The 143285-nt window shown below is 45.6% G+C and overlaps 4 protein-coding genes and 1 pseudogene across 8 annotated transcripts; 3 read left to right on the top strand and 2 right to left on the bottom strand.

Annotated features, from left to right (window-relative positions):
• Nucleotides 1-12323: 12323 nt before the first annotated feature.
• On the bottom strand, nucleotides 12324-19133 carry HMGN1 (high mobility group nucleosome binding domain 1). Of its 3 annotated transcripts, XM_080655439.1 has the most exons (7): nucleotides 18923-19133; nucleotides 18396-18516; nucleotides 18033-18065; nucleotides 17916-17945; nucleotides 17781-17831; nucleotides 14644-14772; nucleotides 12324-13188 (listed from the first exon to the last, which is right to left on the bottom strand). In XM_080655439.1, the coding sequence occupies exons 1-7, from the start codon at nucleotides 18958-18960 to the stop codon at nucleotides 13141-13143; spliced, it is 450 nt and encodes a 149-aa protein (XP_080511565.1). In that variant the 5' UTR covers nucleotides 18961-19133; the 3' UTR covers nucleotides 12324-13140. The 3 variants fall into 3 exon arrangements, with proteins under 3 accessions (XP_080511565.1, XP_080511567.1, XP_080511566.1); XM_080655441.1 differs by lacking the exon at nucleotides 18396-18516 and having other exon boundaries at nucleotides 18923-19125; XM_080655440.1 differs by lacking the exon at nucleotides 17916-17945 and having other exon boundaries at nucleotides 18923-19101.
• Nucleotides 19134-27510: 8377 nt separating this feature from the next.
• On the top strand, nucleotides 27511-57749 carry GET1 (guided entry of tail-anchored proteins factor 1). Of its 2 annotated transcripts, none has more exons than XM_080655267.1 (5): nucleotides 27511-27725; nucleotides 33564-33729; nucleotides 35548-35615; nucleotides 38264-38378; nucleotides 40478-41764. In XM_080655267.1, the coding sequence occupies exons 1-5, from the start codon at nucleotides 27624-27626 to the stop codon at nucleotides 40549-40551; spliced, it is 525 nt and encodes a 174-aa protein (XP_080511393.1). In that variant the 5' UTR covers nucleotides 27511-27623; the 3' UTR covers nucleotides 40552-41764. The 2 variants fall into 2 exon arrangements, with proteins under 2 accessions (XP_080511393.1, XP_080511394.1); XM_080655268.1 differs by lacking the exon at nucleotides 40478-41764 and adding an exon at nucleotides 57326-57749 and having other exon boundaries at nucleotides 27512-27725.
• LCA5L (lebercilin LCA5 like) lies at nucleotides 57294-85738 on the bottom strand (the record flags this gene model as incomplete). The annotated part of the gene is made up of 9 exons (XM_080655271.1): nucleotides 84830-85738; nucleotides 79751-80076; nucleotides 79133-79279; nucleotides 71845-72359; nucleotides 67164-67301; nucleotides 63234-63318; nucleotides 60879-60985; nucleotides 60596-60713; nucleotides 57294-58009 (listed from the first exon to the last, which is right to left on the bottom strand). The coding sequence occupies exons 2-9, from the start codon at nucleotides 80067-80069 to the stop codon at nucleotides 57294-57296; spliced, it is 2145 nt and encodes a 714-aa protein (XP_080511397.1). The 5' UTR covers nucleotides 80070-80076; nucleotides 84830-85738.
• Nucleotides 85308-85647, top strand: LOC308241729 (large ribosomal subunit protein P1-like; annotated as a pseudogene). The gene has a single exon. The product of its transcript is annotated as a large ribosomal subunit protein P1-like (transcript).
• Nucleotides 85739-102572: 16834 nt separating the features above from the next.
• LOC308241726 (SH3 domain-binding glutamic acid-rich protein-like) lies at nucleotides 102573-138914 on the top strand. Its single transcript, XM_080655266.1, has 7 exons — nucleotides 102573-102906; nucleotides 110573-110758; nucleotides 118437-118517; nucleotides 129460-129534; nucleotides 133694-133786; nucleotides 135134-135271; nucleotides 138459-138914. Exons 1-6 carry the CDS (start codon nucleotides 102862-102864, stop codon nucleotides 135236-135238), a joined length of 585 nt encoding a protein of 194 aa, XP_080511392.1. The 5' UTR covers nucleotides 102573-102861; the 3' UTR covers nucleotides 135239-135271; nucleotides 138459-138914.
• Nucleotides 138915-143285: the final 4371 nt, after the last annotated feature.

The raw sequence follows: 143285 nt of genomic DNA, 5'->3' as shown, positions 1-143285 counted from the left end.
AAAAGGGTACGGTCTTTTTTTTTTATTTCAATAGTTTTATTCATTTCAAACATTTTAACAAGAAGAATGTAAACACTAATTATTATAATTTGAAACTTCAAAAAATGGAGGAATCATAGCACAATAACATATCTTATATTGAAGATGGCAAAGGCAAAATAAAATTGCCTAACCAAGGAAAGGTACAAAAGCCTTTCAAATTAAACTTAAATATAATAAAATTATTTAAAACTAAAACAAATAGAAAAGAACCAAATGTGTAAACAGTAAATTAAACATTTTCTTTAGTGCAACTTCCAAATTATGCCCGGGACATAGATGTAGATGGCAATGCAGACTGGGTTGAAAGGTTTTTGGTCTTTAAAACATCAACTTCAGTGGGAGCAGTGTTGTTGGTCTCCTTTTTAGCTAATGCTCTGATACTGTGCTCTCCAGGGGCGTGTCTCCCTACATCACCACGATCACGTGTCTCCGTATTCCCAGGGTGATGTCGGGGGACGCGTCTGCGGGCATTACAAGGAGCCTCTGGAAGATTGAGAGGTTGTTCCTTCTACTGAATGGGGATATAAATCCGCCCACTCAGAAGAAGGAGCTGCGGCCGTGTTTCCCGACGTTGCCATGTTAACACTGCTGCTGGTGAAGGAGCGGAGGGGAGAGCAAGAGAACCCTTCGCTCTTTTGGCTCCGTGGGCAGGATAGAACAGCTGAACGGGCCAGATCCGGCCCGCAGGCCATAGTTTGCCCACGGCTGATCTATCATCTTACTTTTAATCCAATTCCAGAGGTTTCTCCCCCAACCCCACTTTGCTTTCTCCCGCCTATCTCTCACCAATGGATTTCATGTAACCCACCCAAGTCTCCTCTTTTGATTGTAATGTATAAAATAAGGTGCAAGACTGCCATCTCTAGAGCATGATCTCAATCCCTTGAAATTCTATTTCCTGCCATTTGTCGACAGTTTGGCTCAAATAAAATCACAAAAATTCTTCACAGGTTTGAATGTTTCTTATGCTAACATATTATGTGAAATAATATAAGTTCTAGGTTCCATGTCTAGACTATAAGATACTCAAATTTGTGAATTAGTTAATTGATCCCACTACTAACTTAGATGCTCAAAGAATGTGCTTTTGGTTTAAATGTGTCACTCATAAAGATAATTAGTTCTTTAAAATGGTAAAAGACATCTATTACATGCAAGTGTATAAAGTATTTTTTAAAATATATTTTTATTGATTTCAGAGAGGAAGGGAGAGGAAGAGAGAGACAGAAACATCAATGATGAGAAAATCATTGATTGGCTGCCTCCTGCAGGCCTCACACTGGGGATTGAGCCCACAACCTGGGCATGTGCCCTGACTGGGAATCAAACCATGACCTTCTGGTTCATAGGTCAACCCTCAACCACTGAGCCATACCAACCAGGCTAAAGTATTTTATTATTATTATTTTATTAATGAAATTCTCTTTTTAAAAAAATATATTTTATTGATTTTTTACAGAGAGGAAGGGGAGAGGGATAGAGAGTTAGAAACATGGATGAGAGAGAAACATCTATCAGCTGCCTCCTGCACACCCCTTACTGGGGATGTGCCCGCAACCAAGGTACATGCCCATGACTGGAATTGAACCTGGGACCCTTCAGGCCAACGCTCTAGCCACTGAGCCACACTGGTTAGGGCTAGGCTAAAGTATTTTATACTAAATCAGAGGCCCAGTGCACTGATTCGTGCACCTGTGGGGTCCCTCAGCCTGGCCTGTGCTCTCTCGCAATCCAGGACCCCTCGGGGGATGTTGGACTGCCGATTTGGGGATCAGGCTGAAACTAGCAGTCCCACATCCCCCGAGGGATGTAGTAGTGCGTGAAGTGGCTGGGGAGGAGCCGGAGCCCGGGCTGGGCGCCACACCACTCCCGCCCATCCCCGCTGTGCTGCGCCCACCACCTCTTGGTAGTGCTGCCATGGAGGCAGGAGAGGCTTGTGCAGCCACAGCTGCACTCACCAGCCCTGAACCTGGCATCTGTCACCCATTGGTCAGCTGAGTGGCGCTCCCGCTGTGGGAGTGCACTGACCACCAGGGGGAAGCTCCTGCGTGAGCGTCTGCCCCCTGGTGGTCAGTGTGTGTCCTAACAACCGGTCATTTGGTCACTTAGGCTATTATATATACACTGAGTGGCCAGATTATTATGATCTCTGAACGAATAATAATCTGGCCACTCAGTATATATCCTATATAATAAAAGGCTAATATGCAAATTGTTCCCTCAACCAGGAGTTCGACCAGCAGGCAGGCCGGCCAACCGCCCATGTCCCCTCCCTCCCCCTGGCCAGGCTGGCCGGACCCCACCCATGCACGAATTCATGCACCGGGCCTCTAATCCTATCTAATAAAGAGGGAATATGCTAATTAACCATCACTCCATCACAAAGATGGCTGCACCCACAGCTGAGGCCAAGTTCCCATAAGGAGCCTTAATGAGCAATCAGCAGGGACCTGAGGCTACACCCTCCCCCGCCCCTGTGGGGCTTGACAGGGGACTTCAGGCCATGCCCCCAACCCCGGCACCAGGCTGGGGGACCTCAGGCCATATCTCCCACCCCAGCACTGAGCCAGGGGACCTGAGGCTATGCCCCCCTGCCTGGCGGGGCTTGACAGGGGACCTCAAGGTGCACACCCAGTGCTGGGTCTGGGGAACTCAGGCCGCGCCCCCGCCCAGGGGGGACCTGAGGCTGCACCCCCATGCTGATGGGGCTTGATAGGGGACCTGAAGCTGTTCCCCACTTCCGGTGCTGGGCTGGGGGACCTGAGGCTGCACGCCACCCGCCTGGCGGGGCTTGACGGGAAACCTCAGGCATGTCCCACACCTGGCGGGCTTGACGGGGAACCTCAAGGCATGCCCCACCACCCTGCTCTGGGCTGGGGGACCTCAGGCCACGCCCCGCATCCTGGCGCCGGGCCAGGGGACCTGTGCTATGTTCCCTGCCTGGCAGGGCTTGACAAGGGTGGGACTAGCCAGGTCTGGATCTATCCCAATGGGGGGGGGGCCCGGCTGGGTCTGGGTTTCATGCAATTTTGAGGTGCATGTGGGTGGGCGGGGACTTGACTCTGGGTACCATGGTGTGCCCCAGACTCTGACAGGAGGAACGTTTTCATATACATTTTACTAATTTTCTTTCATCTCTGACACTTCTATTATAGAGAAAGGGCAAATAGCAATATTAATTTATTTCCTCTAATTAGTCCCCTTTTAATGTGCATGAATTTCGTGCACCGGGCCACTAGTACACACACACACACACTGAATGGCCAGATTATTATGCGTTCAGAGATCATAATAATCTGGCCACTCAGTGTATATAGACTAGAGGCCCGGTGCACAGACTTGTGCACTGGTGGGATCCCTCGGCCGGGCCTGCAGGGATCAGGCTGAAACCGGCTCTCTGACATCCCCCAAGGGTTCCTGGATTGCCAGAAGGTGCAGGCCAGACTAGGGACCCCACTGGTGCACGATTGGGGCCAGAGAGGGTCTGCGGGAGGGCTCCAGGGTGTGTCCAGCCCATCTCACCCAGTCCTGATTGCCCAGACCCCAGAAGCAAGCTAACCTACTGGTTGGAGTGTCTGCCCCCTGGTGGTCAGTGTGCATCATAGCAACTGGTCGAACTGTCGGACACTCAGCATATTAGGCTTTTATTATATAGGATGGCTCTCTAGTCAGAGGACATGAATTTGACTCTGGGCTCCACCTCGTACTGGTTGTGTGGGCAAGCTGCATGAAGATGGTGACTGTGTTGTTAGTAAAAGAAGGGTGACAGTTCTTATCTCAGAGAGTCATCTTATTAACTTAGAAAATATGGGTACCTGCTTAAAATAGTCAGCACTTAGAAAACGTGGGTACCTGGCACATAGCCAGTGCACAATACACATTTGCTCATCATCATCATCATTATTATTGTGTATACTAGTAGACCTAAATGCTAACCTCTGTGGTGGGATGTCAGTTGTTTTGTTTTCTTCTTTGTGCTTTTTCTTCTTTTTTTAAAAATATATTTTTATTGATTTCAGAGAGGAAGGGAGAGGGAGAGAGAGATGGAAACATCAATGAGGAGAGAATCATCAATTGGCTGCCTCCTGCACGCTCCCTATTGGGGATCAAGTCCTCAACCCAGGCATGTGCCTTGAATGGGAATCGAACCACGACCTCCTGGTTCATAGGTCAATGCTCAACCACTGAGCCACCGCGGCTGGGCATTCTTTGTGCTTTTTCTATGTCTTCAATATCATCTACAATAAACTTACACATTATTATTATTTTTTTTAATATATTTTATTGATATTTCACAGAGAGGAAGGGAGAGGGATAGAGAGCCAGAAACATCGATGAGAGAGAAACATCGATCAGCTGCCTCCTGCACACCCCTCACTGAGGATGTGCCCGCAACCAAGGTACATACCCCTGACCGGAATCGAACCCGGGACCTTTCAGTCCGCAGGCCGACGCTCTATCCACTGAGTCAAACCGGTTTCGGCTACACATTATTTTTGAAACAGATCACCGCCCTTTGTCTTTTTTCAGAAGTCCTTTTTAAAAAATATATGTTTTATTGATATCAGAGAGGGGGAGGGAGATAGAAACATCAAGGATGAGAGAGAATCATTGATTGGCTGCCTCCTGCATGCCCCCCACTGGGGATCCAGCCCACATCTAGGGTATATGCCCTGATCGGGAATCAAACTGTGACCTCCTGGTTTATAGGTCAATGCTTAACCACTGAGCCATGCCGGCTGGCGGGGCTCATAAGTCCTTTGACTCCATTCATATGATCTTCATTTTATCTTCTCCTCCATATATAAATAACTGTTTAGAATGAGGTCCTTCCCAAGATCAAGCATGCATCTCACCCTTGCTATATAGTTTTCTATCATTATCCCATATTTTTGGCCACCTCTTGCTCCTCCTTTTGGCACTCCAGAAGAGTGACAACTTCTGTCTAATTCCTAACAGTAAATGCATCTTCTGAATAGCTGTACTGTAAAATTCAAATATGATTAGCCGAGGGAGAACATTTTCTTCTAGCCAGCAGGTAAGGTATATCCTGCCAAAATCAACTCTACCTTTTCAATGTCTGATTCAAGGAGCAAACATTTCTCCATGGCTACCCTGTAATCTAAATTTAGATGCTTCAGCAAAAGTATCCACATTTTAAAAATATTTCAAGATTCCAAATAAATGCAATGCCAAGTTTAGCCATGTCTAAGCACAAGCCTGTTTTATTAACCAAGTGATGGTTTTCTTTTTCTGGTGTTTTGTTTTATTCCTCCTCAAATTTTAATTTTGAAATTCTCAAAGCTATAGAAAAGTTGAAAGAATGGTATAAAGAAATTTACACCCTTCACTGGTTTGGCTCAGTGGGTAGAGTGTAGGCCTGTAGACCGAAGGGACCCAGGTTTGATTCCAGTCAAGGGCACATGCCTGGGTTTCGGGCTTGGTTCAACGTGCAAAAGGCAGCCAATCAATGATTCCCTCTCATCATTGATGTTTCTATTTCTATCTCGCTCTTCCTCTCCTTTCCTCTCTGAAATCAATAAAAATATATTTGAAAAAAAATTACATATCATTCATGTATATCAATTATTTACTTAAGAATTTTTAAAAATGTTTTTATTGCCCTGACCAGTTTGGCTCAGTGGATAGAGCATCGGCCTGCGGACTCAAGGGTCCCAGGTTCGATTCCAGTCAAGGGCATGTACCTTGGTTGCGGACACATCCCCAGTGGGGGGTGTGCGGGAGGCAGCTGATCGATGTTTCTCTCTCATCGATATTTCTAACTATCTATCCCTCTCCCTTCCTCTCTGTAAAAAATCAATAAAATATATATATTTTTTTTTTAAAAAAAAGAAGAAGAAATGAAGCAAAAGTGAGTAATCCTGCTACAACAGTTAAGACTGCCTTGAAATATATTTCTTGTGAAAACCCAAGTCAGCACTGGTAAAAATTCTAACCTTGTGCAGTATAATGTGCAACCAGTCCTGGCACGGACACATCCAAGCATGAAGACTGTCAGCTCTTCCTCTCTATGAATCATGCATAACAGTTGAGCGTACTTAAATTTCTCATATAACGTGAACTTATCATTAGCTTTCATGTTTTTCAACTAGAATTTTCTATGGGTAACATGAAGTGCCCATACATTTTATAAAAAGATAACATTTTTTTAAATTTTTTAAATTGATTTTTTACAGAGAGGAAGGGAGAGGGATAGACAGTTAGAAACATCGATGAGAGAGAAACATCGATCAGCTGCCTCCTGCACACCTCCTACTGGGGATGTGCCCGCAACCAAGGTACATGCCCTTGACCAGAATCGAACCTGGGACCTCTCAGTCCCCAGGCCGACGCTCTATCCACTGAGCCAAACTGGTTAGGGCAAGAGATAACATTTAATGTTAACATTATTTACAGTTATGAAGCAAAACTGAAACACAGCAGTAATCCTTCCAGTTAAGGATGTAAGGAAACACTGGACTTAATAATTGTCATAGACCAGTAAGATACCACAGCTGGGTCTTCTCTATTATAACTCTCACCTAAAGTTAGTTAAGTCAAATGTATTTTCTAAAGCTTTACTCAATAACAGATGTGTGTCGTTGTAAAGGTGGGGGGAACCCACCAGGAATCCAGTGCGCCTGCACTGCAGATTCTCAGACCCTCTGAGAAAGGAATTACCGCTTCAGGTAAGCCCTAGTGCCCATCTTCCCTCCCTGCCACTGGGGGGTCACATTCATATCCAACCACCCTGAGAGTCCCTCTTGCATCTCTGGGCTGTGGCTTCCCTTCTCCCAATGCTTTCCGATCATTGAATCACATCACTTTACATTTCCATGCCCTCAAAGATTTCAAAACAGCCACTTACTTACTTGGTTTTAATCCATGTCGAATTAGCTTCTGGAAAGACGTATGTTGATTCTAAAGATGGAACTAGCCACACTGGAGTAAAAGAAAACTTCTTGTTAAGTTAAATTGAATTTGCATCCAATCCTGACAAAATGTGTAAAACTTAAATTTGCTTTAGTGAATTTTGTTCACTTTTAATTTCACATATATATAATTTAAAAAATGTTAATCTTTATTTGTTTCAAAATAATCTGGACAACAGTTTGTTGGCTGTTGGGAATGACTGACTGGTACATGGGGATCAATATACTGTACTGCCTTTGACTATGGGTAAAATTATTCCTAATTAAAAAACCGCACACATCTAACTGTAACGGCCAAATTATGGCATAGTCACAGGGTGAACTATTAAGCAAATATTAACACATTTTACAAATAAAGAAAAACTCAAATATATATGAAGGAAATTCATCATGTCTAAAATAACTACTTTTTTTTTTAAATACCTTTTATTATTTTTTTACAGAGAGGAAGGGAGAGAGGTAGAGAGTTAGAAACGTCGACGAGAGAGAAACATCTATCAGCTGCCTCCTACACACTCCCCACTGGGGATGTGCCCGCAACCGAGGTACATGCCCTTGACCGGAATCGAACCTGGGACCCTTGAGTCCTCAGGCCAACGCTCTGAACCAAACCGGATAGGGCTAAAATAACTACTTTTTTTTATTTTTTATTTTATTGATTTTTTACAGAGAGGAAGGGAGAGGGATAGAGAGTTAGAAACATCGATGAGAGAGAAGCATCGATCAGCTGCCTCCTGCACACCCCCTACTGGGGATGTGCCCGCAACCAAGGTACATGCCCTTGACCGGGATCGAACCTGGGACCCTTCAGTCCGCAGGCTGACGCTCTATCCACTGAGCCAAACCGGTTTCGGCTAAAATAACTACTTTTAACTTTTGGGATTAAATGGTTTGATTTTATATTTATTTTTCATGTGTTTTTTAAAAAAATATCTTTATGGATTTCAGAAAGGGAGAGGGAGAGATAGAAACATCAATGATGAGAGAATCACTGATCGGCTGCCTCCTGCACGCCCCACACTGGGGATCAAGCCCAGAACCTGGGCACGTGCCCTGACCAGGAATCGAACCGTGACCTTCTGGTCCGATGCTCAACCACTGAGCCACGCGGCTGGGCTCAGGTCTTCATTGTTTTTTTTTATACGAAATATTACATATTATTGCTGTAATGTAAACCAACTTGTTACTGAGCTGCTTCCCATCATCTGTTTAAGACTCTTACCTATTCAAAGCCTAATGTTTTGAAACTTTCAACTGTCTTGCAATTAAGTATTTTTGCTGCATACTCATGGAACAACTGTGGCATGTGATAGGCAGATATATCTTTAGGATGTATCTGTAAAGACTAGTAGAATTTACCCATATTTTCATTCCACCATGCTTATTTCAATGGGAAAAATCTCTAAATCAGACAAAACCATGTTCTCAAAATGCTATACAGCACTTACAAATGCTATAGAATTATACTAACATAGAAGTATGAGATTACAAAATAGGATGTATAACATCAATTTGGAAAACTTACATAGATAGAAAAGGATCTGAGAAAAATGCATTAGTTGTCTAGTAAGTGAATTAAGGATATTCTTAGCTTGTCTGCACTGATTTTTCCCAAGGAGTTGCTTCTGTGCTTCAATTACAGGCACATACACATTTCTCCCCGCTGCACCTGCCCAAACCCCCTACACACACTTCTGAACATTGACTTCTACAGCCAAATCTTTTTTCCCTTGGGCCTCCATGGGTACTAGGCACTGGTTCTGTGCTTTAAGACCTGATTAATCCTCATTGGAAAGGTCAAATTCCACCTGACAAGCCCGAGGGGTGCTTGTTAACTGGTTTTTCTAGTTTAACAAATTAGATTGACTTGTTTGCATCGTTATTAAAAAGTTATCTTCCTTGGTGTGTCACTAAGAAAGATGGGCTGGAGAGAGAGGCTAGGAGGAGCCAGTTTAAGAGATTAATGACAAATTTGTTCTTGGTCATACTGCCTTCAAAAATTTAGGATTGCAGCCTACTTTGGAAATGTTGTCATGTTACAGGACTGAGGGACGAACACAAGAAAATAGACATAAGGAGGGAAACTTAAGAAGAAAAAGCAAGTTTTCTAAACTCTACCTACCAGTGGTCCAAGATACCGTGAGTTAATGTGTCTCTCCTGTTTGCCACCCCTACCATTTCTGTCAAGCATAAAAAATAGACCAACTTGTCATTGTGTCTGCATAGTATCAGGATAAGAGTGTACCGTTCCTGTCCCCTAGCAGAGAGGTCCCTGAGAAGAGTGTCTTCCAGACTGTCTGAAGGAAAACCAATGAGCAAGCCCAGAAATTGGAGGCGGGGTGCTCCACTGTGGCGGGGGAAGTGCCGAGATGATGACTTTGGGAAAATTGCATCCGTTTTATCCAACACATAACCGTTTTAACCACTGCACCAGGGGACCCGCTTCAAGGACGGATGGACAATGCACGTTTCAGAGAGGCTGATGGAGAGATAGTGTGGACCCCTTAAACCTCTTGAGCAGGGTTTTAAGTGAGCAAACGTCCTTGCACATCTGCTTGGGGGTGTGGGGTACAAATTTCAAAGGGAACTTACGGTTCCCGATGGACCCAGAGGAGCACTTGAGGAGGTAGACTACAGCAGGAGAGAGGGAGGAGGCCTATTTTGCAAAGTCTGAACAATCTGGGCTTAACATCCCCCTACCATACCCTCCAGCCTCACCCACTGGGGGTAACTGGAAGACAAACGATTGGTAGGTTGATGAACAGACACCCTGACAGATACAGTGACCTTGCAACATTCTCATGCCCAAATTTTCCAAACCTTTGTTACAGAACTGACTGAGGTGCCAAGAATTCAAGGAGGCACTGGGGGCTTGGGGTTGGATGATGGCTTATATTTACTCTCAACCCTGTGGATTTAATGGACTAGGAAGAGGCTTCGGCATTAAATTATCCTGGTGAATTTGGAAAAAAAAAAGTTATCTTCCTTGTCCTTTTAGGATGTCTGAATTGATGTCAAGTCGGCCATTCTTTCTTATCACGCAGTTCTTTGTTCAGAACTAGTTGTTGGGCCCTGGCTGGGTCGTTTGGTTGGAGTATGGACCCCATACACCAAGGTTGCAGGTCTGATACCTAGTCAGGGCACATACAAAAATCAACCAATGAATGCATAGCTAAGTGAAACAACAAGTCAAAGTGTATTTCTCTCTGAAAAACAACAAAAAACTAGCTGAAAGGGCAAGAGATTTTTTTTTGTAACTGATCCCACATTACATCTCAAAGTGGATCAGTAAAAAAAAAAAAAAAAAAAAAAAAAAAAAAAAAAAAAATTGTTTTCTTTTGACAACAAAGCGTTGAGGGTTCATTTTATCACAAAAGGATAATGCTTAAGAAAAGTAGCATCTGGAATTACTTCTATTCCAATTTTCTGTAGAGAAGACAATCTTTTAGGTATCAATCTATAAAAAATAAAAAACCCTTGTACTATTTTTAAAGAAAAATGTTAGTAGTGATGAGAACAATTGAGAAACTTTGACGGTAAACTTATCACCATTCCTAGGGCTGAGGAAGCTGGATAGTACAAATGAACACTGCTGGATGGATTAGTTAAAATTCAGCAGTTTGGCCAAAGCCGGTTTGGCTCAGTGGATAGAGCGTCGGCCTGCGGACTGAAGAGTCCCGGGTTCGATTCCGGTCAAGGGCATGTACATTGGTTGCGGGCACATCCCCAGTGGGGGGTGTGCAGGAGGCAGCTCATCGATGTTTCTAGCTCTCTATCCCTCTCCCTTCCTCTCTGTAAAATATCAATAAAATATATTTAAAAAAAAAAAATTCAGCAGTTTGGCCCTGGCTGGTTTGGCTCAGTGGATGGAGCGTCAGCCTGCGGACTGGGGGTCCCGGGTTTGATTCCGGCCAAGGGCACATGCCTGGGTTGTGGGCTCGATCCCCAGTGGGGGGCGTGCAGGAGGCAGCCAATCAATGATTCTCTCTCATCATTGATGTTTCTCTCCCCCCCCCCCTTTCCTCTCTAAAATCAATAAAATATATTTAAAAAAAATTCAGCAGTTTGTTTTCAGGTATCCCTTTAACTAGTACAAATAGGAGCTAGAGAAATCCTGGCACAAAAAAAAAATTGCTCAAGTGTGAGAGTGCTTTCCTTAATTTACATATGGGGAACCTGCTTGGAGTCCTTTTCCATGCCCCAGGGGTTGCCAAAGCCCTCCTTTTGCATCCGCTTTTCCTAGTCTCACACTTTTAAGATGTCATTACCTCACCACTCCCTGTGAACTGTTCAAAATGGTCATTTGTGCCCAGTCCTTGCAGAGATGTGATCCCCTAGGAATCCTGTTTTTAAAGCATTCTTGCCTCCCACCCATCAGTCTACAGGCAAAATCACACACCAAGTGTAGAGAATCCTCAACTTTGTTCCAAGGCCCCCTCTTCAGCAGGAATCTTGGCAAGTGCCTTCTCTGGGCCTCGTTTTTACATTTGCCAAATCAGCACTAGTGCCCAACACCAACCATCTCTAAAGACTATTTTGATGGCAAAAGTCCAATATACAAGAAAGCACATTTCAAAAATATGCAAATACAAATCACACTGAGCCTCCATCTAGCCTAGTCAGTACTTACAAGCTTACTTCCTGTGAATACTTATTTTGCTCCAGAGGACATTGGACTATTTTTCCCATTAGTGAACCAATGTAGTCGCACAAACATCTTTAAAGTACAATGTAGCCCTAGCTGGTTTGGCTAGGGCCGTGGTCAGCAAACTGCGGCTTGTGAGCCACATGGGGCTCTTTGGCCCCTGGAGTGTGGCTCTTCCACAAAATACCACGGCCTGGGCGAGTCTATTTTGAAGAAGTGGCGTTAGAAGTTTAAAAAATTTGGCTCTCAAAAGACATTTCCATCATTGTACTGTTGCTATTTGGCTCTGTTGACTAATGAGTTTGCCGACCACTGGGCTAGGGGATCAAAGCACCAGCCCTCAGACTAAAGGGCTGCAGGTTTGATTTGGTCAAGGGCAGGTACAGGTTACAGGTTAGATTCCTGGTCCCTGCCAGGGCGCACGTGGGAGGCAACCAATTGATGTTTCGGTCTCTCCCCTCCCTTTCACTCTCTCATAAAAACCAATGGAAAAGTATCTTCGGGAAAGGATTAACAAAAGTACAATGTAGATGTGTTCAAGTGATTTACAACCCTGGCGATCAATGGGGTGACAAATGTCGCAGCCAGATCGCCCACACATCCCAGACTGCCCTCACATCCCAGTAATTTACAGTAAAATTACATTTTAACCAAGTTTTGGAAGTACATGGAACTTATTTAAATAAAATTTAAGCCAGAACTTAATCCATGTGCCTCAAATAATTCTTTCATAATTGAGATTTTATTGTTTTGAGGATCAGTACACAGACATTTCAATTTGTACACAATTCTTAACATACGTACCAAAAATGTAAAGTCATGTAATTGTGATTCTTTTCTAAACAGTTATTCCAGTGACTTTCCAGCTTAAAATTTAGAGGCTAACTTTCCTTAATAGAGTATCAAGTACCAATATCTTCAAATGTTGATACGCTGTTACATCAAAGTCCCACTAATTCAATTTAATATCATATATACTACATAATCAAATTTTCAATCTTTCACAGCACAGTGACAAAGTTACTAGGAAAACTGGACTACCACACCAAAGATGTTACAGATGCACAAACTTCTGACAGGGAGAGCCAAGATCAAGGAGTGGTTTTCTTTAGGAAATAATTCTACCAAAAACATGTGAATAGAAGTAATTTAAAATGTTCAAGACATAGCAAACGCATGACTGACTCCAAATTGCCATTTAGTATGCTTTGTATTATAGGATATAAAAATTACCCCCATCTATGGAATGTTAAGCTGACACCCAAGACAATCAAAGTCTCCCATATTCAATATCCCACTATTTTCTGGTTGTACCAAAAAATAAACAACCAGCAAATGATTTCACCTCTTAAAAAAAAGCATTTACACTTAAAAAAATGGGATGAGGTGGAATTCCCTCCTTCTTAAAAATGTTTCTAGAGCTACTAAAAAACTTGCATTTACAAAATAGTTGATAAAAATATTCCTCTGGATTGTACAAGAAGGGAGACAGGGACCACTGATAAGACATGGTATATGACATTAATCAGACTTGGCTTCTTTTTCTCCTGCTTCATCTGAGGTTGGACTCTGCAAATCAAAGGAAAAATAATGATTAAACATTTGGTTTCTGTGTCATTGCTATGATTTTTGAGATTAGAATTTAATACAATATAAGTTTTACATATATAACATTAATATATACATATAACTCTTAGGTCTTAAAAATACAGTAATTTCTTGCCCTGGCCGGTGTGGGTCAGTTGGTTGATGTGTTGTCCCATGCACCAAAGGGGTGCAGGTTCCATTCCCAGTAAGGGCACACACAGAAGGCAACCAACTGATTATTTCCCTCTCTCTCCCTAGAATAAATGAAAAAAATGTACCTTCAGGTGAGGATCAAAAAAGAAAAAAGAAGTCAATCCTCATTATTTATAATTCACCCACTCACTAAAATTTATTTATAACCCCCAATCAATATTCACGGTGCTTCCATGCTAACACCAATAATCTCAGTCATCCAACACGCACATTCCCAGCCGAGCTTGTGCTGCCTTCTTGTCTCAGCTCTAACACAGTAAACAAGCATCTTTTCCACGCTCTATTTAGTGCCACACATTTCTTTTTTTTGGGGGGGGGGGGGGGGAGGGGCAGAGCGGTGGGGGATGATGTTGTCTAGACAAGTATAGAGCTGTCTTCTTGTATTGCCAAGTGCAAGAATGCTGTTGTAATGTGTCTTATGGAGAAAATACAATTGGGGGGGGGGGGGGAGATAGCTTCATGTAGGCATGAGTTACAGTGCTGATTCTGTTGGCCCCGAGTTCAATGCTAATGTACTGACAACATATATTAAACAGAAACACACATGAAATAAGGTTATAATCAGTTGATCGAAGTGTTATGATCAGCGTTGAAGAATTCTAACCCTGCATTTCCCCTAACTGTTCAGTATTCACAGGAACCTCTTAAAACATAACCATCATGAGTAACAAGAATCAACTGTAGTTTGATAACATGTATTCAATACTTCCTTCATAACTAGATTAGTAATGTCTTCTTCTATCATATATTAGATGTTGTAGTTAGAACTAGGAATTCAAAGTATATTGTGATTGTAAATCTTACAATTTAGAAGCGGATGATTACATTAAAATTTGATCTTTAAATAGAAAAGCTTAAAATTAAGTACCTAAATTATTTATCTTTTCTAGTTTAGCCAATATAATGTAAAAAGAGGCTTAGCTGGCTTAAGAAAAGTTATCAAAACCTTGCAGTCCACTTATTATTTATATATTTTAAAATGTTTTTATTGATTTTAGAGAGTGGAAGAGGGAGAAAGATACAGAAAAATAGATGAGTGGAACATCAATCAGCTGCCTTCTGCACACCCCCCTACTGGGGATCGAACGCGACCTCTCTGTACATGGGATGTCAGCCAACCACTGAGCCACCAACTATTTAATATAAAAAATAAAGACTGTCTTATCAGCTACATAACTTACTATCTACTGTCAGAGTAAAAAAACCCACAACAAACATTCCGACCTCCTCGTTTTTAGTTTCTCCGTTTTCCGCAGGTAGATCTTCTTTAGGTTCCTGGTCAGCCACTTCGGCCTGCTTCCCCTTTGCTCCCCTTTTTCCTTTCGTTTGCACTTTTTTGTCCGCAGACTTATCCTGTGAGAGAGAGTATCCACAATAGTTGCAATGTTAATGTTCTGTTGCACGTCAGCCTGAGCCACATGACACTTTTTACAGGAGCCACCTTAAGGTCCCCCCTCGCCCCCCCGTAAGCAGGACAACCACGTCCACTAAGGAGAACTGGAACAGGACCTGCCTAGCAAGCCTTAATGACGTTTAAACCTACGGCCTGAGCTACACGACTCCCACACACCTTCCTCATCACCCACTATTTTCTCAATTTCCTCACGGCAGAACAAATGAGTTGGAGGGATCTCTTTCCCTGGTAACTCTCAAACTTCTCTTAAGCATGAACAATAATCAAACAATAGTCAAATGTTCACTGAGCTGACAAGACAATCACCCTCACAGTAGCCCATTCACCTGAAAGATGTTGTATGGTCAGGTTGACTATCATATAATGAGTAGCTAAAAGGATCAATTTTGAGTTTATCGTTATCATTTAGGTGTTTTGAAGAATCTGAAAGCACACATATTAATTAGTATGATGATAAAATACGTTTAAAATTTAAGCCACGTTTAAAGCACTACAGAACAATATTTTTGGATACCACCGATCAATGGAAAGTTTAACAAATATTTTAACATTTCCTATAAATAATGTAGCAACACCAAAATTAAATTACATTAGGTCACCAGAAGTTGTATCAAGACCCCTATCAATACTGATCAATACCCCCAATACTTGAGTTAAATGGCCACAAAGGCAGGCATGTGGTCTCACAAACATCAATGCCAAGAGGGAAAAATCAGTGCACTGTATTTTGTACCAGTTGTGGCATTCCATACATAAAAATTGCTTGATGACTTAATTCCATACCTTTAGGATAAATACTAAATTAGGTAAACAAACATATTTGGGATAACACTGTTCCACAGGTTGCTACCATGAAGTGGACTGAAATAATAGCACTTTTTATTTTATTTTTAAAACGTTTTTTAATTTATTTCAGAGAGGAAGGGAGAGGGGAGAGAAACATCAATGAGAATCATTGAGTGGCTGCCTCCTGCACGCCCCCTAATGGGGACTGAGCCCGCAACCTGGCCTTGACCAGAATTGAATACCCTCTATCTGCTGAGCCAAACCAGCTAGGGCTGAAATAATACCACTTTTAACTATTAATAGCCAGAAAACTAGAGGAAACAAAATAAATTAACACATTTCTCTAATGTATGCTTCTACTTTCAAAATCCTTCTAAGGAAATTATCCAAGTCAGGAGCACATATTGGATATATCTGCTTTGAAAACAGCATGTCTAACCTGTGGTATGGTAATCAATACATCAAAAGCTTTACCTTCATTTAAGGCTTTAAATGGGTTAATTATGGGAACAAATAGATCAATTATAAAACCAAAGATGTATTACATAAACTAAAGGAAAAAGCCACTGACTCTCTTTTTCCTTTGGGAAGACAAACTGACAGGCTTGCTCCTTAAGGAACACTGAGACGAGGACTTACCTGTTGACCTCTGAGCGGAAGGAAATAAAATGTTTATTACATTTCATGTCCCAAACTGGAGTTAAAATTGAACTGTTTACATTAAAATAATTTCAAGGCAGACCAAAATATAGACAGAGGTCGATAAGGAAAGAAAGAACAATGTAAGAGGTAAGTAAGCATGGTCTTTAATCCAACTGGTTTATTAAAAAAAGCAAAGAATAAGCCCTAGCCAGTTTGGCTCAGCTGATAGAGCCCCATCCCAGTAGGGGGCATGCAAGTCGCAGCTGATCAATGATTTTCTCTCATCATTGATGTTTCTCTCTCGCTCCCTTTCCCTTCTCTGAAATCAACAATTAAAAAAAAAAAAGCAAAAAATAAAAGATGGGTAATAATAGTACACTGTTCTTGCCAACATTTTGCAACATGATCCACCTTTTTTTTCTTCAGCCAAGAAAACTTTATGGGGAACTCAAACTTTGTTTACAGAGAATTTCTGTGTTATCTTCTGGTGTGACAAATTCTAAGCTAACTTACTACGTTCATACCTTCCTTGCACCCTTTAAAAAACCACCACAAAACAGAACTTTCTTTTAAAGAAAAATTAAGATTTTTACCCTCAGCTCTGTACAATGTTTAAATAAAGAAAGGCTTTTAGAAAAGGGGCGTTTTTGGGGGAAGGGATCGAAAATACCAAACTCTCAAGTTCTGAGTGGACAGAAATTAATCACACCATGTGCTCGCCTTGAAGAACACGGAGAGCTTAGCGGAGGGTGATTTCACTGCCATATCCAAAAACAAAGTTACAAATGATTTACATATGTTCTGCCTTTCCAACTTAAGCTTTCACATGTACATATCCCCGGGAACTTCACTTCAAGGACCTGCAATGTGAGCAATGCGATCATCAATCTCTTGCAGAGCAGCAAGTGTCATGATTAACACTTAGAAAAAAACGGTTTCTCAACACATGACTGCCAATGAAATACTCTCAGAATAGTATGTTCTCAGAGAACACAACTCTTGATCTACCCACACACCAAAGATATGACCCGCTACCTCGGCTTGTAAACTTTACATGCAAAAACTTACACATTCCTTTTCTCCTGGCCTCAGTCCCAGCCTCGCTATTATTGTCAAAAGAAACACAAGCATGCGACCATGGGCAAGAACTGACTATACACACGCACACAACACAAAGAAGGGTTTCCTTGGCAAGCTCAAGTTAATATTTAATACTTTTAGTCATCTTAAGTTTCCTAAATTCTGCAGCAGCGTTAATGTGACACATTACACCCCCGTAAGCCAGGACAATTATGTCCATATTTCAGACCAGAAAAAAAAAGTTTACTTTAGTTAGTAAGACGTAAAGCTTAAAAAAGAAAAAAAAAGGTAAAATTCCGACACTTCAGGAGACTGACATGTAACTTTCCAAAAATCAACGCCTTAGTCGCCGGCAACAGCGTTTTATTAAGGAAAAAGTCCCGCGTTCAGCAGCGCTGCGAAGACACGAGGGCCCCGTTAAGGTGAGCTGGGAACCCACCTTTCCTGCCGCCTTTTTGGGCTTCGCTTCCACTTTCGCAGGAGCAGGTTTCTGAAAGGCAAAGGGGAGCACTGAGTTTCTTCCCTGGGTCCGATCCCACGAGAAGCAAACGGGGATGGGGTTTGCTTTACTTACGGCTGACAACCTGGCCGACCTCCTCTTCGGCTTTAGGAGAGAAAAGGAAAATGAGCGACGAATGAAGGATGCAGCTCAGACTGCCCCCTCCCCCAAGGCCAGGAGCAGGGCCCTTACCTCCTCCTTGGCCGCCCCCTCCGCAGAGCTGACCTGTGGAAGGAAGCGCACGCGAGTGGGAGCAGCCCGCAAACAAAAGTGCCGGGCGCCCCGCGGCCGCCCGCCCGCAGAACAATGCCCGGCTGACGTCAGGGGCTTCCCGCCGCCGGTTCGAATCTCCCCCAACCCCCGGAGCTGCGGGCACCGCGCGTTCCCCAGCACCGCGCACGAGGCCGCAGTGCGCCTACCCGCCCGCCCGCCGCCGCCGGTCCCGGGGCGCCTCCTGGGCCCACACCGCCGTGACCGCGCCAGGCCTGGGCCTCGCGGGCGCCGCAGCAGGCCTGGGCGGCGAGGGGGCGTGTGCGGGCCGCGGTCCCCGCTCACCTTCCTCTTGGGCATCGTGGCGGCGGGCCGGGCGCGTGCTGGGTGCCTGAGGGCCGCGGCGCGCCTAGTGGCTTGGCGAACCTGGGTTGCCTGGCCGCTGCCGCGTCTCCCGCCGCCCAAGCTGCTCGGACCCGCGATGGGGGCAGTGGGAGAACCAGATGAAACCGGATTGGGAGCCCGCCTTCTCCTCCCCCCGCGTCCCCCGGCCGCTTGCTCCCCCTCCTCGCCGGCCGGGCCGGCCCCCGCCCCTTCCCATTGGCTGCGGGGCCCACTCGGCTGCGGTCCGCGTCCTGAATAGGTGAGGCGGGCCGTCACTCGACCACTGCGCCCCGCCCCCGCTCCCGGCGCCCCCACTCCCGCCTGCCTACTCGCGGGGCCCCAGACCCAGGCGAGGGGGGCGGGGCCTCGGAGGCCGTTCTCGCCTCACGGCAGTTTGAAGCCGAGCCGCAAAGTGCGGTCTGCCTGCCGATTGGTGGACGCCCGCCACGTGATCTGTGCGTGATCCCACCCACAGCGCTCCAGGATACCTGGGCTCCTGCCAGCTCTGCGTGCCACAAGGATTCATTCCCTTCCATCCAGGGTGAATGGCGATGAAACACTTAAAGCTAGTCTCGTACACTGAGAAGGGAGAGGGAATGGATGCAAGTGGGATCCATTTCTCCCACCTCAGTCGGCAAGAAAGGATAGTTGGGTCTCTAGCTTCGCAGGCCGGCGGGAAGCTGGTCTCAATGCGCAGGCGCCGGAAGGGAGGTCGTGGGAAGGAAAGCGGGAGCGGGCGACTCGCGAGGTGCCAACTGCGCAGGCGCGGGTCTTTGCGACGTCCGCCGACTCCGGCGGTGTTCCCCAACCAGGTGGTTCGGAGTCTGCTCTTTCTGCGTAGCTTCCTTTTGATCGCCCATCCATTCAGGAGTGGGGGGTGCACAGGGGCCGACTCAGGAGCCTTGTGGGTTCCTGAGCCACGGTCACCCTCTAGCGCTTAAGTGAAGCGGGAAGCACACCCACTCAGTTCCTGCCTGTTTTTAACCGCTGCTCACATAAGCACCTTTTAAAGGTGAAATAAGGGCCTCTGACTTGGGGGTCTGAGCTAGGAACCCCAGAATCAGTGAGACTGTACGTTATTCTGTTGTTGTGTTTTGTTTTTTAAGTGAAGAAATAGTTACGTGTAAAAGATGGAATTGAGTTGGGTGATTATAGAAAAAGGGTTTAATCGGAAAATTGTCAGCTGGAATTCTTGGAGAGGAAGAAACAATAGGCTACTTGGAACCCAAAAGCTTGGAGCTAGACCAAATGTCGATCATTTGAGGGGCCCAGATAAACCATGGCATCTTCACATAGTGAAAACCGAGCCATTGGAAAGAAAAATTGAGGCATCGCTTTACTAAGGGAGAGAATTTTGTAAGTCATTAGACTAACTCTTGATCAATAACTCTAGTGCCTTCGCTTCTCATTCAAGAAAGCCTGAAATCCTTAGAGTGGCTTATACAGCCCTCTGATCTGGCCCCCTTCGATGATTTTCACTACTGCTCACCCTGTTCCACCTTCTGAACCACAAACAGGCACGGCACTCCTTGCTTCAGGGCCTCGTCATCTGTTGCTCCCTCAGACCACTGCAGTTCTCTTCCTCAACCTCCTTCCGGTCTGCACAGATGTCACCCTCTCAATGAGGCCTTTCCTGACCTTTCCATTTAAAATAGCAGCTCCTGCCCTGGCTGGTTTGGCTCAGTGGATAGAGTGTCAGCCTGCGGGCTGAAGGGTTCCAGGTTCGATTCCGGTCAAGGGCATGTACTTTGGTTGCAGGCACATCCCCAGTGGGGGGTGTGCAGGAGGCAGCTGATCGATGTTTCTCTCTCATCGAGGTTTCTAACTCTCTATCCCTCTCCCTTCCTCTCTGTAAAAAAATCAATAAAATATATTTAAAAAAATAAAATAAAATAGCAACTCCTTATGTCCACCTCAGCCTTGCTTTTCCATAGCATCTATTGAGTATATAGGTATATTGAATATGAAATTATACACTCATTGCATATCTCAGGAAGAATATACAAGGAAGTTGCCAGTGGTTGCTTCTGGAGAGAACAATTGAGGGCAGCAGCATAATATTAAAATTGATCCTTTTCTCTCTGATCTGCATTTAAAAGAAAATGACACCAGAGAGGGCCTGGCACAGTTATGTTCCGAATGCCAGGCATTATGCTTGGCCCTGGGGTAGAGAGACTGCAGGCAGGATACCTATCCCAAGGACTCAGGGTGGTAATTTAGTGGGAGAGAAAGCACACAGATTGGCCGGGGGGACAGCACATTCCACAGCATGCAGTCTTAATAGATCCTGACAGCCCTCTGGGACCTTGAGAGTGGCAGGGATGGAGATATGGAGAGTGGCGGTGAAGGTTTAAGGGAAGAGGCAGAAAACAGTAGAGCCACAGCCTACAGGAGGTGTTTGATGCCAGGCTAAGCAGTTTGGCTTTTTCCAAGGAGTGGGAGACACGACAAGGTCTTAAGACATTGACAGTGGTGATCTCTGAACTTAGCTCATAGAGATCTTTTTCCCTGGAGAACTGAAGATGCCTAGGTTACAGGTGACAAACTGGTAGCATAAAGATTTTTTTAAAAAATAAAACTTTATTGTTCAGATTATTACAATTGTTCCTCTTTTTTCCCCCCATAGCTCCCCTCCACCCAGTTCCCACCCCACCCTCTGCCCTTACCCCTCCCACTGTCCTCATCCACAGGTGTATGATTTTTGTCCAGTCTCTTCCCCCACCCCCCATACCCCTTCCCCCACCCCCAGAGAATTGTCAGTCCACTCCCTTTCTATGCCCCTGATTCTATTAATATTCACCAGTTTATTCTGTTCATCAGATTTTTTATTCACTTGATTTTTAGATTCACTTGTTGATAGATATGTATTTGTTGTTCATAATTTTTTATCTTTACCTTTTTCTTCTTCCTCTTAAAGAATACCTTTCAGCATTTCATATAATACTGGTTGGCGGTGATGAACTCCTTTAACTTTTTCTTATCTGTGAATCTCTTAATCTGACCTTCAATTCTGAATGATTGCTTTGCTGGGTAGAGTAATCTTGGTTGTAGGTTCTTGCTATTCATCACTTTGAATATTTCTTGCCACTCCCTTCTGGCCTGCATAGTTTCTGTTGAGAAATCAGCTGACAATCATATGGGTGCTCCCTTGTAGGTAATTAACTGTTTTTCTCTTGCTGCTTTTAATATTCTCTCTTTGTCTTTTGCTCTTGGCATTTTAATTATGATGTGTCTTGGTGTGGTCCTCTTTGGATTCCTTTTGTTTGGGGTTCTGTTCGCTTTCTGTACTTTTAAGTCTATTTCTTTCATCAGGTGAGGGAAGTTTTCGGTCATTATTTCTTCAAATAGGTTTTCAGTATCTTGCTCTCTCTCTTCTTCTGGCACCCCCATAATTCGGACATTGGTACGCTTGAAGTTGTCCCAGAGGCTCCTTACACTATCTTCATATTTTTGGATTCTTTTTTCTTTTTGCTTTTCCGGTTGGGTGTTTTTTGCTTCTTTGTATTTCAAATCTTTGACTTGATTCTTGCGATCCTCTAGTCTGCTGTTGGATCTCTGTATATTATTTTTTATTTCAGTCAGTGTATGCTTAATTTCTAGTTGGTCCTTTTTCATATCCTCGAGGGTCTCGCTAAATTTATCGGCCTTTCCTAGAAAATTCTTGAAAAATTATATAACCGTGGTTTTGAACTCTATATCCAGTAGTTTGCTTTCCTCCAGTTCTTTCATTTGTGACCTGTTTCTTTGTCTCTGCATTTTGGCTGCTTCCCTGAGTTGATAGAGTGGCTTTGTGTGCTAGGTGTCCTATAGGGCCCAGTGGCTCAGCCTCCCCAGTTACCTGAGGTGGACACTCTTGGTGCACCCCTTTGTGGACTGTGTGCACAGTCTTGTTGTAGTTAAGCCTTGATTGTTGTTGGTATCACTGGGAGGAATTGATCTCCAGGCCAATTGGCTGTGAGGATCAGCTGTGTCTACACTGGGAGAACTTCTGTGCTGGAGACACTGTTATGAGACAAGACTTGCAAAAGCCTCTGTGCTCAGCTTGGATGGGGCGGAGTCTCAGGGTGGAGCAGACAGTAATGGCTTCCCGTCAGCCCTATCCTAAGCGGCCCTGGGTCTCAGTGTTCCGCGGTCACCGCTGCAAGCAACTCTGAGAGAAAACCGCCCTCGAGTTCTGCCCACTGCCAGACAGTCCAGTTTCTCCCCGTATGAGTCTGGGTCCCCAGAGTCTCACCCAGAACTGGAGTTCAGAGCAGTCGGGAGCTTGTGTCTACCTGCAGATTGAAAAAGCCAGCTGTCCTCAGTTGCCAGCCCTCTCCGTGCGCCTCTGTACCTCTGCACTTTACTTCCGCAGCTCCTCTGAGTCTCAGTGTGCTTTTCTCTTCCCTTCTAGTTGTAGAATTTCCACTCAGCCAGCCTTCCTGTGGTTCTGGATGATGTCCGTTTTGTCTTTTAGTTGTAGTTTTGAAGTTGGTTGTGCGAGGCAGCAAGTTCAGGTGTTTACCTATGCCGCCATCTTGGTTTCTCCTCCAGATTTGTTTTTTTTTTTAAGTTGCCAACACAAGCACATGGAACAACTGGAATTCAGTAGGAAAACTGTTTGGCAGTATCTTCTTTTAAAACAAATCCATGCCGGAGGACATGCTTATTGATTTTATAGAGAGAGGGAAACAGAGAGAGGAAAACATTGATCAGTTGCCTCCTGTACCTGCCCCCCAACCAGGGATTGAACTGGAAATTTGGGTATGTGTCCTCACTGGGGAATCGAACCAGTGACCCTTCGGTGCACTAGACAATGCTCAACCAACTGAGCCATACCAGCCAGGGCAGTACTTATAGTATTTGTTTAGCCACGTCTGCAGGAGAATAAAGACTGGGGATGTTTTGTTCACCATCATTTTATACCCTGCAGTTAGTATAGTGTCTGACACACCCAAGGGTTTCATACCTTAATAATTAAAAAAAAAATTAAAATTGTACTAAGCCCTAACCGGTTTGGCTCAGTGGATAGAGCATTGGCCTGTGGACTGAGGGGTCCCAGGTTCGATTCTGGTCAAGGGCATGTACCCTGGTTGCGGGCACATCCCCAGTGGGGGTTGTGCAGGAGGCAGCTGGTCGATGTTTCTCTCTCATCGATGTTTCTGGCTCTCTATCCCTCTCCCTTCCTCTCTGTAAAAAATAAATAAAATATATATAAAAAATTGTACTAAAAGACCATTGCATAAATCTCACTTGCTTTAAGTGTAAAATTCAATGATTCTTAGTAAATCTACAGAGTTTTGCAATCATCACCACAATCCAGTTAGAGAACATATAAAACACCTGGGAAAAATTCCTCCTGTACATTTTCAGCCAATCTTTGTCACACTCTCAGGGCCCAGGCAATCACTGATCTGCTTTCTGTCTCTAGTTTAAAATTTACTGCTCCTCAAAGAACATTTTTTAAAATATATTTTATTGATTTTTTACAGAGAGGAAGGGAGAGGGACAGAGAGTCATAAACATCGATGAGAGAGAAACATTGATCAGCTGCCTCTTGCACACCCCCCACTGGGGATGTGCCCGCAACCAAGGCACATGCCCCTGACCGGAATCGAACCTGGGACCCTTCAGTCCACAGGCCGATGCTCTATCCACTGAGCCAAACCGGTCAGGGCTCAAAGAACATTTTTTAAAAAAATATATTTTATTGATATTTCACAGAGAGGAAGGGAGAGGGATAGAGAGTTAGAAACATCGATGAGAGAGAAACATCGATCAGCTGCCTCCTGCACACCTCCCACTGGGGATGTGCCCACAACCAAGGTACATGCCCTTGACCGGAATCGAACCCGGGTCCTTTCAGTCCGCAGGCCGACGCTCTATCCACTGAGCCAAACCGGTTTCGGCTCAAAGAACATTTTTTTAAAAAAATATATTTTATTGATATTTTACAGAGAGGAAGGGAGAAGGATAGAGAGTTAGAAACATCGATGAGAGAGAAACATCGATCAGCTGCCTCCTGCACACCTCCCACTGAGGATGTGCCCACAACGAAGGTACATGCCCTTGACCGGAATCGAACCCGGGACCCTTCAGTCCGCAGGCCGACGCTCTATCCACTGAGCCAAACCGGTTTCGGCTCAAAGAACATTTTTAAGAGAATGAAGAGACAAGTCACAGAATAGGAGAAAATATTTGCAAAACATATACCAGATAAAGGACTTGTATCCAGAATGAACTCAAAACGCTATCCAGTTCTAAGAAAATAACTAAGTAAAAAGGGGGCAAAAGATTTCAACAAATACTTCATCAAGGAAGACATAAGAGTGACAAATGAGCACATGAAAACCTGCTCAATATCAGTAGTCATGAAGGAAATACAAATATAGCAAAATAGTCTAATGAGATACCTTTACACACCTATTAGGATGACTAAAATGTAAAAGATTGTCGTTGGATAGGATGTGGAGGAACTGAATTCAAATCCTGTCGGTCAGAGAGTGAGAGAAACATCGATTGGTTCCCTTCCATAGGTTCCCGAGTGGCGATCAAACCCACAACCGTTTGATGCATGGGAGGACACTCAACCAACTGAGGCACTCCGGGCACGCTAAAATAAAACTTTAAAGGTTATTTGGTTCTAGCAATTATTTTTTAAAATATATTTTTATTGATTCCAGAGAGGAAGGGAGAGGAAGAGAGAGATAGAAACATCAACGATGAGAGGGAATCTTTGATTGGCTGCCTCCTGCACATCGGACCGAGCCCGCAACCCAAGCATGTGCCCTTGAATGAAACCTGGGACCCTTCAGACCGCAGGCTAACCCTCTATCCACTGAGCCAAACTGGCTAGGGCGCTAGCAATTATTTTTTATTTTTTTAAATTGATTTTAGGGAGAGAGAGAGAGAGAGAGATCAATTTATTGTTCCACTTATGCATTTATTGGTTGATTCTTATATATGCCCTGACCTGGGATGGAACCAACAACCTTGGCTTCTGGGATCAATGCTCTAACCAACAACTACACAGTCAGGGTGGTTCTAGCAGTTTTTTTTTTTTTTTTTTTTTTTTGGTTCTAGCAGTTTTTAAAAATTTAGGTGAAATTTACATAACGTGCAACTAACCATTTTAAGGGTCATTTAGTATATTCCCAGTGTTGTTCAACAACTACCTAGCAATATCTTTTTTCTTTTTTTCTTTATTTATACCTAGCAAAATCAACAGTGCTGTCTTTATATATACTTTAACATTTGCATTTAACATTTTTTCATATTTTTTAACAAGTTAAACAGCAAAATAGCTCAAATTACAATGTTATGTTTTTCATTCTGATTAGCTCCTCACACACACATACACATATACAGTACATATATGTGCGTGCACAGAAAGGGAATACTTGAATATTCAGCTGTGCTAGAATTCAATTTCCTAAGAAATCCTCATACTTCATTCATTGTTAGTTATCCTGGATCCTAAAACAGGCTGCCAACCTATCGGACTGTGGCAGCTAATGAAAAATATGATGGCTGTAAATTTGTGCATTCAAGGTAACTCCCTGAGCTTATTTGGTGCTAGTCACCAAAATAAACACTGCAGATTTCACTTCATTCATTCTGGAAAGATGGTCAGTCTGCTCTTTGACTCAGCACTGCATGTACTCATCATCATCATCATCATCATCATCATCATCATCACTGTCGTCGTCATCATTTTCATTTAATAAAATCAAGTGAGCAAACCAAAGAATAGGTAAATCCATTCCCGCTAAATTGTTTCTTCTCATTGTCCCCTCTGTTTTCACTATTTTGGGAATAGTTGAGGCCGTCTTTGTTTCACCTTGTAGTTCAGTGCTGCCTCTGGTGTGCCTTGTCTTGAGAAGAATCCGCTTTGTGCTGGCTGTCCTCAGTCACTGACTCTAAGACACTCAGTTTTGAGCACATCTCTAGTTATTAGATCTAGACTGATTTCTCCTGAGATGTCTTGGCTTTCATACTTTCTTTTTTTTCATATTTTCTTTCCACATGTTAGGAAAATTTAGCCTTCCATTGTGCTTTTTTTGAGCCCTGTGCAAATGAAGCAATAGGAGAGAGCTGAGTTATTCAGGTTGGGTTGCTCCTGAAGGCCAGGTCCTCTCCCATCACTGCTGCACAGCCAGGGATATTTCTCTGGTATGTTTTTTTGTTTTTTGTCAAATTCTTGCCTCACCAGGAATTGGTGAACCTCTTCCTGGGAGTATGTAATAGTGGTGTATGGTGTGGTAGGGGTAAGGAACAGCTGAAACTCTCCTCTTCAGCCTAAACGGTAGAGACAGGGGGAGCTGCCGTCACTTTCCACGAGGTGGTTTCTCCCTGTAAATTCTTCTCAGTCTCTAGTGTGTAGAGGAGCCAGTAGCCTGGCTGCATTTGCTGGCGGGGAAGGCTATGGAGGAGACGCAGACTCCAAGCCTGTCTTTTGGTCAGTTCAGCATCACCTACCAGCCAAGATGTGTTTCCATAGAAAGAATTCACTCTGCAGTTATTAAGTAGCCTAGCTTCACATGTTTTCTTGAAACAGAAATTTGTAGAACCACAGCTCCATGATCCATTTTAATTAGGTTTTAGTTCTCAGACTCCAATCATAGCAGAAGAGGCAGCTAGACACCTTTTATTTACTATACATAAATATGAATTGGTGTTCTTTTGCTCCTATATGTAGGGTAACAGGCTGATTGTAAACTGATTTTTAATTAGGTATGCAGTTTTGGAAATTGTTACAGTGTTTAGTTTTGACATGTAAAAATACATTTTACATATAACTACAAAACGTTTCTCTTTACAGATACCTGCCACTATAATCATGGTAGTTTTCTATTTCTAGAAAGGTTTATTTTAAATAAAAGTCAATCAATTTAAAGAAAGTAGTACATAATAACACAAGTGGTTTGCAGATGCACCCAAACTGGAGACAGTGGTACCTGAACCACCAGGGTTTGGGAAACTGGTCTCGCGGGAGTTGAGGGGTGGGTGCGAGGAGACTACGGAAGCCCGGAAGGCCATGGAGAAGGTGTAAACCGGGACCTAGTGGGAAAGACGGCCCCGCCTCCCTGTCAGCGCGGCGCAGTGCGCAGGCGCAGCGGGCTGGGCCTCAGCGCACAGGCGCGGGTGCGAGCGCCGGCTGGGTCCCCGGCGTCCGCTGTAGCGGAGCTCACGCTGCAGGGAGTGTCCGGGATGAGCGCGGTGGAGGCCGACCACTGGGCGTGGCTGCTGGTCCTCTGCTTCGTGTTTGGGTGCAATGTCCTCAGGATCCTCCTCCCGACCTTCTCCTCCTTCGTAAGTGGCTGCCTCGCCTTCCAGGGGCCGGTGGGTCGCGGCCTCCGTCCTGCCGAACGGGGCGTAGACACGGGGGTCTCAAACTGGCCGCGTGATGGCCGCATTCGGCCTGCGGAAGCGTCTTGGTTGGACCCTTCTGTGTTTTAAGAAATACTCAAATAAATAATACAATCGTAAAAGAAATACCTGGCAACACTTGGCCACGTTTTCAGGTGGCAGCAATGTTCAGGTTGGGCGTTCTTAGTGCCCCCCGCCCCCCGACTCCCCGCACTCATTTCCGTTATTTCCTCGTCTCTGGAGGCATCCGGCAGCCCTCGGCTGCTAGGGGGACAGTGCCCGGAGCAACGCGGCGCCCAGGGGCTGCCGGAGGCCTCGGCCTTCCTCGCAGGTCCCGGAGAGATGGATCTAAGGGTGCAGGAGCCCCATTCTGAGGGGTGGGGCAGTTGACAGTGTGGACCGAGAACCTCAGGATTGTGTGATGCTACCTTTCTTCAGGGCAGCGCTGGGCGCCGGGGAGCGCTGTCTCAGTGGGGCACCTTGCCCAGGCGCGGGTACATTACCTCGTGTCCCGCTGTCATGGCTGCGGTGAGAGGTGAATGTCGTCCCATCTTCCTTGACCTCCCAGAGGAATCTGACTCAGATAGTCGACAGTTAGTGACTGTTGGGTCGGAAGTTTGATCCTTGTTTTGTGATTCTCTTACTTCTGCTCCTCCTGGAGCATGAATAGGGGCTACCGTGGCAACTTTGATGGGGCGTTGTGTGGGAGAAACCTGAGCTGTTCCCTGGGGAAGGGCGCCCTCTATTTGCCCACAGTGGGAGTGAGGGGCTGTCTGACCCGGACTGAGACCTTGAACATTGGGCGCAGGGGTTGCAGCATTATTCTGGAAACTCCGTTCTCCCTGCTTTTCTCTCCTGATTTAAATTGCTGCTGGTGATGGGTATTTAAGACTAGGAAGGATTTCTACTTTGTTGTGTTTTGTTCTATCAGTATTCACTGAGTGCTTGTTTTGTATAATGCCCGAGGCCCTAACGTTCTGAGGCATAGAGACTTCTCTTTTAGCGCCCACTCAGAATCTTTGCTGACGCTGCTTAGTCTTTAAGATGATGTCCCAAGTTCTTAAAATTGCAGACTCTTGAAGAGCTGGCCATTTTTCTTCTTTTAAAAAAATTATGCCCTAACTGGTTTGGCTCAGTGGATAGAGCGTTGGCCTGCGGACTGAAGGGTTCCAGGTTCAATTCCGGTCAAGGGCATGTACCTTGGTTGCGGGCACATCCCCATTGGGGGGTGTGCAGGAGGCAGCTGATCGATGTTTCTAACTCTCTATTCCTCTCCCTTCTCTCTGTAAAAAATCAATAAAATATATATTAAAACAAATTATGGTGATCCATACATCCTCCTATATAATAAAGAGCTAATATGCAAATGGTCTTCAGGCCCTCACACCATAATGGCTCAGACACTCAACACTGGGGAGAGAGGAATGGGGACCAGCCAGGCTGCGGCCCAGGAGAGGGACAAGCTGCCCACCCCGCAGTCCTGGGCGCCAGCAGCTGTGCCTGCACCTGCTGCTCGGGTGCAGGGCGAGGCAGAGGCAGTTAGGGGCAATCAGGCCAGCAGGGGAGCAGTTAGAGCTGATCAGGCAGGCAGGCAGGCGAGCGGTTAGGAGCCAGCGGTCCTGGATTGCGAGAGGCAGTCGGGCATCCCCCAAGGGGTCCCGGATTGGAGCAGGTGCAGGCCAGGCTGAGGGACACCTCCCCCCGCCCCCGTGCACAAATTTTGTGCACTGGGCCTCCAGTATATATATAATAATTTTAACCATTTTTAGGTGTAAAGTTCAGTGGCACTAAGTCCGTTCACATGGTTGTGCAGCTATCACCACCATCCATCTCCAGAAGTTTTTCATCTTCCTAAACTGAAACTGTACCCATTAAACACTAACCCCTATTCTCTCTCTTCCTGGCACCCACCATTCTACTCTCTGTCTCTATGAATTTGACGACTCTAAGTACCTCATATAAATGAAATAGTACAGTATTGGTCATTTTGTGACTGGCTTATTTTGCGTATCATAATGTCTTTAGGGTTCTTCCTTGTAGTGAGTGTTAGGATTGCATTCCTCTTTAAGGCTGAATATTAGTACATTATATGTATGTCCTACATTGTGTTTACCTGTTCATCTTTATATGGACATTTGGGTTGTTTTCACCTTTTGGCTATTGTGCGTAGTGCTGGTAGAACATTGGTGTACAAATATCTGTGCGAGTCTCTGTTTTCAATTCTTTTGGGTAAATACCCAGAAATGGAATTGCTGGATCATATGATAACTCCACATTTAATTTTTTGAGAAACTACCTTGCTATTTTTCACAGCAGCCGCACCATTTACATTCTCACCAGCATTGCACAAGAGTTGCAGTTTCTCCACGTTCTCCACCACTTGTCATGTTAGGTTGTTGCTTTGAGAATTGCCATTCCAGTAGGTGCAAAATGGTATATCATTGTGGTTTTGAATTACATTTTTCCTTATGATTAGTGATATGGGACATCATTTCTTGTGCTTATGGCCATTTGTATCTTTTTTTTTTTAATATATTTTATTGATTTTTTACGGAGAGGAAGGGAGAGGGACAGAGAGTTAGAAACACCGATGAGAGAGAAACATTGATCAGCCACCTCCTGCACATCCCCTACTGGGGATGTGCCCGCAACCAAGGTACATGCCCTTGACCGGAATTGAACCTGGGACCCTTCAGTCTGCAAGCCGACGCTCTATCCACTGAGCCAAACCAAACCGGTTAGCTTTCTTCAATCTCTTTCCCCTTGGTTATGGCACTGTTTGTCGGGATTGTTAGCCAGGTTCAGGTTTTCTTAGTGTATAGCCCTGTTGTTCCACCTGGTCACTGGGTTGGTGCTGAGGGTCAGTGAACAGCTGTAAGGAATGTACTGGCCCCATGTAGGTAAAGGGCTGCACCCTCACAGGCCCTGATTTTAGGGCCCAAGTGGGAAAGGCTCCTAGGAGGAAGAGTTTGGTTGGGAATGGGCCACACCCCTGTACTTCAGATCATAACCTTCTTGCAATGGTTCTGATGGTTTCCGTTCAGCCAGAAGCAAGGGAGGGGTGCACCATCCCACTGGCTGAGCAGCTGGCTGGCTCCCTGGCCCCAGCCCTGGAGGAACACTAATGTCGGGAATCCTCTGCTCAGCAAAGCCTTGCAAGGTCCTGGGTGGGGATCTCAGCCGAATATTGGGGTGGGATGCGTGCTTGGATAAGGACACCCTAGTGCCAGCCTTGGGCAAACTACGGCCCGCGGGCCGGATCCGGCTATTCTATCCGGTTCTCTTTCTCTCCCCTCCGCTCCTTTACTTTGAATTTATATTAGTTCACACAAACACTCCATGCATGCTTTTGTTCCGGCCCTCCGGTCCAGTTTAAGAACCCATTGTGGCCCTCGAGTCAAAAAGTTTGCCCACCCCTGCGCCTAGTTCCTGGTGTTGACTTGGAATTTTCCTGAAAGCTCTTGCTTTTTCCCCCTTCTAGCTGGTCACAGGACACATGGATGAGGGAACCTTGTTCATTTTGCAGGACTTGCTTTAGTCTAAGGCGGCCGAGGAGGAGGGGGACTTCTTGAGCACCCAGTCCGCGTGGGGTAAAGGAGGCGCACTGCGCAGGCGTCCCAGGACTGCGGGGCACAGGGCGCTGAGGTCTCCGCAAGCAGTGTGCACTGCGCAGGCGCCCCAGGACTGACACTGTAGAGGGTGGGGTGAGGGTCTCCGCAAGCAGTGTGCACTGCGCAGGCGCCCCAGGACTGACACTGTAGAGGGTGGGGTGAGGGTCTCCGCGAGTGCAGTGCACAGCGCAGGCGCCCCAGGACTGACAAGGTGGAGGGCGGGGTGAGGGTCTCCGCAAGTGGTGTGCACTGCGCAGGCGCCCCACGACTCACACAGTGGAGGGCGGCGTGAGGGACCCAGCGAGTCACATGTTCTGCGCAGGCGCGGGAGGCCTGACGGTGCAAAAACTGGCTCCCCTTATCCTTAATATGTTTATTTGATGAATCTTTTATAACTACCCTCCCACTGCCACCCCCTGTCGAGAACGGATGCCACTTGGGCTCTGCTAGTGTTTGGCTGGGTACCTTTCTCTTACTACGTATGTGCCCCTTAACCTGCTCCTTCTCTGACTCCCACATCAGGCTACGCTTTCTGGAGACACCCATATCACCATGCTTGGCTCTGACCCCCTCCCCCGACCCCTTCCTGCCAGGGTGCCCCTTTGCAGGAATGCCCTCCTCACTGTGCTTGGGCTCTGAGTCCCCGTCAGTGGCACTCTGCGCCCGCATCCTGCTGCCTACCCAATTTAGGACCGCATTCTTCAGGGAGGGACGGAGACGCCTGGTCCGTGCACCTGAGTGACAGCTCCGGGGATGGAAGCAGTTTTTATTTTATAATTCCAATGTTATAGTTACAGTGAAAGATACACATATTTGTACCATAGCAATCCGTTGGCATGTCTTCAAAAGGAAAGATATAATGTGAATAGCGAGTCCAATCAGAGGGAGGTTTTTTATTTTTTTAATATATTTTTATTGATTTCAGAGAGGAAGGGAGAGGGAGAGCGATAAAAACATCAATGATGAGAGAGTCATTGATTGGCTGCCTCCTGCATGCCCCCACAACCCAGGCATGTGCCCTGACCAGGAATCGAACTCTGACGACGTAGTTCAGGGGTGGGCAAACTTTTTGACTCGAGGGCCACAATGGGTTCTTAAACTGGACCGGAGGGCCGGAACAAAAGCATGGATGGAGTGTTTGTGTGAACTAATATAAATTCAAAGTAAACATCATTACATAAAAGGGTACGGTCTTTTTTTTTTTTTATTATTTCAATAGTTTTATTCATTTCAAACATTTTAACAAGAAGAATGTAAACACTAATTATTATAATTTGAAACTTCAAAAAATGGAGGAATCATAGCACAATAACATACCTTATATTGAAGATGGCAAAGGCAAAATAAAATTGCCTAACAAAGGAAAGGTACAAAAGCCTTTCAAATTAAACTTAAATATAATAAAATAATTTAAAACTAAAACAAATAGAAAAGAACAAAATGTGTAAACAGTAAATTAAACATTTTCTTTAGTGCAACTTCCAAATTATGCCCGGGACGTAGATGTAGATGGCAATGTAGACAGGGTTGAAAGGTTTTTGGTCTTTAAAACATCAACTTCAGTGGGAACAGTGTTGTTGGTCTCCTTTTTAGCTAATGCTCTGATACTGTGCTCTCCAGGGGCGTGTCTCCCTCCATCACCACGATAACGTGTCTCCGCATTCCCAGGGTGATGTCGGGGGACGCGTCCGCGGGCATTACAAGGAGCCTCTGGAAGATTGAGAGGTTGTTCCTTCTACTGAATGGGGGATATAAATCCGCCCACTCAGAAGAAGGAGCTGCGGCCGTGTTTCCCGACGTTGCCATGTTAACACTGCTGCTGGTGAAGGAGCGGAGGGGAGAGCAAGAGAACCCTCCGCTCTTTCGGCTCTGCGGGCCGGATAGAACAGTCAATCGGGCCGGATCCGGCCCGCGGGCCGTAGTTTGCCCACGGCTGTCCTAGTTCATACGTCACCTCTCAAACACTGAGCCACGCTGGCTGGGCCGAAGGGAGGTTTTATGTTTGCGGTTGTAGGGAGCAGGAGCAGGACCAGGACCAGGCAGCAGAGGCTGGCTATCTAGGTGAAGGGCAGCCTGCCCAGGCGAGAGAGGCAGCGGGTAGGATGGTGGAGGCGAGGAAGAATTGTACCCCAAGTGGAAAGGCACTGACCCCTGCTGTCCACTCCACCAGATGTCCAGGGTGCTGCAGAAGGATGCAGAGCAGGAGTCTCAGATGAGAGCAGAGATCCAGGACATGAAGCAGGAACTTTCCACTGTCAACATGATGGACGAGTTCGCCAGATATGCCAGGCTGGAAAGAAAGATCAACAAGATGACAGATAAGCTCAAAACTCATGGTGCAGTTTTTTTTTTGTTTTGTTTGTTTTGAATTTTTATAAGAGTTTATTTGAGCCAAACTGATGACATTGCCGGGAAGCAAGACCTCAAATGCTCCCCTCATGGTACTGTTTTCATTTGTAGTTTTTGGAAAGCTTCATAAGAGCTGATTCATAGAAAAATCTTTCCTGTAAGGATTCGTAGAATACATGCACTGATTCTTGGATGTCCTAAATGTTGATATAAACTTTGAAGTTGTCTAGAAGAAACCCAATAATAATAATTACTTTACTTTCTCTTTATTTCGCTGGTGAACCTTTGCTTTCTAACAAACATTCAGGATACTCTTAAGAGTTTCTTCAGAGCCAACTTGATAGGTTGTCATTTTCAAATTCAACACTTTTCTGAGAGAAGCTTAGAAAAGAATCTTACAGTGGATACTCAGGGGCTTTCTTTCTTTTTTCAAAAATATATTTTTATTGATTTCAGAGAGGAAGGGAGAAGGAGAGAGAGGTAGAAACATCAGTGATGAGAGGAAATCATTGATTGGCTGCCTCCTGCACGCCCCCTAGTGGGAATCGAGCCCGCAACCCGGGCATGTGCCCTTAACTGGAATTGAACCCGGAACCCTTTAGTCTGCAGGCCAATGCTCTATCCACTGAGCCAAACCGGCTAGGGTCTCAGGGGCTTTCTTATTCTGTTCTCTAAAAAGTGTTATCCGAGTGTAGACTCAGGTTAGGGCTCAGGTCTTACTCATTTTGATGTTTGCCACTGTCCCTAACAGTCTGCTGTGATGACGATGATTTTCACAGGGCAGCCTGTGTGCTGAGAGCATGCACTGTGAGAGCCGTCTGCATGGCTAGTAAAACAGGCAGAGCGGCCTGCCCAGCACCCAGGCAATTCGCCTCCCTTATGGATTAGAGAACAGTGTAGACTGGGGAATTGGGGAAGAACCTTTAGTCCTATTGATGGGTAAGTGCATTGTGAAAAGAATCTCTGATTTAGATGAATAGCTTTTTCTAAAAAATATATTGATTTCAGAGGGGAAGAGAGAGGGAGAGAGAGATAGAAACATCAGGGATGAGAGAGAATCATTGATTGGCTGCCTCCTGCATGCCTCAGACTGGGGATCGAGCCAGCAACCTGGGCATGTGCTCTGACCGGGAATTGAACTATGACCTCCTGGTTCATAGGTTGATGCTCAACTATTGAGCCACACCAGTGAGGCTAGATGAATAGCTTTTAAGGTTTTTTTTATAATGCGTTACATCCGCTGATGCTGTCATTCAATAATGGCCTGTCCTTGGGAATTATATGATATTCCTGTAATGTGCTGAATTTTCCACCTTTTACAAAATTCCTGGAATTGACAGCTTGTGTAAGCAGGCCCATTATTTAAGGTTTTTTTAAATTAAAGCTGCACATTTCCCAATCTGTGTGTGATTCTATTTTATTTTTAATGTTTGAAAAATAATTTTATTGATTTCAGAGGGGAAAGGAGAGGCAGAGAGATAGAAACATCAATGATGAGGGGGAATCATTGATCAGCTGCCTCCTGCATGCCCCACACTGGGGTCAAGCCTGCAACCCGGGCTTGTGCCCTAACTGGGAATTGAACTGTGACCTCCTGGTTCATAGGTTGATGCTCAACCGCTGAGCCACTTTGGCCGAGCTCTATTTTAAATAATAGCATAGTGGGTGATGTAAGACATTCTATTTTATATTTACATGGATAATTAGACAATATTTTGTGAGACAAAATAGCACTTCTGTGTATTTGAATATTTTCTTCTCTTTTTAGGGCTGATATAATCATTTCATCCTGTTTTTCCTTTCAGTGAAAGCACGGACAGCTCAGTTGGCCAAGATAAAGTGGGTTATGAGTGTTGCTTTCTACATATTGCAGGTAAGTGTCCTATAGTGTCACTGGGGTCATTAAAGTTGGTAATGGACTTTGCTCCACTTCAGCCCCTGGAATCCAGGTTTTTCCACCTTTAGCTGCTGTGCTGAGTGTCCTGCAAGCATGTAACTCCGAACACTCTGAATTTATAAGTTAGACGTAAAGGCTTTCTCTCTTTTTTTTTTTTTTTTAAATATATTTTATTGATTTTTTACAGAGAGGAAGGGAGAGGGATAGGGAGTTAGAAACATCGATGAGAGGGAAACATCGATCAGCTGCCTCCTGCAACACTCCGTACTGGGGATGTGCCCGCAACCAAGGTACATGCCCTTGACTGAAATTGAACCTGGGACCCTTCATTCCGCAGGCCAATGCTCTATCCACTGAGCCACACCAGTCAGGGCAAGGCTTTCTCTTGATTAGTGTTGTTAACTCTTGGGATTTTAAAGCGAATGAACGCCCAAGCCACTCCTCTGGAGTTCTTTATGTGGCCTTTCCTCCAGCGCAGGTTTGGGAGGCTAGGGGATGAAGTGAGAGAAGCTTACTTAGAAATTGTGTTTTCTGAGCTGGTCAGTGATTTTGGCTGTTGCTTCCTACATGGTACACAGACGGGAGAGTGACTGTCTACTCTCCAGGTAGGGAACCCGTTATTGTCATTAAAGTCCAGTACCACTGACTCACAACTTTCTTATGGGGGGACTTTCACTTGCTTTACCCTGAGGTTGCAGATCTGCTACGGCTGCTTTAAATGATCTCTGAGGTTCAGTGTTATGAATGATGTGGACTGGGGTAAAGGACTCAGGCTATTTGGTTATAGTAAGTACATTGAGCCTGAGGCGCTGCCACTGATGTGAGGTAGGTTTTTCCAGGGACTGAAGTTAAGCCAGAGGCCCTCTTTTAATTAAAAAAACAAATAAAATTATTGATTTTAGAGAGAGAGAGAGAGAGAGAGAGACAGAGTCAGAGACATCGACTTGTTGTTCCACTTATTTATGTGTTCATTGGTTGCTTCTTGTATGTGCCCTGACTGGGGATCGAACCCACAATCTTGGCGTATTGCAGGTGTGGGGACCTTTTCCTGCCAAGGGCCATTGGGATATTTATAACATCTTTCTGGGGCCATACAAAATTATCGACTTAAAAATTAGCCTGCTGAATGTGGTCAAACATTTAATTAACTCACCCCTGATGCCTTAATAGGGCCAGACCAAATGATTTTGCTGGTCTTATATGGCCCGAGGGCTGGACAGTCCCCACCCCTGGATATTGGGACAATGCTCTAACAAACTGAGTTACCTGTCCGGTGCCAGAGGCCCTCTTTTAGGGCATATTTGAGTGACATATTCAGGGCCAGAGGGGACAGAAGACAACTTGAGGGAATGCTGCTGGGGAAAGGAGGGGAGAGGGAGCATCTCTTCTCTCCCCCCATTTAAACTTGCAGAGGCCCACTTCTGCATGAGAAGGCCAGCGCTAGAGTGCGGATGGAGAATTCACTACTTTTTCAAGGATCTAGAGGCGTAAGGTTGCTTTTGTCCCTAGTACTGTGCATTTAGCTTAGTCTATTTAAAAGAGATATTCAATGAGAAAAGAACACTTGTGTTATGGGAAATCTTCGTTATTTATCAGCTAATTTTTTAAAATATATTTTATTGATTTTTTACAGAGAGGAAGAGAGAGGGATAGAGAGTTAGAAACATCGATGAGAGAGAGACATCGATCAGCTGCCTCCTGCATGCCCCCTACTGGGGATGTGCTCGCAACCCAGGTACATGCCCTTGACCGGAATCGAACCTGGGACCCTTCAGTCCGCAGGCCGACGCTCTATCCACTGAGCCAAACCGGGGTTATGGCTATCAGCTAATTTAATAGTGTATTTAGTTGATATTCAAACAACATGGGTTTGAACTGCATGGGTCCACTTATATGTGGATTTTTTTTCAATAAATATATTGGAAATTTTTTTGGGGAGATTTGTGACAATTTGACAAAACTCACAGGTGAACCACTGAATAGCCTAGAAATATTGAAAATATTAAGAAAAAGGTATGTCATGAATATATAAAAGATATATTTGTATTTTCTCTTCCTTATAATTTCCTTAACATTTCTTTTCTCTAGCTTAATTGTAAGAACACAGTATATGATATATATAACATAAAATATGTGCTAGTCAGCTGTTTATCAGCAGTAGGCTATTAGTAGTTATGTTTTTGGGGAATCAAAGGTTACACTTTTTTTTAAAAAATATATTTTATTGATATTTTACAGAGAGGAAGGGAGAGGGATAGAGAGCTAGAAACATCGATGAGAGAGAAACATCGATCAGCTGCCTCCTGCACACCCCCCACCAGGGATGTGCCCGCAACCAATGTACATGCCCTTGACCGGAATCGAACCCGGGACCCTTGAGTCCGCAGGCCGACGCTCTATCCACTGAGCCAAACCGGTTTCGGCTACACTGGGGTTTTTGACTGTGTGGGGTCAGTGCCGCTCACCGTATTGTTCAAGGTCAGCCGTATATGTTACCGGCGGCTGTGGGCTGCAGGGACTGGATTGATAGAGCTGGAGGTCGTCGCTGTGGAGCGCCCTCTTCTTCCTGGGAGGACTGGCCGCGTGACGGCAGGTGGTTTGCACTCAGCACCGTGTCTTCGCAGGCTGCCCTGATGGTCTCCCTCATTTGGAAGTATTATTCTGTTCCTGTGGCTGTGGTGCCAAGTAAATGGATAACTCCGCTCGACCGGCTGGTAGCATTTCCCACCAGAGTAGCAGGTAAGAGCTTCCTGGGAAACATAGTGGGAGACTGTGGAGAGACTTAGGAGGAGGTGTGTGGTAGGTTAAGTCAACTCGACCTCATCATCCATTTCACCGGGGGAGGGGAAGGGGGGGTAGGGCTTTGTGTCTCAGCCTTGAAGGCTGGCTGTGAGGAAATGCAGATCCAGAGACGTTCTTGACCTTGTCCGCTGTCACCGAAATGTTAAATAGCAGAGCTAGAGCTCAAGCCACGTCTGCTTCTGGACTCGACCAGTAAGTCCATCCCTGCGGCTGATAGCCTGCTTATTCAAACACTACTTGTGGTTCCCAGGTTTTGCAGCCTCTTTTCAATTCTAGGCATAGCGAGGGCATGGATGGCTCTCGGCCATTGTTTTATATGTGAAGGATAATTTCTTGGGGATGTTAAAAGTAGTACATGCCATGGTAGGATGACTAAAAATAAAAGAAAAATGAAAGAAAACTCGTTAGCTATGGATAACCCCTCTTAGATTGTGCTATATTTTTCTATTAATTTTTAGACAGGGGTGGGCAAAAGTAGGTTTACAGTTATGACTACATGAAACACAGTTTATTCTGTATTAGTTATTCTTGTGTTATATTTTCCATTCGAACAACTGTAGGCCTACTTTTGCCCACCCTAGTATAGTTCAGGTTGTCTAGTTTTTGTCCCTTTTTACTCTATATTGTAAGCCTTCTCCTATATCAGTAAACGTTTCTTTTTTTTTAAAAATATATTTTATTGATATTTTACAGAGAGGAAGGGAGAGGGATAGAGAGTTAGAAACATCGATGAGAGAGAAACATCGATCAGCTGCCTCCTGCACACCCCCTACTGGGGACGTGCCCGCAACCAAGGTACATGCCCTTGACCGGAATCGAACCTGGGACCCTTCAGTCAGCAGGCCGACGCTCTATCCACTGAGCCAAACTGGTTTCGGCAACGTTTCTTTATTAAGGAATTTTGAATAGCTGTTCTTCATTTGGATGTGTCATAATTTACTAATTTTCCTGTTAAAAGTTAGGTCCTAATTTTTTCTACCAAGAATAATGCTGTAGCACACCTCCTTTTCAGTCAGTTTTTGGTTGTGATGTGTGATAATGCTGGAGGTGAATTACTAAATTAGAAGGAATGACTATTTCAATTTAACCACTTCCCCCCCCACTCCCTTTGTGGGACTCAGCCTTGAGGGCAGTACTGGTGCAAGAGGCCACTCTTCCCGGCAGCCTGCAGGCCACTGGCCACTCTTACAGCCTGTCTTCCTGCCTCTCACTGACCAGTGGGACAAGACCAAATAATGTCTAGCCTAGAAGACCACTCGGTGACATTATTTGGTTTTCCCTTCTCAAAGAGCGTCATGAATGAAGCAATATTTACCCACACCGGTCTTGTAAATAATAAAGCGTATTTCTTGGCAGAGAAGAGGAATTCAAACCAGTGCTCATTGTTCTGTGTAATTCCTGCTTAGTAAGGAAGGCAGCCCTGTGAATTAATCGAAAGTCTGATGCATTGGAACCCACGAAATACAGACTCTGTCTTCGCCCGGCACTGCTCCAAAAGAATAGAACTGCTCTTCCTTCCTCTGAGACAGTGATTCCCAGCATGTTTTTGCCCCTGCCCCACCTACGCATCTCTGAAATCCTGATTCCCCCCTCCCCGTGACATATAATTCTTATTATTCAAACAGTGAACTCCTATTCACGTGGAGGAAGCCTAAAAGGCCATTCACTTGGTCTAAACAAGCTTCCAAAGAACATGGCATCCATAAACAGAAAAATAAAAGAACAGAAGGACAGTTGAAGTACTGAGGAAGAAATCACTAAGAAATTGTTAAAAAAAATAATATGAAGTGATATAAAAAAATAGCCAAGTTTCAAAACATATAATAGAGAACTGGCATAAATATGTCACAATATATATTTATATACTGTATATGAGGCCCCTAGAACCATAAGAAATGCAAAAAGTTCACTGTTAATATCTCATTCTCGAATTGTGCCCCACGTTGGGAACAACTGCTCTAAGATGAAGGTAGCAGAGGCGGGGAATGCGGGCAGAAATCTGGGTGTGCTCTCATGTTGAATTTCTTTATTTTTAGGTGGTGTTGGAATTACCTGTTGGATTTTAGTCTGTAACAAAGTTGTGGCTATTATGCTTCATCCTTTTAGCTGAAAAAGAAGATGAATACAGCTCTGATACTTTTAAAAATGAATTTTCACTTAGGTTAAAAACCTGACTTATACTGTTTTATTGTCTTGTGTTTATTTGTTTAAGAAACAAAAGCGCACAGGTTAGTTCTTTCGATGAACCTGCTTGTTCTTGGACTTTATTTGAGATTCTTTTAAGAATTAGATTTGTACACTTGTCTTTGAGGCAGAGAGGTCTGTCACGCCTCTGTACTGGCCAGCAAAGCAGCAGATTTGTGATAAGAAATGTGACATTACAGGCATCTACACGTTGCTACTTGTGATTTGCACATTTGACATATTTTAAGTATTTTTTTTACTGATTTCAGAGAGAGGAAGGGAGAGGGAGAGAGAGAGAGAAACATCAATGATGAGGGAAAATTATCGATTGGCTGCCTCTCATGCACGAACCCTATTGGGGATCAAGCCTGAAACCTGGGCATGTGCCCTGACCAGAAATCGAACTGTGACCTGGTTCATGCGTCGACACTCAACCACTGAGCCACACTGGCTGGGCATTCTCTTGGAATATTTTAAAGGTCACATTGCCAATTGGAAAGTCAACATTTTCTCATAACTTAATACTTTAAAGACTTCATACTACTTGTAATCCAGATTAGAAAGCAATTTAATATCACTGCTAGAATTTGAAAATTGGTTTTTGAATCTTATGCAGTATTACTAAAAGAATAACACTAACTGACATTGCCTGTGCTTACCTTTGGTTTAAAATGTCACCTGTTGAGCAAGCCTTTGTGGAGTATTAGCTCCTTATTTGAAGCTGTTATTTTTTCATTTCCGGGTTTTATAAATGTATTCATGAGATCATTACATATTGTTTTGTGCTTGAATTATGTGTTTTGTACTTAAAGCATTTCAAATGAAGTGTATTTATAAGCATTTAATATTTATCCTCCATAGAACGGAACAAAGTTAAAAAACAAAGTGGGAAGCCTGATTAAATGAATTTAAATGGATACATGTTTGGCCCATAAAGTATAATACTGCTAAATGTTTTTAAAACACTTCTTTACTAATTAAAATATTTTTTATTTTATTTTTTATTTATTTTTATTTATTTTTTTAAATTGTTTGAAGTATTACAAATAGTAGTACATATGTCTCTTTTTTTCCCCCCATTGACCTCCCCCCAGCCTCCCCTTCCCCCCTAATTAAAATCTTTGCAAGTGCTTGTATGACTTCCTTCCTTACAGCCACTCATTTGCTGTGACCAGTCTGTAACCGTCAAGTAGCAGGGGGCTTTAACCATTAACGAAGTCGGCTGCAGCACCTTAAAGCTAGATTCCATCGTCAGTTTTGAAAAGATCATATTCTTGTGTTCCTTAATGATCCAGTAAGGAGCTCGCTGTGATTTCTGCTAGTTGTACCATGAAATGACAAGTGCTGTGTTCCTTTACTTATCGTGACTGGAGTGGTCTCAGGTCCCCTGATCATTCAGACGTACCTGCCAGCAGGTTGACGTGCCTTTGAGGAAGGATGCAGAGCAAGGAGCACAGCTGTTTCTGCAGACAGCATCGTGAGGCTCCGACTCCGGCTTCCACTGTCCGTCACCACAGGGTACACGTGGCCACGAGGGTGAGATGCCAACCTGAGGGCGAGATGGCAGCAGCACAAGGAAGGTGGCAGGGTCCAGGGCCCGTAGAGGCCACAGTCTGATGCCCACTGGTAGTGAGCGGCAGGCAGCTGGACGGGTTGCGTAGTCACGATCGAGCGGCCAGGTGCACATGTCCAGGGACGTCCTTGGGACACTAATCCGTTTCAAGCCTCCCTGACAAGACCCTTATTTATCTCCTAAGGATATATTCTCTCAGTTAGTACTGCAATTTTGACAGATTTCACTGAGGCTAGAGGAAAAGATTTACATTTCACAGCTGTGAACGCTTTCCACATACATTAATAGTTAATGAAGATTAAATAGGGCAAGTTTAAATGTTCGTCATATTTCACATAATTGTTTTAAAATAGATAATGAACTTGGTATTGCCCTGGCCAGTGATCCATGGTTAGAGCACTGGCCCGTGGACCTAAGGGTCTTGGGTTCAATTCCTGGTCAAGGACATGTACCTGGGTTGCAGGTTCGTTCCTTGGGCCCAGTTGGGGCAGGTGCAAGGGGCAACTATTTGATGTGTCCCTCTCACCTTGATGTTTCTCTCTCTATCTCTACCTCTCCCCCTCCTCCCTCCCTTCCACACACTCTCAAAAAAAAAAAAAAAATCAATGGAAAAATATCCTCAGATGAGGATTAAAACAAACAAACATGGTACTGAATTTAAGACATATAGAAAGGGATATGTTTAAAAGTTCATTGGAGGCTGGTGGGCGTGGAGAGGGTCAGTGGGGGAAAAGGGGGACATCTATAATACTTTCAACAATAAAGATAAATAAAAAAACACACAAAAAAAATCTCCTGACCCTTTTACTGTTGTGTCACCCAATTTTCCACTGTTAACAGTTCCTTTTTTTTTTAATTTAATAAATCTTTATTGTTCAGATTATTACAATTGTTCCTCTTATTTCCCCCCATAGCTCCCCTCAGCCCGGTTCCCATCCCACTCTCTGCCCTTACCTCCCCCACACTGTCCTCATCCATAGGTGTACGCTTTTTGTCCAGTCTCTTCCTGTACCCCCTACACCCCTTTCCCCCCGAGAATTGTCAGTCCACTCCCTTTTTATGCCCCTGATTCTATTATATTCACTAGTTTATTCTGTTCATCAGATTTTTTATTCACTTGATTTTTAGATTCACTTGTTGATAGACATGTATTTGTTGTTCATAATTTTTATCTTTACCTTTTTCTTCTCCTTCCTCTTCTTAAAGAATACCTTTCAGCATTTCATATCATACTGGTTTGGCGGTGATGAACTCCTTTAGCTTTTCCTTATCTGTGAAGCTCTTTATCTGCCCTTCAATTCTGAATGATAGCTTTGCTGGGTAGAGTAATCTTGGTTGTAGGTTCTTGCTATTCATCACCTTGTATATTTCTTGCCTCTCCCTCCTGGCCTGCATAGTTTCTGTTGAGAAATCAGCTGACAATTGTATGGGTGCTCCCTTGTAGGTAACTAACTGTTTTTCTCTTGCTGCTTTTAATATTCTCTCTTTGTCTTTTGCTCTTGGCATTTTAATTATGATGTGTCTTGGTGTGGTCCTCTTTGGATTCCTTTTGTTTGGGGTTCTGTGTGCTTCCTGGACTTGTAAGTCTATTTCTTTCACCAGGTGGGGGAAGTTTTCTGGCATTATTTCTTCAAATAGGTTTTCAATATCTTGCTCTCTCTTCTTCTGGCACCCCCATAATTCGGATGTTGGTATGCTTGAGGTTGTCCCAGAGGCTCCTTACACTATCTTCATACTTTTGGATTCTTTTTTCTTTTTGCTTTTCCGGCTGTGTTTTTTGCTTCTTTGTATTTCAAATCTTTGACTTGATTCTTGCGATCCTCTAGTCTGCTGTTAGATCTCTGTATAACATTTTTTATTTCAGTGTATGTTTAATTTCTAGTTGGTCCTTTTTCATATCCTCGAGGGTCTCGCTAAATTTATCGGCCTTTTCTAGAAAATTCTTGAAAAACCTTATAACCGTGGTTTTGAACTCTATATCCAGTCGTTTGCTTTCCTCCATTTCTTTCATTTGTGACCTGTTTCTTTGTCTCCGCATTTTTGCTGCTCCCCTGAGTTGGTAGAGTAACTTTGTGTGGTAGGTGTCCTATAGGGCCCAGTGGCTCAGCCTCCCCAGTTACCTGAGGTGGACACTCTTGGTGCACCCTTTTGTGGACTGTGTGCTCAGCCTTGTTGTAGTTAAGTCTTGATTGTTGTTGGTATCACTGGGAGGAATTGACCTCCAGGCCAACTGGCTGTGAGGATCAGCTGTGCCTATGCTGGGAGAACTTCTCTGCTGGAGACACTCTTATGAGACAAGACTTGCAAAATTGCAAAAGCCTGTGTGCTGAGCTTGGCTGGGGTGGAGTTTCAGGGCGGAGCAGACAGCTTTGGTTTCCCGTCAGCCCTGCCCTATGAGGCCCTGGGTCTCAGTGTCCCTCGGTAATCGCTGTAAGCACCTCTGAGAGAAAGCCGCCCTCGAGTTTCGCCCGCTTCCAGACAGTCCAGTTTCTCCCCGAATGAGTCTGGGTCCCCAGAGTCTCGTCCAGAACTGGAGTTCAGCGCAGTCCAGAGCTTCCATCTCCCTCCCACTTTATTTTATTTTTTTATTTTTTTAAATAAATCTTTATTCAGATTATTACAATTATTTCTCCTTTTTCCCCCCATAGCTCCCCTCCACCCAGTTCCCACCCCACCTTCTGCCCTTACCTCCCCCCCACTGTCCTCATCCATAGGTGTATGATTTTTGTCCAGTCACTTCATGAACCCCCCCATACCCCTTTCCCCCTGAGAATTATCAGTCCACTCCCTTTCTATGCCCCTGATTCTATTATATTCACCAGATTATTCTGTTCCTCAGGTTTTTAATTCACTTGATTTTTAGGTTCACTTGTTGATAGATATGTATTTGTTGTTCATAATTTTTCTCTTTACTTTTTTCTTCTTCCTCTTCTTTAAGAATACCTTTCAGCATTTCATATAATACTGGTTTGGTGGTGATGAACTCCTTTAGCTTTTCCTTATCTGTGAAGCTCTTTATCTTCCCTTCAATTCTGAATGATAGCTTTGCTGGGTAGAGTAATCTTGGTTGTAGGTTCTTGCTATTCATCACATTGAAAATTTCTTGCCACTCCCGTCTGGCCTGCATAGTTTCTGTTGAGAAATCAGCTGACAGTCGTATGGGTGCTCCCTTGTAGGTAATTAACTGTTTTTCTCTTGCTGCTTTTAATATTCTCTCTTTGTCTTTTGCTCTTGGCATTTTAATTATAATGTGTCTTGGTGTGGTCCTCTTTGGATTCCTTTTGTTTGGGGTTCTGTGCGCTTCCTGGACTTGTAAGTCTATTTCTTTCACCAGGTAGGGGAAGTTTTCTGTCATTATTTCTTCAAATAGGTTTTCAGTATCTTGCTCTCTCTCTTCTTCTGGCACCCCCATAATTCTGATGTTGGTACGCTTGAAGTTGTCCCAGAGTCTTCTTACACTATCTTCAACTTTTTGGATTTTTTTTTTTTTGCTTTTTGCTTTTTCGGTTGAGTGTTTTTTGCTTCTTTGTGTTTCAATTCTTTGACTTGATTTTTGTGTTCCTCTTGTCTGTTTTTGGGTCTCTGTATAATATTTTTTATTTCAGTCAGTGTATGTTTAATTTCTAGTTGGTCCTTTTTCATATCTTCGAGGGTCTCGTTATATTTATCGGCCTTTTCTAGGATATTCTTAAAAAGCCTTATAACCGTGGTTTTGAATTCTATATCCAGTCGTTTGTTTTCCTCCATTTCTTTCGTTTGTGATCTGATTCTTTGACGCCGCATTTTCACTGCTTCCCTGAGTTGGTAAGGTAGATTTGTGTGCTAGGTTTCCAATATGGCCCAGTGGGTCTGCCTCCCCAGTTAACCTGAGGTGGACACTTTTGGTGCACCCCTTTGTGGACTGTGTGTACAGCCTTGTCGTAATTAAGTCTTGATTGTTGTTGGTATCACTGGGAAGAATTGACCTCCAGGCCAGTTGGCTGTAAGGATCAGCTGTGTCTATGCTGGGAGAAGTTCGGTGCTGGAGACAGCCTTATAGGATTAGACTTGCCAAATTGCAATAGCCTCTGTGCTCAGCTTGGATGGGGTAGAGTCTCAGTCTTGGCTTCCTGTCAGCCTTACCCTTGCGCGCATGTGCGCGCCTTCAGACCTCCACCTTCCCTGGCTCCTGAGTCTCTGCCCGAGAGTCCAGACTCCCCCCACAAGAGCGTGGGTCCCCAGGGGCTCGCCTGGAACCGGGGTTCAGTGCAGTCAGAACTGGGGCTCAGTGGAGTCAGGAATCTCCGACTCCCTTCCACTAGGGAAAGCCTGTGGCAACCTCCGCAGCCTTTGTGCGCACTGGCGCGTGCGCGCTTTCAGTCCTCCGCCTTCCCCGGCTCCGGAGTCTCCGCCCGAGAGTCCAGACTCCCCCCACAAAGCGTGGGTCCCCAGGGGCTTGCCTGGAACTGGGGTTCAGTGCAGTCAGAACTGGGGCTCAGTGCATTCAGGAGCCTCTGACTCCCTTCCACTAGGGAAAGCCTGTGGCAACCTCTGCAGCCTTTGTGCGCACTGGCGCATGCGTGCTTTCAGTCCTCCGCCTTCCCCGGCTCCCGAGTCTCCGCCCGAGAGTCCAGACTTCCCCCGTAAGAGCGTGTGTCCCCAGGGGCTCGCCTGGAACTGGGGTTCAGTGCAGTCAGAACTGGAGTTCAGTGCGGTCGGGGGCTTCCTTCCCCCTTCCGCCAGAGAAAGTCAGCCAGGCTCTCAGCCGCCCTTCCTCTCTGCGCGCACAAAGACCCTTTGCCGTACCTCCAATTCTCTGTGAGCTTTTCTCTTTCCTTCTAGTTGTAGAATTTTCACTCAGCCAGCTTTCCTGTGGTTCTGGATGGTGTCCGTTCTGTCTTTTAGTTGTAGTTTTGAAATTGTTGTGCGAGGCAGCAGTTTAGGTGCTTACCTATGCCGCCATCTTGGTTTCTCCCCTCTCCCTCCCACTTTAGAAGGCCACCTGCGCACTCAGCCACCCATGCATTCAGCAGTCAGTCCTCTCTGCGTGTGCACGCGCCTCTGGACCTCTGCCTTTTGCAGCTCCCGAGTCTCAGTGTTCTTTCTCTTTTCCTGACAGTCCAGATTCCCCCTGAATGAGTCTGGTTTCCCAGCGTCTCGCCTGGGATTGGAGTTCAGTGCAGTCGGGAGCTTCCATCTCCCTCCCGCTTTAGGAAGCCAGCCGCGCACTCAGCCGCCTGTGCACACAGCCGCCCGTCCTCTCCATGTGCGAGTCTCCATACCTCAGCCTTTTGCAGCTCCTCTGAGTCTCAATCCTCTTTCCTCTCTCCTCTTTCCTCTTTTCTTCTAGTTGTAGAATTTCCACTCAGCCAGCTTTCCTGTGGTTCTGGATGGTGTCCGTTTTTTCTTTTAGTTGTAGTTTTGATATTTTTGTGCGAGCAGCAGTTTAGGTGTTTACATGTGCTGCCATCTTGGTTTCTCCTCTGTTACCAGTTTCTTATGATTCTTCCGATGATCCCATACATTTATGGATATTGATATGTGTGGTTTTATTTATTTATTTTTAAAAATATTTTTATTGATTTCAGCGAGGAAGGGAGAGAGACATAGAAACATCAATGATGATAGAGAATCATTGATCGGCTGCCTCCTGTACGCCCCCTACTGGGGATCGAGCCTGCAACCTGGGCATGTGCCCTTGACCAGAATCGAACCTGGGACCTTCAGTCCACAGGCCGACGCTCTATCCACTGAGCCAAACTGGCTAGGGCGATATGTGTGGTTTTAAAATAAAAAATTTTAAATTATAATAGTAGTACCTAAAAAAATAACTGGTGCTTTTTTTTTTTTTTTAATCCTACTTGAAGAGTCCAGAAAAGGAGTGAGGAAGCAAAGTCTCCCATGATTCCACAGAATGGGGACTACTAGTATTAATGTTAGTATATTTATGTATACTTATGGATAGCTATAGGTTTATGTTTCTATTAAAAAATACTGGGTATAGTTTCTAGCTTTAGATGTGACATCTGTTTGATTTAAAATATCTAAAGCTCTCTTCATGCCAATTGGGTTTCCTGTATATTTATGGTAAATCAAGCAGGGAAATATTTCTATATACAAATCCACAATCATTTTTTTATCCTCACCTGAGAATATTTTTCCATTGCTTTTTAGAGAGAGTTTAAGGGAGGGGGTGTGAAAGAGAGAGAGACACACACATGGATTGGTTGCCTGCCGCAGGCACCCTGACCAGGGCTGGGGATTGAGTCTGCAGCCACAGTACGTGCCCTTGACCGGCATACCCATGACTCCTCAGTGCACAGGCAGCGCTCTGTGTGCTGAGCCAAACCAGCCAGGGTGAAACAGATGCTTGTTAAACCTTTTCTCTCTCCTCATGTCTACTAACCTCCTATTTGCTGTCTCCACTTCCATACTGATCAGTGCTTCAGACTTGTCTTTTACTCTCTTCATTCTGGTCTCATCTGCTGTTAAGCCTGTTTGTTGAATTAATTTATTATTTGTCTTCTGAGTTGTCACATGCTGAATTCTTATTCTTTTTAATTCATATTTTCCAAAACTATTATTTCTTCAGCCATTTATTTTCTGTGTATAATTCCAATAGGTGAAGTCTTTGCAGATCTGGTCCTTATATGTTGTTCTTCTTGGTTCTCTTAGCACCTTGTTTTTGTGTGTGTTTAACTCTCTGGGGATTTCCTGAGGCCTGGGTTAAAGATAGGTTCTTCTAGCCCGGCTGGCGTGGCTCAGTGGAGCATCACCTATGAACCAGAAGGTCACAATTCAATTCCCGGTCAGGGCACATGGCTGGTCGCTGGCTGGATCCCTGGTAGGGGGCATGTGGGAGGCAGCTGATCAATGATTCTCTCTCATCATTGAGGTTTCTATCTCCCTTCTTCTCTGAAATCAATATATATACTAAGAAAAAAAAAAGATAGGCTCTTGCAGAAAGGATATGTATTTCTACTGCCTGGGCTACTACAAGCCTCGATCTCTTTAAACTTTACTTTTAGGTTCTGTCAACCAGTTCAGTTTCAGTCTGTCAAACAGGTGAGGGTGGACTGGCTACAGTCTCTGAGTTTAAGACAATTTTCTCAGCTTATTGAGGCTCGAGGCCCTGGTGTCCAGGGTTCTGTGGGAGGGGCCTTCTGTTAGGCTTCTCCTTGGGCTGGCTGATGTTGTTCTTTGGGTTTGGCCCTAGGGGCTTTCCTGATGCTCCGTTCTCCAGTTTTGGTAAATGCCCTTCAGGCCAAAGCTGACGTCAGAGCTCTGCTTGCCCGCCTCCCTGGGGACGGCTTTCACTTAGTGGTCACCAGCTGAACTGTTTAACACACGTTTGCTGTAGTAAGGAAACCTTTGGAGCAGCGGTTGCCAGCCGGTGGCACAGACCACTGGTGGCCCGTGAGGTCCGAAAGGTTGGCGGCCGCTGTTCTGGTGAAGACAGCATTTTTAGCTTTTTTTAAAAATATATTTTTATTGAATTTTTACAGAGAGGAAGAGAGAGGGATAGAGTTAGAAACATCGATAAGAGAGAAACATCGATCAGCTGCCTCCTGCACACCCCCCACTGGGGATGTGCCCGCAACCAAGGCACATGACCTTGACCGGATTCGAACCCGGGACCTTTCAGTCCGCAGGCCGACGCTCTATCCACTGAGCCAAACCAGTCAGGGCCATTTTTAGCTTTTTTATAGCAGGAGCACCAGAGTACCTGTCTATCAGAGTACAGGAAATGAATTTCTTCCTAATATTTTATTTTTATTTTTTTTATTTTTAAAATATATTTTATTGATATTTTACAGAGAGGAAGGGAGAGGGATAGAGAGCTAGAAACATCGATGAGAGAGAAACATCGATCAGCTGCCTTCTGCACACCTCCCACTGGGGATGTGCCCGCAACCAAGGTACATGCCCTTGACCGGAATCAAACCTGGGACCCTTCAGTCCGCAGGCCAACGCTCTATCCACTGAGCCAAACCAGTTTCGGCTCTTCCTAATATTTTAAAAATATGTCTTCATTCTCAGTGAACAGACTAAAAGGAATTTGAAATCTTAAGAACTTTTATTAGTGAAATTTTTCCCCATTTAAAATATACTGGAACTTAAAATGCTTTGTGGACCAATTCAGTTTCTTTTCTTCAGTCAGTGATGCTAAGTGTTGAAAACGGAAGATTTAATCAGATTCTTGTTGCTCTCAGTAGCAGTAAAGTAGAATTGTACTTTATTCTCCAGCACTTTCTATACCCAAGTGTCTAAAATATTTCATTTAAAGTGGTTATTATTTCCCTAAGCCAAATGCTGTATATATGTTAACACACGGGGGGAAATGCTGTTTTCTAACAAATAGTAACATTTATGCTTTGGTGCTTGACTTAATTAAAAATATTTATTATAAAAATATGTTTTTATTGATTGAGAGAGAGAGAGGAAGGGAGAGGGAGAGAGAGATAGAAACATCCATGAGAGAAACATCATCAGTTAGTTGCCTCCTGCACACCCCCTGTTGGGGATGGAGTCTGCAACCCAGGCATGTGTCCTGACCGGGAATCGAACCAGTGACCTCCTGGTGCATGGGTCGACGCTCAGCCACTGAGCCACACTGGCCAGGCTGGGTCTCTTTTTATTTAAAACTTTTTCCTTCCTATTATACAGCTATGTTCAGTATAGAAAGTCATAGAAAATACACTGGAAATAAATACACTGAAAATAAATTAAAAATGGACCACAATCTCCTTCCTTAGAGATGGAAGTTAGCATTTTATTATCTTATGCATATGTCTTTAAAATAACCTTAATTAGATGACTAGAAAGTAATAAGCTTAGATTATATTTTTATTAAATAGTGCCCTACAGAAGCACTTCTAGGTAGTTCTGACTTAATGTTATGATTGTGCTTTTGGGGGTAGGCTTAACGAAAGATCCCCTGAAAACTCCATCTGCTATCGGGAGTAGACATTGTAATATTGTACTGTTACACCATTTCTAAGAATCATTTTAGTAAATTTCTCCAGAATTTAGGCTAGGCAATTACATCATTTCATGTGCATTTGCATAGTCCCCTGTGTAAGCCTATGAGAATTCTAAGTGTTCTCTCTTTCCCCTCCCCCGTCTCTCCTTCCTTCTTTTTTCCCCCACTGTAGTTTTCATAAAGGTCAAAGCTTATGCCATTTGTAGTCTTTTTTTAAAAAATATATTTTATTGATTTTTTTTTTTTTTTTTTTTTTTTTACAGATTGGAAGGGAGAGGGATAGAGTTAGAAACATCGATCAGCTGCTTTCTGCACACTCCCTACTGGGTATGTGCCCACAACCAAGGAACATGCCCTTGACCGGAATCGAACCTGGGACCCTTGAGTCCGCAGGCCGATGCTCTATCCACTGAGCCAAACTGGTTAAGGTGCGATTTGTAGTCTTTATCTTTGGTTTTAAATACAATTCTTTTCCCATCATGACTTATACTCCCCCCATCCTTTTTTACACTTCCTTTTAAAAGTTTATTTTTTTTATTTTTTTTATTTTTTTAAATATATTTTATTGATATTTCACAGAGAGGAAGGGAGAGGGATAGAGAGCTAGAAACATCGATGAGAGAGAAACATCGATCAGCTGCCTCCTGCACAGCCTCCACTGGGGATGTGCCCGCAACCAAGGTACATGCCCCTGACCGGAATCGAACCCGGGACCTTTCAGTCCGCAGGCCGACGCTCTATCCACTGAGCCAAACCGGTTTCGGCAAAAGTTTATTTTTTATTTTCAATTTTTAAAAGTGTTAATATTACACACCAACCCATAAATATCCTTGGAAATACTATGGTCTAAATCTTACCTAATAAAAGAGAAACATGCAAATTAACTATCACTCCGCTACGCCCACAGCCAATCAGAGTGAGTATGAAAATTAACCCAACAAAGATGGAGGTTAATTTGCATATGCAGGCGCAGAGAGGTGTGAAGCCTGTTATGAGGGGAAGCGGGGCGGTGGAGGGAGCTACTGGAGTGGTGCTCCAGACAGAAGCAAGGACTTGCCGGCTCCGGGCGGCCCGGAAGTGGGGATGTGCTGGCTCCCGGGCGGCTGGGAAGCAGGGACTTGCTGGCTTCCGGTAGGAGCGGGGACATGCTGGCTCCGGGCGGCCAGGGAGCGGGGACTTGCTGGCTCCCAGTGGGAGCGGGGACATGGTGCTCCCGGGCAGCTGGGGTAGGGAGTGGAGACTTGCTAGGTCCTGGAAGGCTGGGAGTGAAGCCAGGGGCCTATTCTTGCACGAATATCGTGCAACGGGCCTCTAGTATATATATAAAAGCCTAAGCAACCATTTGACTGTTTGGCCCATAGCTATGACACGCACTGACCACCAGGGGGCAGATGCTCTGACTGGTAGGTTACCTTGCTGCTGGGGTCTGGTCAATCGGGACTGGGCCAGTGGGGCCGGACATGCCCTGAAGCCCTTCCCAAGGTCCCTCCCCTACCCCGATCGTGCATCGGTGGGGTCCCTTGGCCTGGCCTGCACCCTCTCACAATCCAGGACCCCTTGGGATGTGGGAGATTCACAGGCCAGGATGAGGGACCCCACCAGTGCATGAATCTGTGCACCAGGCCTCTAATTATTAATAAGTTGCTCTTATAAATAAATGAAGGCAGCCCTGGCCAAGTAGCTCAGTTGATTACAGTGTCCACTGATGAGCCAAGGTTGAGGGTTCAGTTCCCATTCAGGGCACATGCAGGAAGTAACCAATGAATGCATAAATAAGTGAAACAATACATTGATGTTTCTCTCCCTCATAAAATATATAATCTAAAAAAATTAATGAAGGCAAGTTAACTGATTAACATTGAGAGTACAGCCCTTTTTGTATAATCAAAATATTCTAGGTGTAAAAAATACATTAATTAGGAATGAGCAGCTAACTTGTGTGGACACTATACCCATATGCTTTAAAAAAATATATATATATATATTTATTGATTTCAGAAAGGGAGTGGGGGAGAGAGAGAGAAACATCAAGGATGAGAATCATTGATCAAGTGCTTCCTGCACGCCCCCTACTGGGGATCGAGCCCGCAACCTCGGCATGTGCCCTTGACTAGAATTGAACCCGGGACCCTTCACAGGCTGATGCTCTATCCACTGAGCCAAACTGGCTAGGGCCCCACATGCTATTTTAAAAGAACAAGATTAACAGAAAAAAAGATCAAGGTGCAGGTATGCAACAAAAGTATTAAAAAATGCTGAATCCTAGGTGCACATGGGACAGTGTCGCCCACAAAGGCAGGATGTTAGATGCCCAGTTTAGCTGAATAAGACAACACTCAAATAAAAAAAGTATTGATTTTAGAGAGAGGAAGGGAGAGATTGAAAAACAAATGTGAGAGAGAAACATTGATTGGCTGCCTCCCACATGCACCCCTACCTGGGATGGAACCCACAACGTGGGCATGTGCCTCATCTGGGAATTGAACCATTTACCCTTCGGTGTATGGGATGACACTCCAACCAACTGAGCCACATCAGTCAGGGCTCAAAAATAATTATCATAAAACCAAGCTTGGTGATCACTGCTGCGTTTGTGGTTTTTAAAAAATATAGAGCCCTCTGATCATATTTTATCTTTCAAAGCTGCTTCATGCTTTTAGTTACAATGCGATTTGATTTTCGATAAAATTGTTATGAGATATATATATCTTGGGTGGACTTGAGCAATGGAGTCCCATAGAATATGAAAATCATAATGAGTCATCCAAAAGAAAATGGACGTTTCAGTTATAGAAAAAAAAGGTGTCATTTTGTATTTAAAATGTTGTCATTGTCTAATATAAAATGGAATTTTAAAATTAGATTAACGCAATTGCGAGAAACCAAGATGGCGGCATAGGTAAACACCTAAACTGCTGCCTCGCACAACAATTTCAAAACAACAACTAAAAGACAAAACGAACATCATCCAGAACCACAGGAAGGCTGGCTGAGTGGAAATTCTACAACTAGAGGAAAGAGAAAAGCACACTGAGACTGAGAGGAGCTGCAGGAGGCAGAGGTATTGAGACGCGCGCGCAGAGAACACTGGCAACTGAGTGCACAGCTGGCTTTTTCAAGCAGAAGGGAGACAAAAGCTTCCGATTGCGCTGAACTCCAGTTCCGGGTGAGACCTGGGGACCCAGATTCATATGGGGTGAAACTGGACTGTCAGGAAAGAGAAAAGCACACTGAGACTCAGAGGAACTGCGAAGGCAGAGGTACCAAGGAGCGTGCGCAGAGAGGGTGGGCAACTGAGTACGTGGCTGGCTTTCTCAGGCGGGAGGAAGACAAAAGCTCCCGACTGCACTGATCTCCAGTTCTGGGTGAGACTCTGGGGACCCAGACTCATTCGGGGAGAAACTGGACTGTCTGGCAGCAGGCGAAACTCAAGGGCGGCTTTCTCTCAGAGGTGTTTGCAGTGATTACCATGGGACACTGAGACACAGGAGCCTATTAGGGTAGGGCTGATGGGAAACCAATGTCTGCCCTGAGACTCCACCCCATCCAAGCTGAGCACAGAGGCTTTTGCAATTTTGCAAGTCTTATAAGAGTGTCTCCAGCACAGAAGTTCTCCCAGCATAGACACAGCTGATCCTCACAGCCAATTGGCCTGGAGGTCAATTCCCCCCAGTGATACCAACAACAATCAAGGCTTAACTACAACAACACTGCACACAGCCCACAAAGGGGTGCACCAAGAGTGTCCACCTCAGGTAACTGGGGAGGCTAAGCCACTGGGCCCTATAGGACACCTAGCACACAAAGCCACTCTATCAACTCAGGGAAGCAGCCAAAATTCGGAGACAAAGAAACAGGTCACAAATGAAAGAAATGGAGGAAAGCAAACAACTGGATATAGAGTTCAAAACCACGGTTATAAAGTTTTTCAAGAATTTTCTAGAAAAGGCCGATAAATTGCCCTGACCAGTTTGGCTCAGCGGATAGAGCGTTGGCCTGCAGACTGAAAGGTCCCGGGTTCGATTCCAGTCAAGGGCATGTACCTTGGTTGTGGGCACATCCCCAGTGGGAGGTGTTCAGGAGGTGGCTGATTAATGTTTCTCTCTCGTCGATGTTTCTAACTCTCTATCCCTCTCCCTTCCTCTCTATAAAAAAATTAATAAAAAAAAAGAAAAAGAAAAGGCCGATAAATTTAGCAAGACCCTCGAGGATATGAAAAAGGACCAACTAGAAATTAAGCATACACTGACTGAAATAAAAAATATTATACAGATATCTAACAGCAGACTAGAGGATCACAAGAATCAAGTCAAAGATTTGAAATACAAAGAAGCAAAAAACACTCAACTGGAAAAGCAAAAAGAAAAAAGAATCCAAAAATATGAAGATAGTGTAAGGAGCTTCTGGGACAACTTCAAGCGTACCAACATCCGAATTATGGGGGTGCCAGAAGAGAGAGAGAGCAAGACACTGAAAACCTATTTGAAGAAATAATGACAGAAAAGTTGCCCCACCTGGTGAAAGAAGTAGACTTACAAGTCCAGGAAGCGCACAGAACCCCAAACAAAAGGAATCCAAAGAGGACCACACCAAGACACATCAAATTAAAATGCCAAGGGCAAAAGACAAAGAGAGAATCTTGAAAGCAGCAAGAGAAAAACGGTTAGTTACCTACAAGGGAGCACCCATACGACTGTCAGCTGATTTCTCAACAGAAACTATGCAGGCCAGAAGGGAGTGGCAAGATATATTCAAAGTGATGAATAGCTAGAACCTACAACCAAGATTACTCTACCCAGCAAAGCTATTATTCAGAATTGAAGGCCAGATAAAGAGCTTCACAGACAAGAAAAAGCTAAAGGAGTTCATCACCACCAAACCAGTATGATATGAAATGCTGAAAGGTATTCTTAAAGAAGAGGAAGAAGAAAAAAGTAAAGATAAAAATTATGAACAACAAATACATATCTATCAACAAGTGAACCTAAAAATCAAGTGAATTAAAAACCTGAGGAACAGAATAATCTGGTGAATATTATAGAATCAGGGGCATAGAAAGGGAGTGGACTGATAATTCTCAGGGGGAAAGGGGTATGGGGGGTTCATGAAGAGACTGGACAAAAATCGTACACCTATGGATGAGGACAGTGGGGGGTGGTAAGGGCAGAGGGTGGGGTGGGAATCAGGTGGAGGGGAGCTATGGGGGAAAATAAAAGAGGTACACCTGTAATAATCTGAACAATAAAGATTTATTTTAAAAAAAAGGAATAAAAAAAAAAAAAGAAAAAGCTAAAGGAGTTCATCACCACCAAACCAGTATTTTATGAAATGCTGAAAGGTATTCTTTAAGAAGAGGAAGAAGAAGAAAAACGTAAAGATAAAAATTATGAACAACAAATACATATCTATCAACAAGTGAATCTAAAAATCAAGTGAATAAAATCTGATCAACAGAATAAACTGGTGAATATAATAGAATCAGGGACATAGAAAGGGAGTGGACTGACAATTCTCGGGGGGAAAGGGGTGTGGGGGGTGCGGGAAGAGACTGGACAAAAATCGTACACCTATGGATGAGGACAGTGGGGGGTGGTAAGGGCAGAGGGTGGGGCGGGAATCAGGTGGAGGGGAGCTATGGTGGGAAAAAAGAGGAACAATTGTAATAATCTGAACAATAAAGATTAAATTTAAAAAATTAGATTAGCGCCCTAACCGGTTTGGCTCAGTGGATAGAGCGTCAGCCTGTGGACTGAAAGATCCCAGGTTCGATTCCAGTCAAGGGTATGTACCTGATTGCAGGCACATCCCCAGTAGGAAGTGTGCAGGAGGCCGCTGATCAATGTTCCTCTCTCATCGATGTTTCTAACTCTCTGTCCCTCTCCCTTCCTCTGTAAAAATAAATCAATAAATATATATATTTTATTTTTAAAATTACTTTTATTGATTTTTTAATTTTTTTAAATTTCTTTATCAATAAAATATATTTAAAAATAAAATTAGATTAGCAATAAAACAAAACCTTAATTATACAAAGTCAATTTATGTACTGAAAACACACACACACACAGTACAAAATGAAAGGCACAAAAGAACCAGAATAGCAGACCAGAATGTATTAGAATATCGATTTTATTTAAATAATTATTTTTATTTTTCCTTCTGTAGGTGACGATGACTGAACAGAATTCACCACAGTTACTTTAGAATCTCCAAAAGCATTGCTGGCAGAGGCCTGACTCGGGGCTGGCTGCTGCATCTTGTTACTTTTCCACGTCTCCTCAGACCCTTCATGAGCAGTACTTACTTGGTCATTTTTAAAGACACAGCCTGATCCAAAGAGTTCCTCCATCAGGTTGCTTTTCTTTTCTCGGAAAGTTGCGTCTTTTGCTTTTGTTCTGGAGGACTTACCAAAAGAGGGCTCATACCCGCCCCCCGAGGGCCTGGGCTTCAGTTCTTGGGCACCAGCACGCTGTTTGCCTGTGCTGTGGTTGCACCTCCAGACACCTGGTTTGGCTGGCCCACCTGAAGCAGGAAGCCCGTTATGCAAATTTTCCGTTGCTTCTGTGAATAAATAATGCTTTCTTTGTCGCAGGTGTACTTTGGTATTCTGGGCATTTTTATGCTCATCCATGTTGCTTTTTGAGACACTTTTTTTAAGCTCTTCTTTTGCTGCGTCATTTTCCTGTTGGCTTCCCCGTTCAGGGTGAATGACTTGGATTCTTTTTGAGGGTAGTTCTTGTTCTTTTTCTAAAGTGGTTTTCTTCTCTCGATCTGCTTTTTTCTCTCTCTGTCTTCCAGTATTCTCCAGAGCCGCTGGTACTTTCAGGCGTTCCTCTTCCTTTGATAAATCTGTGGTAGAAAAATAGTCAATTTGGCGATCTTTAAAATAATGGCTTTTATTTCAAGATGGCATGCATGTCTGCCACCCTTATCTACACCTCCTGCCAAGCACATTAAAATGACAAAAAAGGCAAGGCAATAAGAGCACATAACACTAGAATACAGAAAGGTGCTAGTAACAGGCAGGAAAGGTGCACTCTCCTAAACATACCAAATGAGTGAGAAAGATGAAACCAAAAGAAAAATGATATTCCTGAAAGAATCAAAAGTTGCCAATAGGTTATTACTAGATGTTCAAACACCACTGAGCTGGATGTAGTGCCGGTTAAAACCATAAAGATATTTTTACCCAACTGGCAAGTCATGTCCAGAGTCGGTGAGGCTATCGGGAAATTGGACCTCTTGTTCCCAATGAGTGGGTGTGTAACTTGGTACAGCTTTATCTGGGGGGCAGTTTGGCAGTCCGATTACAATTTTGAGAGAACATATTCTTGGCCTCAGCACCTTCACTTCTGGGACCAAGCCCTACACACACACACTGGCACGTCGTGTAAGGATGTTACTGGGCATGGTTAGGTAACAGCGGGACGTCCTGAATGCCTGCCAGAGGGCCATGGTTAAATACATGACCTCATGTGCAGCCTGCGGGATTCTGGGCATCTGTGATGGAGAACGACGGGGACGGACGTGCCCTGACAGGAAGAGATCTCAGCGTGTTGTTAGTGAAACAGCCACGGGAAGAAGGGCTGTCCTTTCCGGTCCTTGCCGGGCAGCAGGGAGCCTGCCGTCAGCCCTCCCCTCCCCTGGGGGAAGGCCTGTTGCAGGCACAGATGCGCGCACAGACCCGCAGCCACGACCAAGGAGCTCATCAGAGGAAGCCATCATTTACAACGCAGAATGGCAGTCATTGTGAGGGGGAGGGACAGTGCTGGATGTGCAGAGCTGGAAAATTTCCTCGCATATTCCACACATTCTGACATGAAACTGTTCACGTATACTCGAAAATAATGAGAGGCCCTGACCGGTTTGGCTTGGTGGATAGAGCGTCGGCCTGCGGACTGAAGGGTCCCAGGTTCGATTCCAGTCAAGGGCATGTACTTTGGTTGCAGGCACATCCCCAGTAGGAGGTGTGCAGGAGGCAGCTGATTGATGTTTCTCTCCCATCGATGTTTCTAACTCTCTATCCCTCTCCCTTCCTTTCTGTAAGAAAAATCAATAAAATATATTAAAAAAAATAATGAGAGGAATTCTAGCAAGAGACGAAATATGTTTCAAGAATTAGTGGTGAGCAAAGAAGCCAGCAAGATGTGTAGTTGGTTCTAAGTAATATTATGCCCTACTGATACTTAATGCAAATGTTAAACTTTGCTAACAGGCGAAGTTGCTTATTTTCCACCGCCACTGCTCCCAGCCCCAGTCCGGGCCACCTGCGTCTCTTGCCTGGGTGATGGCACCGGGCTGCGGCCTGGCCTCCCAGCCCCTGCCCTTCTTTCACCGCAGTCGGAAGAGGCACCTCTGGTCCCGCTGGTGAAGGCGAAGCCAGGATGATGGCTGCACCCCAGAGGCAGAGGGCCACCAGTCTGTTGTGTTTTTAAAAAAATACTTTTATTGATTTCAGGAAGGAAGAGGGCGAGATAGAAGCAGCAATGAGAGAGAATCATTGATCAGCTGCCTCCTGCACGCCCCACACTGAGAATCCAGCCCATAACCTGGGCATGTGCCCTTGACCGGTATTGAACCCGGGACCCTTCAGTCCGCAGGCCGATGTTCTATCCACTGAGCCTACCCAGCTAGGGCAAGGGCCACCAGTCTGGTAGTAAAGAAGCTTGGGCATTGAGGGCTGGTATCACCAAGACCCCTGCTCCTCTGTACCTCGCTGGCAGCGATGCCAGGTGAGCCAGTCCTGGCCCGTCTGGCCCACGGCCTGCTGGAGACGGCGCCCTGTCCCCGTGCTGCAGCCGGGTCAGCCTAGGGCTCCCATTTCACCCACAGCGTGTTCTGCTCCGACCTACTCCAGAGCTGCAGGTGAGCTCCGGGCTCTTAGAACGGAGATTCGGAGCAGCCTGTCCCACCCAAACCTCTCCCAGCCCCGCAGAGCAGCCCTGCTGAAGGCCGTGCGCGGTGGGGTCTCTGTGCCCAGGATCTCGCCCTGACAGGCCCTTGTACATTCGGGGCCAGAAGCCAGAGTCTGGCCCGCTGACCCTCCCTGGAAGTCTTCGGTTGGTCTCATTAGTGGCCGTGTTGGCCTTTCCTCAGCTGGGTTTGCCCGCCACTCAGTTTGTCAGAAGTGAACATAATGGTTGAGGGTACACACAAGGATAGGGAACTGAGAGGCAAAGCAAGGCAATGCATGCCGGCGTCAGATTGAAGACTGGTGGTTTCCGGTGGGCAGGGCGGGGGTGTGGTTAGGAAGGGCCCACAGTGTGTTTTGGGGACTAACGTTCCATTTGTTAGGGCTAGTGGCTACACAGTGTTAAATTCTATAATCATTCTTTGAACAGTATATATGTCTTATGTATACTTTTATACCCGGACGTACAGAATTCACAACTTACAAAAAAATTAATAAATATGACTTAAAAGTTGCTAAATCACCTTCATATTTCCTCTTGGACTCCTCTTGGCTCGGTAGCTTACTGCTACAGTGAGGAATGACGTGGACTATTCCAGTGGGTTTTTCTTTATGACCAGTGTTTCCTGTTATCTTCTTACCCTAGAATTCAGAAAGGCAGCAAAAGCTCATCTTTTGGGTACAGATAATTTTAAATTGTATTTAATTCAAGGAACACAAATAATTTTTTGTATAGATCAAATGACTGTAGCCTCTTTTGTAAAGATGTGTTTAATTAGATGTTGCAAGATTTCAAACTGGCTGTACCTTAGTCGTCAAAGATGGCACATCTTCCGATTTTTGGGTCCCCTGTTGTCTCGTACTTGTAAATGGAACACTTTTCCTGTCTGTCTGCACGGATTTTGTTGAAGAAACTGCAGAACAAGTACATTGCATAGAAGAAACATGTCTGACGTTTGGAAGCAATATTGACTGCAAGTATAAAATGACACTTTGCAGCATAATGAAACGAAGTACACTAGATGCTTTCTAAAACCTTTCCATCTATGTGTGACATTTGCCACTATCACCTTTCTCCTACCATTTCACTTTTGTCTTATTATGGGTGTCCCAGAGGCCGCATCCAAAGCAAGCTGGCATTAGGATGGGTCTGTGTGGCTGTTCGAGGTCAAGGCTGTCTCTGCCTGCAGCCCAGACTCAGACTTGGACATGCAACCACGAGAGCACTGTCACCCATGCCAGAGCTCCTGCCTGCTGACCAAGGGTTAGGTGGCCCAGGCGAAGGGGCGTGACCGCTCTTTCTCTCCCATTTCAACGACCCCCTGGGTGGTTTTATCCTTTTCTCTGCTGGCTGTTGTTCTGGATTGTAAACCAGAGGCAAACAAAGGAATGCAAGGAAATGTGAGGTGGTTGCCTTTAAAAGAGCCGGCTGTTGTGGCTCAGGGGTTGAGCATCAATCAATGAACCAGGAGGTCACAGTTTGATTCCCAGTCAGGGCACATGCCCAGGTTGTGGGCTTGATTCGCAGTAGGGGGCGTGCAGGAGGCAGCCGATCGATTATTCTCATCATTGATGTTCTATCTCTCCCTCTCCCTTCCGCTCTCTGAAGTCAATAAAAATACATTAAAAACAAGTAAATGCATAGTTACTTCTACTGAAACAGGGTGAGTGTCCCTAGTGTTACGCTGGGAGCTCTTGTGGGGTGGGAAGTAAGCACATCTTGTCTTGAGGGGAAAGTACTGCTCAGGAATAAAAGTGACTAATGACAGCAGCAGCAACATGGATGAATCTCAGAAACATTGCGCTGGACAAAAGAAGCCAGACAAAAGAGTGGCCACTTAGGATCCCAGTGATACGGAGCTCTAGAACAGGCACGCCGCGCTGTTGTGACAGAAGGGACTCAGCGGATGCCTCGGGCCAGGGGTGGGGAGCTACTGGGCGCGAAGTGGACACCAGGGAGCTTCCCCAGGAGAGGGAAATGCTCCATGTTTTGACTGTGGTGGTGGTTACATGGGGATAAACATGCATTTGTCAAACCCATTGAACTGCACTCTTAAAATGGGGGCATTTTAGTGAGGTAAACTATAATTCAATAAAGTTGATTTTTATTTATTTTTAAAAATTTCTTTATTCTTTAAATGATTTTTTAATTGATTTGTAGAGAGAGAAAGGAGGAGGGAAAGAGAGAGAGAAACATCAATGTGATAGCAGAACTTCTATCAGCTGCCTCCTGCACACCCCCTACCAGGGATTGAGCCCGGGACCCGGGCCTGTGTCCTGATCGGGAATCGAACCAGCACTGGACGATGGCCAACCAACTGAGCCACACTGGCCAGGGCTAAAGTTGATTCTTATTTATTTATTATTTATTTTTAAAATATATATATATATATATTTTTTTTAAATATATTTTATTAATTTTTTACAGAGAGGAAGAGAGAGGAGAGGGATAGAGAGCTAGAAACATCGATGAGAGAGAAACATCGATCAGCTGCCTCCTGCACACCTCCCACTGGGGATGTGCCCGCAACCAAGATACGTGCCCTTGACCGGAATTGAACCCGGGACCTTTCAGTCCGCAGGCCGACGCTCTATCCACTGAGCCAAACTGGTTTCGGCTAAAATATATTTTTATTGATTTCAGAGAGGAAGGAAGAGGGAGAGAGAGAGAGAGAGAAACATCAATGATGAGAGAGAGAGAGTCATGGATTGACTGCCTCCTGCACGCCCCACACTGGGGATGGAGCCTGCAACCCTGGCGTGTGCCCTGACCGGGAATGGAACTGTGGTTCATAGGCCGATGCTCAACCCCTGAGCACACCGGCCAGGCTAACGTTGCGTTTTAAATCCACACTCTGGCTAGTAGGTATCTCAGCAAGTCCAACATTTGGCAGCCACTTTGCTTCAAGCTGAGAAGGCCCCCTTTCACTCGACCTGAAGTAACACGCAGGACTGAGCAGAGGGTGGGGAGACAGGAACGGATTTCTGTTCTTCTCTAGCTGTTGCAACCATAGCACAGTTTTATGATTCTCCTAGTCACAAGATGTGTTTTAATGCCTAATAAAATGATTTTTTAAACATCCATTGTTTTGGTGATATAAGATAGGAAAATCTGACTAGATACATAAGAACAGATTTTGAGGAAAAATAGTTAAAACATACCTATTGGATAATCTTCTTTGTCATGTAAATTTTTCACTATCCGATTAGTATAGATGTTTTTAATGTCAAGCTCTCGATCTTTCTCCTAAAAAGAACCACAAAACCAATTTTTCTATAAGTATTTGTTTTTATCAACTTTGGTTTCTTCTAAAAAATAATTTGAGTTCAGTATTTCCTCTTTTTCTAGAGCATATCTTTTTTACTTTTTATTATATTTATTTTTATTGATTTTAGAGAGGAAGGGAGAGAGAGAGAAACATCAATGTGAGAGAGATACATTAGTCTGTTGCCTCCATATGTGCCCCAACAGGGATCAAACCTCAACCTAGGTGTGTGCCCTGACTGGGAATTGAACTGGCGACCTTCTGATGCATGGGGCAATGCTCCAACCAGCTGAGCCACACTAGCCAGGGCAAGTTCAGAATTCTTTGAATAAAATCTGTATTTCTAGCAGAAGTAGAAATAGGTCATAACATTACATATCATTCCTGACATAAAAAACACTTTTTAACAGAGTGACATATTACTGTGATGGGACAATGTTTTTGAAAAATTTCTGAGTTAGCTTCTTTCACTTTTTCCCATTCCCTACGTTTCTTATTCTTTTGCAGGGTGCAATATAGTAGCCACTAGCCATGTCCTGATTAAACTAATTAAAAAACATAAAAAAGAATGAAATCTTATCATTTGTGTCACATGGATGGACCTAGAGGGTATTATGCTAAGTGAATAAGTCAGTCAGAGAGAGACAAATACCATATGATTTCACTTATATGTGAAATCGAAAAAAAATAAACAAAATAGAAACAGACTCATATAGACACAGAGGGAAGGGGGGTTGGAGGACGGGGTGAAAGGACTGAGAAGTACAGATTAGTAGTTACAAAACAGCCATGGGGGCATAAGGTACAACAGAAAATATAGTCAATAACACTGCAATAACTATGTCTGGTGCCAAGTGGGTATTGGAAATATTGGGGGACACTTTGTAAAGTATATGGGTATCTAACCACTATGTTATACACCTGAAACCAATACAACATAATATTGAAAGTAAACTGTAAGTGAAAAATAAAAATAAACCAATTAAACTAAACTAAAATAAAAAATTCAGTCCTCAGTCACACTATCCATATTTGGTGTGCTTGGTAGCACACGTGGCTGCTGACCACAGTCCTGGACAATGCAGACAGAACATTCCATCATCTCAGAGTGTGCTGCTACACAGGGCTGCATGAACCCAGCACGTGCAGCATGGGGAAGACCAGAACAGAGACATCACTGTTTAGCTTTAGATCCCAATGTTCTTTTAAAAGTCTCAGCAAAATAAAACGTTTGAAATCCTGGCTTGTTGAGGAAAAAAAAGATTCAATTAAATACCGAACACTGCTTCTTACACATACATCAAGAGGCACACCTGTTAGAATCAGGACCACTGAGGGGGGCCTATGAATTAAGGATGTCTCCCACGTCTGAGTAGGGAGGAAAGCCCAGGAAGCAAGGGTCCAGGGGTGGCGGCATAGGTAAACACCTAAACTGCTGCCTTGCACAACAATTTCAAAACTACAACAAAAAGACAAAGCGGACATCATCCAGAACCACAGGAAGTCTGGCTAAGTGGAAATTCTACAACTAGAAGGAAAGAGAAAAGCACACTGAGACTCACAGGAGCTGCAGAAGGCAGAGGTATGGAGGCGTGAGCATAGAGAGGGCTGGCAACTGAGTACGCAGCTGGCTTTCTCAAGCGGGAGGGAGACAAAAGCTCCCGACTGCACTGAACTCCAGTTCCGGGCGAGACTCTGGGGACCCAGACTCATTTGGGGAGAAACTGTACTGTCTGGCAGCAGGTGGAACTCAAGGGCAGCTTTCTCTCAGGTGATTGCAGTGATTACCGAGGGACACTGAGACCCAGGGGCCTCTTAGGACAGGGCTGACGGGAAGCCATTGCTGTCTGCTCCGCCCTGAGACTCTGCCTCATCCAAGCTGAGCACAGAGGCTTTTGCAAGTCTTGTCTCATAAGGGTGTTTCCAGCACAGAAGTTCTCCCAGCGTAGACACAGCTGATCCTCACAGCCAATTGGCCTGGAGGTCAATTCCTCCCAGTGACAATCAAGGCTTAACTACAACAAGGCTGAGCACACAGTCCACAAAGGGGTGCACCAAGAGTGTCCACCTCAGGTAACTGGGGAGGCTGAGCTACTGGGCCCTATAGGACACCTAGCACACAAAGCCACTCTATCAACTCAGAGAAGCAGCCAAAATGCGGAGACAAAGAAACAGATCACAAATGAAAGAAATGGAGGAAAGCAAATGACTGGATATAGAGTTCAAAACCACGGTTATAAGGTTTTTCAAAAATTTTCTAGGAAAGGCCGATAAATTTAGCGAGACCCTCGAGATATGAAAAAGGACCAACTAGAAATTAAGCTTACACTGACTGAAATAAAAAACAATATACAGAGATCCAACAGCAGATTAGAGGATCACAAGAAAGTCAAAGATTTGAAATACAAAGAAGCAAAAAACACTCAGCCGGAAAAATAAAAAGTAAAAAGAATCCAAAAATATGAAGATAGTATAAGGAGTCTCTGGGACAACTTCAAGCATACCAACATCCAAATTATGGGGGTGCCAGAAGAAGAGAGAGAGCAAGACACTGAAAACCTATTTGAAGAAATAATGACAGAAAACTTCCCCCACCTGGTGAAAGAAATAGACTTACAAGTCCAGGAAGCGCACAGAACCCCAAACAAAAGGAATCCAAAGAGGACCACACCACGACACATCAAAATTAAAATGCCAAGAGCAAAAGACAAAGAGAATATTAAAAGCAGCAAGAGAAAATCAGTTACCTACAAGGGAGCACCCATACGATTGTCAGCTGATTTCTCAACAGAAACTATGCAGGCCAGAAGGGAGTGGCAAGAAATATTCAAAGTGATGAATAGCAAGAACCTACAACCAAGATTACTCTACACAGCAAAGCTATCATTCAGAATTGAAGGGCAGATAAAGAGCTTCACATATAGGAAAAAGCTAAAGTAGTTCATCACCGCCAAACCAGTATTATATGAAATGCTGAAAGGTATTCTTTAAGAAGAGGAAGAAGAAGAAAAAGGTAAAGATAAAAATTATGAACAACAAATACATATCTATCAACAAGTGAATCTAAAAATCAAGTGAATAAAAAATCTGATGAACAGAATAAACTGGTGAATATAATAGAATCAGGGGCATAAAAAGGGTGTGGACTGACAATTCTCGAGGGGAAAGGGGTGTTGGGGGGTGCGGGAAGAGACTGGACAAAAATCGTATACCTATGGATGAGGACAGTGTGGGGGGGCGGGGAAGGGCAGAGGGTGGGGCGGGAACCGGGTGGAGGGGAGCTATGGGGGAAAAAAGAGGAACAATTGTAATAATCTGAACAATAAAGATTTATTAAAGAAAACTAAAAAAGAAAGGGCCCAGGGATGGGGATTGAAGAGACAAAAAGATCTTGATGTTTAGAGGGGCAAGTTTTGATTATCTGGAAAATTCAGTTATATCTTTTTATTTGAGGGTCAGCATGTATGTCAGCAGCAGAGAGAAGGAAGAGGCAGGTTAAGAGGTGCTGACTGACAGGTGCATGATGGCCTGGTCAAAAGGAAGGAACATGAAGGCCAGTCCTCCTTCATGCTTGGAACGAAGGTTCAAGTCGGTACCCACCACAGAGCGGGCCCAGAATGGAAGACGACAGGGTCAGAACACAATCCAGGATACTGTGTGGGTGTGTTCAGTTGGTTAATCAAGAGAAGCAATAAGAAAGAAAATCAAATCCACATCTCGGAACGCTCACGGAATGCTTGCTGACTATTCGTGGGAAAGAATAGCCCTGACAATTTGGGAAGCAGAATTTCACCCATGTTGTTGCCTTTTGCTTTAAAAGAAGTACCTTCAGTCTTTGCTGGAGGTGTCTGACTTCCGTCTGCAGAGTCTCCTTAGCGGTCTGGGCGGCCAGCGTCTTCTGGTTCTCGATGGCCAGCTGCCGGCTGAAGGCTTTGTTGTTCAACCGCAGCTGCTTCTCCAAGCTCTGGAAATAGTGCATGTTTCAACTGCTGTGACCAGTGTGGTTTTTTTGTTTTTGTTTTTTTTTAATATATTTTATTGATTTTTATGGAGAGGAAGGGAGAGGGATAGAGAGTTAGAAACATCGATGAGAGAGAAACATTGATCAGCTGCCTCCTGCACATCTCCCACTGGGGATGTGCCCGCAACCAAGGTACATGCCCTTGACCGGAATCGAACCCGGGACCCTTCAGTCCGCAGGCTGACACTCTATCCACTGAGCCAAACCAGTTTCGGCTAACCAGTGTGGTTTTATCAAAACCTCCTACTTTAATGGCACTCATTACACTTATGAGAAGTGCAAATTTTTAATACAATATTAGTGATGGCTTGTATAGGGGACATTCACTAGAACGAAGTAGAACCACAAAGAGACAAAATCCCTGAGCACGACTCTACAGAATAAATATCGTGTTTGAGCTGAATGTTTTTTATATTCTGGAATTTGATAAACATTTTTTGAACAGGTTCTGAAAATCCATAGATATAATCACTGTCACACTTTAAGCCCAAGTAGGTCTGTTATGTGAAGTATTCTGCTAACCCGGCATGGGTATAATAAGTCGTCACCTAACGTGGTCACCAGGTTCTTGGAAACTGTGACTTTAAGTGAATGATGTATAACAAAACCAATGCTACCTTGGGTTGATTGATAGAAACTAGATTAAGTTCCTATGGCATATTTCTGTCATAAAAAATCACCAAACTTCTAAATAAAGACCTGAAACATTCTACTATTAAACATGGAAATAAAGGTGAGCTCTACACACATTTAAGACAGATGAATAAAAGCAAGCTCCTTCTTTCCAACCTGCTGATTCCAGCTCAGGGCTGTGGGTGGCCGGAGCCTCTCCTGGCAGTTCAGGGCACCAGGCGGGACCTCCCTGGACCGGACACTCTACAGCAGTGGTCGGCAAACTGCGGCTCGCGAGCCACATGTGGCTCTTTGGCCCCTTGAGTGTTCTAACACCACTTCTTTAAAGTAGACTCGCCTAGGCCAAAAACCGACTTCTGCGCATGGGCCACGAAGTTTCAATCGCACTGTACGCGCGCCCGCACGTGGTATTTTGTGGAAGAGCCACACTCAAGGGGCCAAAGAGCCGCATGTGGCTCGCGAGCCGTGGTTTGCCGACCCCTGCCCTACAGCCCAGGCACACTCACCCCCAGCCCCTCACGCTGGGACCCGCACACGCACATCTCTGGGATGTGGGAGGAAACCAGTCCCAGGGCAAAGCCGCGCAGACGTGGGGAGCAAATGCCAACTTCTTAGAGCAGCCCCGGGCAGGAATCGAGGTTTTCCCTCAGCGATGCTATCACGAAAGGACACTGAACGGAAGTCATTCCAGGACCTGCTGTGTTCTGTCAAAGTCACTCGGCCTCTCCTTCTAAAGCCGCAGCATCAGCGCAGCATCAGCGCAGCCCCTCGTGGCCTGCGGCCTGCTACCTGGGGGCTGGGCTCCTGGTGTCAGCGTCCCACACCGACAGGAAGCGGCCACAGCCTGGGCAGCTCAGGCCTCGCTGTGCAGCGCCTCCCGGGATGAGAACTCTGCCACTGCAGATGTTTGGTCTGGACCAGCCATGGGCAAACTACGGCCCGCGGGCCGGATCCGGCCTGTTTGGCTGTTCTATCCGGCCCACGGAGCCGAAAGAGTGGAGGGTTCTCTTGCTCTCCCCTCCGCTCCTTTACTTTGAATTTGTATTAGTTCACACAAACACTCCATCCATGCTTTTGTTCCGGCCCTCCGGTCCAGTTTAAGAACCCATTGTGGCCCTCGAGTCCAAAAGTTTGCCCACCCCTGGTCTGGACTCTGCCAGAGGCTCGGCCAAAGGCCTTTTCTTTATTTTTTTCCCCATAGAGTATGGTTTCCCCCATTAAAACATTAATTCCTTCTCATTAAAGGAACGTGGGGCATGGTATGTAAAAGGGTGATATAATCACTAAAGCCCTCACTCCCTAAAATATTAACACTAAAAAATACCTACTTGTTTTGGCCCACAAACCTCTCCCCCCACAAAATGCCCTACAGCCAAACGGAATTTCCCACATAACCCAGTGCTTCTGATGAGAAAATACTCAGTTACTTCTTGAATTCTTGTTTTGTTTATCGATATAAAAACATGCAGATGTAAAGATACGTAGATGAGATAAACACGCAGTTCCTTTTACGTGACAGACACAGGCTGAGATGGACCTAATATCACCTAACAGCCACACGGGAGATCTGCGTCTCCTGCTAGCACGAGTGTAACGAGGCTGCTCATTATTTTCTGTAGCTCACATATCCACTTTAGGTGAGAAAATTCTCTTTGAAAATAGAGGAGGATTTTACCAAAGAAGAAATAATTAAGATTAAAAAAGCAGATTGAAACGAATTGATATTTCCTAATTATTTCAAGATTGTAAAAAATACTTGTCTCTCACCAACACATATTAAGGAATTAAACAGTAAATCAGTTCCACTTACATGTTTATGCCTGAAGAGACCAAAAACCATCCGACATAAAACAGGCAGACTCTCAGTGTAACCGGTGCTCTCCCCAGTCCTCCCTTCAACGGAATCCCCGAGCTCCGGAAGCCACACTTCATAAGGAAAACAGCCCATTCATTTCCCCAATTGTGTTAATTCCTGTTCCCCCTGTGCTCGCAGGAGTATTATCTGGGAATAATTTCCGTTTCTAAAATACCAAAATGTCTATGTGTAGTGACTGGACAAACCGATGAGGGAGAAGGCAGGGGGAGGGATTGAAGACACGCGCGTGAGGTTTTCAGGGAAGTAGGCTTTTAATAAAGAGCTAGAAGCAGAGGGTTGCTTTCTAAGACATTTGCACACCACACCACACCACACCACACACCACACCACACCACACCACACCACACACACACTCCACACCACACCACACCCCACACCACACCACACCACACCACACACTCTACACCACACACACACTCTACACCACACCACACCACACCCCACACCACACCACATCACACCCCACACACCACACACACACTCCACACCACACCACACCACACACACACTCCACACACACACTCCACACCACACCATATCACACCACACACACACTCCACACCACACCACACCCCACACCACACACACTCCACACACCACACCACACCACACACACATTCCACACCACACCACACCACACACACACTCCACACCACACCACACCACACACACACTCCACACCACACCACACCACACACACACACTACACCACACCATACCACATCACACCCCACACACCACACACACACTCCACACCACACCACACCACACACACACTCCACACACACACTCCACACCACACCACACCACACACACACTCCACACACACACTCCACACCACACCATATCACACCACACACCACACACACACCCCACACCACACACACACTCCACACCACACCACACCACACCATATCACACCACACCACACCACACCACACCACACCCCACACATCACACACACACTCCACACACCACACCACACCATACCTTACCACACACCACACCACACCACACCCCACACCACACCCCACACACCACACCATATCACACCACACCACACACCACACCACACTACACCACACTACACACACACTCCACAACACACCACACCACACCACACCATACCTTACCACACACCACACCACACCACACCACACCATATCACACCACACCACACCACACCACACCACACCCCACACATCACACACACACTCCACACACCACACCACACCATACCTTACCACACACCACACCACACCACACCCCACACCACACCCCAAACACCACACCACACCACACCATATCACACCACACACCACACCACACTACACCACACACCACATACCACCCCACACACCACACCACATCCCATACACCACACACACACTCCACACCACACCACAGCACACCCCACATACCACACCACACCATATCACACCAAACACCACACACCATACCACACACACCACACTACACCACACTACACCACACACACACACCACACCACACCCTACCTTACCACACACACCATACCACACACACACCACACACCACACCACATCACACCTTACTACACTACACACCACACCACACACCACACCACACACCACACACCACACACCACACACCACACCACATACACCACACCACACCACACCACCCCAACCTAACCCACCCCACCCCATCCCACCCCACCCCACACACACACCGTCTTTTCATGTAAACCATCTCCCCTAACAAGTGAACCGTCCTTTTCAGATCAAGAGCCTAGTGCTCGCTCACTGTGACAGAAGAGCGATTTTCAGATCTGGCTGTTTCTGGCTTTCCTTTGAGCACCCCCTCCCCTGGTCCCTGCCCCCGTGGACACATCATCAGTGTGAAGGCCTGCAGAGGGAGGCACTTGGGCGAGTACGCACGCGCACCCTTCGGTGTCAATTCTGAACCCTTAACACGCCTAGGCCGCGGGATACCGACCTGTATTTGTCTGTCGTTGGCCTCCATTTTGGTGGTCAGGACAGCCAGTCTTTCGGTAAGCTCCTCCCTCTCTGCAAGGCTCCTGTCTTCGGAAAGTGTCTGCAGGGCCTGCAGGGCATCTTTGGTCTTCAGCAACTTGCTGTCCGTTTCTTTAAGTTTCCGAGATACAGTTCTTTCCTTTTCTTTGGATTTCTTAAGTAGCTGCCTTAAATTTTTAACTTCATTCTGATGTTTAGCCATAATCTGAGGTACATTATTTTGTGAAGTCTCATATCTTCCTATAGCTTTCAAGTGCCTGATCTCAAGCTGTTTCAATAATTGGTTTTCTAAGGCCGTGGCTTCCATCTTACGATGAATATCAGTTAATTCGTTTTTCAATTCTTTAATCTTATGGAGCCTTGCTGAGAGCACGCGCTGCGTTATGGCATCTCTTCTCTGGGTAATCATATTGATTTTGGAACTTAAAAGTGATGCATTCCACTTCTGCTTTTTTTCAACTGAGATTTCCTTCTGGCCTGTTAAGCAGATAACCCAGTTAGTTACTAGTTATATATATAGATAGATATGCAGGTATGCAAATAAGTATACCCCCCTCTCCTGCATAGATGTACATATTCATGAGAGCTAGGGGAAAGAACTAACATTGAACAAATATCCATGCTTAGGCTAGGAACTTTATATATAGCTATCTCATTTAATGCAGTTCTTTAAGGTCAGTAATAGTCTATTTCATAGCTAGACATTTTTGGTTGTTTGTCCAAGGTTACATAACCACGAAGTGACATAGTGAATTGAAAGCCAGGTCTTCTTTGACTCTGAAACCTGTACTTCCTATATAATAAACGAGTAATATGCAAATTGACTGTCACTCCAACACACAAGATGGCTGCCCCCATGTGGACACAAGATGGCCACCACAAGATGGCCGGCAGGGGAGGGCAGTTGCGGGGGGGACCAGGCCTGCAGGGGAGGGCAGCTGGGGGGGACAAGGCCTGCAGGGGAGGACAGTTGGGGGGAACCAGGCCGGCAGGGGAGGGCAGTTGGGGGTGACCAGACCGGCAGGGAGGGCAGTTAGGGGTGACCAGGCCAGCAGGGGAGGGCAGTTAGGGGCAATCAGGCCGGCAGGGGAGTAGTTAGGCATTGATCAGGCTGGCAGGGGAGTGATTAGGGGTTGATCAGGCTGGCAGGCAGAAGCAGTTAGGGGCAATCAGGCAGGCAGGCAGGCGAGTGGTTGGGAGCCAGCAGTCCTGGATTGTGAGAGGGATGTCTGACTGCCCGTTTAGGCCCGATCCCATGAGGATCAGGCCTAAACAGACAGTCGAACATCCCTCGAGGGGTTCCATATTGGAGAGCGTGCAGGCTGGGCTAAGGGACACCCCCCACTCTCATGCACGAATTTCGTGCACCAGGCCTCTAGTATATTTTTTATAAAGCTAAACTAAAGCTCATGATCATAGGTAACATTTATTAAGTGCTATCATATGTCAGATATTGAACTAAATGTTTTATATAGATTATCGGATGTAATCCTTCTAACAATATCTTATGGGCAATTAGAGTGTAACATTAAAGCCCAATGTAATATATGAATATCTCATATATTTAAAAAAACCATTCAAAAACCATTACACTGCTTAGAGAATATCTACAGATATTCAATTTTTCAATACATCCAACAAAGACCCTTTTTCTTCCATTACTTTAGCTGGGCATTAAATAAAGTAGTCAGGGGGGTTGTGTTCAGGAGTTTATTTAAAACAAAATGTTTCTAAACAATGTTATAGCAAACTTATAAGCACGAAGCTTACATAATTGAATTCGAGTATGTCAAATGTATGTGCAACATCACTTATTGTCATCCTGTTTTAAAGATGAACAAACTGATGCTTAGCAATGTCACTTGTCAATGGGCACAAGTAAGTGGTGAGATAGAACCCAGGTCCGTGGGCCTACACCACTGCCTCATATCTATATTCTTTTGTATGATGTATATGTATATATGTGTATGTGTGCATCTGTGTATGTAAACAAATGTGTGTGCATGTGTACATATTAGTGTATCTATATTGAGAGAGACTGAATCTGGATTCTAGAATGTAAAATATCTGGTCCTCATCTTGGAGATAGAGGGAATGTCATGGCCAAGATCACTGGTGTCCTAACCTTAGGCTCCTGGCCAAGTGTGGACACATCCTCCGAGACATGGCTTAGTATGTTTGGTAAGGGAAAGGCCATTCTGCCTGGGATAGAAACAATGAGCCAAAAGAAACAGCTGGTGCTTTCTGGGGATACAACATTTGAATCTTGGCTGTGAAAGACCACATGGATTTGACCACCATTAGTGCCTGTACACATCAATAATTGATGAATTGTCTTTACAGCGGTGCCTCCAGTGGCATTTATTTTCTTACTGGTGACAGGTGAGTAGGGCTGTGGCTGAATATTGAGTATTTTGGAATCAGCTTTTTTTAAAAAAAAAAAAAAATATATATATTTATTGATTTCAGAGAGGAAGAGAGAGGGATAGAGAGTTAGAAACATCGATGAGAGAGAAACATCGATCAGCTGCCTCCTGCACACCCCCTACTGGGGATGTGCCCGCAACCAAGGTACATGCCCTTGACCGGAATTGAACCTGGGACCCTTCAGTCCGCAGGCCGACGCTCTATCCACTGAGCCAAACCAGTCAGGGCTGGAATCAGCTTTTGAGAACATTGAAAATTGGAAAGCACAGCAGACCAGACTCTGTGACACCTACGGGAAGGGCAGTGAGCAGGTGCTTGTGGTTGTGTTGAGGCCACTTGAATAGCCTGGGCACTGGCTAGGGGAACCCTAAACCCAGGCCATGTGAATCAGGCTGGATTAAAACAGGGGGGGAGGTGGCAGTGTCACATTCTCTGCCATGCCCACCATGACTGAACTTGACCTCCAACTTGTACTGTCTTCCAGCTTTTGGGTGACATGACCCTGAACAGGAGAGGGAGTTCCCCGAGACTAGAAGGGTGAGGGGTGGTGGGTCACGTGGGCAGTGAGGCTTGTGTCCCTGTCTCATATGTATTCAAGTGACTGGAGGGTGGGCAGTCAGAATGAGTGGGTGCCTGGGGACTAACCCCACAGCCCTGGCCAAGGCCATAGGTGGGGATGTATATAGAGGGCATGGGTGCTTTGAAAAGAGGAGGTGTCAGTCTTTTAAAGATCACATGGGCCCGACTGGTGTGACTCAGTAGTTGAGTGTCGACCTATGAACCAGGAGGTCTTGGTTTGGTTCCTGGTCAGGGCACATTCCTGGGGTTTCGGGCTTGATTCCAAGAAGGGGGTGTGCAGGAGGCAGCCAATCAATGATCCTCTCTCACCATTGATGTTTCTATCACTCCCTCTCCCTTCCTTTCTGAAAGCAAGAAAAAAAAATCACATGGGCTTGGACAAGAACACATAAGTGATAAAAACAAAGGACCAAAGGCTCTTCTGGAAATCTTCTTGTCTGTGAAAGATCTTCCATATGCCCTCCACTCCCCAAACACACCTGAGATTATATTTCTCGTCTACCCTACTGGGGGGTGGGGTCTGAGAGAATAAGCCAGTTTGCTTCAGAAAGGTAAATATATCACTTGCCATTTGAGTGGTAGAAAACAAATTCATAGTCTACACATCATGCATACTTATCTATATATATAAAAGCCTAAGCAACCATTATGACTGGTTGACCGGTGGCTATGATGCGCACTGACCACCATGGGAAGACGCTCAATGCAGGAGCTGCCTCCTGGTGGTCAGTGCACTCCCACAGTCAACTTCCCATAGCCAGCCAACCTCCTGAGGTCCCTCCCCACAGCTGGCCGGCCCCGATGGGCCCAATCGCAGGCCAGACCGAGGGGGACCACACCCATGCACAAATTTGTGCACCCGGCTGCTAGTATAACTATAAAGCCTGTAGAAAATGAAAATAGGGTTTAATCCTTAATGCTTCTGTACCTCATTATCCTAACCTACACATAATAAGGGTAAAACTTACAATTTTTATCCCACTTCACACAATTAAGGCAGATTTAGCTCAATGATTAAACTACTCTTGGGATACTTAATTTTTAAACCACCAAGCTAAAACACTCAAATTAAGTCAATTCATCAAAAAAACATGTACATTTAAGTCCATAGTTAACCAAAAAGGCGCTCATCACATAATGCAACGTGCTCTTCTGAACATCCCAAGAATGTGCCCACACTCACGCTTCCCTGTGCCAGCCTCTTCCTTCCTGGGTCACCCTACCCTCCTGTCTAGGAGCTATTGTCCTCCACCCCCCACCCCCGCCCCCTGGCCTCTTCTGGCCTCTTCCTCTTTGTTTCAGTGTCTTATTCTATCGTCAAGGCCTTCCATGGCCTCAGTCTGGTTCTGCTCCTTTTTCTGAGCCATGTTCCCGTCACTCCTGTGGGGCTGCCCTCCACCAGTTCTCTCTCTCTTCCAGGTGACACTGTATTTCACCTTGACAGAGATGCCCACTTCCGCCAAGGACCAGGGTAAGAAGAGGGTCAAAGGAAGGGCCCTTTCCCCTTCTGTTCTCCACAGTTCCCGCTGTTAGTCTGCTGGTGAGGGTCTCCAACACTACCTCCATCTTCCACCTGCACCTGACTACAGACAACAGGGCGATCGCATGCAGTGAAATAACTTCCTTTTCGGTATACCCATTTTTTGAATGACTATCACATATTTTGGCACTGTATTAGCAAAACACATCAAAGAATATACGGGTGGAGCAAAAGTAGGTTTATAGTCGTGAGTGCATGAAACACAGTTTATTCTTGTATTATTATTTATTAATTATTGTATTATTTTCCATATGAACAACTATAAACCTACTTTGGCCCTACCCTGTATAATTTGAAAGAGTGCTGAAAGGACATTTTCTACAAAAGGTACAATTAAAAAAAATTAAATTGTAGATATATATTGCTTGCTATTATTTACATTGGTTTAGGTAAATCTCTTAATACTTGACCAAAGCAAAAATCCTATCAAATTGAAGTCCTCATTTCATCCTTATAATTTTTCTCTATGAAATATCTTTCTGCCATAAGCTTTGCTTTTCTAAGCTGAAACTTGAACATGATCTCTGATGTTATTATTCTCTAGTGAATGCCGGGTCTCCATTGGTGGTTCCTAATCCAGTGTTCCCAGCCCTTGAAGGTCAACCATCGACTTTCAACATATGAGAATGATGCGCAGATGCTGACCATCCATGGAGAAGGGGCTGCACTGGAGAAAACATTAAGCCTCTCAGCTTTGGGTTAGAATTATATTAATTACTTGCTGCTGAAATTTCTTTGGCAAATACTTGCAAAACATGAGCTGTAAGGGAACAAAAGAATACAAGGATAAACCTAGAAACACTTTCTCGTTCTGTGACAAAGCTTGATGTGACAACAAGTGTTTTAAGTTCCCGATGCACTGGTACCAGGATCCTTGGGGGCATGTAATTTGAGTTAAAGATGCACCCAATATTTAAAACAATTTCAGAGTATTCATACACAAAAGAGTGCCCTTCAGAATTTGAGTTCACTGGCAGGTGACTGAATTAATTTAGCTTACTCCCAGTTGATGGACAGGTATCTTGCATAAAACACATAATAAATATCTGTGGGACAAATAAATGAAGAATCAGTTTTAAAAAGTTAAAACATAAGGTGCTTAGAACTCTCATTTCTCGTAGAAAGTTTTACGAATGCTTACAGCCTTCTCACAGTCCCACAAAAGCGTAGACTCAGAATACAATGCAGTACTGTATATGGATCCATGGTCCCTTGTCATAACCTTGGGGCTATGCTGTTTCTGAATTTGGGGGTTTTGTTTTTTAAGGTGCATGTATGGTATTTTCCACAGTGCTTCCATCCTAGTAGGGTTGGGTTCAGTATACTTTAATCAAATAATATTTTTAGGTGAAATAGATTTAACTATTCACACTAAGTGAAATAAAGATCAGTCTCATGTCAGTTCAAATCAGGTTGGTTTTTTTAACGTAAATTTCATGCCCAGCCGGTGTGGCTCAGTGGTTGAATGTCCACCCATGAACCAGGAGGTCATGGTTTGATTCCTGGTCAGGGCACATGCCTGGTTTGTGGGCTTGATCCCTAGTGTGGGGTGTGCAGGAGGCAGCTGATCAATGGTTCTTCCTCATCATTGATGTTTCTATTTCTCTTTCCCTCTCCCTCCCTTCCTCTTTGAAATCAATTAAAAATATATTAAAAAACATGTAAATTTCACATATACTTCATGTGTAGAATATATGTGAAAATCCACTACAAACTTAAAAAATTTTATTAACTGATTTTGAGAGAGAGAGAGCGAGAGAGAGAGAGAGAGAGAAACATTGATTTTGTTTTTCCACTATTTATATATTCATTGTTTGATTCTTGTATCTGCCATGACCAAGGACCAAACCTGCAACCTTGGCGTATCAGGATGATGCTCTAACCAACTGAACTACCTGGCCACGGCCCAAATCAGGTTTTTGTTGCTAAAGTAGTTTTGGTGCCAAACATAGGAAAAATGTTTGGTTATCAGAGCTTCCTAAGTTTCCAAAGCAGTTAAGGGATCGTGTAACCATGGAAGCTGACGGCGATGCATGTTCTGGCGTGATAACCGCTTCCAAATGCCAGAGCCCCACTGTGAGAGAGGTGCTGGCCTTTCCCAGGCCTTCTGCCCCAGGCCTTCCCAGGGGGTCTGGGACTCCCACCTTCTAGAAAAGGGGTTTCTAACCTCCTGAGAATCTGCTGCAAGCTGTGGTCCCTTCTCCCTAGAAGAGGTCACAAATGGAACTCTGCATAGAAGTTCATGGGGTTCACAGGCAAGGGTCTTAGGTTAGAAGCCCCTGATCTCTATCTAGGAAGAGGGAGAGCTGGAGATTCTAGACGACACAGACATGGCACAGTGTCCTAGTCAGGCTGGGGTGACAGCTATTGGGTAAATGTGACAGATGTGCCCCACACTTACAGGCTGTTAGTTACTTTCCACCTGTTGATTCATGGCAGTTCTCATGGTCACAGTGGAAAAGTCCCGGCTATTTCTCACATAAACAATATTTATAAGCCCAGGATTGCCTGAAATGGGAGGGCGTGATTGCAGTCTGGGCAGGGAGGCAGGGAGTGAGGAGGTTAGGCCATCACCAGGCTAATTCCAATTTGGACAGTTAGGAGTTGAAGGTGTTGGCACTTCTAAAATCCACAAGGAAATGACATAATCAACAGCCTTTTGGCATCTCTGTTTCAAAAGATTATCTTTGCCAATATGCCTCACCAGAGTTGGAGAACATCTTCTCGGGCTGTTGAGACAGGAATTGACATTTCATTGGTGATTCAAACCATAATTCTCCAGCTGAGATGTAAGGCAAGAAGCCACTGAAATCCAAGCACTGTGGTGCTCTGTAACAAGGCCACCTGTTGACTAGAAAGGGAACCAGCCTCACTGTGGGCTCCAGCAGGTAAGTGTGCAGAGGGCTGGCGCGACATTTTCAACCAACTCTCGGTTATTCTGTAATTATTCTTTTTTTTTTTTTCTTTTGTCATCAAACATCTATTGAGGGTATGACCATTTTTGGCTAGTTTCTTTTTCTGAATACAAAAAGTGAATTTCAAAATAAGTCATCTGTGAACGTAGACTAAATTCCAAGTCTTCAAGTTCTGCACCAAGTACAGCCCATCCTGCTCGTGGGAAAGGTAAGCAGCAAAGCACAGCCCTTCGTAATTATTCTTAATTTCTCTACTTCCAAACTCCTTCCATGAAACTTCACTTATAAAACACGTTGACAATATGAAAAGGTAATGAAACTGAATGTGGCCATTTCCAATATTAGTGCATTAAGTAATGATGTCATTGTAAGCAGACAATGGGTCTCAGTTGGGACATTCTGCTTACCTTTAGGTTGGAAGAGTTCAGAAACGTAGTTTTTCTTCTCCTTTTGTTCCTTTATCACAGGCTTCTCTAAATAGTTTTCATTAGCGGCTGTTTCTGAACATTCAGAGAGAAAGTCCTCTGAGTAATCATAGTAAGAAACTAAGCTGCAGGAGCACTGAGATCTGCTGTAGTCGATGCTCTTATCGGAGGCGTTGCCATCCCTGGGAAGGTCGGCCAGGCTGGGGCTGCCCTTGGGCTCCTCGGGCAGCAGGCTGCTTCCCAGGGCCACGGCGGGGAAGTGCTCATCGCCATGGGTGCCTGCTGTGTCAGCCAAAGACATAGCACACCTGATGGAAGAAAGGGGCTTTTAGATCCATAGCCATTGACATTAAAATGGACCTGTGCATTATTACATTGAACTATCTCGCTATATAAAAGCCCAGCAACCGGAATGGCAGAACGACCAGAACGACTGGTGGCTATGATGCGCACTGCAGCAGCCAACCAGCCTGATCCAGGCCCAATCGGCCCCCAACACCCCAATCGGGGGTGGGGCTGGCTGCCAACCACCCATGGCCCCTCCCCCCTGCCGGCCCAGCCTGATGGACCCCCTATCGGGGTGGGCCAGCTGAACCCCACCCACGCACAAATTCGTGCACTGGGTCTCTAGTAATGGATAAGTAAGAATTCTGAAGTATCTTCTGGAACCATTTCAGTTTGGTTTTTATAGTTTTCTACATAAACTATAAGAACCCTGAGACCAGACTTTGGTGAAATTATATTCACAGGTAATATAAGATAAAGTTTCCACCAGATAGAAGCAATGACAACAATTTACCAATTAGTGAAATGTACTCTTGTTCCCTAAGCCTGACTGCTTGTTGGGATTTTCTTTTTGCCTTGCTCAGAACTGAAGAAAGTGACCACACTTGCTCGGTCTGGAAGGCTCATATGAAATGCAACGCTTAAGAAACCCAGACATATTTGTCCAGATGTATACACTTTTCTTTACTAATGACGAATCACATACTTTTGAGATTAAAGATACAGATCAGAATTAATCTACCTGATTCAAAATTATAAGGTTTTTATATTTTAATTCAGGAAATTTGCATTCCTTTTTATGTTTTACTTAGACTACTATAACATGAACATCATTTCCCTTATTATATTCTACATGATGACAGATGAAGCAGTTAAAAAAAACATGCTGATTTGCATAAGAAAATCATCAGGGATCAGAATCCTTTTGAAGAAAATGCACTGAGTGGATAACTTACATTTGTTTAGCAAATAACTAACCATATTTTCAGCTGTACAAAACCTAAACTTTTATAAAGAATGGATTTGGGGAAAAAATCAAACTAAGTTTGTCTAGTTATTATACAGTTAACTCTTCAATGTGAAAAATAAAAATACTATTTGGGAACTAAACAACAGTACAGTAGACTTCAAATAAATATATTTAAAAGATAAAAAAAAAATAATGAGTCCTGGTTGGTGTGGCTCAGTTGGTTGGAGCATTGTCCTGTGCACCAAGGGGTTGTGGGTTCAATTCCTGGTTATGGCGCATACCCAGGTTTCAGGTTTGATCCCAGTTGGGGCACATACGGCAGGCAACCAATCAATGTTTTTCTCTCTCTCTTGCTCTCTCCCCCTTTCCCTTCCTTGTTCTCCACTTAATATAAATTTATGTTGCTATGAAAAAGCTCCTAGATTTATTGAATTTCGAGTCCCACCTACGGTTGCCTTGGCAGGGCCAGACCAAATGAATTCGCGGGCCTTATACGGCCCACGAGCTGGTCGTTCCTCACCCCTGCCTTAGAGTTTTGCCTGTCCTTGTCCCTCCCCACCTCACCTTACTCATGACCTTGGCCCCTAATTTCCTCCCCATGCATTTTGACAATCCAGACTGCCTGAACATGGTTGCTAACCCACAATAATAATTTGGCTTTTGACCAGTTGTTCCTGCCACAAGCTAAACTTTGGCTGACCTCTCCTCCTCACCCCCAACTCAGAACACACCTTTGAAAAGTCGCCTCCTGGGCACTGTGGGACAAAGGCTTCATTCAAGGGCACTTTCCATGTTACAGTCACAGATTGTCTGGCTGCCACAACCTGGGTGTGTGACAGAGCAGGTGACAGACAATTTGCAGGCTGACCAACTTGGGTTTGAAGCTGGGTCAGTCACTTAGCTAAGTGATCTTGGCCATTTGTAAATGTAAGAATACCAATGTTACAGGGGGAAATGAGTCTGTAAAATAACTATCCCAGTACTTGTCACACAGTCAGCAATCAACACACAGTAGGCTCCTTTCCTGGAAGAGTAATTCTGGGGCAAGACCAGGACTGTCAAGGACGCCGCTGGTGTCTGCACATGACGGATACGAGTTGGTCCGTTTCCCATCGCCTATTTTACCTGGAACAGCTCCTTGGGTAATCTCATTAGACTGAAACGCCCTGAAGACAGACTCTGTCTTTTTATTTTTTATTGATTTCAGAGAGGAAGGGAGAGGGAGAGAGAGATAGAAACATCAATGATGAGAGAGAATCATTGATTGGCTGCCTCCTGCCCGCCCCCTACTGGGTATCGAGCCCACAACCAGGCATGTGCCCTTGGCCAGAATCAAACCTGGGACCCTTCAGTCCGCAGGCCGACGCTCTCTCCACTGAGCCAAACCAGCTGCTAGGGCGACAGACTCTGTCTTGTTCTGGTTGTAGCCTCAGGCCTAGCGTGGTGCTGCCACCCAACCACTATTATCAATACTTGCATGGTGATCACACCACCATCTACTGGGTGCCACGTACGGAGGTGGGTGCTTACATATATTAGCTTACTTAATGACAACGACAGTGCTGAGAAAGGCACCATTCACCCCATTTTACAGATGAGCAAATTAAGGCTCAGAAGGGTTGAGTAACTTGTCCAAGGTCACTAAGCTGGTGCGTGGAAGCACTGAGTTTTGAATCCAGGTCTGTCTGCCTTTAAAGCTCTTTTCACTGTGCCATACTGCTTGACCCAAAATGGCCATAATCGGACTCAACTCATTTATTCCTACAACCTTAACAGGTCAGAGTCTGTGAAAACCTGCAGTAAGCCTCTGGGAACTGCACGCAACTCAGCTTTCATTATTTTACCTCTATTCCAGAGTTCAAAATCTTAGACGATATAGACAATAACCTCTTATCCCTTAGCCTTTTCGATTGATCGGCATAACTCACTCTGAATCTGATGTGATAGGAGCAGCGAGGCGATAGCAGGTTAGGTGGAGCGGCGGTCTCCTCCTGCCTACAGCAGAACACTGAGGTCTGAGGATGTGGCTTCCCACCTCCCTTGTGTAGATTCTCTCTGAGTCACACACTTACAAAGGGCTAACGCGAGATTGGGTTGCCCTGTGTGTGACACAGTACGGAAGGGTATCCTGCTCTCTTAGTTCAATAAGCATTGATCAAACATGGGAAAAAAGCAGCTCTCTGGAAGATTCTGTCTGTTAAATATCAGTTTTCCAATGGATCTGATAAAAATTGATCGATTACTAGTACCAGACTTGTAACTCCACTTTTAAGTTGATTACATTGTTTTAGACTGTCTTTGTATTAACAGAAATAGGCTATACTTCACCATTGTTATCGGTAAAAACATACAGGGATTTCTGGTAATGTGGTGCGTTACTGAAAAATCCAGGTCCTAGGCCAACTACCTCATGTTCTTCTTCAGGAACTGAGTAATTCATTAACAGTTTAGTCAAAGAACAGTTATTTAGTGTCTGCTGGGCACAAACTTCTGCCTTCAAAGATTTGAAAATAAGCAAAGTTAGTAATCGTGTAATCAAGCAAAGTTAGTAATTGTGTAATCAAGCAAAGTTAGTAATCGTGTAATCAAGCAAAGTTAGTAATTGTGTAATGATTATTATAGTTAGCACACTGGATTTTGATACATGAAATTTATGGTAGTATATAGCTCAGGTTTTGACAGCATTTACACTTTGAACCATCAGTGTTTCCAGTATAACACTGCCTGTTGTACTGCACTTGAAGCATAATTTCACTATGTCTCTATCAGTATAGGGTTCACAGTAGTTTCCTTACTGTTATGACTCGGAAATACAACCCACAATTAAAAAGCAGGTGAGGAGGGTAGTAAAGGGAAAAGAGGGCCCAATATATGGTGAAGGAAGATGCTGTGACTGTGGGTGTTGGCACACATGCAATATACAGATCATGTATCATAGAAATGCACACTTGGGACCTATGTGATCCTATAACCAGTGTCACCCCAATAAATTTAATAAAATCAACAATGATGCCCTAGCCGGTTTGGCTCAGTGGATAGAGGGTTGGCCTATAAACTGAAAGGTCCTGGGTTTGATTCTGCTCAAGGGCACATGCCTGGTTGTAGGCTCAATCCCCAGCAGGGGGCGTGCAGGAGGCAGCCAATCAATGATTCTCGTTCATGATTGATGTTTCTATCTCTTTCTCCCTCTCCCTTCCTCTCTGAAATCAATAAAGCTATATTTAAAAACATTAAAAGAATTCTAAAACAAAACAAAACAACAACGAAAACACTGTTCTAAATAAAAAAAAATATGATCCAGTTGATCATGCTTTTCTGGAACCCCATGGTGAAGGAGTAACTACTTGTGACAATAATAAATTTGTATAGCATGTTCATTTAATTACAGAATTAGAAATAAGAATGTTCAAGGTCAAGAAATACATCTGGGTCATTCTGGAATACTACATTCAGTTGTCTTCAGTTCTGCTTTTGCAACAAGGCAGACAAAAGAATGAACACACGCTAACAAGTTTATTTATTTTTAATTTTTTAATTTAATTTAATTTAATTTTTTAAAAATATATTTTATCGATTTTTTTTTACAGAGAGGAAGGGAGAGGGATAGAGAGTTAGAAACATTGATGAGAGAGAAACATCTATCAGCCGCCTCCTGCACGACCCCAATGGGGATGTGCCCGCAACCAAGGTACATGCCCTTGACCGGAATCGAACCTGGGACCCTTCAGTCAGCAGGCCGACGCTCTATCCACTGAGCCAAACTGGTTTTGGCCACGCTAACAAGTTTAAAACGAATGCACGCATACCTGCTGCTCTTTATCCACCCTGCGGAAGACTGGGAAGATCAGCTGTGTGTTCGGAGTGGAGGGTTCCTCACGCTGCAGTATTTATGGGGTTTCCAAGGTAGTATTTTTGGACATGCTTTGGCCTCCTTTTAAACAAAGAATATGTTTCAAAAAACCTAGAATGATATTATAGAAAGAAAATGTTAAGACCTCACAAATAAATATGGAAACCTGGCGTAAGATAAAGGTGAAGACAGTGGACATTTAATAAAGGGTGGGGAGAGACGGGCTAGGAACCGGTCTGGAACTCAGAACAAACATGAATCCTTATTTCATTCCTCACAGTAAAATAAATATAAGAGAATTAAAAATGTAAATGTTGCCCCTTCCCCCAGCTACCAGTAAGGTGCTTGGTTCTTCCGAGGACGCTAAGGCTGCGTTGGGGTGAGGCCCTCACTTCTCCCGGACGAGCAGAGCTCGCCCAGCACTCACCCTCACCATGGCCTCAGGCTCCGAGCTCGCCAGCATCTACACGGCTTTGACCCTGCCCGGCCATGAGGTGAGGGGAAGGAGGACAGGATCAACGTCCTCATTAAAGCAGCTGGTGTAAATGCTGAGCCTTTCTGGCCAGGCTTGTTTGCATAGGCTCTGGCCAAGGTCAACACTGGGAGTCTCATCTGCAGCGTAGGGGCTGGTGGACCTGCCCCCGCAGCTACTGCACCAGCAGGAGGTCCTGCCCCTCCACCGCTGCTGCCCCAGCTGAGCAGAAGAAAGTGGAAGCCAAGAAAGAAGAATCTGAGGGGTCTGATGATGACAGCGGCTTTGGTCTTTTTGACTAAACTGGCTCTTTTGTAACAGTCAATAAAAGCTGACCTCTGTTGCAGTTGGGCTTACAAAAAAAACAAAAAGTAAATGTTAAAAACCAATCTTAAAAGAAAACATGGAGTGCGATAAGAAATAAAGCCCAGAAATCACAAAGGAAACAATTAGTAAAAATTTTAAATTTCTTTGTAACAACAACAAAAAATTCAAGTTAAAAGGCACATCAGAAACAGGGTAAACTATTTTCAATAAGTAAAAAAGAGCTAATTTCCTTAATTTACAAAGAACCCATAATAATCCATTAGTAAAATGGCAAAGGATATGAACACATTACATAAAAAACACGTTACAGAAACATAGACAACCAATATGTAAGATGTTCAGACTTGCTCTAAATTAATTAAATGTAAATTAAGACAATTAGATTCCAGTTTAATCTATCAGAATGGCAAAAATTAAAGAATTGGATGTAACCCTGTCACAGTAACTATGATGAACAGTAATACTGATTCTGCATAGTTGTTTAAAAACTCAAAAGAATGAAGTTTATCTCTGTAGCTGTGCATATGTAGAGATCTCCAAGACATGTTCATTTGCTAATCTGTGTCTACATGTAGTTCATTATGTTATAATAAAAGGATTTAAAATCCCACTTTTAAGAGTTGAGGCTTGCTTGGCCATATAAAAGAACAAAGTCTTACTATTTGTGACAGCATAGATGGACATGCTAAATGAAATAAGTCAGAGAAAGACACATACCATATAATTTCACTGTGTGTGGAATCTAAAGAGTAAAATAAATGAACAAACAGGACAAAAACAGACTCATAGACACAGAAAACAGACTGAGGGTTGCCAGAGGGGAGGGGGTTTGGGAAACTGGGTGAAAAAGGTAAAGGGGTTGAGAAGTACAAATTGGTCATTACAAAATAGTCATGGGGATGTAAAGTACAGCATAGGAAATATCTTATATAATAAAAGGGCAATATGCAAATTGACCCTAACGGCAAAACGACCGGTCACTATGATGCGCACTGACCACCAGTGCACAGACGCTTAATGCAGGAGCTGCCCCCTGGTGGTCAGTGTGCTCCCACAGTGGAAGTTCCACTCAGTCACAAGCCGGGCCGACAGATGCAAATGCAGCAGCAGTGGCGGGAGCCTCTCCCGCCTCCTCGGCAGCGCTAAGGATGTCTGACTGCGGCTTAGGCCCACTCCCCAGAGCTGGCCTAAGCCGGCAGGTGGACATCCCCCGAGGGCTCCCAGACTGTGAGAGGGAGCAGGCCAGGCTGAGGGACCCCCCGAGTGCACGAATTTTCGTGCACTGGCCCTCTAGTATTTAATAATGCAATAACTACCGTGTTTTCCCGAAAATAAAACATCCTCCGAAAATAAGACCTACTTACAGGTTTCCTTCTGAGTGAAATATAAGGCATCCCCCGAAAATAAGGCCCCAAGGCTCTGTCTCAGAATGAAAATTAATTTACCGTCAACTGGTAGCTAGGGCCGCCCCGACTGGCATCTAGCAACTAGTGATGTTACGTGGAGTCCTGACGTCACTGCTGTGTGGAGGCGGAGCAGAGGTCGGAGTGAGCGGTGAGCGCGGGGCGGGAGAGAGGAGGAGACTTTCGCAGATGCGTGTAGAAGAACAGGAGGATTAGAGCGGACGGGATGCGGCGAAGGTGGTGAGTGCTGGTCTGTCTCTGGTGACACTACCTGATGCTTTCGGCCGCCTTCATGATGACTGAAGGTTCTCAGTCAGTGGCAGACCCTGCTCCAGCCCAGATCCAGGCCCCAGCAAGCCCAGTGACAGTCCCCAGGCAGGCCCCAGGGGGTAAATGTCTGATAAAGGGGTAGGGGGGATGTCTGGTGAAGGTGTTCAGTGGCACAGGGGTGGGGGGAGGGGGATCACTTAAAATGACACAGGAGGATCAGAGGGGGCAATCAAAATGACACAGGAGGATCAAAAGGGGTTACTAATATGGTAATCCCCCCTCTGATTCTCCTGTGCCATTTTGATTCCCCCCTCTGATCCCCCCTGTGTCATTTTGAGTGATCCCCCTCCCCCCACCTTGATACCCCAATTCCTTTTTTTTACCCCTAGAAATGAGTGCAAAAAGAAAAAGCTACTCTGTGGAGTACAAGAAAGGAATCGTGGAAGACTCTTGGGGCCAAAATCTTACTGCTTTCTGCAAAGAGAAGATGTTGAGTATCTGATTGGTCCGAAAATGGCGAGCAGAGTATGGTAACCTCATTGAACAAGTGGACAAGGGAAATGCTAAAAAGCGCAAGTGTGGATCAGGTCGGCAACCATTATTTTCCGAGCTGGAAGACCTGATCTGTGAATGGGTTGTTGACAGGAGAGCAAAGGCTTTGGTTGTGAATAGGGCTCAGATTCAAGAATTTGCCCTTGCAATGGCACCACAGTTTGACATAGCCCCCGAAGACTTCAAAGCATCACAACACTGGCTGGATAATTTCCTTCAGCGAAGTGAACTGTCTTTAAGAAGATCTACAACATTGTTTAGGTTGGAAGATACTCAAGTTATTAAGCAAGCACTTGCATTCAAGTCCTTTATTGATGATGCTGACTTCTCTAAATACAATCTTTCTAACATGATTGCTATGGATGAAACTGCAGTGTTTATGGGCCAATCATCTCAAACAACAATTGAACAGCGGGGTGCCTCCTTAGCGTACATTCCCTCCACTGCTTACAAAAATGCACGTGTTTCCTGTATTTTGGCAATTCGTCTGGATGGCACTAAAATCCCACCTTTAATCATTTCTAAGGGCAAGAAGGAAAAGATTGAACGTGTTTTGGGCGTTTTTATTCTTGAAACTGAAAAAGCCTGGGCCACACAAGCAGTTATAAGGAAGTGGGTCGATTTAATGCTGCCGCTTGTTATGCAAGGGAGCCAAAGAGGTCTGCTAGTCTGGGATGCAGCCAGCACTCACCGCGCTAAAGACATGAAGACATTTCTTCACTAAAGAAAAATAGATCAGATAATGATTCCCGCAGGAATGACGGCCTAGCTCCAGACTCTTGATATTGCAATAAACAAGCCATTCAAAGACAATTTGCGCATGGAAATTAATGACTACATTGAAAATAGAATGGAGAGAAATCAGCGTGGAAACTTTGTGAAACCTAAACTGCAAGAAGTTGTGACTTGGGTGAAGAATTCATGGGAGAAAATCACTGACAGTTGCATTGCAAATGCACTGCGAGCAGGCTACCTTGACAAGAAGTACTCATTTAAAGACAGTGCTATTGCTAAACATGAGAGATTTGGTCCACTGATTCTGAAAGAAATGGAGTCACAAGAAATTCACCAGGAAATTCAGGAATTGGATTGTTATGATGATGTTCCAGAAGATGATGACATGATTGTCATTGAATAAATGAGTAAATTCTTGATACTGTAGGATTCACAGTTTGTCTGGTTTGTGTTGACAACTACTGTACTACCGTACCGTATACAGGTAATAAATTTCCTTTATTTTCATTTAACAATAAATGTGTACCGTATTCTTCTTCATGGAAAAATAAGACATCCCCTGAAAATAAGACCTAGCGTGTCTTTGGGGGCAAAAATTAATATAAGACACTGTCTTATTTTCGGGGAAACACGGGTAGTATGGTGTCAGGTGGGTAGTGAACATATCAGGGGGAACACTCTGCAAAGCAAATGATTACCTAACCACTATGCAGTATACCTGAAACTAATACAAAATAATATTAAATGCAAACTGTAATTGAAACATAAAGTAAAATAAAAGGAAAAAAAGATTTAAGACTTGCATTTGGTAGTGTGGTAGGCTGATTACCACCCCTCAGGACGTCCACATCCTATCTTCTAGGATCTGTGAACCCCCAGACCCTGGGAACAGAACCTGTCACGTTATGTAGCAAAAGGGACTTCACAGAGTGATGGATGGATGGATTCCAAGGTGAGATTATCCTGGATTATCCACGTGGGCCTGATGTAATCAGAGACACCTTTCTTTAGAAGAGGTACACAGGAGTCAGAAGAAGGCACTGTGATGAGGGACGCGGGTCAGAGAAAGAATGTGGACTCTGGAGATGGAGGAAGGGGTCACAGGTCAAATGCAGGCTGTTCTGTAAATTGGAGAAGGCACGGAAATGGATTTCCCCAGGAGCCTTCAGAAGGAGCCAGAGTGAGACTCAGTCCAGACATCTGACCTCCAGAACAGTAAGAGAAAAAATTTGGGTTGTTTTAGGCCAGAGTTTGTGGTAATTTCTTTTTACAGCAGCAATAGGAAACTAATACAGGTTACCTCAAAAAACATCAACAATCAAAATGAGTCCAAAAGCATGTTATTGAAATGTAAGTGAAATGCATTATTATAAACTAGAGGCCCGGTGCATGAAAATTCATGCACTTGGAGCGGGGGGTGTCCCTCAGCCTGGCCTGTGCCCTCTCGCAGTCTGGGAGCCCTCAGGGGATGTCCAACTGACGGTTTAGGCCGCTTCCTGCAGGGAACAGGCCTAAGCCGCAGTCTGGCCTCCCTCTGCGGGAGGTGACCGGCGGGCTAATCAGGGGATGGGGCTGGTGAGTGGCCGGCCCCAGCCTCCAACTGCCCCTCTGCAGCTGCTGGTTGTGGCTGCCCCCTGATGGCTGTCCCCTCCCTTTGCCTGTTGGCAACCACCTTGGCTGGCCTGGCACTGCCCACTTGCCAGTCCTGGCCTCCCCCCTACCCCCCAAGCCCCCACCCCCCACCGACCAGTTGTTCCACCATTTGGTCGATTTGCATATTAGGCTTTTATTATAAAGGATGTCAAGAAGTCAAAGAAGAGGGTGGGTTCAAAGGCTTTGGGGAAGCAACTTCATGCTGGACTACATCTGGGAATACAACGCCAACCCTGGGAGCTGGTGGGACTGTTAGATTTGGAGAAACCAGTAGGACTAAACAGCAGACTCTCCTGCCAGCATCTGGATGGAGAGTCAGAACAAAGCCAGAAGGCTGGCCTTCATGCAGAGGCGTGGTGGAGGCACGCCAGGAGGCTGAGGAAGCGGCATGGGGTGGGGAAGACTTGGGGAGGAAAAGGTGGTGACAAAAGATGACAGGAAGTTGACGAGGTCAGGATTTAATTACACAGAGCAAATAAGTCAGTAGAGGAAATAATATACTTAGACTCATGCAGGCCAAGTTTCTTGGTGCATGGAAGGGTTTTATTTACATAGAAACAGGGAAGGCTGAAAGAACCTGAGGTGTTGGATCAGAATAGGAAATATTGGGTTAATATAGATATCTATGTATCTATATAGATACGTATGTAGATGTAGAGTTATAGATGTGTGTGTTTGTGTGTGTATGCAGGTATCACTGTGTATTTTTCCTACCTCTGCTCTCTGAGAAGGCCTAGATGCAATGACACCCCAGTAACCATGAGCACCACGCCCCACTAAAAGGACTCAGGGTTCCTTGCAGAAATGGATGATTCAGGGCTGGGGCAGGTGAGGAACAAGGTAAGGCTGGTTTGTGTCCTTCAATCTAGGACATTTGAGATCAGAACAAATGAGGGGGATATGAGAGGACAATCTGCTAAATCAAAGAAGAATCCACGAGTTCATACTGATATAAAAGAGGGAGAATGGAAGAGGAAGCCCTTCCTTATGGAAGAATAACAACTAATAAACACACAAGGAATGGTAGAAATAGACAATGGCTATTTGGCAACTATCCTGGAGGTAGTTGAAACAGGCAAGAGTTGTCAATAGATGCTAAAGACCAGTGAACATAAATTTGATAAGGAACAGGATTTGGCACAATACTAACCAAAGGGGAAGAAGGTGACCTTGTAAAGAGACCTGGCAGACACCACCACCTTGATCAGGCCATCAAGGTTCATCACCAGCGGCGGGACAGATGGACCTCATGTGCCTCCCTGTGAGGGAGAAGGGCTCTGGGTCATTTCTGTGGTCTTCCTGCCAGGAGCTCAGCCTGAGTCATATCAGGAAACTCCAGCTGGACCCAGGCTGAGGGTCTTCCCACAGAATGAAAGGCCTGAACTTAAAGTTAAGCAGGATGTGAAATGAACAGAAACACTCTCCCCTTAGCTTATAAAAACAGTATTAAATAGACAAGATGATCACCTATCCCAGAGGTTCAGGAATACTATTTCAAACATGCATCCACTTTTGAGATTATATGTACCAGTTTTTTGCTTGGTCACTCTCATATGGAAGACAAGTTTAAGAATGAACACATTGCCCTGACCGGTTTGGCTCAGTGGATAGAGCGTCGGCCTGCGGACTGAAAGGTCCCGGGTTCGATTCTGGTCAAGGGCATGTACCTTGGTTGCGGGCACATCCCCAGTAGGAGGTGTGTAGGAGGCAGCTGATCGATGTTTCTCTCTCATCGATGTTTCTAACTCTCTATCCCTCTCCCTTCCTCTCTGTAAAAAATCAATAAAATATATTAAAAAAAAAGAATGAACACATTGAGAAGAGAGGGAGTATGCTACGCGAGGACAAATGCTTGTGTGGAAAGACATCTGAGTTATTTATAGCACCAGCGCTGGCAGGACAAGTAGTGTTTGTCCTCAGTTGTTTAGTGTATGGTATTAGCTGAATGGACTTCTGAAGTCCCGTCCAGCATGAAAATCCGTAAATTAAACCTACCTATATAGATCAGAAATCTTAAGCTTTACCTGATTACATGGAAATGTACTATGTTCAACTTTTGGATGGTTATAGACAAGTTATGTAGGTTTAGATAATTTAACAATCTCTTCCCGCCCTCTGAGATTCATCAGTCTGTTCCATGTTTCCATGCCTGTGGTTTCCACTCCTGCATTGAGCGTCTGCCTCCTAGTGGTCAGTGCGCGTCATAGCTACTGGTTGTCCGGTCCCTTAGGCTTTTGTATATATGCATACTAGAGACTCAGTGCACAGATTTGTACACTGGTGGGGTCCCTTGGCTTGGCATGGTATGTGGGTATTGGGCCGAAACCTGTTCTCTGACATCCCCCGAGGGGTCACGGATTGTGAGAGGGTGCAGGTCAGGCTGAGGGACCCCACTGGTGCACGAATTCGTGCACGGGGTCTCTAGTTTTATTTATATTTGACAAAAAGCTTGAATTCCTTGCCAGAGTGAGCATCCCAAAGAAGCACCTTCAGAATGAGAAACTGTGCCTCTACTGCCACCAAGTGGTGGCAAATGCAACGGACAGTGCAGGCACTGAAGGAAGACAAGTGTGAGCTCCAGGACTACATTTACAGACGGGTGCATCTTAGCTCCCCCTCCTGGCCACTGCCACATTTCTCATTCATTTTCAGTGTTGACCTGAAATTAGTAATTATTTTTACTAGAATTTTCATTCTATTTTAATAAAACTGTACTAAAATACCACACATTTGATACGTCTTACACATTAGATGTTCATTTCATTCCTTTTCAACACATATTTTGGTGCTCACCATGTGCCAGGGTCTGTGAGGTGTAGGGGATATAATGAGCACAAACAGAAGTGTTTTTGTTTTTGTGGAGCTTATATGTCACAGCAGTGACTGTTCTCAGTGTTTTCAAGGAAAGAGAGACAACTCTGTGAGGGCATCTGACAAAGACATCTGACCTAGACAGTGACCTGGGAAGTCCTCTGACAGAAGCACTACCTGAGCTGAGGAATGAAGGATGAGTGGGAACTAAGTAGGCAAAGAGGACTGGAGGCGGGGGGAGGGAGAACATTGCAGACACAGAGAGAAGACAGCCTAGGCCTGTTGGGTGGAGAAGACAGAGCCACGGCCTGTTGGGTGCAGGCGGCCTATGTGGCTGGGGGCCAGTGAGAAGGACCAGTGGTTCCAGGGTGTACAGAGGTAGGTGGGGGCGAGCAGCTACAGGTTCAAGGGAGGGCACGTGTACGATTTGAACCATTAATCCAAGAGCAATGGGAAGCCAGCAGTAAGCAAAAGAGGGAGACTGGGAAAAGGATGACATCGTCAGCAATGCCTTCTGAAGAGGCGACTGGGGCTGTGTATAGAGCGTAACACGGAGAAATCCAGAGCAGAGACTGCAGAAGCCTGGATGAAGGGAGGTGGTAGCTTGGACTAAGGCGCCAGTGATGATGCAGAGATGCGAAAGATGCCCAGGAGACGAGGTCACCAGGGCGTGGTGATCCACTGGGTGCTGGGGTGAAGGGAAGGTAGAGGAGGAATCCCAGTTTCCCATGATAGAGGTCCCAGAGGGTGGCCTGGTGGGAGGTTGTTCGGACTTGTGGGTGTTGAGTTGGGGGTGGCTGAGAGGTCTTAAGAGGCAACGCCATTCAGCTAGCTGGACATAGGGGTCTAGCTCAGAAAGGCAGGCCAAGCTGGAAGGACAAAGTTGGGATTGAAGATGGTAGGCATGGGTTTGTGCCCAATGTCAGAATACAGGGCACACGGGGGGACAACACAATGAGAAGAGGAGGAACTGCACTATTAATGCCCTCAGGAGAGGAGAGTGAGCCCGGGCGGTGGCAGGAGCAGCAGAAGGCTGGGGGTCGGGGAGGGGGCAGCAGCCAAGGGAAGACAGTTTCAAAAGTGAGATGGGAGCAGCAGCATCAAATTCCAGCTGCTGAGAACCAGCGAGCAAGACGAGGCCTGGAATGTCTGAGTGGTTTCTGTTTTAGTGGAGAGATAAGGGCAGAAGGCAGACTCCAGTGGGTTGAGGGAAGAGAGACAGGAATGGATGCACTGAACAGGGATGCACTGAACCTCTCATCCCCTTTGAAGGGCCAAATCTATAAAAAATTTGGCCCTTCAAAGGGGATGAGAGGTTGGGCAATAACGAGAAAATGAAGGGGAATGTGGGATCAAGGGAGATTCACCCCCTCTTTCTTTTGTGATGGGAGACTTGAGAATGGGAAAGAGCCAGTTGAGAAGAAGAGCTGACTGCACAGGTGAGAGAATGAGAAGCTGACAGTGACAGGGTTTTTGACAAGTGGAAGGAGATGACATCCAAGTCACAGGGTAGCCTGGGACAGGAAGAAGGAAGATAAGATGGGTACAAGGTAGGTAAGGCTTTCAGTTCTGGTGGCTGGAGGATAGGGAGATTCCAACCAGGTAGTGTCAGGTTCCTCTATGAAGTGATAGCATCAGAGACAGGTGGAAGATCAAGTCTGAGTGAAGTAGCCCAACCGGTATGGCTCAATGGTTGAGTGCCCACCTATGAACCAGGAGGTCACGGTTCAATTCCCGGTCCGGGCACATGCCCTGGTTGTGGGCTCGATCCTCGGTGTGCAGGAGGCAGCCAATCAATGATTCTCTCTCATCAGTGATGTTTCTGTCTCTCCCTTCCACTCCCTCCCTCTCTGAAATCAATAAAATGATATATATATATTAAAAAAAAGTTTGCTAAAAAACACACACCAGTTTGAGTGAAGCGGAGGTTGATAATCTGCTATATCCCATAGACCCTTGGCAGGTTGCAGCAATCCTACCATGTTACCTGGTCAATCAGGGTTTCACTCGATGGAAAAAGAGAAAAAATGGAGGTTTGATATTGGCAAGGCTATACAGGTGTGTGGGGGCCATTAGTTCCCCAAGGGCAGGGACCTGTCATATCCATCACTGCATCGCTCTGTGACTGATGGATCAGTGTATCAGAGCCCAAGGATGAGCATTTGTCTCCATTTCAATTTGCCTCATTTGGTGCTTCCCTACAAAAAAAAAACACCAAAAAAACCCCCAAAAAACAACCCCCCCCAAAACCCCCCAAAGAGTAGGGAACAAACAGCCTAATTTCCTGTATGACTTCTCTTCCTCACTGGGAAGAGGCCCACGGATTATTTTATCCTCCGGACAGCCAGCTTTAAGGCTCTCGCCATAGTTCTATCCAGGGACGCTGTCATACACCTAAGAAAGCTAAGGGACATCTTTCAACTTTTAGCTTAACAGTTAGATGCTTATGTACTTGGTTTAAAAATTGCGATTCTCCAAATACATGCTTAAAAAATGGTATTTGTATCCACAGAACTCATCTCCATTTTTTTCTAAAGTTACTTACTTGAAGCGACAGAGAAAGGGAAATAGCGTAAGACTGTCAATACTGAAGACGGGGGGATGGCTCAAGCCGGGAGACCAACTAGAAGGCCGCTGAGATAATCAGGCACCTGATGGTGGTGGCCTGGACCAGGGTGGTGATAGTGGTGTGTGTGTGTGTGTGTGTGTGTGTGTGTGTGTGTGTGTGTAAATGGTAGGACTGTGCATCTGTTCTGGGTCCATGTTGAAGGATGTGTGGACACACTGAATGTGGGGAGGAAGGAAAACAATTGTCGAGGAGGACAAGGCCTGGACAACAGGGAGACTGGTTTCCATAACGGGGGTGGGGAAAGGTGCCGCGGGAGCAGGTTTGGGGGAATGTCAAGGAGCTGTTCTGGACCTGCCGTGCTGGGGACCCCTTAGACTTCTCAGGAAAAGTGTGGGCAGACATGTAAGTAAAGGGTCACGGCTGGAGATATTACTGGTGGAGCTCTCTCGCATTTAAATGGGTTTTGAGTCTATGAGACTGGATGAATTCACCTAGCGAGTGCAGATAGGAAAAATGTCCAAGGTCATGCTCAGCAGGGAAAAACTGGTCTGAAACAAGTTACCTGTTGGCACAAGAGTGGTAAGGAAATGTTAAAGCACTAAGAGGAAACTGTGGACAAAGAGCTCCAAGGCTGAGCGGGTGAGGGGCAGACACATCGCAGCATTTCAAAGGGTTCAGAGTTCCACGGGCTGGCGCTGGGGCAATGTAAGTGCTAAGGTTAGAAAGAAAAAACAGAAACAAAAAAAGCAAAACCATGCCCCGTTGGTGTGGCTCAATAAGGTTGGGCGTTGACCTATGAACCAGGAGGTCATGGTTGGATTCCGGTCAGGGCACATGCCCGGGTTGTGGGTTCCATCCCCAGTAGGCGGCGTGCAGGAGGCGGCGGATCAATGACTTTCACTGATGTTTCTCTCCCTCTCTCTTCCTCTCCTAATTCATAAAAATATATTAAAAAAAAAAAAGCAAAAGTACGTAGGTGCAAAACTGAAGATAGATTCAGATATAATAGAAAAACATCGGGGAAAGCCTGCAAGTCAGGGGGCGGAGGTGGTGAACTGTGCCCCATGACCGGGGTGACCGGAGGCTGCCCAAGGGCCAGGACCCTTCCCCAGGGCGTACCTGGCCAGCTCGGGGCAGCCCCTGCCCGAATGCCCCCAGCGGCCAGTCCTCGTGCTGGCGGGTCCCCGGACGGAGCAGCGTGGTCTTGCGAGCGTGTTGCGTGGGTGCAGTCACTCTGAGCAGGGGAAGGGCACGACCAGGGCGGCTCTTCGGCAGGCCGCGCCCTGCAGGAGGAATGGGCCGGACCGCCCGGCTACGTTCCCAACTAGAAATGCGAGCGCAGCACCGAGGCCCAGCCGAGCAGGGGCCAGGCTGAGTGACCCGGCGACACGGGAAGGCCCGGAGAGTTTGGCAGGAGGTTACGGTTGGGGCTGGGCCGGGCCTGGGGCTGCAGGGGGCGTCGGTGGCGGTGATGGCGGCTGCGCGGCCGTTACCAGCTCCGCAGGGATCCCGCGGCCTCAGACGCGTCGCCTGGAAACTCGCCCGCGGGGCCTGCTGGGAAAGGGGAGCCAGGGGGCAGGGCCGAGCCTGGGGGCGGGACCGCGAGGTCCGCGCGCCTGCGCACTCCGCGCCACGTTGGGCGGCCGGTGGCTGGTGGGGTGGCCGGTGGCCGGTGTCCAGGGCGGTGCTCTGAGTCAGGCCCTGCATCTCCGCGAGGACGCAGTGAGAGGACTTGTGTGGACGTCCTGACGGTGCCGCCCGCTGGCCCTCTTCCTCGCCCGGGCGCGGAGGGGGCGAACGAGCCGGGCCGAGGCGTTCCCGTGGGCGCGAAGATCCCGCTGGCCCGTCCGCGCTTGGTTGCTGTCGCCCACGTATCGGGTGGTTTGAATCCGAGTCCAGGACGGAGTCTACGGGCCCGGGAGGGGCGGGACCGAGGGCAGAGCGCTCCCTGTAGGCTGCTAGGCACGCAGTGTGGACGCCTGGTTCCCAGGGAAGGGGGTGGGCCCCGCGGGCAGGTGTGGACGCCTCGTCTCTGCCTGTTAACCTCTCCCTATAAAGTTGGGTTTCTTTGGAGAAAGAACATCTGATCACAAAGCAATTCATGCTTGGTGTAGAGAATTTAGAACGAACAGGAAATTGTCAAGGAAAAGTAAAAAATAACCTAGATGATGGAATGTGTAATTAGCAAACGTATTTTTTCTTCTCTTCTACCTCTTCCCCGACCCCCCCCCCCCATTGTGTCAACTGCCTTGTACCCTTGTAGGTGAATCTTGAGGTCACCCCTGGTTCCTTAGGATAAATTCCTACATGACGCCGAAACCGGTTTGGCTCAGTGGATAGAGCGTCGGCCTGCGGACTGAAGGGTCCCGGGTTCGATTCCGGTCAAGGGCATGTACCTTGGTTGCGGGCACATCCCAGTGGGAGGTGTGCAAGAGGCACCTGATCGATGTTTCTCTCTCATTGATGTTTATAGCTCTCTCTCCCTCTCCCTTCCCCTCTGTGAAATATCAATAAAATATATTTAAAAAAAAATTCCTACATGAGACGTTGAAGGATCAAAGGACATGCCCAGTTTGAGGCTTTCTGAAGATAGATGAAAGTTTGCCTTCCAGGCAGATGTTTCCAATCCTTACCCCACATTGGGGATAGCCTTATTTCTTTCTAAAATTCCTGTTGTATTGTCAGAAATGGACGTCTTTGATTTGCTCCACCAGGAAGGATAGGCATTTTCCCATATTGCTAGTGACCATTAGTACTTAACCTGTGATTTGCCTTTTCTGGCCTTTTGCCCATTTTTTTCCACTTGGTGTTTGTTCATCTTTATAAAAAAGGATTTCTTAAGAGTTTTTGATGTTCCATGAAACTCAGGCCTGTGATATATGTTGCAAATATTTCCTCCAGCCGATTACCTTGTAATTTTGCTTACAGCGTATTTTGATATTTGTATGGTCACACTTCTATCATTTTCCCTTTATGGTTTGTGCATTGATTTTTCTGCAGTAGGGGCAGTGCCCAGGTCCAAGCAGACTGTTTCATGCCAGCGTTGTAGGGGTGGGTAGGGCAAGTCTTTCCCTTCACGTCACCACCCCTTCCTCCATCTGCTGTTCGATTGCCCAGCCTCAATTTCGTTGGTCCTGTGTTCCTACAACCTTAGTTGGTGAGTTCTCCTTATCAGATGGCTGGTGGTATACATTTGTTGTTGGGGAGCATCTCCAAGTAGACATGCATGAGACAGGTGTCACCCTAGACTTGACATTTATGGAGAGGCAGCTAGTTCATGGCTGGTGGTCTGCCCAGGACAGTAACGAAACCAGCAATTAACTGTGAAGGGACCATCCCAACACTGGTTCTCAGGACTGGAGGAACCTGAAAGACGGTGGTTTCTCAGAACTTCCCTTCCCGTCTGAATGGTCTCTCCCTGTCTTTTTTACTGGCTTTTCCAGCCTTCTCGTCTGCCTTTAAAAAGGGGTGCTTCCATCTCAGATGGAAGGAAGAGAGGCCTTGGGGATACAAAGTTGAAGAACTGCCTTTTAGGTGTGGTGGTCACCTCCATCATGCTACATACCAAACATATGCATTTATTTCTCTGTATTAGTGTCCTAAGGTGGCTGTAACAAAATGCCACAGATCTGCGTGGCTTAAAACGACAGGAACGTCTTCTCTCACAGTTCTGGAGGCCAGAGGTCTGAAATCCAGGGCCATGCTCCCTCTGAAGGCTCTCGGAGAGAATCCTTCCTGCCTCTTCCAGCTCCTGTTGGCTCTGGGGGCTCCAGTCTCTGCCTCTGTGTTCACATGGTGTTTTCTTCTGTGTCTCCCCATGTGTCTTCTCTTCTCACAGCGACACCAGTTCCTGGGTTTAGAGCTTACCTGAGATCCAGGATGATGTCACCTCAAGATCCTCAACTCGTTTCATCTGCAAAGACCCTGTTTGCAAATAAGGTCACATTTTGAGGTTTTGGGTAAACGTGAATTTTTTTTTTTTTTTTTTTTTTTTTTTTTTTTGCGGGGACGCTATTAAACTCACTGCAGTTACTGTGGTGGTCACCACTGTTGTTCTACATAATAAAAATATGCCTTTATTTCTGGTTTTATATTACTCATGACATTAGGTAAATCAAAACATGGCATCTGGTTTCATTATTCATGAGATCATCTGAGGAGCTCTGTGAAGCTTGGAGCCAGTATCTCATGCTTTAACGTTCAAATGAGGTCAAATCCTCCTTTCATAATGTACACATATATCAGATCATGCTGATATACAGTTTAAATATCTTAGAGTTTTGTCAATTATCTATCCATATAAAAGCCTAAGTGACCAGTCAACCAGTTGCTATGATGCGCACTGACCACCAGGGGGCCGACGCTCAGTGCAGGAGCTGTCCCCTGGTGGCCAGTGTGCTCCTACAGCGGGAGCGCTGCTCAGCTGACTGATGGGCGCCAGAGGCCGGGCTCACGACTGGTGAGTGCAGCTGCGGCAGTGAGCCTACTGATTGGTGGCGGCAGGCACAGCGGGGCCAGGATGAGCGGTGTGGTACCCACCCAGGCTCAGGCTCCTCCCCGGCCACCTGCCGCTTCGCGCACTACTACATCCCTCGGGTGATGTTGGATTGCTGATTTTGGCCAATCCCAGCAGGCCACTCCGAAGGACCCCACCGGTGCACGAATCCGTGCACCGGGCCTCTAGTACCTCAATAAGGCTGGAGAAAAGAGAAAATTCTGTTAAAAAATTGGGTCAAACCTGAAAGTATTGTTCTCTGACTTGAACATTAAAGACTAGGGATGTGAAAGGGTTAGCCTCCTGTGTCCCCACTGGATCAGGCAGCTTATTTCTGAAGGGCATGTGCTGTCCGAGAGGCATTGGGCTTTATTTTAGGACTCCTCTGGAATGTCTGGTATTCCTGTTAGTTATCCTGAAGCTCACTGGTGTCCCCGTAATAAATTAAAAGACCTTTCAGCTAGAGTTTTCAAATGTATAATTTGTACATTTTCATGGCATTATTAAAAGGATAAACTTCTAAAAGCAATTCATCGTGAGAAAAGGGAGCTCTGGGAATTTGAGGGTAGGCTGTCAGGAATTTTTCTGGTGTGGTGTGGAGATGAATGTGTTTAAGTGTTGGGTACACCATTCACTGTGCCCATCAGCTCCAGCTCTGAGCCCTCATCCGGAGGGGAGAGAATCGTCGAGCCCAGTTTTAGGGTGTTTGTGGGGTGAAGGGAGTGGTTATGCAAAGCACTTAGAGCAGGTCTGGCACGGGCAAACACCTACACATTGTTAGCTGTTATTTCAAATTGGAAATTTATCTCTCCCGAGGGCATGCAGATGGGAGGGGTTTTATTACTGAAGGCAGTTTTGCCTTATGTGATCAGGGGATGTGTATTCTCTAGGGCACATGAGGATCCAGCTATAGTTCATGTTACTAAGTTGCAAAGTTAAGAAGTATGCATAGCTTGTTATTTTCTTAAATAATATCTGGAGAAAAAGAACATGCTTATGTGACAAATTTTATGACCAAGGTGTTAAAATATATTTTTTTATGTTCTTAATGGTTTTTAGAGACAGAGAGAGAGGAAGGGATTCTAGATTCTAGAATAGAGATAGAAACATCATCGATTGGCTGCCTCCTGCATGATTACCCCCTTCTGGGGATCGAGCTCACAACCCAGGCATGTGCCCTGACCCGAACCACCAGCTCTTGATTCCTGGGTTGATGCTCCACCACTGAGCCACACTGGCTGGGCAAAAAAAAGAAAAAAGATATTTTAGATGACAAAAATTGTACATACTCACTGTAGAAATTTTGAAAATAGAAGAAAAGCAACAATGACCTATGATGTATGGTAGACTTTAAAGTAAAATTTACACAGCCAACGCCTTAAACTTGGGGCACCACTGATCATCTTCACCAGGGCCTGCTCTGGGGAGTAGTTAGCCTGGCATGTTGAGGCTCTGGTTACATCGTGGTGGAGTCATCTCACCCATTCGTCCTGATGTAAATGAATCTGAGCTATATGCCAGGGACAGGGAATCCTTTCACATCCAAGGCGCCCGCCCTGGGGCTCTGGCCGTGCATAAGCCTGACATCCCTCCCTGTTCTGGAAGCCAGTGCCCCCTCCTTTTGGAGGAGCAGGGGACTTCAAAAACCAGAGACTGGGTTATCTAAGAGGAATGGATATCCCCCAGGGGGCTTTTGCCTCCAATGCCCTTGATCTGGCCGTTGAAACCCATCAGAAGAGCTGGCAGCTAGCATCTGGGCTTCACTGGAGTTTAAATTCCTCCCACTTTGAACATAAGTAAGTGATCTATATACATAGGATGGATAGAGCCCGGTACAAACAGATCGTTTACCGCCGCCCCCCCCCCCCCCCCCCCCCCCCCCCCCCGGTCCCCGTCCCCTCCTGCCCGGGCAGAGTGAGGACAATTTGTTTGCTTGTTGAAGCGCTTGTACTGACCGCGCAGCCGCCTCTCCCTGCCTTGTCCGGGATGTCTGTGAACCTTACCCGTCTACTCCTGTCAGTTTCTGTTCTTTAAGAGAAACAGGTGGTAAAGGGGCGAAGTGGAAACGGGCCACTCATAAAGCAATCTGTTGTTTGACAGCTCACCGATTTTCTTTTTAATCTGCCAGACGCTTAAGGGAAGGAAGCTGTTCTTCCTTTGTGTAAAGGCCTCTGGGGCTATCCTGACCCTCCCCGTGTCTTTGCCAGCAGCCCGGTACACACATCCTTTTCCGAACCCCGAGCTGGTGTGTTCTGGGCCTTTCCAGCCCCCAGGAGCGCCTCCCCTCTCCCTGCCGCCTCCGCCCCGGGCCCCACCCCCCTCCCCCCTCCATCCCAGGCATCTGTGCCCAGGTCCCTGATTGGTGCGCAGTGCAGCCTCGCCTTTTAGGGACTGTCGTCCGGCGTTTACAGTGATAAGGGAAAGGGTCCAGGGGCTGCTTTTATCAGCCAATCAAATATTTTCCTGACAGGTCCCCAAATATTCCCGGGCCAATGGCAGGGACAGACCAGGATGCCTGGGCTGCTCCCGGGAGAGGCCGAGCTTAAGTTGCGGCAGGCGGGGCAGGGGCGCCGGGGAGCGCAGGGCCGGCCCGCCCCGCCCGGTGCGCGCCCGGCTGCGGCTGTGTCGCCCTCAGGATTTGTCTAGCGCCCCGCTCCGTCACAGGGGTGTGTTGGGGGGAGTCCTCTTTCCGGCTGTCAAAATGGTTATCAAAGTGTTTGTTGCCACATCTTCTGGGTCCATAGCGGTAGGTGTCGGATGGAATGTGCGGGCGTTTTCCCTAAACTGTTTTCCTGGGAAAGGCGCGGGATGGCCCGCGCTGGCTTTGAGTTTCTGGGTGAGGGGTGAGCCAGCCCGGCTCCCGGCTCCCGGCTCCCGGCTCCCGGGGAGCCTGCGTGCCTTGCTTTCTGCCCTTGTGTTGAAGAAGTGTGTGAAGTGTGGAAGCTGGGTGTGAGCAGAGACACGAGGAAGGGGGCGGGCTTGATTCTAGGATGTTTAACAAGTGATCTGTGTCCTGCTGTGTCGCATATATTATAGAATCAAAGATTTTTGTGTGTTTGTTTTTGTTTTGGTGTGGAGTGTTTTTGCCATTCATCCTGCAAGATGGATAAAAGTTGCAAAAAAAAAAAAATGACACATTGTGTAACAATATTTGGAGCTAGGAGAACCAGATTCCTAAAATGACTCGGGGGTGTACTTACTTGTGTATGCAGAAACCATACCGAAAGTGTACCATTAGCGTGTGTAATGCTCTTATTTGAGGAAGATGATGTCACAGTGACAAGAGCAAACATCGCTAAGGCCCCAGTTTTAAACGCTCTAGGAATCCAAGCAGACCCAAAATAGGCCCTCAGAGCCGACCGCCATACATTGCTTTGTCTGACCTCTGTCTGTCCAATCCCAGCCTTCATTCTGGGCAAGAGAGACCTGCCTTCAGGAACAGGGGTAGTGGACGGTGATTCAGGCTTTGACACTGACATTTCCACCAGCATTTTAGCAGAAGTTTGTGAGGCTGTGGAGAGAAAAGGGTTTCATTGATCCTGAGAGTTGGAGACCAGTGAGCGGGGTATTTCCTTCCAGATCCAGGTCCTGGACATCTCGGCGGCAGCTAGGGTTTCAGGCTCACTCAGCCAGGGACGATGCCCCAGGTGAGCCGCTGGCGGGAACAGTTCCATGGGCAGCTGGCGAATGCCACCACTCCTAGTTCACCGTTTCCAGAGAGGGCGAGCCGAGAACAAGAGAAAGGGTATCTGTTCTGAGCCCGACTGATCAGCAAGTGTCTAGTGACTTCTAGAACACCTTTTAACAGAAAAAATGAGGAGAAATTCCAGATGTAAAAACTGCAAAACCTTCTGGGGCTGGGGATGACCTCAGAAACTCTTCGTTGGCCTGCAATGAGCACACATTTTTGGATTATTTAGGAAAACGAATTTTGGAGGAAAATGGTCTTAGTGGGGCTTTAAGCATGCTGTTGATATTCGCTGCTGGAAATGTTATCACTGACCTGCCAGCCTTCTCATATCATGTAGACCAGGCCATCCTTCCGGAGACAGTGAATACATTTGTGGGTTTTTTAGGGTTATTTGATATCCTACGTTCCTGAAGTTTGAGCTTGATTTAGTTAGCCTCGGAGGGCCTGGAGGGGTATCGTTCATTCCAGGATCTTGGAAAAGTCAGGTTAATTCTTGTTCCCTGAGCAAATGTTTCGGTGCCACGCGGAACCGCATGACCTTGGGAAGGTGACTTCACCTTGCAAAGCCTCGATTTCCTCACCTGTAATACAAGGACCCGCCTAGTACTCACGCGCCAGGTTGTGAGGACTTAGAAATAACTCGCCTGGTGCCTGGTGTGGTGTCGGGTGGTTAATAAGTATTATAATTGCTAGTTACTGTCATAATTATTAGCTCTGGTTAGTTAGTGCCAGGACAGTTATAACTTGTAGTTATTATAATTGTTAATATTATAGTAGTTGTTATAATTACTAGTTAACACTAGCAGATCTGCGTTTATGATGATTATTTTTCAGAAGAATTGTGCTAAGCCACCTAAATGGCAGAATTTCTGTCTTATCCTGAGGCATGAGACCTGATTATTTCTGTGGGGTCAGCGCTAATGATTTTTCCTGGTGGGGCATTTCACTAGAAGCTTCTTTTAGGAGACCCGCAGGGAAGGTGCCAGGGCTTGGGCTGTGTGTGGTGCTGGCCTGCCACCCTTTGCTCCTTTCTGCTTTGGCCTGTGTGCTTCAGAAACGAATTCTTGCCTGGGACCTCGTCAGCAGGGCAGCAAGGCTTCTGTTACATGAATGACATAAATGAAAAATGAAAAAACAGCCCTAGCCGGCTCGGCTCAGTGGATAGAGCGTCAGTCTGCAGACCGAAGGGTCCCAGGTTCGATTCCAGCCAAGGGCACATGCCTGGGTTGCGGGCTCGATCCCCAGTGGGGGGGCGTGCAGGAGGCAGCTAATCAATGATTCTCTCTCATCATTGATGTTTCTGTCTCTCCTTCTCCCTTCCTCTCTGAAATCAATAAAGAAATATATTAAAAAAATGAAAAAACAAATTACACATATACTCTGGGCATTATAGCTCTTGGTTTTTTGGTTGTTTTGTTCATCCTCACCTGAGGTTATTTTTTCCAGTGATTTTTTGAGAAAGTGGAGGGGGAGAGGGAGAAACATCAATGTGAGAGAGAAACATTGGCTGCCTCCCGCACATGCCCTGACCCTCAGCTGAGGTACGTGCCCTTGACTGGCTCGAACCTGAGCCCAACTGGCCAGGGCTATAGCTGTTTTAATAGTTGACATGAAAGTGAGATTGCAGGTTTTTGCGGTGAGCTTGGGGCCAGAGGCCCTTGGAGCGGGAGAAGCCCGTCCTCTTGTGGGACCCTCCTCTCTCCCTGAAAGCCACCGCCACCGCGGGCTGGGGGACAAAGGGAGAGAGGCTGGTCCTCACCGATTCCAGTGTGCACCGCCCTGCAGCCACAGTCTCTGGGACAGACCCTCATGGCGGCTCCTGGGTTCCTCCGTCCTTTCTCCAGCCCCGAGTGAGTGTAGGAACAGTGGGAAACATGGCTCTTGAATTACATGGATCTGGGTGGAAGCCTTGGAAACCTCTTTAATTCGCTGACACCTCAGCTTTGTCATTTTAAAATGGCGATCAGCCCGGCTGGTGTGGCTCAGTGGTTGAACATCGCCCTATGAACCAGGAGGTCAGTGTTCGATTCCTGGTCAGGGCGCATGCCGGGGTTGCGGGCTCCATCCCCAGTGTGAGGCGTGCAGGAGGCAGCCGATCAATGATTCTCTCATCTTTGATGTTTCTATCTCTCCCTCTCCCTTCCTCTCTGAAATCAATAAAAACATATTAAAAAATAAACTAAAATGGTGATCAGAGTGCTTACCTGGCATGGTGATCAAGACAGGTAACCGGGCACGTGTGCTGCTGGGTGTGGGGCGGGGCAGCTCCTCAGTGTGTGGCACAAATGCTTTTCCATGATCCTCCTGGGTTCTCACCAGAACCTGTGAGGAGGGTGCGCTCGATCCCTTTTGTGGGTGAGGCGGTCGGCCAGCTGCGCCCCTGCTCAGACAGCACCCTCTGAGCCGGGATGGCGACGCAGGCACCTCTCACTCAAGCGCACTGTGCTTGCTGCTGCAGTACAGTGGCCTCGGTTGGAAAGGCTCCTAACTGTACAAGACAAAGCTGTCGAGTGACCCAGAGGGCCCTCCAACACGTTGGTGTGACCGACAGTGGCCGGGTGACTTCAGGACAGAGAGCAACACTGCTGTCTGAGTGTATGTGACAGGAATGAGGACAGAGCTCTCAGAGCCAGCGCTGAGGTCCCAAAGGCTCCAAATGGCACAGGCCCCAAGGACCCCCTGATCCTCAGGAGGGGGCCCACCTTCATGGGGCCACCGTTGGCCTGGCACCCTGGGGGGGGAGGGGGAGAGGTGGAGGGGAGTGTGTCTGGTGAGTACTGCTGGGTGCTGTGCGTGCCCCTCCCCCTGAAGCCATGAAGGGGACATGCCTCTGGGACTGAGGCCTTGTCCCTGGAGGGCAGCTCAGGAGGCCCCATGGAGAGGAGCTTCACTTTGACCGAGGGTCCAGGGGGGCTTCTTTATTTCTTTATTTTTTTGTAAATTTCACTTTATTTTTTTTAAATATATTTTTATTGATTTTTTACAGAGAGGAAGGGAGAGGGATAGAGAGTTAGAAACATCAATGAGAGAGAAACATCGATCAGCTGCCTCCTGCACACCTCCTACTGGGGATGTGCCCGCAACCAAGGTACATGCCCTTGACCGGAATCGAACCTGAGACCTTTCAGTCCGCAGGCTGACGCTCTATCCGCTGAGCCAAACCAGTCAGGGCCAGGGGGGCTTCTTGAACAGAGACCCATCAAGGGGAGGGCTGCAGGGGAGTCCCTACTGCTTAAGGTGGGCATCAGGGTGGGCATCAGGGTGTGGGCGAAGGCCACCGTGCCAACCAGGTGAGCGAGCTCACGTGCTCCCCACTGCCCTCTCCCCTCTTCTGGCCTCTTCCTAAGGCCCGTCTCCAGCCCTGGCAGAACTCAAGGTCAAGGGCTCCTTCAGGCAGATGCTATGCTTTTGGCCCAGTTTACGTATCTGGTGTTGGGGAAGTGCAGAGGGGCACATTTAATTTCTCTTCTCTTTCTTTGGGCCTGGGGGCTGAGAAACAGCATTTAACACAGTGGTATGCACCCAACAGTCAGTTAACTCCCCAAAGATGCAATTGCTTGTCTTGAGAGAAATAACAGCAAACAGATCTTCCCTTCCGTTTTCTCCACCTCTGACTTCCTCACAGAAGAAACATGTCAGGACTTCGGGAAATGTTTCTCATCTGTTAGTCATGGAATCAAGTGAGATCCCTTTTTCATCCCGCCACACGTCCCGAGGGATCATTAACAGAGGGCAATAATGTGGGAGCCTTGGCCAGGCTGATCTGACCCCTGGGAGGTATTTGAGAAGGAAGCAAGATGGGTTTGGACAGAATAAAGGATGTTGTCTTCTGAATATTAATAAAGGTAAACCTGCCTAAAACGAAGACACCTCTACTCTCCAAACAGCAGAGTTATCTGTGACAGTACCTAAAGGAATAAGTCATTTATAAAGCAGCGGAGTAATTATGGCCAGGTTGGAAAGCATGTAGAGAAAACACAATTCACTAAGGTAATAATTTAGTCCAACAACCTGTCATCAGGTCTGAAGAGATTTTGTAATATGCAGAAATCCAGCCGCGCGGCTGTGGGCTAGGGATTTCCCGGAGGAGGACAGAGGTCAGGGCTCCCCCAGCGCAGCCTCGGGGAGGGCCAGGGAGGAGGCAACGCAGGTCCTCCTCAGGAAGGTGCTGGAGCGCTTAGGCCAGAAGCTCATGGAAAATTCCATCACTCCACAACTTCCTGTGTGACTTTTATTTTTATCTTTTGTCCACACTTGCCCCAAACTGAAATAGATATTGTGGCACAAATCTTACTGATTAGGTGTTGTATGCTGGTTAATAGCCGCCTTTAATGTATTGCTCTAGTGTTTTTATTCGCAATATCTTTGTTAGGTTGATGGTACAAATGTTAATTAAAAAGCAAATGTGTGATTACCATTTATATATGTGTATATGTAATTTATTTATTTATTTATTTATTTTTCATATATTTTATTGATATTTTACAGAGAGGAAGGGAGAGGGATAGAGAGTTAGAAATATCGATGAAAGAGAAACATCGATCAGCTGCCTCCTGCACACCTCCCACTGGGGATGTGCCCTCAACCAAGGCACGTGCCCCTGACCGGAATCGAACCTGGGACCCCCCCAGTCTGCACGCTGACGCTCTATTCACTGAGCCAAACCGGTTTCGGCAGTATATGTAATTTATATATAATTTTCTTTAGGTTAAAAATTTAAATTATTTAATATTAATTTTATATTTATAATTAATATAACACGTACAATCAAGTCACCACCAAAACCAAATTATACAGAGTTTGTTTTTTGGTGATGATTTGATTCCAGGGCTTAAACATTCATACGTGCCTTACTTTTCCTTTAACTAAGCAATACTAATACTCTGGCTCTGGCTGGGTGGCTGTGTTGGTTGGAGTGAGTTTGACTTCCCATCAAGGCACATACCCAGGTTTTGGGTTCGATCCCGGATCAGGGTGCGTGCGGGAGGCAACTGATCAATGTTTCTCTCTCACATCAATGTTTCTCTCTCTCTCTCTCTTTCTCTCTAACAATAAATAAAAACATACCTTGGGTGAGGGTTTAAAAAGTAAAAGAAATAGCACTCTACTAGTATACTCATGTCCTTGATAGAATCATTCACTTTTGCAAAAATGAATCAAATAATTTTTTTGGCATACTGATCTCTATGAAAGGAACTGGGTTTGCCAAAAGAGGGTTTGACTCCAGACATCCGGGTTGGGAAGGGCACGTGCTTTCACAGCACTTGTTTGGAATTCTCAAAGTCTGCTCTGCTGGTAAACAAGTTCTATGAAAACAACAAGGGACCTCATGCCCCATAGACCATTTTAATGACTGGATTTCATCATTAGGCAATATTCAGAGGACTTAAAAATTGTTCTTTTAAAAAATTAAGATATTGGATATTTTCACGTAAAAATACTTATTTAAAATTTTAATCTTAGTTTTAAAAAGTGAGCATATTTTGCCTCTATTTTCTTTAGCTTGTTCTATATCTAGTTTGTGCAAATGAGTTCTTTACATTTTTTCACCTTAAATAAACAGCTTATGAATCTACTTAAAAATATTTTTATTGATTTCAGAGAGGAAGGGAGAGGGGGAGAGAGAGACATCAATGATGAGAGAGAATCATTGATTGGCTACCTCCTGCATGTCCCCCACTGGGGATCGAGCCGAAACGCGGGCATGTGCCATGACCAGGAATTGAACCATGACCTCCTGGTTTATAGGTCAGTGCTCAACCACTGAGCCACGCCACCCGGGCCGGCTTATGAGTCTGTTCAGATGAAGAGCTTGGCACAGTCATGCGCAGAGGAGAGAGCCAATGAGTAAGTGTGACTGAGGTTGTTCAAGTTGGCGGGCCAGAGTCTGCTGTAACTCGTTTACCAGGGTTTATTTGAGAGGGCATCACCCATTTCTGGGAGTGAGTGCTTTGGCTGAAGAGAGAAAACTGTAATTGTTTCTGGAAAGGACTTCTCAGCTTTAAGGATGGCCCCCTCCATCGGAAGTCATTGGCGTGAACCAGGGGCTCAGAAAGGTGCTGTGGCCTTCTCTCTCAGGTGTGGCTGTCAGAGCAGGAAGGGAGAAAACTGTGGGAGAACAGGATCTCCACCGTGTTCCTCCTGTCCGCCAGCAAAAATCACCCACCAGCTTTTCCCAACTTTTCCTCTGTCCTTCCCACCCAGTCATCTCCCCGGGGGCTTGCAGTGTCCTGTACTAGGAAAGCTACTTTAGTGAATAAGAACGTGACTCGTGTTCCTATTTTCATAACTGTGACTAAGTGCATTTTAGTGTGGGTGTAACTGGTACTTGGTATTTGAGTTTCATAGTAAATTAACTTTCCTTTCTTCTTTCAGTCATCATGTTTCTTCATAACCAATTCTCATTTATTTTTTGGCATTAAAGCTTAACAAGGAAGATCTCACACAGAAGCTATGACCAAAGCATGTCTGTTCTTATTGGGTTGGCTATCCCATGATTTAAACATTGGTGAGATTAAAATTTCAGAATTTACGTAATCACTCTGTTTACCCTTTATAATGAAGAGGCGTGGTTCTATTGTTTTTTTGTGTTGTTGTTTAAATACTTTGTGAAATTATTTGTGTTGTATAGTATAGTTGGAGAAAGGATTTAATTTATGTAAATATAAACAAAGCATTTTAAAAAATGAGTCTAATAGTTACCTGTCTCTCCTTTGACCAGATTAGGAAAAAACAGCAAGAAGTAGTGGGCTTTCTGGAAGCTAATAAAATCGACTTTAAGGAATTAGATATAGCCGGAGATGAAGACAACAGGAAGTGGATGAGAGAGAATGTCCCTGGAGAGAAGAAACCTCAAAACGGGATCCCTTTGCCTCCCCAGATCTTCAACGAAGAGCAGTATTGTGGGGTGAGTGTTTGGTTTCTTGGAAAATTCTTCTGTGTGTGTGTTTCTCAGAAATGGTTTAAAGCAGATTAGTTTTGAGGCAGCATTTGGAGTTGTTCACCACTTTCGGGTCATGACCTATTTCTACCACCCAATGTCTGGATGGTAGAGCCATTGTGACTAAGCAGCATTTAAGATGTACAAAGTGATGGCAACAACAAAAGGATGGTTCAGAAGTTGTTGGGATGATTTTGGGTTCCTTATTTCATTTGGAAGAATTGAGGTCAGTTGTTCAAACAGAATGAGCCTTTCGTTGGCAAGGAGTTCTGGTTCACCTGGCAGTGGACCCATATGTGCACCCACAAAAACACGGGGTACGTTTTCACTTTCATAACGAGTGATCGGCAGAAGTCAGGTCTTACTGTGGATGCGAAATAAATTGGTGTAAGTGTATCTACGTAGTTTCAAAACTGTACTGGACATTCTGATTACAACAGCAATTTCCTTTTCTATATTTAAGGGTTCATTTCGCCATAAAATCACTTTTTCTTTAGAGTTTACAGATTCTATTTAGTAAATCAAATTGCTGAAAAGACAAATTGAAAAACTCAAAGGACTTTAGAACCTGAGAATTGGAAGTTATTTTAGGGGTCATCTAAGGTCACTGTTCTTTTTTTTAAAAATCTTCACCCGAGGACATGCTTTATTGATGTTAGAGAGAGAGAAAATAAGAGAGAGAGAGAGAGAGAGAGAGAGAGAGAGAGAGAGGGGAATCGGGGGTGTGTGTGGGGGGAGATATCAAATGGTACAACCTACATATGTGCCCTGACCCGGAATCAAACCTGCTACCTTTCAGTGCACAGGACGACACTCAACCAACTGAGCCACACCGGCCGGGGCCTGCTGGTCACCTTTCAGACGCGGTGATCAGGGCTGGAAATAGGAGGAATTGATCAGTGTTGTGCTGCTTCTCAAGGCTGGAACGGGGTGTGGGAATCTTAGCTCACCTTTTCTCTTCCTCCTGCCCAGAACTGCTGGTGCTTTAGGCTAGCTTCTCCTTATTATTTTGTTTCTTATCTAAAGCAGGTGAGGCCACGTCCTGCAGCTAACTGGTTCAGTCAAGTGTTACTAGAACACGTCCACACTGATCCGTTCACCTGCTGCCCACGGCGGATTGCTCACCGAGGCAGAGTTGAGTGATTGTACCAGAGACCACAGGACCCACCAAGCCCAAAATATTCACTATCTGCCCATGTACAGAAAAACATGCCGAACTCTGCTTTCAAGTGTGAATTGTTTAGTTTGGGGGTTGACATTAGATTCTTAGGCCTGTGGTAACTAAGTACCACCAATTTGGTGGCTTAGAGCCACAGAAATGGATTGTGTTACAGTTCCCGAAGTCAGAGGTTCCAGATCAAGGTGTCGGCAGGGCCGGTCCCTTCTGGAAGCTCCGAGGGAGAATCAGCCCCCGGCGTCTCGCAGCTCCTGGTAGCTGCCCGCATCCCTGGCCTGCCTGGGCTCGTGGGTGCATCACTCCTGTCCCTGCCTTTGTCTTCACAGCGCATTCTCCTGAGTGGCTCTCTGTGCCTTCACGTGGCTGTGATATAAAGACAGCACCGTAAGCCGGCGTGGCTGCATCGTACTAATTCCATCTGTTACTATCGTCTTTCCAACTGCATCACGTTCTGAAGTTCTGGGTGCACATGGATGTGTGGGGCCACTTTTCAACCCCCTGCAGGGCTGCATTTACTTGGCTGTGTGGGCTTTCTTCAGCGGCTTCGCTCCAAGTTTTGTGGTCGTGGGGGTATTTTCAGTCTTTTTTAAAAAAATATGTTTTTATTGGTTTCAGAGAGGAAGGAAGAGGGAGAGAGAGAGAAACATCAATGATGAGAGAGAATCATTGATTGGCTGCCTCCTGCATGCCCCACACTGGGGATCGAGCTGCAACCCGGGCATGTGCCCTTGATCAGAATCGAACCCTGGACCCTTCGGTCTGCAGGCTGACACTCTATCCACCAAGCCAAATCGGCTAGGGCAGTGGTCGGCAAACTGCGGCTCTCGAGCCACATGCGGCTCTTTGGCCCCTTGAGTGTGGCTCTTCCACAAAATACCACGACCTGGGCGAGTCTATTTTGAAGAAGTGGCGTTAGAAGAAGTTAAGTTTAAAAAATGTGGCTCTCCAAAGAAATTTCAATCGTTGTGCTGTCGATATTTGGCTCTGTTGACGAATGAGTTTGCCGACCACTGGGCCAGGGCGTATTTTCAGTTTTAATGTGGCAAGTGCTTATTTTGAGGAACCTACATGGTCCAGTGCAACTCTCTGTGGATTTGAAGTGGGGCGTCCCAGAGCATAGAGAGGATTTCCTCTGAGAGGAAGACCCTCCCCCTCCCCCTCCTCCCACTGCTGTCCTCTCCCCGCCCTCCCACCTCCCCACATCCTCCCCCAGACCCACATTCCTAAGACTTGTGGCTCTTGGTGGATGAGGAAAGTAGCTCTTTTGCTATCATACTAGTAGATTTTACAAATAGTTTTTCACCTTTCTTGTCTTTTGAGTTTTTAAAGTGATGTTTTTTGGAATGCAGAACTTAACAAATTTATTAATCTTTTATTAAAGATTAATCTTTAATTAAATTTATTTAATTAAATAAATTTATCTTTAATTAAATTTATTAATCTTTAATTAAATTTATTTGTCTAGACAAATTTATTAATCTTTTTTTCTTTATGGTTCCTGCAGTCTTGTTTTTTTTTTTTTAAATATATTTTATTGATATTTTACAGAGAGGAAGGGACAGGGATAGAGAGCTAGAAACATCGATGAGAGAGAGAAACATCGATCAGCTGCCTCCTACACACTCCCTACTGGGGATGTGTCCACAACCAAGGTACATGCCCTTGACCGGAATCGAACCCAGGACCCTTCAGTCTGCAGGCCGATGCTCTATCCACTGAGCCAAACCGGTTTCGGCCAGTCTTGTTTATTTATTTATTTTTATTAAGGTATTATGTGTGTACATATCTTACCATTGCCCCCCTGCAGTCTTGTTTTTTGTTTTTTTTTTAAAATATATTTTATTGATATTTTACAGAGAGGAAGGGAGAGGGATAGAGAGCTAGAAACATCGATCAGCTGCCTCCTGCACACCTCCTACTGGGGATGTGCCCGCAACCAAGGTACATGCCCCCAACCGGAATCGAACCCGGGACCCTTCAGCCCGCAGGCCGACGCTCTATCCACTGAGCCAAACCGGTTTCAGCCCCCTGCAGTCTTGTTTAAAAAGACCTTCTGTACACTAGAATGATTAAAAGCATCACCTCATGTTTTCTTTTAGTGCTTTTCCAGTGAAAGAAGGATTTTAAAACTCTTACTTATTATTTTAACCATGCTTTTTAGTTAAGACTAGTGACAGTCCAGACAATATTGAGCTGTGTGCTTCCAACCTATGTTAACGCGGAGAGTAAAAGTTCCGTGAGGATTTTCTGCTGTAAAAATAAAACCTTAACGGCCTTTCTTATCCTGTTTTGTTGTGATCTAGCACTTAATAATTTTTTTTTAGTTGTGGAGGAGAAAGAAAGGGTGTTCCAAATAAGAAAAAAATCCTTATATTTTACAAATGTATTTTCCTATTGCAAATATGAGTCTGATGAGATGAGCGTTCAAATTATTTTATGTTTAAAAATAATCTTTTCAGCACGTTCTGCCTTCACAGAGGTATTAGCAGCTTAGCTTACTAGCATTTTTGCTAAATTTGTTTTCCTGCAGCCTGTGGGCAGCCAATCAATGATTCTCTCTCATCATTGATGTTTCTGTCTCTCTCTCCCGCTTCCTTCCTCTCTGAAATCAGTACAGGTACATTAATGAGGCAGAGGGCTTTGTTTCCAGAGCAGGTAAAAACGATTGTAGGTTTAGATTTTCAGAAGAAAACTCAAAGGACCTGTCCGTTTTAAAATGGCATAAATCGCCGAAACCGGTTTGGCTCAGTGGATAGAGCGTCGGCCTGCAGACTGAAAGGTCCCAGGTTCGATTTTGGTCAAGGGCATGTACCTTGGTTGCGGGCACATCCCCAGTAGGGAGTGTGCAAGAGGCAGCTGATCGATGTTTCTCTCTCATCGATGTTTCTAGCTCTCTATCCCTCTCCTTTCCTTTCCGTAAAATATCAATAAAATATATTTAAAAATAAAAAAAATAAAATGGCATAAATCTGGATGGTTAGTCACTGTATCTTTCTACTCACTTGAAATGTGCACTGTAAGACAAATTCTATTCTTTAACTTGAAGCACTGGTCTCTGGTGAGTCTCCAGTGGCCACTGATGGGCCAGACCCGGTGTGGCCGCAGGTGGAGGAGGCTCAGGGACAAGCAGTGGGTTTCTCCGTGCCCGGGCCGTGGGAGGGCTGCATGGCAGGGTGGTGCTGGGGCCCGAAGTGCCCGCCGGTCTGAACTGCTGCTCCGGGCAGCACAGATGGAGATGTTATCCCGCGGGCTTGGCAGACAGCTGTCAGCTGGGAAAGGAGACACCTGCTGGGGAGCCAGCCTCAGAGGAGGCCAGAGGAAGCAGCAGGCGTGTCTGTCGCTGCCAAATGGGAGCCAGTGCATCTTAGCCCAGGTGAGGGCAGGAGTGCCTGTCTGGATCCGAGCACAACCAGGGGGACCTTGGCCATTCAGCAGAGAGGCAGTGTCCTCAGGGCTGCAAGGGAGGCAGGACGAAGCCCAGTTAGGTGGGGGGAGGACTTTTCAACACATGGATGCCATTAAATTTTATGTCATTAAAAATTTATTATGAGCCCGGCTGGCGTGGCTTAGTGATTGAGCATTGACCTATGAACCCAGAGGTCATGGTTCGATTCCCGGTCAGGGCACATGCCTGGGTTGCGGGCTCGATCCCCAGTGTGGGGCGTGCAGGAGGCAGCCAATCCACGATTCTCTCTCATCATTGATGTTTCTGTCTCTCCCTCTCCCTTCCTCTCTGAAATCAATAAAAAATATATATTTTAAAATATTATTATGAAACATGTCATATGATAATAACATGTGTAAAGACAGGTAATAAGATGAACAACCATGTGCGCACCACCCAGTGTAAGAGGTACGACGTGCACAGACATGTAGACGTCCCCACGTGCTTCTCCCGTCATGCGCACCTCTCTCTGCACCGGAGGCAGCATGTAGTGAATTGCGTGTTTATCATTCCCTTTCTTTATCTGCAGTGTATATGTGCCTAAAGAATACATTGTTTTGTTTTGCCTATTTTTAATTTAATTTTGTTTTTGTTAATCCTCACCTGAGGATATTTTCCCATTGATTTTAAGAGAGAGTGGAAGAGAGAGGGCAAGACAGAGAGAAACATTGATGTGAGAGAAACACATAGATTGGCTGCCTCCTGCATGAACCCGGACTAGGGCCCTGGCTTGGAAGGAGCCTGCAACCAAGGCATGTGCCCTTCACTGGAATCGAACCCAGGACCCTCCGCAGGCTGATGCTCTAGCCACTGAGCCAAACCGGCCAGGGCGGTTTTGCCGATTTTTGAGCTTTATATAAATGGACTCATATTGCATTGTATTCTTCTTTGACTTGCTTCTTTTTTTGTTGTTGTTGTTAATCCTCACCTGAGGATATTTTCCCATCGATTTTTAGAGAGAGTGGAAGGAGGGGGAGAGACACAGAGAGAAAAACATTGATGTGAGAGAGACACATGGATTGGTTGCTGCACACAACCTGACCGGGGCCAGGATCAAGCCTGCAACTGAGGTTCGTGCCCTTGACCGGAATTAAACCCAGGACCCTTCAGTCCGCAGGCTGACACTCTACCCACTGAGCCCAACTGGCCAAGACTTGACTTGCTTCTTTCACCAACATATTTTAAAGATACACCCACGTTGATTGGTGTTGTTCATAGTTTATTCATTTTCAGTGCTTCAGAATGGACATCAGAGTGTGTCTAAGTCCATTTGGACTGGTGTAACAAAATACCTCAGGCTGGGTAGCTTATCAGCAGCACAGGTATTTCTCACAGTTTTGGAAGCTGGGAAGTCCAAGGTCGAGGTCCCAGCACGATTAAGTTCTGGTGAGGATCCGCTTCTGTGTTCACTCCCAACGGCCCCACCTAATACTGTCATCTTTGGGGGTTCAGACATTCAGACCCAAGTAGTGTGGTTTCCGATGTGGGCTGTCACAGACAGTGCTGCTAAATGGGTGCTCTCAATAGCTCTCTGGTGATGGGAGAGTTTCCCTTGGTTCTGTAACGAGGGGTGGAAAAGCTAGATCACAGCTATCAGCATGTTTAGCTTTAATGAATAATATAAAGTGTTCTTTTATTATTTACTAGAGGCCTGGTGCACAAAATTCGTGCATGGGGGAGGGGGTGTCCCTCAGCCCAGCCTGCATCCTCTCCAATCTGGGACCGTTTGAGGGATGTCCGACTGCCCGTTTAGGCCCGATCCCAGTGGGTCGGACATCCCTCTCACAATCCAGGACTGCTGTCTCCCAACTGCCTTCCCCTGCAGGCCTGGTCCCCCCCAACTGCCCTCCCCTGCAGGCCTGGGTCCCCCGTAACTGCCCTCCCTTGCCGCCCTGGTCTCCCCCAACTGCCCTCCTCTGCAGGCCTGGGTCCCCCGCAACTGCCCTCCCCTGCAGGCCTGGTCCCCCCCAACTGCCCTCCCCTGCTGTCCTGGTCTCCCCCCAACTGCCCTCCTCTGCAGGCCTGGGTCCCCCGCAACTGCCCTCCCTTGCTGTCCTGGTCTCCCCCAACTTCCCTCCTCTGCTGGCCTGGTCACCCCCAACTGCCTTCCTCTGCTGGCCTGGTAACCCCTAATTTCCCACAACTGCCCTCCCCTGCAGGCTATCTTGTGGCAGCCATCTTGTGGCGGCCATCTTTGACCACATGGGGGCGGCCATCTTGTGTCTTGGTGTGATGGTCAATTTGCATATTACTCTTTTATTAGATAGGATTTGTTTATTTATATTGATTTCAGAGAGGAAGGGAGAGGGAGAGAGAGGAACATCAGTGATGAGAGAGAATCATCGATTGGCTGCCTCTTACACACCCCCCACTGGGGTTCGAGCCCACAACCTGGGCATGTACTCTGACCAGGAATCGAACCATGGCCTCCGGGTTTATAGGTCGACACTCAACCACTGAGCCACGCCAGCTTGGCGACTACCTGGTTTTAGATCACAGTTGTCCCCATTTTGCCAAAACAACCTCTGCGCTAAGCCCTCCATAATCCTGTGGCTCCTGGTATCAGAAAGCGTGAGAGGGGTCTGGGTCATTAGAAGCTACTGTAACAACAGCAGAGAAGTCCTGTGCTGTTATAGCCTCTGCCGGTCAGGCCTAATCCATGGGGCCAAGTTGTAAGGAAATCAGCCAATGATGTGAAACTCCTGGAGAAGCCTTTTACTGTGTATAGCTGAGTCTTAGCAGTTCCTGAGCATGAACAGTGCGTGTGTGTGTGTGTATGTGTGTGTGTGTGTGTGTGTGAATTCTCACTACACTGTAACAGGCACAAAGTGTGTAAAAACAAATGTCAAGTTCACAGTTAGATTTCTTAACTTAGGGATTAGTCATCTTTGGCCAAGCAAACTGGCATAACGTTTTGTGTTGGCTCCTAAATTAATGGCAAATGAAAAAAGAGATCAACTTAGGTAAAAATCCTGACTCGCAGGTGTGCAATGGGCTTAAACATTCTTTTTCTTTGCTTCAAGGATTTTGATTCTTTCTTCTCTGCAAAAGAAGAAAATATTATTTACTCATTCCTTGGTTTGGCTCCCCCTCCAGGCTCAAAGGTAAGCTTGAACACCAATGGGGTCCCAATACAGGGCCTAATAAATGAAGCTAGAAACCAGCACCTAAGACTGTTTAATAAATGAGGATATTTAAATCAACATGTTTTTAATACAGTCCTTATTCTGATGAAGTCTTATGCATAAAGATAATGCAAACTTTTTACTAACACATGTTCCCAAACTGTGCTTTTCATATTTTTTGCTTCATTATATCTTATTATACAATAAAAATAAATAATAGCCCTAACCGGTTTGGCTCAGCGGATAGAGCATTAGCCTGCGGACTGAAGGGTCCCAGGTTCGATTCTGGTCAAGGGCATGTACCTTGGTTGCGGGCACATCCCTAGTAGGGTGTGTGCAGGAGGCAGCTGGTTGATGTTTCTCTCTCATTGATGTTTCTAACTCTCTATCCCTCTCCCTTCCTCTCTGTAAAAAAACCAATAAACTATATTTAAAAAAAAATAAAATTTTTATAATACTTTAAAAAAAGAAATATCATTGCATGCAATAGTCTTAAGTGTGCTAACTAAATATGTAAAAATATGAGTTTCCAGATTGTGTTTATGAAATTCTGTTATGAATTGACTTCTTATATAGCTTATATTAGTTAATTCTATAATGATACATCCACTATTTTAATTCTTTTTTATTTAAAATAAAGTAAACTGCTCTTTTAGTCTGATAAAGAGGGAAAAAGCAAGATATGGATTCAAGGTCAAGATAAATTTTATTAGTTTTCTCCCCCTGGTGCTGTTTCATCTTTGATGAGGTATAATCATGTCTATTAAATAAAGAATTATGCTAATAAAGCTAATATCATGAATTCCTCTATGATGTTCACCGGCTTCACCCTATGCAATGGCCTCTGCATCCCTTGCCTCTAACCGAGATCTCATACAGGCCTCTCCGTAGATACAAGACATTTCTTTCTTAATTAATTTGTTTGTTTGTACCCACCTTCATTTCTTTTTTTTCTAAAATATATTTTATTTTTACAGAGAGGAAGGGAGAGGAATAGAGAGTTAGAAACATCAATGAGAGAGAAACATCGATCAGCTGCCTCCTGCACGCCCCCTACTGGGGATGTGCCCGCAACCAAGGTACATGCCCTTGACCGGAATCGAACCTGGGACCTTTCAGTCCATAGGCGGACGCTCTATCCACTGAGCCAAACCGGTTAGGGCCCCACCTTCATTTCTAAAGAGATTTGTGATGGCTGAGCCCAAATCAATTCTCACATAGCAGAAACCACTCAGAATCCGACCTTGTAGAACAGAGATGGGCTTGCCTCAGAGCCATGACTTTCACATGTCAGCAGGCTCAGGTAATGGCATTGACGTGCTTAGCGCTCGGCTAACGCGCGCAGGCCTGGCCCTAATGCCTTCTCAGGTGGGAACAGGCAGATCCAGGGTTGTGTTTGCAGATTTGCTTGCTCAGAATTTGTTATTATACAGAACCCTGCAGTGACTGTCGTCACAAAACAGCGCCCTTTCTTCCGAGTGTTTCTTTAGGGCACATTCCCAGCGGTGCTTTCAGCGAGGCAGGCCAACGTGCCTGGGCATATTATGGGCTTGAAATGTGACGGTGGATTGCCCCCTGCTGGGGCATACCGTGTACCCACCGCGCCCACCTCCCTGAGCCAACCGGGAGCATGCTCAGTCGCCTTGATTTTAGGGCCATCAGATTGTATTGAGAAAATTTGTTTCTGGTTTTATTGTGCTGTGGAGAGGGACTGTGGTGTGATGAATTTCTGTCACCTTTGTAACACAACGTGTAGTTCTATTTCCCTATGAAAAGACTGTTTTGAATATTAAAAATTAGTTTTCTTATCAAGCTAACGTGTGTATATTGGGAAGGTCGAATAGTGCTACAAGAATTATTGCCAAAGCTGGCAGGCCCTGCGGGTCCAACCTTTTCTCCAGCGGTTGCTCAGGTGCAGAATTCTGGGTGGACGTCATTTGGCCTCGGAATTGAGAAGGCGCTCGCTGCTCCGTGTTCTCTCGTCCCGGAGTTGCCGCTCAGAGGCCTGATGCCAGTCTGTCTCTTGACCATTTATTTGCACCTGCTTTTGTTCTCGTTTCTGGGAGGTTTTAGGGTCCTTTTTTTCATTTTGAAGTTGTCTAATGAGGTGCTTGGAATAGGCCTTTTCTTCATTATTTGTGCTGGGCCCGGGCCCGGCCCTCTTCTGTAGAGAATAGACCTGCTCATTTGGAGGGGGAGGCAGACATTACAGAGAAATTATGAGATCGCTTTGTTTCTCTCTGCATCCCTGTTTCCCTCTCTCCTTGGGAGCCACCAATACCATGAATTAAAATACACACACACACACACCTATTTATAAAACTATATGTTTATCTCCACCAGCAACACCTATGTTCTTCTGTATTTTTAATGCCAAATTGGTATCATATTTTTTGGAATGTTCTGCACCTTGCTTTTTTTTTTTTTAAATATATTTTATTGATTTTTTACAGAGAGGAAGGGAGAGGGATAGAGAGCTAGAAACATCGATGAGAGAGAAACATCGATCAGCTGCCTCCTGCACACCTCCCACTGGGGATGTGCCCGCAACCAAGGTACATGCCCTTGACTGGAATCGAACCCGGGACCCTTCAGTCCGCAGGCTGACACTCTATCCACTGAGCCAAACCGGTTTCGGCTGCAACTTGCTTTTTAAAAACAACAACATTGTTTTGAGATGTAGCCGTACTAAAATATGTAAATGTATTTCAGCTCCTGCTACGTTTCATCTTATCCCATTTAAAAATACTCCTTCTCTTCCACTTAGTGAAAGAGAATTTCATGCAACGTGACAGTACCTAATCACAAACCGGGGCGGGGACTGTCACACTGCATGCAATTCTCTTTCACTAAGTGGAAGAGAGGGAAGGCCATGGATGAGAAAACGGCCTAGAGAGACCCCGGAGGCCAGCCAGTCCCGACTCTTCTCTTCCCAGAGGAGGAGCTTGAGGCCCACGGAGCTGAGGGGATTTGCACAAGGCTCGTCCAACAATTAGCAGCACAGCCCCGCTAGAGCCTTTGGTGTTGTCAGTGTTTCTAGGTGTTTATGTGTGCACACGGGAAAGTCCTTCAAGTTTCCTTCGGGAAGACAGACACCTGATTATTTATGGAGGTGATATTATAGCATCTCCGTAAATCATCAATTGTCAGAGTGTCTTTTTGTAGTAAACAACATTGTGGAGAAGTCAGCAAGGAAATAAATCTTGTGCTAAGGCTAAAAATAGACATTTGACAATTAGGTAGAAATGTATGCTTATATCAGCAGTGTTACTGCTTTAGACAACTTTTCTTGTCTTGGGTAAGTTATACTAGACCAGTGGTCGGCAAACTCATTAGTCAAGAGAGCCAAATATCCACAGTACAACGATTGAAATTTCTTTTGAGAGCCAAATTTTTTAAACTTCTTCTAATGCCACTTCTTCAAAATAGACTCGCCCAGGCCGTGGTATTTTGTGGAAGAACCACACTCAAGGGGCCAAAGAGCCACATGTGGCTCGCGAGCCGCAGTTTGCCGACCACGGTACTAGACCAAGTAGCAGGCCAGTTTTCCCAAGAGGCTTTGTCAGTACGCTTTGTTGCCATAAAGTCCACCTTCGTTCTTTACAAGCATCTGGTCACATCCGATGAAATGAGCACCATTCTTCACCCCACACTCCAGCCAAGGCCTTGGTTGCATAACCAGTTTCCAGTTATGCCCTGGTAATAAGGAACACAGATCCTTACTGAGCCAGGCATATAACAGTATTGACATAAATAGTGAAAGGACTCGATAAGAATTTTTAAATTCTGGAGGGGTCAGGTGGAGAGAATATCACGTACAAACATTTCATTTCAACTTACAAAAGCAGAGTCTGATGCATTGTTATGATTTATAAGAAGCTTAAGAGGAAGAACAGTGGTTTTTTTTTTTTAAATAAATCTTTATTGTTCAGATTATTACAGGTGTTCCTCTTTTTTTCCCCCATAGCTCCCCTCCACCTGATTCCCCACCCCACCCCATGCCCTTACCCCCCGCCACTGTCTTCATCCATAGGTGTAAGCTTTTTGTCCAGTCTCTTCCCGCACCCCTCACACGCCCTCCCCCCTGAGAATTGTCAGTCCACTCCCTTTCTACGTCCCTGATTCTATTATATTCACCAGTCCATTCTGTTCTTCAGATTTTTTATTCACTTGAATTTTTAGATTCACTTGTTGGTAGGTATGTATTTGATGTCATTTTGTTGTTCATAATTTTTATCTTTACCTTTTTCTTCTTCCTCTTCTTAAAGAACACCCTTCAGCATTTCATGTAATACTGGTTTGGTGGTGATGAACTCCTTTAGCTTTTTCTTGTCTGTGAAGCTCTTTATCTGACCTTCAACTCTGAATGATAGCTTTGCTGGGTAGAGTAATCTTGGTTGTAGGTTCTTGCTGTTCATCACTTTGAATATTTCTTGCCACTCCCTTCTGGCCTGCATAGTTTCTGCCGAGAAATCAGCTGACAGTCGTATGGGTGCTCCCTTGTAGGTAACTAAACGTTTTTCTCTTGCTGCTTTCAAGATTCTCTCTTTGTCTTTTGCCCTTGGCATTTTAATTATGATGTGTCTTGGTGTGGTCCTCTTTGGATTCCTCTTGTATGGGGTTCTGTGTGCTTCCTGAACTTGTAAGTCTATTTCTTTCACCAGGTAAGGAAAGTTTTCTGTCATTATTTCTTCTAATAGGTTTTCAATATTTTGCTCTTTCTCTTCTTCTGGCACCCCAAAAATTCGGATGTTGGTACGCTTAAAGTTGTCCCAGAGGCTCCTTACACTATCTTCATATTTTTGGATTTTTTCTTTTTGTTTTTCTGGTTGTGTGTTTTTTGTTTCCTCATATTTCAGATCTTTGGTTTGATTCTTGGGGTACATTGATCTACAGTTGAGTTTCTGTATATTCTTCATTTCAGACAGTGTATGCTTAATTTCTGACTGGTCCTTTTCCATTTTTTTGGCATTCTCATTAAGGTCCTTGAAGGTCTCACTAAGCTCCTCGGAGGTCTCATCAAGTTTCTCGGTGGTTTTTAGAAGATTCTTGAGTAACCTTATAAATGTGGTTCTGAACTCTATGTCGTCCATTAGTTTGCTTTCCTCCATTTCTCTCATTCGTGACATGTTTCTTTGTCTCCGCATTTTGCTGCTTCCTTGTGTTGATGGAGTGGCTTTGTGTGGTAGGTGACCTATAGGGGCCAGTAGCTCAGCCTCCCCAATCACCTGAGGTGGACGCCTTTGGTACACCCCTTTGTGGGCTGAGTGCAAAGTCTTGGTGTAGTTAAGCCTTGATTGCTGTTGGTACACTGGGAGGAATTGACCTCCAGGCCAATTGGCTGTGAGGACCCGCTGTGTCTATAATGGAAGAACTGCTGCGCTGGAGACACGCTTATGGTGCAGGACTTGTTTCAGTGGGGCTTTGGTGCTCACTGAGTCTGCCTCTTGAATGTGTCACTTATGGATGTGAGGAGTTGAAATCTGGTGTCTCACACTGACCACTAGGTACACTGGCTTCTGGATCTCCAATGGGGTGCAGGTCAGCTACTGTCTGAGGCCACCCAGCAGGAGCTACAGCGAGAACTGCAGTTTTCTCCTCTTTGCTTGGGGTTTGGAGGTTTTGGAGCTGTCTGACCCGGGCTGCAAGTTTGCTAGGTTAAGCTGCGATAGGGCAGGCCATTCATATGCTAAAGCCGCTGCTTGGAGCTTGGGTGGGTTCGTAGATTGTGCAGGGCGGGGTCTCAGGGCGTGACTAGGCTAGGGCGTGGCAAACAGTGATGGCTGCCAGTAAGCCAGCTCTGCGGCTCTGCGTCTCTGACCGTGTCCCTGCGTCCTGCGCCCCAGCACAATAAACAATTGTTCCTGCGCAGCCCTGCAAGCAAGCCTCCCTCACTTTCCGACCCCACGGCCGACAGTCCAGCTTCTCCCCGTAGGAGTTTGGGTCCCCCGCGTCTCCCCAGAAACTGGAGTTCAGAGTAATCAGGAGCTTATATCCCTTCAGGTTGAAAACAGCAGTGCTCCCAGTCACCCGTCGCCAGCCCGATTCGCGCGTCTCCGTACCTCAGCTTTTCAGCCCTTGTGCACCCCTCAATGCTGTTTGCTCTTTCCTTCTAGTTGTAGAACTTCCACTCAGCCAGCTTTCCCGTGGTTCTGGGTGATAGACGTTTTGTCTTTTAGTTGTAGTTTTGAAATTGTTGTGCGAGGCAGCAGTTTAGGTGTTTACCTACGCCGCCATCTTGGATCTCCTCCCCACATGTTCACCCCTGATGTTTTCAAGTGAGCAACAGAGGGTTTTTATATAGAATATAGAACATGAAGGTGACATCAACAGTATTCCAAACAAAAACAACCATCATCCCTCACCAATTCATTCAGTCCTGTGTAATTGCTTCTTGTTGCACTGGATCTGGGGATAGTAGTTTATGAACCCACCTGCCCCTTGACTACAGTTGTGGAAATCCTGACTTAGCCCACTGGTATGGCCTTAAAGTTCTTTAAGTGATGCCATCAGAAGCCTGTGCTCCTAAGCTCATGGCATGTAATCTTTTCTGTGGGGCTCTGAGCAGTCATTCTACATGGAAGAGGAACCATACTGGCCTGTAGCTGATTGCAAAAGCTTTTATGGAAGCGTCAAATTCAAACACGTTAAAGAATATATCCATGGATGACAAAAGGCCTAAAATGACTGTGGTTAATTTATTACTGGAAATTTTCAGATACGAAAGGCTTGATGAGAATTATAACAAGACGAATGCACCTGACAAGAAATTTGTTTTTCCCCCCATGTGGCATGCAAAACAACATAAAAAGTTAATCCAAGAAAGTTTTAGAAAAATATCTACGTACGTAATCACAAAGGCTATTAAAAAAAAAAAGACAGCAACAATTATATCTTATTTGTAAAAATGGATGAATATAGCAAAATGTTAATTTTCTAGAGACTAACTGTACTGCAAATAGCCAAAGAATGTGTACCATGCAATATACCATGAATGCTAAGCATATTCTTACCATATGTGGTAGGGATAGATAAAGACTATCAATAATGAGACCTAGTAGGCCTGGTCCGAGTCACCTATATATTAATAAGGCCATGTGTAGATGAAGGAAATCCCCAGTTCAAAACCACTGTCCTAGAACGTGCTGCCCGTATTGAAATAGTTTTGCCATCACTCAAAACTGCTTTCAACAGAAGCACTAATCCTACCAGAGAACGAGCATCGAAACTTTTGGTTACACGTCAATTTTGGCTAGATCGAAATGAAAGAAGTAAAGTTGTGACTAAGCTAACACTTAAAGCAAACGACTGAAGTTATGATTGCTAACCTGTACCATCATTGTCAAATGTCAGGCAAAGAAGCACTAGAATCAGTGTCTTTTATGCCTATTTTAGTCAGGGGAATATTGTTAAGATGCCAGTGGAAGCTGTCCAGGTAAGTCTGTAAAGAGATCTCCCCCTAACTGGTAGAGACAAGTTCAGTCATGGCAGTATTAGAGGATTGCATTTACAGAATGCTGTCAGGTGGGAGAAACCAAGATGGCGGCATAGGTAAACACCTAAACAGCTGCCTCGCACAACAATTTTAAAACTACAACTAAAAGACAAAATGGACATCATCCAGAACCACAGGAAGGCTGGCTGAGTGCAAATTCTACAACTAGAAGGGAAGAGAAAAGCACACTGAGACTTACAGGAGCTGCAGAAGGCAGAGGTACCGAGGCGCACGCGTGGAGAGGGCTGGCAACTGAGTATGCGGCTGGCTTTCTCAATCGGGAGGGAGACACAAGCTCCCGACTGCTCTGAACTCCAGTTCCGGGCGAGATTCTGGGGACCCAGACTCATACGGGGAGAAACTGGACTATCTGGCAGCGGGCAAAACTCGAGGGCAGCTTTCTCTCAGAGGTGCTTGCAGTGATTACTGCGGGACACTGCGACCCAGAGGCCTCTTAGGGCAGGGCTGATGGGAAGCCATCGCTGTTTGCTCTGCCCTGAGATCCCGCCCCATGAAGTCATTGCTGACTGCTCCGCCCTGAGACTCAGCCCCATCCAAGCTGAGTGCAGAGGCTTTTGCATATGAATTGCCTGGTCCTTTGAATTTTAAACTTACCTAACAAACTGCAGCTGAGTCAGTGCGACCCAGAACATCCAAAAGAAGGCCCAAGGCTTCACAGCAGCATGCATTGCTTCACAGCTGGGCCTCATCTGGGCACCTCCAAAACTCAAACAAAGAAGAGGAATCTGCAGATCTCTCCATAGCTCCTGCTGGGTGGCCTCAGGCAGAGGCTAAATTTGCACCTCCTTGGAGATCCAAGAGCCAGTGTACCCAGGGGTCAGAGTAGGACCATCCAGATTACAACTCCTCAGATCAATAAGGGACACACTCAGGGGGCAGATTCAGTGAGCACCAAAGGCCCACTGAAGCAAGTCTTGCCCCATAAGGGTGTCTCCAGCACAGAAGTTCTCCCAGCATAGACACAGCTGATCCTCACAGCCAATTGGCCTGGAGGTCAATTCCTTCCAGTGATACCAACAACAATCAAGGCTTAACTACAACAAGACTGTGCACACAGTCCACAAAGGGGTGCACCAAGAGTGTCCACCTCAGGTAACTTGGGAGGCTGAGCCACTGGGCCCTATAGGACACCTAGCACACAAAGCCACTCTATCAACTCAGGGAAGTGGCCAAAATGCAGAGACAAAGAAACAGGTCACAAATGAAAGAAATGGAGGAAAGCAAACGACTGGATATAGAGTTCAAAACCACGGTTATAAGGTTTTTCAAGAGTTTTCTAGAAAAGGCCGGTAAATTTAGGGAGACCCTCGAGGATATGAAAAAGGACCAACTAGAAATTAAGCATACACTGTCTGAAATAAAGAATAATATACAGAGATCCAACAGCAGACTAGAGGATCGCAAGAATCAAGTCAAAGATTTGAAATACAAAGAAGCAAAAAACACCCAACCGGAAAAGCATAAAGAAAAAAGAATCCAAAAATATGAAGATAGTGTAAGGAGCCTCTGGGACAACTTCAAGCGTACCAACATCTGAATTATGGGGGGTGCCAGAAGAAGAGAGAGAGCAAGACACTGAAAACCTATTTGAAGAAATAATGACTGAAAACTTCCCCCACCTGGTGAAAGAAATAGACTTACAAGTCCAGGAAGCACACAGAACCCCAAACAAAAGGAATCCAAAGAGGACCACACCAAGACACATCATAAGTAAAATGCCAAGAGCAAAAGACAAAGAGAGAATATTAAAAGCAGGAAGAGAAAAACAGTTACCTACAAGGGAGCACCTATACGATTGTCAGCTGATTTCTCAACAGAAACTATGCAGGCCAGAAGGGAGTGGCAAGAAATATTCAAAGTGATGAATAGCAAGAACCTATAACCAAGATTACTTTACCCAGCAAAGCTATCATTCAGAATTGAAGGTCAGATAAAGAGTTTCACAGATAAGAAAAAGCTAAAGGAGTTCATCACCACCAAACCAGTATTATATGAAATGCTGAAGGGTATTCTTTAAGAAGAGGAAGAAGAAGAAAAAGGTAAAGATAAAAATTATAAACAACAAATACATATCTATCAACAAGTGAATCTAAAAATCAAGTGAATAAAAAATCTGATGAACAGAATAAACTGGTGAATATAATAGAATCAGGGGCATGGAAAGGGAGTGGACTGACAATTCTCAGGGGGAAAGGGGTGTCGTGGGTGCGGGAAGAGACTGGACAAAAATTGTACCCCTATGGATGAGGACAGTGCAGGGGGGAGGGTAAGGGCAGAGGGTTGGGTGAGAACCAGGTGGAGGGGAGCTATGGGGGGAAAAAAGAGGAACAGTTGTAATAATCTGAACAATAAAGATTTATTAAAATAAAGAAGAATGCTCTCAGGTAGACTCTTTCACCTGAGTCATTCCCTGGGCTAGGGGCCTGGAGCAGAAGTTGGGAGTGGCTCCCTAGAAAAGCAGCAGCAGGTAGACCAGGACTACCTGATCGCCTTGTCCCTGCAGCGGCAGCAGCCACAGGGCACGTTGGTTCTTAGTGACTTGGAGCTGGCCCAGAAACTGCAGCAGGAGGAGTACCAACAGCAACAAGGGGTCCAGCCTGTGCCAGCACGGGCCCAGTCGCCACAGGGGAGGGGAGCCCCGCTTGGACGCTCGGCGGGAGAGCGGCGGCGGCCCAAGCAGGAGTCTGATTGTGTCTTCCTGTGTTGCTCGGTGCCCAGTGCCCGGTGCCTGGTGCCAGGCTGCCCTGCCTTCTCTTTCAGAGGCCATGGCTATTTTGCTTGCTCTCCCAGGTCAACCCCTGAGACATGCAGGGTCACTTATTTATGGACTGTTGGGGATCCGAGCAGGAAGGAAATGTCAAGGTCAGACTCAGTGACATCCTTGCTCACTCGCTGCAGTCTTCTCTTCCTCCCAATCACCCAGGGCAACAGTGGGACTGCTGGGGCGAGGATGCCTGATTCCCAACCCCCTTTCCCCAGAACATCACACCAATACACAGACTCAGGCTCCAGGGGGCGGTCCCTGCCTAGACTGCATCTCCCCTGCTTCCCCCTGACTGGCCGGATCCTCCTGGCTATCCTGCAGGCCCGTCTCCCTCTGTTTCAGGATTTGGTTTGGGTTTCCATCTTCATTATTGTAATGCCTTCCTAGAGGTTTGGAAATAACACTTGTCTCATGAGAAAAAAAAATGGGCAAAACATTTGTTTGCTTTGTTTATATGCCTTTATTTTCTTGTCTCTAAGGTGTGAGTGGCAGTGACTGTCCTACTGACTGAGGTCTCAGTGCTGTTGCAAAGATAAAATGAGGGATGAAGACAAAATAACTGGGATAGTTAAATGATGTTGAAATGCAAGCGATTATATCCTCAAAGAAATTCTCACACACTTTCAATCCGTCTGATGCAGGTGACAAAGCCGCCGGAGGAAGAACCGTCCCTGCCCAATGGCGAGGTCGTGGGAGAGGCGCAGAGCACCGCAGAGGTAAGCGTTGGTTTCTCGAACCATCTTCCCACAGACCAGTCTCCTCAGAATGCCAATGTGGTCCTGATCTTTCTGTACCTGTCTGTTGGTTCTCTATCATCTCTGTCTATCCTTCCGTCCTTCCTCCCACTCCCATTCCTCCATTATCTGTGTCTGTCTGTCTACCTACCTAATCTTTTTGAATCTCTAAAATGATAAAGCCTCCTTTCCCCATGAACAACAGAAAACAAACACTGCCTCCCCGATATGGGACCTTTGGCGCTCTCTCCGTAAACCTTAGGTGGGTAAATGGGGACTCCTCACATGGGAGGTGATTACTCTGCCACGCTCCTGAATCAGCTCTGTTGAATCTTACCCAGAGCTCCCATCAGCAGTTTCAATGGGTGGCAACCCTATACCCTAGGACAGCAATTTGAACCGGTGTGCTGCACGAATGTGTAAGACAGGCAATACCTGGCTATTTATTTTCTTTTATTTATTATTTATTTATTTATTTATTTATTTTTAAAAATAAATCTTTATTGTTCAGATTATTGCAGTTGTTCCCCTTTTTTCCCCCCATAGCTCCCCTCCACCCGGTTCCCGCCCCACCCTTTGCCCTTACCCACCCCCCACTGTCCTCATCCATAGGTGTACGATTTTTGTCCAGTCTCTTCCCGCACCCCCCACACTCTTTTCCGCCCCCCTGAGAATTGTCAGTCCTCCCTTTCTATGCCCCTGATTCTATTATATTCACCAGTTTATTCTGTTCATCAGATTTTTTATTCACTTGATTTTTAGATTCACTTGTTGATAGATAAGTATTTGTTGTTCATAATTTTTATCTTTACCTTTTTCTTCTTCTTCCTCTTCTTAAAGAATACCCTTCAGCATTTCATATAATACTGGTTTGGTGGTGATGAACTCCTTTAGCTTTTTCTTATCTGTGAAGCTCTTTATCTGACCTTCAATTCTAAATGAGAGCTTTGCTGGGTAGAGTAATCTTGGTTGTAGGTTCTTGCTATTCATCACTTTGAATATTTCTTGCCACTCCCGTCTGGCCTGCATAGTTTCTGTTGAGAAATCAGCTGACAGTCGTATGGGTGCTTCCTTGTAGGTAATTAACTGTTTTTCTTTTCTTTTTTTCTTTTTTTTTTCTTTTTTTTAAAATAAATCTTTATTCAGATTATTACAATTATTTCTCCTTTTTCCCCCCATAGCTCCCCTCCACCCATTTCCCACCCCACCTTCTGCCCTTACCTCCCCCCCACTGTCCTCATCCATAGGTGTATGATTTTTGTCCATTCTCTTCATGAACCCCCCATACCCCTTTCCCCCTGAGAATTATCAGTCCACTCCCTTTCTATGCCCCTGATTCTATTATATTCACCGGATTATTCTGTTCCTCAGGTTTTTAATTCACTTGATTTTTAGGTTTGCTTGTTGATAGATATGTATTTGTTGTTCATAATTTTTCTCTTTACTTTTTTCTTCTTCCTCTTCTTTAAGAATACCTTTCAGCATTTCATATAATACTGGTTTGGTGGTGATGAACTCCTTCAGCTTTTTCTTATCTGTGAAGCTCTTTAACTGCCCTTCAATTCTGAATGATAGCTTTGCTGGGTAGAGTAATCTTGGTTGTAGGTTCTTGCTATTCATCACATTGAAAATTTCTTGCCACTCCCGTCTGGCCTGCATAGTTTCTGTTGAGAAGTCAGCTGACAGTCGTATGGGTGCTCCCTTGTAGGTAATCAACTGCTTTTCTCTTGCTGCTTTTAATATTCTCTCTTTGTCTTTTGCTCTTGGCATTTTAATTATGATGTGTCTTGGTGTGGTCCTCTTTGGATTCCTTTTGTTTGGGGTTCTGTGGGCTTCCTGGACTTGTAAGTCTATTTCTTTCACCAGGTGGGGGAAGTTTTCGGTCATTATTTCTTCAAATAGGTTTTCAGTATCTTGCTCTCTCTCTTCTTCTGGCACCCCCATAATTCTGATGTTGGTACGCTTGAAGTTGTCCCAGAGTCTTCTTACATTATCTTCAACTTTTTGGATTATTTTTTCTTTTTGCTTTTCCAGTTGAGTGTTTTTTGCTTCTTTGTATTTCAAATCTTTGACTTGATTCTTGCGATCCTCTAGAACAGAGAGGTTTGCTGCTCTGTTGACTAATGAGTTTGCCGACCACTGCTCTAGTCTGCTGTTGGATCTCTGTATATTATTCTTTTTTTTTATTAAATATATTTTATTGATTTTTTACAGAGAGGAAGGAAGAGGGATAGAGAGTTAGAAACATCAATGAGAGAGAAACATCGATCAGCTGCCTCTTGCACACCTCCTACTGGGGATGTGTCCGCAACCAAGTTACGTGCCCTTGACCGGAATCGAACCTGGGACTTTCAGTCCGCAGGCTGACGCTCTATCCACTGAGCCAAACCGGTTTTGGCTGTATATTATTCTTTATTTCAGACAGTGTATGCTTAATTTCTAGTTGGTCTTTTTTCATATCATCGAGGGTCTTGCTGAATTTATCGGCCTTTTCTAGAAAATTCTTGAAAAACCTTATAACTGTGGTTTTGAACTCTATATCCAATCATTTGCTTTCCTCCATTTCTGTCATTTGTGACCTGTTTCTTTGTCTCTGCATTTTGGCTGCTTCCCTGAGTTGATAGAGTGGCTTTGTGTGCTAGGTGTCCTATAGGGCCCAGTGGCTCAGCCTCCCCAGTTTCCTGAGGTGGACACTCTTGGTGCACCCCTTTGTGGGCTGAGTCCACAGTCTTGTTGTAGTTAAGCCTTGATTGTTGTTGGTACACTGGGAGGAATTGACCTCCAGGCCAATTGTCTGTGAGGATCAGCTGTGTCTACGATGAGAGAACTTCTGTGCTGGAGACACCCTTATGAGGAAAGACTTGCTTCAGTGGGGCTTTGGTGCTCACTGAATCTGCCCCTTGAGTGTGTCCCTTATGGATCTGAGGAGTTGTAATCTGGATGGTCCCACTCTGACCCCTGGGTACACTGGCTCTTGGATCTCCAAGGAGGTGCAAATTTAGCCTCTGCCTGAGGCCACCCAACAGGAGCTATGGAGAGATCTGCAGATTCCTCTTCTTTGTTTGGGTGTTGGAGGTGCCCAGATGAGGCCCAGCTGTGAAGCAATGCAGGCTTCTGTGGAGCCTTGGGGCTTCTTTTGGATGTTCTGGGGCTCTCTGACCCAGCTGCAGTTTGTTAGGTAATTTTAGATTTCAAAGGGCCAGGCTATTCTAATGCAAAAGCCTCTGTGCACAGCTTGGGTGGGGCGGGGTCTCAGGGAATTAATAGGGCGGAGCAAAGAGCTATTGCTGATCCTCAGCCCTGCCCTAAGAGGCCTGGGTCACAGTGTCCCACGGTAATTACTGCAAGCACCTCTGAGAGAAAGCCGCCTTCAAGTTCTGCCTTGACAGTCAAGTTCTACAGTCAGACAGTCCAGTGTCTCCCTGTATGAGTCTGGGTCCCCAGAGTCTCACCTGGAACTGGAGTTCAGAGCAGTGGGGAGCTGTGTCTCCCTCCTGATTGAAAAAGATAGCCAGGTCCTCAGTTGCCAGCCCTTTCCACGCACTCGGGCCTCCGTACCTCTGCACTTTACTTTTGCACCTCCTCTGAGTCTCAGTGTGCTTTTCTCTTTCCTTCTAGTTGTAGAATTTCCACTCAGCCAGCCTTCCTGTGGTTCTGCATGATGTCCGTTTTGTCTTTTAGTTGTAGTTTTGAAGTAGTTGTGCGAGGCAGCAAGTTCAGGTGTTTACCTATGCTGTCATCTTGGTTTCTCTCTGCAGTAATTTTCATTCAATTCCTGACTATTTAGTCACGGGCACTGACCTCTTTCCCCTTAGATTGGCAAGTTAAAAAATGACAACAGCCAACACAGTAGCTGCCTGGTGTGAATGAATCAACATTATCCTATTTTAAAAATATCAGATTGGCAAAAAATGTAACATTTTTCGGTGTGCTGCGGAAGTTTAGTAATGAGTTATGTGGGCCAGGAGGTGAAAAAGGTTGGAAATGGCTGTCCGGGAGCTAAGTGGCCTCAAACAGGAGGCCCCCATTTGCTTTGTGTCTGTGCTCTGTGTCCAGATAAAAACCCACAGCACATATGGCCTGGGGTTTCCTTGGGAGCTTGTCTCTGGTTAGTGACACAGCGGGTTTCCTTTACGACCAGGGAACAGAGAAGGCTGGAGAAAGTGGAGAAAATGAGGCACAAACAGAGGACAAGGAAGATGAGGGCAACCTCGCCGAATCCCAAGAGGAGAAGGTGAGTGTTCGCCTTTTCACCATAGTCTCACTGGACGCAGCTCTGTTCATGAGCACGTGTGAGCTCCTTCCAGGGGCCAGGAGCCTCTCTGGGCACACAGGAGTGAGGATGGAGGTGAGGCGCTGGGAGTCTCACCAGGGAGGAAGCAGGTAATTTTCACCGAACGTCTTAACTGCTGTGGTGGAGGTGGGTACGGGGCTAAGAGGAAGTCAGAGGAAGGACCTGAACCCAGGTCTGTGGGCGGGGGCGGGGAGGGGGGGGCGGGCAGTCTCCACAGGACTTCCGTGGTTTGTGGTGTTGTTAAGCTCAGGTGGGTTCCCTCTAAAACAAGGGGCCTTATTCCTTCGTCAAGATGGGTGCTAGCTGCTTGCTGACGGGCTGGGCAGCGTTTGGGAGGCAGGTCGGGGAGGGCTGAGAAGACCATGAACTCCCACCAAAGACAGTCTGGGCTGCAGCTTCAGACCCACAGAGGGGACTTCGGGGCCGCCGACAACCAGGGAGCGTGGGGGGCTAACAGGGCGTGTGGATGGTGCCCGAGGAGTGAAGGAGGAAAGCAGAAGGCCCAGCTTCTGGGCACTCTCTCGGGAAGGCCCTGCTGACCTGGGCATCCGAGAGCTTTGGGAAGCCCTGGCAGCACGAGCCTGCTTCATGCTTCTGCTTGGTTCTCATCAGGGTCAGTGATTTTAGGTCGTGTTCTCTGCCAACCCAATCCTCTCCGCAATCTCTAACGACTTTGGCCGCTTGTGGGCTATAAATCACCCCACTCGGCTTCCCCACAACCAGTCGGAGGAAGGGTGCATCCTCGGGGGGAGGTTGGTCGAGGTCCTGGAGGGGCTCCGAGCCTGGTCCCTGTGGAGCCTGAGGACCCGGAGAACCACGTCTGCTCTGATCCCCAGCGGCCAAGGCAGGGGTGGGCAAACTTTTTGACTCGAGGGCCACAATGGGTTCTTAAACTGGACCGGAGGGCCGGAACAAAAGCATGGATGGAGTGTTTGTGTGAACTAATATAAATTCAAAGTCAAGGAGCGGAGGGGAGAGCAAGAGAACCCTCCACTCTTTCGGCTCCGCAGGCTGGATAGAACAGCCGAACGGGCCGGATCCGGCCCGCGGGCCGTAGTTTGCCCACGGCTGGGCCAAGGCCAGCTGCCTCCCAGGCCTCTCCCGGCAGCCCTCAGCATCCCCCACACCACACCTGTCCTCACCCCTGGCCACGCGCCACCCAGCAGCCTGCCCCTTGGCCCCCTTCCCACCCCGAGGCTCCCCAACCAGCTTCCTTAGGAGAGCAACACCGTGTGTGTTGACCCTTACCCACTCCTCTCAATGACCAGGTGGTTTTGTTACAAACAGGCAGGAGAGGTAACGGAGCAGGGAGCAGAAGGCGACGCAGAGGAAGAGGAAGCTGAAAAAGGAGAAGCAGCAGCAGGAGAAGAAGAAGGAGGAGAAGACTCTTAGGCCTCTCGTGCTGTCTTTCTGCAGCGTTTCCAGGTAGCCGTGCAGTCCCGGGTGACGCTTGTTCATTGAGTAGCTCTCTGTGCTCCGCTTAGGGTAATGGAAGCGGGGTCAAGGGCAGATCGATGCCTCGCCCCCAGGCCTGGGCTGCCCTTCCGGAGCCACGGGGCTGGTGAACTCTCGGACCCACGGCTCGGGCACTGGGCAAGGAAGCCTGCGGTCGAGATGACTGCCAGGAAAAAGTGATCCTTTGAGGAAGAGTTTGTTTTGTACTTATTTTCTCCTCTTTCTCTGCGTGACCTTCATTTACGCGAAGGTACAGGCGTGTCCTGTTACCGGCCTTCTCTTACTGACTCTACTGACCAAAATACTTCCCTATTTAGAGGGGAATGACAATGGAGGCCCATGATGATGGCAATAAACTGTAACTTTTAAAAACCACAAAGCCGGCCCAAACCGGTTTGGCTCAGTGGATAGAGTGTCGGCCTGCGGACTGAAGGGTCCCGGGTTCGATTCCGGTCAAGGGCATGTACCTTGGTTGCGGGCACATCCCCAGTAGGAGGTGTGCAAGAGGCAGCTGATCGATGTTTCTCTCTCATCGATGTTTCTAGCTCTCTATCCCTCTCCCTTCCTCTCTGTAAAATATCAATAAAAAACATATTTAAACAAAACAAAACAAAACAAAAAAACGACAAAGCCGGCTGCTGTTCATGAAAACAAATATGGCTGGTAGATACCTAGCGATAAGAGTTGGGTATCACATATTCACTTATAAATATTAACCGGAACACTCGTGTTCAAACACCATGGCGTTGCCTCAGGGCATCTAAGACAAGGGTACTTGCTGCCTTGTAGTTTTAAACGTCTACTGACCACGAAAAGGAATTCTGTAATGCTTCACAGTTTGGTAAGTGCCACAGAAATACACTCACAAGACAATGACAGTATCTAACGACAGTGGATACAAGGACATGGGGGAGATGCTCAAATATCGTGGGCCATACAGATAAGAAGGAAGGTGTGAAGACACCTAAAGATCATAAGTGCTATAAAAATACCTGGTTTTACAAGTCATACAGCAAACCCCCATGTAAATGTGTCATTATTATTTGACCCTGCAACCAAATTTGAGGTGGCAGTTTGCTTTGGTGCTAGCAGAGTTCTTTTTAAAATTTACACTAAAATTAAGAATATTTTTAAGTCTCCTTAATGTCCATATTATGCCTCTACTGACACATGTAAGACAGATTTTGGGGCTGTTGGTGTCAGGGGCGCCAGGGAAGGAGAGAGTGAGGGAGGAAGCCCTGAACCACACAGTAGGTCTTCAGAAGGCTCTCTGATAAAGCTCAGAGCCTGTCTAGAAGGGTTCAGTTGGAGAAGAAACAAGAAATCCCGATGCTTTGTAAATATCCGCTAACAAATAACTCCACTCTGTGTGCCAAAGACCAATTTGAATAGCACAGTCCTCCCCTTAGACATGAAAAGCTGATGTAAAATTTTGGAGCTTACTCCATCTTGAGGGAATCTTAGAGCTGGTGAGAGGAGCCATCCCAGTTTATTATTGGACCAGGAACGTGTCATCACTCATTCATTTACATTGCACAGCGAATCTAGCCCATCATCGGATGCTTTCCCAGGCGGGCTCGCTCATGTCCTGGGCGCATGGATTTCTATTTTAAGACCTAATGTTGTCGTTTTGGGCACGAGCCCTTTTATTTCATTTACTTATTTTTCCATACGTTGTTATTATTGAGAAATCTGTTGTCAGTCTTCTTAGTGTCCTAATCCCATTTCTGAGGAATGGGCTGGGACCCATTTTTTTCTAAAAAGAGTATTAGCAAGGTTACTTTTCAGAAGTTCATCTGAAGAATGGTTGGAAAGGAAAATAGGCTCATATTTGCCCTTATACAAAAACCCCACAAAACCACAAATAACCCCAAACTCAGAAACCAAACAAACCCGTAGTAAAAGACTCGTATGTACCGTTTAAATCCATTTCTAGCCACAGATGTAAGGTTCTTTAAGAATGACGCAGTGTTCACGTGGCAACGCGAAAAGAAGCTGTGAGTGTGAACTGGCACCGCTGAGAGCCCTTATGGAGGAGGACGGCTTCGCAGGCTGATTGAAAGGGAAGCCACTGCAGCCGTGGCAGCGCATCGGCCACTTTTTCTGGTGGCTTCTAGTTTGGACTCCAGTCCTCCGGAGTCTGTCCCGAGGTCAAAGTGCCTGACAGTGAAGGAGGGCGTCAGGCAGCTCCCTGACCCCCACCCCTGAGCCCCTCAGAGATTCAGCATCAGCCTTTACAATGCAACCTGGCAGCGCAATCCAGCTGCCAAAGACACGCCCATCTCCTAGCTCAGTGGTCGGCAGACTCATTAGTCAACAGAGCCGCAGTTTGCCGACCACCGCCCTAGCTCATGGATGTTCCAGGCCTTTTCCTTGAAAAGGTGGTTTTCAGGGAGAGCATGGCAGTGCGTGGAACTGTGAGGGGGGCCTCCTTTTGTGTTTGAAATAGATGCTCAGTTGGTGCCCCTGGAGAAGGCCCCTACTTACCTCTGCTTGAGTCTACCTCGGGCTGTTTATTATTGGTTGATTGACTGATTGATTGATTGTAAGTGGAAACAACATTTATTGAGAGATAGATGGACTTCCTGCAGCAGGCAGGGAGGGGGCCAAAGTGGGTGCCCTCCACGGGCGCTGCATTCATTCTCCATGAAAACAGCGGGGACACCATCATTGAAGCTGTCGCCTTCCTTAAGATGTTTGATAGGCGTTCATACAGAGGAAGATATAAACCTGGTTGACTTCCCAAGAGAAGCATATAATTTCTTTTTTAAAAAAAATATATTTTATTGATTTTTCACAGAGAGGGAGGGAGAGGGATAGAGAGTTAGAAACATCAATGAGAGAGAAACATTGATCAGCTGCCTCCTGCACACCCCCCACTGGGGAGGTGCCCGCAACCAAGGTACATGCCCTTGACTGGAATCGAACCTGGGACCCTTCAGTCCGCAGGCCGACGCTCCATCCACTGAGCCAAACTGGTCAGGGGGAAGCATATAATTTCTTATCTGCACTTGGGAACAAAGGATGAGTAGTGGGTTATGGAATAAAAGGCAAATATTTCCTTGCATGATAGATAATGAAGATCGTGCGAAACATTCTCTGTCTCCCTTTAACAGTTGTCTCCTTAACTTTTCCCCTTTCTTTTCGAACACCCAAGTCACGAAGCAACACTTCAGCTGTCTTCCCACAAACCAGACTCAACAAACGCTTTGGCCTGAAGCTAGCCCCCCTCTCAGAACACCTGGGGCTCACCGAGGAATTGGACTATCTGACACGGTTCAATGTACGTGGATCCCGCTTCCTACCATATCAACATGAAGTTCATTGTCAAGACAACACGTGCATACCTTCACGGGCCTGACATTTTGGGCCTTTGCTTAATTTTCTCTCTTTTTTTTTTTGCTCTGCATGAGTAGACCTTCTTACTAATATCCTGAAAAAAAAAAAGATTTCAAAATATAGAATTCCTCTTTGTGCTATGCCAAGAGTAATTCTTTGTATGGGCCTTCCGCTACTTGTCTCAGCATTAGCTTTCGAAATGTAGTGCCTTCCAGAGAACAAGCATACAAATAAAGATGAATGGCAAAGACCTTGACCCGAGGAGCATGCGGTTTCTTAGCTTTCGGTCTCTCCTCTCTGCCTGAACTCATGTATCCGTCGCCACATCCGAATCCTCAGCAGAACTTTCTGTCTGCATCGGGGGTGGGTGTTTCCCAGTTCACTGATTATTTGCTCTGCGTTTTCAGATGACACTGATGGTCTTGTTACGTCATGTTCTGGGTCACACTGCTGCGTGCGTCATCTCGGAAGCCTTATCGGGCTGTAACGCGATCGCCCACACGCGTGGGGATAATAGTGAGGACAAATACATTCACAGCCCAGGGCCCTGCACACGTTTTTGCGCGGAAGGGCGCGGCTGCTGCTTTCTCTCCTGCCGTTGATTGATTTGCAGCCGTGGCTGCTCGTGCCTAGCTGGTCCTGTAATTTTGTCTCCCGATGCCAGAGTGTCTGTTCCCGGAGCTGGTCCGGCTGATGGCTTGCTCACCAGGTAGGTGTGACGGTGTTTCTCTGCCCCACCTCCGTTTGTCACAGATGCTTTTTTTGGGACGATTTTGTTGACATCCCTCTCTTCTTGGTGAATGTGCTAGTCCTTGTATTTTTCTCGCCGCCGACGTTGCTTCTGTCCTATTGCAATAGCTCGCCTCCTGGCTTTAGGGTGATTTTCTGATTTAAGGATGATCGGGGCCATTCGACGTGGAGTGGCCATCAGCTTCTCTTGAGTCTGCCGCTGGTTTTGCAGCTGAGCCTGCTTGTGTCATTCGAGGCTGATTTCTGTGGTGGCAGAAGCTGTGTGGATCCCAGGAACTCTGGAAAACAGCTCTTTTCTCGTTACCCTAGTAACCAAAGGAGGCATTTTGAAGTGAATTAAGCTTATTTTGTTCCAGATAGTCGACGGAGACGGCTTTGAAAGCATTTCTCCCTCTGCTAAAAAGAAGATGAGAGACATCCGTGAGACAGAAATTTCTATAATTAAAAATTAATTTCCATCTGTCCTTCACTGCACTAAATTATGGCCCGCTAAAAGCATGTGCCATTTTACAGCAACTGCACGCACATAGGCCTTACGCTTCTGCTGTTCTTCGGGCGGCGTTTCGTCTTCTGTGCTAGGGTGGGATGGAGATAGGTTTGTTTATCTACGCGCTGGTGTTGCTCCTGTGGCTCACATTTGTAAATGAAGAAAGGATTTGTGCTAGTAACAAGCAACAGTAACCAGGCCACTGGCGTACTTACTTATTATTATTTTTCCAGATCACTTATTAAAGTTGGATTATTTTTTTCTTATATTGTCTTGCTGTCATAGTAAAAGGAACATTCTAGGAGCATATTTTTAAAAAAAATATATTTTATTGATTTTTTACAGAGAGGAAGGGAGAGGGATAGAGAGTTAGAAACATCGATGAGAGAGAAACATTGATCAGCTGCCTCCTGCACACTCCCTACTGGGGATGTGCCTGCAACCAAGGTACATGCCCTTGACCGGAATCGAACCTGAGACCCTTGAATCCGCAGGCCGACGCTCTATCCACTGAGCCAAACGGGTTAGGGCTAGGAGCATATTTTTATTTATTTTATTTTTCTATTTTTTATTTTTATTTTTTAAAATATATTTTATTGATTTTTCACAGAGAGGAAGGGAGAGGGATAGAGAGTTAGAAACATCGATGCGAGAGAAACATTGATCAGCTGCCTCCTGCACACCCCTACTGGGGATGTGCCTGCAACCAAAGTACATGCCCTTGATCAGAATCGAACCTGGGACCCTTTAGTCCACAGGCCGACGCTCTATCGGCCACGGGTCCTCAAACTTTTTAAACGGGGGGCCAGTTCACTGTCCCTCTGACGGTTGGAGGGCCAGACTATAGTTTAAAAAACAAACAAACTATGAACAAATTCCTATGCGCACTGCGGGCCCGGGACGCGTCGGTTGTTAAGCAGGACAGGCAGCGGCACCCGGCGGGCTGGATCAATGTCCTCGGCGGGCCGCATGTGGCCCGCGGGCCGTAGTTTGAGGATGCCTGCGCTGTCCACTGAGCCAAACCGGTCAGGGCTAGGAGCATATTTTTATTTAGTCACATTTCATTTTCTTTGAAGATGATTGAAATCTACTAAACCATAAGTGTTCCCTTCCCCACTCAGTCTCCCCCCTTGTTTGGGGTTGAGATAATTTGGTACAAGGACCCAAGGTATACGCTGTGGATGCTTTGTGGTTGTCATCAGTTTTCTCGATTAAAGGTGAAAGGCATACGTAGCCTGGCTGGCGTGGCTCAGGGGTTGAGTGTCACCCTATAGAATAAGTGGCCTTGCAGATCTGGTTTAGCCTTCAGTGGCCAGTGGGCCCAGGGGCACTGTGAGGACAGTCCCCAAATATGGACTGTGCAGCATCAAAATATAATGTAAAAACCCCACGTGCTTTATCAATATGGAAGTTTCTGGACACTGAATTATGAATACATAAAAAAGAATAAAGAAAAACCCAAGTGAAGCAAAATCACCCCGCAGAAAAAGGAACAAGATCATAAAATGGAATAATTATATGATTTATACATAGTCACATGATGTTTTGAAGCGGATAGAAGTTCAAAGAGTTTGGTTTATGAGTCTTCAGGAGGCTGCGCATTCAAAGTAACTTTTGTATTTTTTTAAAAAATATATTTTATTGATTTTTTTACAGAGAGGAAGAGAGAGGGATAGAGAGTTAGAAACATCGATGAGAGAGAAACATCCATCAGCTGCCTCCTGCACACCCCCTACTGGGGATGTGCCCGCAACCAAGGTACATGCCCTCGACCGGAATCGAACCTGGGACCTTTCAGTCCGCAGGCCGACGCTCTATCCACTGAGCCAAACCGGTTAGGGCTAACTCTTGTATTTTTTAACTAGAAAAGCAAGCGCACAGAAACGTGAAGGCGTGTTTTTTTTTTTTAGGCACTAAACAACAAGTGCTCCCTCTCCACTCGGCCTTCCCCCGCATTTCCTGGCATTTGGGGGGCTGAGGTCATTTGGTGCAAGGACCCGGGACGTGCTCTGTGGATGCTTTGTGGTTGTCATCGGGTTCTTAGTTTTCTAACTAGTGTGAGGGGCATAGAAGGAGGATGAACTGTGCTGCCAGCAGAGGTCCTGGAGGACTATTTAAAACTGTTTTCTTTCAAAAGCAGTGCAACCGATACACCTGTGCACACATTGTAAGCCAAGTGACCCCAGCAAAGTGTAATGATAGAGAACGACCATTAGGTGGAGACAACACACAAGGTGCTTGATAGAGTGTGGTGGCGCCAGAGGCCCCGGCCACATGTGCAAGTGAGGGTACTGTTTAAACCAGACAGAGGAAAAACTAACACACAACCCCCACACCAGTTGTCAGCTAATTAGTGTATTTTTTAATAAGGTTTTTATCTTATTTTGGATAGAATGCTATGCCTTCTTCAAAGCCATTAAAACCAATGATTGTTTGGACTTCACAGCTTTGCTTCACACACAGAAGGAGTCTAATGCAGTCGGCAACTGATCGCCTACGACAATTTTGATGACGATGCAGGACTCCTGTAGCCTGTAAATGGGTCTAGCTCAAGCATGTCAAACTCAAAGGCTAACACGGGCTAAGTAAACAAGGTTTAGGTTTCTGTGGGCCAAAAAAACAAAAGCTTCGATTTTCATAGAAACGTAGGTTTATTTCGATAGAGACATGCTGAATACAAAGGGCTGAAATAAATGAGTCATCGTTAACATAAAATAATAGAACATTTAAATAAAAATGAATATTTTTTCTTGAACATTAACTTACCAGACACTGAATAACTGCACAAATTAATAAGCGTAATGCAGACAAACCTATTTTTCTTGTTTTCTGAAAGCGAAATATTTCCTGTTGCTCACACCAAACAAGTCAGTCCAAGACTAATGCCGTGTCCATCGGCTGCTAAAATATTCGCTGCTGGTATTAGTGGAGAGACATGGTGCGCCTGCGTGCAAGGTGCGTAAGGGAAATGCGTGCAACACAATGATAGGAACCAGTCATTAGCGAATGTTGTAGTTCGTTATTAATAATCATGTATAACAGGATATTGTAAAAATTAAGTCATGAAATTTTTATTAAAACTTTTCTTACATACCGTTATATTGGCTGGGCACAAAAATATTCGTTGTGGGCCGCATGCAGCTGGGGGCTGCAAGTTTGACATGCTTGGTCTAGACTCTAGCTCCTCAGAGCCATGTAAACAGAACCAGGTTGGCCAAGCGGCTGATTGTCATTCTGTTCAAGCCTTTTAGTCCTCATATCACCTATCTATATGTGTAAAAGCCTAAGTGACCATTACAATGGAACAACCAGAACGGCTGATCACTATGACGTGCACTGACCACCAGGGGGCAGACACCCAATGCAGGAGCTGCCCCCAGCCCGCAGGCCCCTATCACCTGATCCCTG

This window comes from Plecotus auritus (assembly GCF_963455305.1).
Source record: "Plecotus auritus genome assembly, chromosome: 2".
Classification (NCBI taxonomy): Eukaryota; Metazoa; Chordata; class Mammalia; order Chiroptera; family Vespertilionidae; genus Plecotus; species Plecotus auritus.
Note: the sequence above shows the minus strand (reverse complement) of the source record. Positions and strands in the feature narration are given on the sequence as shown.

What these genes read in the sequence shown, in the direction of transcription:
- HMGN1 (XM_080655439.1), bottom strand. Translation starts at nt 18,960, where the DNA reads ATGAATCCTTGTGGCACGCAGAGCTGGCAGGAGCCCAG. An exon ending in CCACGATGCCCAAGAGGAAG is followed by an intron (nt 18,066 to 18,395) that starts GTGAGCGGGGAC and finishes TTCCTTCCACAG; the next exon opens with GTCAGCTCTGCGGAGGGGGC. An exon ending in AGGGGGCGGCCAAGGAGGAG is followed by an intron (nt 17,946 to 18,032) that starts GTAAGGGCCCTG and finishes TCTCTCCTAAAG; the next exon opens with CCGAAGAGGAGGTCGGCCAG.
- GET1 (XM_080655267.1), top strand. Translation starts at nt 27,624, where the DNA reads ATGAGCGCGGTGGAGGCCGACCACTGGGCGTGGCTGCTGGTCCTCTGC. An exon ending in TCCCGACCTTCTCCTCCTTC is followed by an intron (nt 27,726 to 33,563) that starts GTAAGTGGCTGC and finishes CCACTCCACCAG; the next exon opens with ATGTCCAGGGTGCTGCAGAA. An exon ending in TTGCTTTCTACATATTGCAG is followed by an intron (nt 35,616 to 38,263) that starts GTAAGTGTCCTA and finishes GTGTCTTCGCAG; the next exon opens with GCTGCCCTGATGGTCTCCCT.
- LOC308241726 (XM_080655266.1), top strand. Translation starts at nt 102,862, where the DNA reads ATGGTTATCAAAGTGTTTGTTGCCACATCTTCTGGGTCCATAGCG. An exon ending in AGGCGCAGAGCACCGCAGAG is followed by an intron (nt 129,535 to 133,693) that starts GTAAGCGTTGGT and finishes CTTTACGACCAG; the next exon opens with GGAACAGAGAAGGCTGGAGA. An exon ending in CCGAATCCCAAGAGGAGAAG is followed by an intron (nt 133,787 to 135,133) that starts GTGAGTGTTCGC and finishes TGTTACAAACAG; the next exon opens with GCAGGAGAGGTAACGGAGCA.